At 51.3% G+C, this 142044-nt stretch overlaps 2 protein-coding genes and 1 long non-coding RNA gene across 24 annotated transcripts; all 3 read right to left on the reverse strand.

Moving 5' to 3' along the window:
* Positions 1–1145: 1145 nt before the first annotated feature.
* Positions 1146–63847, reverse strand: Adgrb2 (adhesion G protein-coupled receptor B2). 15 transcript variants are annotated; one of them, XM_052718603.1, is made up of 30 exons: positions 63726–63847; positions 31222–32041; positions 18699–18782; positions 18248–18412; positions 16892–17056; positions 16086–16250; positions 15825–15992; positions 15645–15746; positions 15386–15492; positions 14333–14527; positions 14186–14254; positions 13998–14106; positions 13295–13628; positions 12450–12555; positions 12221–12264; positions 11860–11986; positions 11417–11520; positions 11220–11322; positions 10171–10330; positions 9929–9998; positions 9444–9510; positions 9200–9285; positions 8804–8902; positions 6580–6751; positions 6191–6286; positions 5863–5902; positions 4604–5223; positions 2589–2624; positions 2146–2244; positions 1146–1625 (listed from the first exon to the last, which is right to left on the reverse strand). In XM_052718603.1, the coding sequence occupies exons 2-30, from the start codon at positions 32024–32026 to the stop codon at positions 1440–1442; spliced, it is 4683 nt and encodes a 1560-aa protein (XP_052574563.1). In that variant the 5' UTR covers positions 32027–32041; positions 63726–63847; the 3' UTR covers positions 1146–1439. The 15 variants fall into 15 exon arrangements, with proteins under 15 accessions (XP_052574563.1, XP_052574565.1, XP_052574564.1 ...); XM_052718605.1 differs by lacking the exon at positions 63726–63847 and adding an exon at positions 38600–38728 and having other exon boundaries at positions 10180–10330; XM_052718604.1 differs by lacking the exon at positions 63726–63847 and adding an exon at positions 38600–38728 and having other exon boundaries at positions 2146–2241.
* A 2934-nt stretch (positions 63848–66781) lies between these two features.
* Positions 66782–97295, reverse strand: Spocd1 (SPOC domain containing 1). Of its 8 annotated transcripts, none has more exons than XM_052718051.1 (14): positions 95861–97295; positions 77080–77121; positions 76061–76207; positions 75551–75602; positions 75262–75340; positions 74334–74493; positions 74106–74222; positions 72341–72466; positions 70274–70385; positions 69901–70051; positions 69433–69568; positions 68868–68957; positions 68254–68440; positions 66782–67551 (listed from the first exon to the last, which is right to left on the reverse strand). In XM_052718051.1, exons 1-14 carry the CDS (start codon positions 96680–96682, stop codon positions 66953–66955), a joined length of 2820 nt encoding a protein of 939 aa, XP_052574011.1. In that variant the 5' UTR covers positions 96683–97295; the 3' UTR covers positions 66782–66952. The 8 variants fall into 8 exon arrangements, with proteins under 8 accessions (XP_052574011.1, XP_052574012.1, XP_052574014.1 ...); XM_052718052.1 differs by having other exon boundaries at positions 66782–67200; positions 95861–97279; XM_052718054.1 differs by having other exon boundaries at positions 66782–66980; positions 95861–97273.
* A 23242-nt stretch (positions 97296–120537) lies between these two features.
* On the reverse strand, positions 120538–123493 carry LOC128096771 (uncharacterized). The gene is made up of 2 exons (XR_008213741.1): positions 122105–123493; positions 120538–122009 (listed from the first exon to the last, which is right to left on the reverse strand). It is a non-coding gene; the product is annotated as an uncharacterized LOC128096771 (long non-coding RNA).
* Between the last annotated feature and the right edge of the window lie 18551 nt (positions 123494–142044).

Consider the following 142044-nt stretch of genomic DNA (forward strand, 5'->3'; position numbering starts at 1 on the left):
TCTGAGCTTCGATTTCCTCATCTGTAAAACAAGGACCTTAAAACACTTGTCTGGGACTCAATCAGAGCCCCCAGTGAACACTTTGTATAACTGAACCCTAGGGAGAGGACAAGGTACTAGGGCAAGGAGCACAGTCCTGGGAGGACTCTATTCCCACGCCTCCTCTGTCCGGGACCTAGTTCAGGCAGGATTCCAATGGGACTGAGAAGCCTGTGCTGAAGCCTGCCGAATGGAAAAAGTAGTCCACATTCTTCCTCCGGCCAGTTTGAAGCCATCAGCTGTGATAACCCACCCCAGTGGTCAGTCCTTTCTTCCTAGATTCGCATTCCCTCAGCTCCCCCAAGGGCCTAGATTTGTGTCTCAAGAGCCCCTAAGGGTCCAGAGGCGGGCGTGTTACTAAACGACCAGGCTAGCAAGCAATGTCCATAGCCACTGCTGCATCTTTAGCTCCTGCAAGAATCCTAGCACGCACCACGAGACCTTCCACATGCTGATCCCATGCCCCCTTGTACTGGTGCCCAGGAACTCAGACGCATGAAGAATACAATCCAGCAACGAGCCTCAGAGCCCCGCCCTCCAGCGCCAAAGTAGCCTTGCTTTCCCAGCCCCAGCCCCATACCACACCAGAGGCTCCACCACAATCCGCTCCTCACAGCTCCACTGCAGCTGTGAAGGTAACTCCCAAAAAGCTGAGCTGAAATGCTACCTCCACCAAGCCTGGGTGTGAGCACAGGCTCTGCCTTTGACCGTGGCCCTGAGCACAGGACTTCCAATCTCTTAACTTCATTTTGTATCCACAAAATGTGCAAACTTTCCAGCGTGGATGCTTCGAAGAATTGGGGACATGTGTGTGGTGTTCCTAACACTCCTGTCCCCTGACGATAACCCAGTGCAAGCAGCCTGGGCCCTGCCCCAGTGAAAGGCAGCCATGACTGGGACGATCCCTCAGTCACCATCCCACACTGCCCAGCTCAAGGAAGGGGTTGTACAAAGAGAGTAAGGGCCAAAGTCAGGCTCGGCATGCAGCTAGCCCCTCTCCGTCAGGCTTGGCCTGGCCCCATTACACAACTACAGAGCTAGAGGGACAAAGTCGGGGTCTCAGGCCTGGGCTCGGCTTAGGAGCGGCAAACAACAGAGCAGCCAAATCCACAGAGTGAAGTTTATTCCCAACAAAGTTTCCCTCCCCCCTCCCCAGCCCAGGACAGGGACAGACAGGCTGGGGCAAAGAAGAGGCTCCAGTGGGTGGCTGAGGGACCTCTGAGAACAAAGAGGGGCCCTGGCCCCCAGGTCCTGCCAGTCTGGCTGCCCCCAGCCAGGCTGAGTCCTCTGCACCTCCTGCCCAGCCTCGGGAGGGGGAGGGGCGCTGGCTCCTGGTAGTTCCAAAGTGGAGTGTGAAAATAGATATATATTTCTGTGCAGTGGGCAGTCCGGCATGGCACTCACACCTCTGTCTGGAAGTCGCCGTCTGGCGGTTCTGTGGGCTCCCAGGCTGCTGCCCGGTGCAAGGCCAGCCGTTCTCGGGGCTTGGGGGGCAGTGAGCCCAGTGTCATAGATTTGAAGGTGCTCCAGCTTTGATGTCTCCTATGCTGGGACAGGCCAGGGCGTTCCCCAGGGCTGGGTTTCTCCTGTGGAAGGAGCAGGGTTAGCCTGTGGTACCCTCTCATCCAGCGTACAGAGCAAACCAAGGATGTCCCAGGAGGGTTGAGACTGCCCAGTGTCACCCAGTGTCACTCAGTGGCCAGGCATCAGGCTAGCTTCTGAGCCTTACTGACTGCTACTGCAGTGGCGTTCCTGTCTTCACGCCCTCCTTTTCCAATTGTGGGGGGCCCTGTTAGTGTTTGCTTTCTGTGGTACCTTCCCACCCCCATGCAACCCTAAAACCGCTGCTTGTGGCAGGCAGGCCCTTGGTAAGGCAAGCTATGATTACCCAGGCAAGTGAGGAGAGCAGGACAGGAGCCCCTCAGAGCCCGCTCACCTGCCCCCGCCCCTCCGCCCAGGAGCACTTGAGCAGTCCATGTACCACTCTGCCCAAAGACACACTCTTATCCCATCTGCTTCTACCAACAGGGACTGTGTGTCAGGGCCCCACCTCAGGGAGCATGCACTTGGTGCTATGGGCAGGGGCAGCAACAGAGGAGCCCTCACCTTGGCTGAGGACTGGCTACGGTAGCGGTCAAAAGTGTGGAACTTCTGGTTGAGTTCATGGTAGAGTTCCGAGTGCCGTTTCCGGGTGTGCATCACCTTCTAGGGGCCACTTGGGAGTCAGGGGAGTGCTTCTCTGGGCAGCACTGTAGACACCCCTCAGTCCCCTCTGCTCTGGGCCTGCTAGGCCCTCTGGGGCAAGGCTAGAGTCTGTTCTTGTCTGTCTGTCTGTCTGTCTGACTCACTCTCTCTCCCTCCCTCGTTCCCTCACTCACTACCCACCCCCATTTCTGCCTCAGAGCAATGGGTGTGAGCAGAATAGTAGGGGAGTTGCCAGGGAATCCAGAGGCTTGGTGACCCAGGATTGGGCTCTGAAATGGGACTTGGGTACTTTTAGGAATCGACCTTCTGGGGACACACACCCCCCTCCCAGCACCAGCACTCACCTCAAAGTCCAAGTCTGAATACCGAAGCTTCTTCCGCTACGGAGCAACAAGCACGCCATGAGAGCAGAGCTTTGCACACGGACCCTTGGGCCCTAGGACTCTACGGCACCTTCCCCCACCCAGACCCGAGAGTCAAGAATCGTTATCTTATGGGCTAGCCCTTGGGGTCACAGCACAGCAGCGGAGGTCTGCAATGCACACATGTGGGGGGATGTGCTGCTGGGGGCACACACGTGGATGTAAACACAGGTCAGCTGTGAAGAGGCAGGATACCACCATATAGGACCATGCAGCCCACACTTGTTTTCTGTGCCCTGGATTCTAGCCTTCTCTCCTGCCCCATATGCCCTCCCCTCTCCTTGGAACCCCGCCCTTGCCCTGCAAACAGAATGTTGGGCTTTCCATGCCCAGCCTATCTGCCCCCACCTGGCCTCTTCTGACTCCTTGCTTCCTCATGCTCTTATGGCCTCACCTGGCCAAGGCCACCTTCAAGGCCCCAACCAGCTCAGTGACATCCAACGCCACTCAAGGAGACCTCAGAGTCTTAGAATGCTGGGATTGAGAAGACTCGTGAGACCCAGGCCAACTGTCCCAATGAGATGGGGAAACTGAGACCCAGGAAGGGAAGGGAAGGGACTGGCTGCTTGGTCCCAGACCCTCAGAGGTGATGCTAAGACTGTGATGTGGATTTCCTCAACCTGACTCCACTCTCTTGATTTTCCTCCTACCTTCCCACTGTCTCTGCCTCCGCCATGCACCCTGCCTCTCCATCACTATGCCTTGCCCATCCCTAGCTACATCTCTTTCTACAGGTAACGGCTCCCCTGTCCCTCCCCACAGGGCTCCAGAGGCATAACAGACCCACGCCTGTACCTCCAATGGGCCCATACTATTCTGGACACCACCTTTGACCCCTCGGCGCTTCTGCCACATTTATTACTACCTCCCACACAAGAAGGCCGCCCACCTGGCCGGCACTGGGCCCTCCCCAGTGGTCCAGCCATGGGCAGGTGCCCACAGAACAAAGCCTACCCCAGCGCTAAGCACACTGCCTTCCCATCACTGATGTCATCTTTTCTGTCGTCTTTGTTAACGCCTTCCTGTTCGTTGCCATCTGTGGCAGGAGCAGGCACCAAATGTTCAAGGAACATTTTAGGCACAAAGCTAAACTTGTGACCCCTCTAGCTGCTAACTTAATTGTCTCTGTGCAGAGGACAGAGAGCAACTTTTCCAGGCTAGACACAAGCAGCTAATTGTGTATAAGCTGCAACTCCAACCTCTTTCCTTATCCACATCCCCCTCATTCCTCCAATTAGAGTTCTAGAATGTCCTGGAGTTCTACTTTGGGTTTCTACTAATCTGTGTGTTCCCAGGGATGGTCTGCAGGGGGCAGGCCAGAGGAAACAGGGGGGTTTCCATTTTCTCATTAGAGGTCCATGACAGCACCCAGGGCCAATTTCTGTGCTAATTTCTCCCAGTTTCCCTGCACTTTCTTCTTATTCCACACAGGAATAAAAGGCTTGTATCACCCCATTCTCCAAACAATAATACAGAGGAGGTCTCTGTACTACCCCCTCTATACACAAGGAGGCCGAGGCTCAGAGAGACCACGCAATGTGCTCAGCATCACGATGCTGGTCAGGGAGTCCAGACCAGACTCAGATCCACATGCTGCAGAGACCCAGGCTCAGCATCTTCCTTACCCATTGGGTACCTAAGCCACAGTTGCCTTCAGAGAGGGCTCATCCTGACCAGTCACCCCAGAGGGGGTACCAGAGCACTAGTAAGTGAATTCATGAAGCTTCGCCCATTTGAGGCATTCAGACACTCCAGAGTTTCCTTGGAGCTGAGTTCTGTGAGCCCCAGTAGAAGGAGGGATGCACATAGTATGCGCTCTCAGTACTTCTATGGGGGTGGGTGACAGCTGTCCCTTCCTGGCTGCAGCCTATGACTTAGACATGGTCTCAGGCATACAGTAGGAAGACTCTCCCTCCCCACTCTCCACAGCCCCTCACCTCAAGGGAGCCCAGCTTCATGGTGGAGCCAGGCACAGTACGGGGCATGGTCCGGCTGCGTTCCCCTGGCTCAGGTACTTGGCGGGTGCTGGGTGTCGGTGGTGGTGGTTGGAAGGTCATCCCATATGGGTTCTGGAGAGACCCATAGGCAGGGCCCAGCCCTAGACCTGAGTGCTCCACAGACAGGAAGCTGGGGTAGCCTTCAGTGTGGGCCAGTGTCTTGGCAGCCCGCCGGGGGGTCCCCTCAGGCCGGGCCCTTGGGGCCTCCTCACCCCCTGTGCCCCCACCACCAGGCTGCAGGCTCAAAGTCCGCCGGGGCAGCACCATGTAGTCCCCCTCAGAGCCTGGCTCGCTTGGCCGTAGCCATGTAAGGTCCAACTGCCGTAGACCACCCTCCCCACACATGTATACAGGGTTGGTCTCTTGGGGTGGTGGTGGCTCCCCTAGACCTGGTGAGGCCGCCATGGGCACTAGGATGTTCCCAGGCAGTGGTGAGAAGCTGAGGCCACCCTCAGGACCCACGAGACAAGACTTGGGCTCCTCATCCTCATCCAGGGACAGGCGGGACAGAGTGCCAGTGATGGTGGACGGATTGCAAGTGTTGACCTCCTTGAAGAGCACTGGGGATGGAAGTGGAAGGGATAGGTAAGCCCTAAGGGACAGAGACCCTGTGATGCTTTTGCCCAGGTTTGGGTGGGTACTAAGCTTCCAAGCTTGGGCAGTGAGGGAAACTGATTTCTGGGGAGGTGGTTGGTGTCCTCTAATAGACAAGAGGGACCCAGGAAGACAAATGGCTCATAGGCCCAAGGGATGTAGGTAGGAAAGCCAAGGCTGAGTTCCCACGAGGGCCCTGGTACATGACCTAACCTACTCCACAGCCCCAAGGCTGTCAAAGGGCCTTGCTCTTCCCTATTCCCCAGGAAGCATATACCTTAGAGAAAGAACTGGAAAGAGATGCCTGTGAAAGCCAGTGAAGTGATGGAAGAATGTAGCGGCCAACGTACGCCAAGGCCCCTACCGTAAACTCGGCGTCCCGTAATTCACATAAGCCCTAGGCCTTCCACGTGCCCCGAGACAATGCTATTTTCTCCTTACTAAGTATGTAACTGAGGCTTAGAGAGGGGAGGTTTTTGCCCAGAGGCAAGTGGTAATTGGCCTTCCCAGATGTCAATCTGTCAAAGCAGGACACTACATGGTGGAGTGTGGGGCTCCTGTCTTAGCCATGCCTAGGGCTTCTTAGCTCAACCCAACAGACTCACCTGTCTGACAAGCCAGGTCCACATCCTTTTCAAAGTCTGACTGTAAGTCGAGAGGGAGAGAGCAGGTTGGCAGAGGGAGGAGAGACATGTCAGGGTTGGGGAGGCTCAGGCCCCTCCCCCACCCAGCTCCCCATTCATTCCTCTCTGGGCGCCACCCAACAAGAGCCTCAAACTGTAGAGATTCGGAAGCTGAAGGAGGAGGATTTGCCCAGTGCCACCCCGAATCAACAGCTGAGCCTGAATTAAAACCCAGGCCGTTCCTTTCCCGTCTCGGGAGATGGGATGCAGAAGGTAAGGAGCTTATGGCAGGAGAGGTCTGCTCACTCACCAAGATCTGCAGCTGCCCGTTCTTGCACGAGTCAGGGGAGTCTTCACTCTCATCAGCCCGGCACACACCCATCTGGCACTTGACCACATCCTGGACCTGGGAACAGGAAGTACTTGCTGGGCCTGAGGCCTCCATATTAATGCCACCACAGTGGGCTGGGTCTCCCACCCCGGGGTACCCAGAAGGAGACACAAGCATCGAGCCTGAAGGTGATGCCACCTGGACTGAGAAGTCACAGAGGAGGAGCTAAAGAAGGCCCAGGCCTTCACGGCCACCCACGTTAGAAGTGCCCACACCAAGGGCCTGAAGCACCCTGGTCACCCTGGACCACACAGTGGGGAGAAGCCACAGCTCGGCATGGGGTGGGCACCCGAGACAGGCCTGGGCACCTCTCGGCGCAGGAAGCAGTGCACAGCAGTGATGACGAAGCCTTGCGCAGAGTTGAACACAGCAAAGAGTGCCTGGAAGAGGACCGAGCGACGGTCTGTCATGGCCAGGACAGCAGACATCCAGGTAAGCGCCAGGAGAGGCAGGACCACGCAGGAACTCCAGAGTGAGGCCCTGAGAAGGACAGCAGCAGAAAGTTTGTCAGAGTGACACTCTACAGGACAGGGTGGCAGGAGCCTGGGCCTCTACTCAGCATGGGGACCGGCAGGGACCCAAACTCCAGGATCTTGGGAGTGTTTCCAAGCAGAGAGGAGGCAAGGGACTGAAGGAAAAACAGGACAAAGACAGAACTACAGGGCAGGGGCCATGAGGGGTAGGAGGGATGGACGGACACACAGACACAGTGGGACTGAGCAGGCGCAGAGGCGATATTGGGAAGCAAGGGTGAAGATGGCAGAGACAGGAGGGAAGAGGGGCAGACAGAGGCAAACATGGGCAGCTTCGGGCCCAGCTTGCACAGAAGCACCTTGGAAGCTTTGGAAAAAGACACAGGTCAGAACGACATCCCCAGAGACCCCAAGACAGTAGGCTGGAGAGGAGGAAGAAAGAAAGATGGTCGCCACAGTAAAAGGAGTATGAGACAAGCCCCAGACAGGAAGACTGAGCAGGCAGAGCATGTGGATGATACCACAGCGCAAATCCATGCAGAGAAGACGGGGTGAAGCCCAGCCAGCCTGAGGCTTGGAGGAACCTCTGGCTCCTGGTGGTTGCTCAGAACCCAGGGCGAAAGGATCCTAGGTGGGGTCAGAACCAAGCCTATGCATCCCTGGCCCCCTTGCAGAGACAGAAGGCAGACAGGATGAGGTCAACAGACTGGTCTCCAGCCCCAACAACTGCTATAGCCCATGAGGAAGAAGAGATGGCAGCCCACTCTGCCCCCCCCCAGGACCCCCAGTGGAGAGTCAGGCACAGTTCCAGACAGGGCAGGGTGGCACCGTTCTGCAGAGACAGCCAGAGGCTGAGGCAGAAAGATGGGCAGGCAGGGGGCCAAGACCTGTCCTGTGAAGAGAGGTTCAGGGCTGTTGAGCCAGGCGAGGTTGGGGTGGAGGCAAGTTGCTGTGGTACTCTGCTCTGGAGGCGGAGCCAAGAGCCAGAGAGGCTCTAATCACAGTAATAAGAGCTGTCATTGATTAACAGGCAATTCTCTGCCAGGCCCTCCACTGAACACTTTACATAGATTATTTCAAATTGTGATCAAAACAACTCCAACAAACAGGCCCGGGGACTAGTCTCCCAATTGACAGATGAGGAGACTGGAGTGTGCCCAGCTGGACAGGGAGAGGGGAGCCGGGACACAAACCCAGCTTGGCGAGCAGACTCTGAGGCCTACACTTGGATCTGCTGGTTTAGCAGACTGGGCACAGGGAGGTGGTAGCCCAAAGCAGAGGAAGCTCACTGCTCCTTGAGTATCACGGAGCTCTGCAATGATGGCATCAGCCGCCTCCACAGGCCCCCTGAGGAGTGTGACGAAGCTGTGCCCTTTCTGGTTGGGAGGACTCAGGTGGACATCCAGCCCTGAGAGGAGGGTTGGGCCTGAGGTCTTTCTACTCTTGCAGAACTGGGGTTTTAAGATTCCTAGCTGCTTCGTTGGGGTGTCTCAAGATAATTGTCTTCCTCCATGATTCTCTCTCTGATGGTGAGATTCAAGGCCTCTGAAACCCAAGTAGATTCTCTGATGGATAAGAGCGTGTTTCAGGCGTCCTAACACTCCCAGGTTTCTGACTGTTTATTCGAAGGTTCCACTATTCTAATTTGAAGGTTGAATAGCTCAAAAATTCTAAGGGCCTAAGATTCTTAGGGCCTTCGGGCTGGTGGGGAGAGGAGGAGGAGGAGGAGGAGGAGGAGGAGGAGGAGGAGGAGGAGGAGGAGGAGTCTGCAGCTGTGCCTGTGTAGAAAATTAAGCCAGAACAAGGACAGGGACCAGAGGGAAGGGTGAGCAGAGTACCACAGCAACTTGTGGAAGACGTCACTCCCATCACCCTCAACCACCTCAGACCTGAACTCCAGAGAGCATGTAGCAGTTGGGGGTGGGGGGGCGGGCGAGGGCAGGGCAAGCTCTCCAGGACACTGGGCTGATATACCTCCCAATCCCCACCATGGGCACTGCCCTCCCATTCCTTAGCCCCTGCCCGCCCCCACCGCCCCCCCTCAGGGGGCACGACTAACATGGCATTCCTGGCCGAGGCTGAGCTGAGCAGGGGGCTGGGGACCGCTCCACACGCTGAGCAGGGGAGGAGCAGGCTGGCCCAGGGGCACCGCTCCGACCTCGGGGGGGCGGCACAGACATGGGAGAAGGGGGAGACACATGGGAAGCCGGGAGGTGGGCAGAATGAGCCCCGAGAAGGGTGGGAGGGGAGGGCAGACGAGAGAGAGAGAGCTGGGTTAGGGTGGGCGAGGGGCTGCCGCTGAGCACTCCGGGTGCCCACCTTGCCTGCACCCTTGATGCCCCAAGGTTGGGGAGCCTGGGTTGGCATCAGCAAGCCCTGAGTCTCCGAGGTGCACTCGGCTCCCCCTCCCTGCACATTTCCCAGAAAGGCCGAGCTGCAGAGACCCTCCCCTTACCCGGCCCTCTGCTTCTTAGATTTGTCTGACACGCCATCTCGAGCCATGAGCTTGTTGAAGACAATGATCCCGATGAGCATGTTCACCTGGGGGCCGGTGGAGCCGAGTGGGGAAGACAGGATCACCAGGTGCCCTCGGGGCAAGGACACCCCCAGGAGGGAGCTGGAGGTCAGGGAGAAGGCAGAAGGAACCGATGACCCCCTGGGGCCACATCCCTCCCTGGACGCTGAAGGGAGCCACGTACCAGGACAATGACTGCAGCTGGACCCACAAAGGCGTAGAGCAGGCCACCCTCCAGGGAAAGCCAACAGCTGGGGCAGGGGAGAAAAGAGGCAATCAGATGCCCAGCAAGCCTTTCCTCCCTTCATCCACCACCTCAGGCCCTAGGCAGTCATGCCCACATCACCAGTCAATACTAAGTCTCCATCCCGTCCAGGAGAAACATGTCATGACGAGTCTCTTTCCTCTCCCACAAAGATTCACACCAGGCCCCCATAGAAATAAAAGTAAGCTGACCCCTGAGTGCAATGGTGTTTAGAAATGACCCAATCCCAATATGTCCTTTCACAGCCAGGGAAACTGAGGCTCAGAGATAAGGAAGTTTACCCAAAGATCTGCAGTAAGCACAGGTCAAGACCTCAGCCTGGGAAGACCTAATGCCCAGTCCACTTCCCCCAACAGACCCACAGAGCCCTCCACCCCCACCCTCACCACAGGAGACACACGTACTAGCTGGATGTACCGTATCCTTTGGTGCGTGTAAAGCCAACAGACACAGCCACCACCAGGGCCGGCAGACCTGGGGAGTTCGGGGGTCACACGTAAGAAGGTTGCAGGTGCTCGGAGGGGACCCTCCCTATCATCCTCCAGTCCAGCTGACCCCCATCCCCAGAGAGCTGGGCCAGTGTCCAGGTAGCACCTCCCCGGCTTCCCCTGTCACTCCAGGCCCAACAGCAGAGTCCAGCACTGGCCTTGCTCACCCCAGCCCAGGCAGAGGAAGCGCTTGCGAACCAGGCGGGTGCGCATCCGCCCGATGACAGCCAGATAGGACTGCCAGGCCTCTGTAAGCACCCAGCAAAAGGAGGACAGAAAGAAGAAGTGCAGGAAGGCAGCCGTCATGGTGCATACGCCCTGCAGGGAGAGGTAACAGGAGGGAGTGGCCCTGAGCAGTGGCCAGGGTGGGAGCTGCCAACTTCCCACACTGACTGCTGGGCCTAGGCGCTGCATGGCCAGCCGCCTACCTGAGCCCTCCCCAAGAGCCCTGCCAGGCACCCCCGCCTTCCTGCACCCACACACAGCACGACACAGGCCTGGTGACATGCACACAGCACTAGGCATCCGGGGAGGCGGGCAGGCAGGCCACCCACGCACAGACAGGAGCACTTGCCACGTCATGGCCGAGCAAAACCCCACACCTGGCTCTCTCAGTGCTGGCTGGCACTGGGCAGAGGAGGCCAAGGAGGGTAGGAGGGAGAGTCAGCATGGAGCATCTGCAGGCAGATGGCGACAGAGGACTCACAGACAAGAGGGGGGTCTGATGCCTCCCGCCCAACACACATGCACCCAGGCACTCATGCACACATTCACCGATGTATACAAACACTCATTACTGAGTACACACACACCAACGCCTTCAAGTATGCCTGCACACGACACACAGACACCCTCACCAACATGGGTCTGATTACATCCATATCCATCCCTCAGGCCATCCACACAAACATCTACCCTCAGAGTCAGAGATGACTCAGCGGTTAAGAGCACTGGCTGCTCTTCCACAGGACCTGGGTTCAATTCCCAGCACCCACATGGCAGCTCACAGCTGTCTATAACTCCGGTTCCAGGGGATCTGACACCCTCGTACAGACAGACAGACATGGAGGCAAAAATACCAAAGCACATAAAATAAAAATAAATAACCCATTAAAAACAAACCCACCCTCAATTGCAGGCACTCGCCACCTTCACCCGCTCCTTGGATGCCCCTCCCCACGCCCCCCCCCCGGGAGCCTGCACCTGCCTTGCTCAGCACCCGGGACTGGCCCACGAGGATCAAGATGTTGGAAGCCAGGATGGACAGGCAGAAGTTCAGCAAGATGATGGAGCGTTCTGACTTTATAAACCTGACAGGGCACAGTGGGCAGAGGCAGAGGCATTGGCTGCCTGCCTAACCCTGGGGAGCTGGCCACCTCCCATCCTGCTCAACCTCCGACTTACCTCCAGAAGGCTGCATAGATGGCAAGCAGTGTGAGCAGGGCCATGCAGGACACTGCACAGCCGATCACCAGGGGGACCGAGGGAGCACCTGCCAGCTCCAGGGTCTGTGGGAGATGGGTTGCCGGGAGGGGGCAGAGGTAGGGCACCCAGTCTCCCCATCTGATGCAAGCAGGCATGCTCCTCACGTGCAGAAGGGCACATGTGCACAGATGTATTTACACTCAGTCACCCACACTCTTCCAGACACAAGCTGATGCACGCACTTACCCACATAGGCACACAGGCTCTCACTCACCCACCGCCATACACTTCTGCACAGGCATTAGGACTATGAACGACATCAGACCCCCTTCCTTGTGCGATCCCACAAGCACACCTGTACAGAGCCACCTTTTGGGTCACCCAGAGGCCTGGACGAGCCCCGGCACCTCTCTCCCACTCACCAGGTCTTTGGGTGGCTGAGCCAGAACGGCAAAGGTGGACAAATGCTGACACTGGCAGCGGGTGTGGGCTGCCTGGGTCTCCAAGGTCTGGCAGTTCTCAGTGTTCCAGTCCCCTGAGCTGGCATCTCTTGGATGAGGGAGAAGTGGCGTGAACCCAGGGCCCACGACTGTGGCCCCGAACCCAGTGCCGACTACTGCCCAGACAGGTGAAATCCAGAGCAAGGCTACAGCCATGAGATGACAGTAGGGAGCCCAAGATGTGCTCTTGACCCCTCAGACCAAGGATGGCACCAAGGAACCCTTGGGCCTTCTAGGTGGGAGACCATTTCTGATGAGAGGGTCTAAGGTTGCCCCAACTCACGCTCTCGAATAGTCCCAGCTGGCACAGTGGGGATCGGTGGTGCCCTGGGGAGCAGAAGATGTGTACAGTCTAGGATGAGTAGCGCACTGGCCCTTGCTGCCGTCTCTCCTGCCTGTCAGCAGCTCTCACACAGATCAGGCCCACCATCCAGCACGGACCACCGCCCTGAGATAGGCCTCAGGCCCGAAGTGGGCATATATCTGGGGTCCCCACCTGGTCCCTCACTCACATTGATGATATAGGAGAGCTCCACTGTGATGAGGGGCTCAGCGGGAGGCTGGGTGGGGGGACGCACAGTCACTGTCATCACGCGGGAGGTAACAGCAAGCGGAGGCCTAGGGGACAAGTACTGAGGTCAGCTCCTGCCAGCAGGTGTTCAGACTTGGAAACTTGAATCCGTCATGGCTGGGGACTGCCAGGGGCCAAGGTCCAAGGGAGGGCCCAGAACTTGGTCTGCAAAGTCCTGGACACCAGCACAGCCTCTGGAAACGGCCTGAGTGTTATATTTTTTGTGGATCTGTGTATGCGCATGTGCGTGTATGCAGGTAGGTGTACCTGTGTGTTCACGAATTCAACCTCAGGTGTTGTTCCTTTGGCACTGTGCACCTGTCCTCTTTAAGACAGGCTTTCACTGGCCTACAACTTTCGAAGCAGGCTAGGTTGGCTGGTCTGCAAGCCCCAAGGATCTACCTCTTCCTACCTTCCCAGCACGGAAAATATAAGTGCACTGCCAATATGCCAGGCTGTTTTTACATATGCCAGTGGTTCTCAGCCCATGGGTCTCGACCCCCAAAGACCATCGGAAAACACAGATCTTTACATTCAGAACAGTAGCAAAATTATGGTTATGAAGTAGCAATGAAAATAATGTTCTGGTTGGGGGTCACCACAGCATTCATTAAACTTCATTTAAAGGGTTGCAGAGTTAGGAAGGTTGAGAACCGCTGCCAGAAGTCCTGGGGTCCTCATGCTTACAAGGCAAACGCTTTTCCAGCCCTGGCTATTTCTGAGAAGTGACCATGTCCACAGGCAGGCCAGGGGCCCCTCCAGGTGCACGGCTGCAGGTGGACTCACCTGGGGGGTGGGAGGATGAGGCCGAGGGTGCGGTAGAGCACAGCACCGATCACAAAGTAGGAGGACTCATCTGGGTCAGCTGGGAGAAGGCGCTGGTGGGCGTGGCCTGGGCCAGGGGGCACCGTTCCTGGGCCCCTCCCCCTGCCTGGGCTGCCTGCTGTAGCTGCCCCAGGTGTGGCTGGCTTCCCTGGGGGGGACAGGCTGAGCACCTCCTTGGGTAGGAAGAGGCGGTCCTCTGAGTGCCGCACCCAGTCCTTCATGCCCCTGCGGCCCCGCATGGGAAATGTGATGTCACTGGACACTGCTGAGATGGGCTCTCTCTGAATGCTGATCACTGTAGTGGAGGGAAGGCAGGCAGGCAGGGCACATCAAAGACAGACAGGGAGTGGGGGTGGGGGCAGGGAGGCATCCAGGGGAAGAGACAGATGTGAGGGAGACACACACCAGGGAAGACACAGCAGGAACCCACACAGAAGTGAGGTACGTGGCGTGGAGTGGCGTGGCGCAGAGGTGGATGCAGAGACAGTGGAGCAGAGGAGGGGAGGAAGAGGGGGAAAGACAGACGCATGGGAAACAAGACTTGTAAACAAAAGAGCAAAGCAGAGCGCCCCTCACCAACACCCCTCACCCAGGGAAGTATGGTCCTGTGGTATCCAGCTCCCCTCCTCCTCCTCCTCCCCCTCCCCCGCCTGCATCCTTGTACCTAGATTGTCCGTGACAATCAGAGAACTCTGGAAGGCCTTGAGAGCATCACCCACGAGGTGAATGAAGTCTTCCACAACACGCAGCAAGTGCACAGAGCCGGGAGACACCTGGGAACAGAGAGTGTGTGAGGGTCTGAGGCAGGGGTGGGTCATGAGAGGAGAGAGAACTGGAGGCTGAGCCCCTCACCTGCTGAGCATCATCCCACTTGTCCTTATTCTCAGAATCCACCATGAAGCTCACCACCTGGAAGAAACGCTGGGGGAAGAGGGGTGCGGGTCAGGAGGTACCCGCCACCTGGCTGCCCCAGCAGACCCTGCCACTGTGGGGTAGTACCTGCACATCGTCAGCAGAGGGGACATAGGTGGCCCTCTTGAAGGTGTCAGTGACATTCCTTAGAATGTCCACAGAGAAGAGCAGGTCCCCGCTGTAGTAAGTGCGCCGCGCCAGAAGCTCCTGCAGGCTTCTTACCACCTGTGACATGCCCTCACCTGCCAGCATGCGCTGGCCCTTAGCCAGGTGCTCTCGAAGCTGCAGGTGACATGTGTACGCCCCTGTCACTGGAGCATTAGAGACCGGGGCCGACCTTTGGCCTGTCCCTCCTCCCATCTACCCACCAGGTGCATCCTGGAAGAGAGAGGGCACAGGAAACCAAAGAGAGGTTCCCAGAGACACAGTCCAAGAAGGAGTCAGAGGTGACTTAGGAGACAGAAGGAACTCTGGTGTCCAAATGCAGAACGATAAGCTTTTTCGAGGGACTGGGCACCTCCCTGTCCCTAAGGGGCCTTGAATATTCTGAAACACCACACACAGGCTCTCTCAAATACAAGTTCTCAATGCAAACACACCATCATTACCCAACTTGGTCAGAAATGTTTGCTGATACCATCCTGACCCCATGCAAACCCTCGGCTGGGAACTGGGGACAGGATGGTAACTTCAACTTTGTCCCTGCCTTCAAAGAGCTCCCAGTGTAGCAGAGCACACTTAAATGCATTCTTTGTTTGTGTTTTGGTTTCTTGAGATAGCTCTCTCTATGTAACCCTGACAGTCCTGAAGCTTGCTGTGTAGACCAGGCTGGTCTCAACTCAAGAGATCCACCTGCCTCTGCCTCTCCAGCACTGGGCTAAAGGCATGTGACACCATGCCCAGCTACAATGCACTCTTAGCTCTCCTTGTCTGAGCTCAGGATGGGGGACTGTGGGTGGGAACACACAGGTATGTACCAGGGATAAAGACACCTGAGAGGCCCTGGTATATGAGTAGGAGTTTGCCAGACAAAGAGAAACACAGCATACACCAAGGTGTAGATGAGCCTTAAGCTCCTGCCACCCGCTACCAGGGCTTGGGACGCATCACATGGCTCCCCAAGCCAACGAGCACACTCACTGACAGGTACAGGTAGCGGTACTCATGAGAGATGCAGCGAGCAAAGCTGGGCAGTCCCCAATATGCCACGCCCTGTGCACTGAGGAGACAGCGGCGGCTGGCAGACCCTGCGGAGAGAGAAGACAGGGACGGGCATTAAGGCTGCGTGCGCTCTCGCTGCTCCCTGCACATCTCGGGATGCAGACCCAGGGCCTGGGCCCAGAGGTGGGCAGCAGGGATGGTGGGGCACGGGTCTGCAGAGACGGCTGCCCGCCCTTACCCGAGGCATTGGGGGGACATTTGTTGTAAATGATCTCGCCAGCCGCTGCCTTCTTCCACGTCATCAGCATCACGTACTCATCCCTGCACATCTCGTGGAAGGCTGTGGGGATAGGGCAGGGGGTGGGGCTCAGCTGGGCTCACGCACGTGACCCCAGCCCCAGGGCTGAATAAGCAGTACCTGGACACCTCTTCTCACTGCAGGGCTTCACCTCCTCTCCTGTGCCCTCACAAGGGTAGCCCTGTGTGCCCGAAGCCTGGCACATGCGGAAGCGGCGCTGCCAACCGGTGTCGCAGGTCTTGGAGCACAGGCTCCATGCGTTCCATGGCCCCCACTTGCCGTCAGTGGCTATGAGAAAAAGGGAAGTTTGAGAAGCCTGAGAAGCCGTAGGTGCCTCCAAGGCCAGGGCGACCACCGGCTACCCTCACACCAAGCACTCACCCGGGCATTCGAGATTGCTGCATTCGCGAGTGTCCGTAAGGGCACCTGTGCATGTGGCCCAGGCTGGACCAGCCACACTGCACTTCCGGCTGCGCTGCTGGGTCCCGTTGGCACAAGATGAAGAGCATGGGCCCCAGGGACCCCATTCTAGCCACTGGCCTTCCACTGCATGGGGAGACACAAGCAGGGGTGGCCGTTGAGCAGAACGTGGGTGAGCTAGTAGGGATAGGGTTCCACGGGGAGATGGCAGAGCCTGAGGGCCACTCAGACCTATGCCAGGCCAGACCATCTGAGCTGGGCATATGAAAGGGTCTGGGGTGAATGGGTGGTGACTCGGGGGCCTCTTTCTGCCTGCCTGCCACCAGCTCCAGGAATACATGACACCTCTCCACGCAGCACCAAGGGCAAGCCTCAGAGGTGAGTTTCGTGTGTGTGTGAGGATGTGGGCTGTAACGGCACCTTTTGATCTTTGCCTACACATAAGCCCAGCTTTGTGTCCATGGTGCCATGGACACCAAAGTGCTATTTACAGCAAGGGCAGCTGACGGCATGGAGAAATGGGCACTGGAAAGCAGGCCCCTCAGGATGGGGTCACAATGTACCAACCCCAAGTCAGGGCTGGGTTTCACCACCCACTGGTTGCTAACAGGTATGCTTCTCCAGTCTCCCCATGCGTGGTCAAAATGATGGGAACCCCACCCTCCGCCCAGGGACGGGGCACTGGACCTGACTGCCTCCCCTAGGTCGCCCAATCCCCCCCACCCGGCTGGGCAGCGCCTGCCTAGAAGCCCCTTGGCGCTACTGACCCGGGCAGGCGGCCATACTGCAGAGTTTAGTCTGCAGCTCGGGACCCTCGCAGGCCTTGCCGCCGTGCTGGGGGGGCACGCAGGTCCGCATCCGACTCCGGGACCCCCGCCCGCAGCTGCGGGAGCACAGGCTCCAGGACCCCCACTCCTCCCACACGCCGTGCACTGCAAGGAAGCACGTGGCCGGTGGCTGGGCGGCACCTTGGCTCCGCCCACAGCCAGCGCCCATCCGCCCACCAATCAGGAGTTCCGCAATTCTACGACCACTTCTTATTGGCTCCGCCCTGGGTTCTGTTGCCAGGGCGAGATGGCTTAGGGTCCCCAGGATAACCACCCTTTGTGGGGATGTGGTCCCAAATCATACAGAACAGATTCTGTGGACACCCGGATAGGGTGGGCAGGACCAGCCTGAGGAGCCAATGGTCTTCCTCTCCTGGGGGCACAGGAAGACCCAGGAAAGGATCCAAGATCCATCCTTCTCTTCTCTTCCCACCCCCAGACCCAGAGCCTGAATCCAACAGGGCAGGCCTGGGGCAACAGAAGTGCCCCTCCCAGCCCCAAATGCGTAGACACACAGACAGACACGAACCTCTACATAGACACTGACGGACACCACGAGCTCACAAGCGGGAACACAGCTTTGTCCCGGTGCTCCACAAGCCCCGGCTACACCCCCAAGCCCTGAGAGCCTTCCCCGGTAAACCCTACTCTAACTCCACTTCACCCCAGGGAAGCCAAGAGCAGAACTGGCTGGCACTGCCCTGTCTCTCAGTCACCGACAGACCCAGGCAGAGACATCATGCATTTCCTCAGTACCTGCCTACAGTACCTGCGTGTTCAACTGATTTAAGCCTAACGGTCTAATAGAGGCACCCAAGGGAGCGGAAGGGGAACCATCAGGGAGGGCTTCATTTTAAAAATAGAGTGGCATACATCTTAGCTCTAAGGGCGGGCTGAACGCTTTAGCCATGACGGGAGAGGGGCAGGGAAAGAATAAGCAAATGCAGAGAGCTGGGATGCTGCCAGAGGTGCTGGTGAGGTCGGGACTAAGGGAGAGTGGAAGAGGCAGTGTGCAGAGAACAGCCTTGGCTACCAAGATGGCAGCGTCAGGGGGGTGACGTGCTGAAAGCAGACCCCAGATGTGTGTTCTGATACTTCCGTAACCCCAAGTGCTTCATGCCAGGTTGGCATAGTGCCTGGGTAAGGCATGGTGTGTGTGGGGGGGGGTGGGGGCAGGCAAGTCTGTTGAAGGCAAGGAAGGGGTAACCAAACATTTGGGGAAGCTGTAAGTTTTATGTCCTGTCACAGACGGGACCTGACTCTGCTGGCAGATGGAGCAGGGAGAAGGACGCCTACCTGGGCAGGTGGCTGAATTGTTGCAAGGCCGGGTCTCCCGAAGGGGCCCGCTGCACAGAGTCCCATAGGGGGAGGACACGCAGGAGCGGGTCCGCACCTGCAGACCCTGACCACACGTCAGGGAACACACGCTCCACGGGGACCACTCCTCAGCTGCCGGGTCGCCTACGAGAGAGGGACAGCGTCGGCGGCAAGGGACACCTCCCAGAGAGTTGTTGCATGGTAGCATGGAAGGACCAGAAAGATGTGGGTAGGTATCACAGGGACCCTCCTACCCTGAACCCCAATTGGCAGGCTCTTTGGAAGACAACCCATCCCTACCCACAGGCTTCACATGGCAACATAAGTGAGCTCCAGGACATAGACACAGACAGGCACACGCCAGCACACATGCCACCAGACGCCACAGTCGGGCCCCCGCCACAGAGGAAGGGAGGCGGGCCCGAGTTACCTGTCTGCGCCATGTATAGCCCAGGCTCATCTGCAGACCTTGGCCACTGGGTTTTCACCTTCGGTTCCTCTTCCGGCTCCTCACCTGGAACACGGAGGTGGGTGGCGAGGGGCTTAGCAAAAGCCAGCTCAGTGCTGCCACAGTGGTACAGAGAGGGCAGCCTTGTTGGTCCTCGGCCGAGGGCCTGGCACCAACTGTAGGTGATGCAGAGAGAGCATCCCCTTGTGCCCCCTGCCCCACCACCACCATTTTACAGATAAGGAAACTGAGGCTCAGAAGGCCACACGGGACTCATAACCACCTTGTCCACCTCTTGCCTCAGGCAAATGGGATTGGAGGGCAATGGTCAACATACTGAGTTCTGAGGAGGGGTCTGCGCTATCCCAAGCCATGCCCACACCTATTTCCCTTAACTCTCTCCCTGTGAATATGTGACTGGCATCTCTGTTGGGAGGTGGGGAGCTAAGGTTCGAGAAATGACTTGTCCAGAAGTACACAACCCACTGAGCCTGCTGCTTGGCCGTTTCTCCTCCCAGAACTGGTGGAGTGAACCATGGTCTTGGCATTCAACATAGAGCAGTAGTGGACCGTGATGTAAAGGCCCTAGCTCACCTGAGATGGGGGGGGGGGTGCTCAGGCAGAAGCCTATACCACCCCGCGACCCTCCCCCCACTAGAGGACTGGTCCAGGCCCTGGCAACCCCACTGGGCCTGGAAGTTTGAGCCTGCCCTGCTGTAGACAGCCTACAGCCTTCCCCCTGCCACAGTGTCCTCCAAAGGCCTGTGTATTTAAGGTTGAGTCCTCAGTTCGGCACTACTGGGAGGTGGCATTATTGGATAGAGCTTAGAAAGTCTCGTGATTACTGGGGACAGGAAGGAATGGGTAGATCTCTGTCCCTTCTTTGTCTCCTTTTCATTCCTGGCCCTGAGATGGTGGCCTGACACACATTCCCATACTGATGCACTGTCCTGCCACAGGCCCCCAAACAACAGGAAAACAGACCGACACCTCGAAGCTCTGAGCCAAAATGACCTTTCCCACAAAGTCAGTAGATAACCTTTTTTCTTTATAAGCCGATCTCTCAGGCCTCTGTTACAGTAAAGGCAAAGCTAACAGCCTCAAACTGGGTGATCAGGTGGGGAACCGTAGGAATCCACAAGGGAAGACCACACCCATAGTGGGGCCACTGGACAGAGGACGGAAGAGCATGTGGGCGTAGGGCCCAGCCCACAGTGTGCCCCCCCCCCCCGAACAGAAACAATTGCTCCCCTTCTTTCTGAGAGCTCTTCTGTTTCAGAAAGCTGGGTAGGTACCACGCAGGCAGGCACTGGGGCCTCAGAGAGGGCTGTGCTCCTTCCCGCCCCCTGCTGCTCAGTCACGTCACTGCACCTGAGGGAAAGCTGACCGGGCCAGTAACGTGGCCACCTCCAGACAACCTCCAGGCCAAGTGTGAACTGCCCCCAGCACTGCATCCAGGGCTTGTCGTCTTCACCAGCCTCGTGGCCTGAGCTACTTCCCATAACTTCTGCACCATCGGAAGCCTGGACACCATAAGGGCATCACTGGATCTCACCTAGAACGTGAGCCCTGGGAGGCGATGCCAGCCAGCTCCGCAGCTCTGGGCAGTCCCGTCCTATCTCTGATCCCGACTTCTCTGGCAAACGGTGCTTGTAGCATCCCACCTTTGGCACCCCTAACCTTGAGGGTGCCCCAGAGGAAGCACAACAGGGACAACATCCACCGTGGCATCGTCTTCTTCCCTGCTACCCCCGTCGCCTCCACGCCTCCTTGAGCCCTCGGACGGCCTCAATCTCTGCTGGTCATTTTTTTGTCAGCTCGGCACAAACCTCCCAGATACACAAGAGGGAATCTTAATTGAGAAAATGCCTCCATCAGATGGGCCTGTAGGCAATCCGAAGTGCATTTTCTTGATGAATAATCGAAGTGGGAGGGCCCGGCCCACTATGGGGGGCAGTCACCCCTGAGCCAGTGACCCAGGGTTGTATAAGAAAGCAAGCTGAGCTGGGTGCGGTGGCGCACACCTTTAATCCAGAGGCAGGAGGATCTCTATGAGTGCCAGGACAGCCAGGGATATGCAGAGAGACCCTGTCTCAATAAATAAATAAATGTGTATGTGTGTGTGTGTGTGTGTGTGTGTGTGTGTGTGTGTAAGCAGAATGAACAAGCCATGAGTAACAACACACACCAGTAAGCAGTGTTCCTCCGTGGCCTCTGCATCAGTTCCTGCCTTGAGTACCTACCCTGACTTCCCTAGATAATGGACGCGTGATTAGACGAAATAAAGCCTTTATTCCTCACGTTGACTTTGGCCGTGATCTCTTACCACAGCAATAGAAACGCTAACTAAGACACCGTCCGTCTCTAGCAGTCCTCAGAGATGTTGGAGCCAGGCCAGCAGCTGTTCGGTCCCCTTTACCAGTTCTTCTGTCACGCCTGCTCAGCCATCCCAGCCTGGAGCCTTGTGACAAGCCACTTTCTCCACGCCCACTCCCAGGCTGCTGAAGGCCCTAGAGCGAAGCCAGCTGGCCCCGTGACAGGCTTGGGGCTCTGCGTCTGCTAGGCACCCAGGCTTCCCAGAGGCCCTTGTGGGCTTCATTCCTTCCTCCTTTCCCTCTGTGGCCCCACGTGCCCTTATCCACTCTCCTCAAGCCCACCTCACCCACTCCTTTAGCCACGATCTCCTTCACAGAGAAGGGCAGAGCTAGGCGACACAGCCCTGACTTGCGGCCACCCCTTGCCCACCTTCCCAGAAGGCCCCATCCATTCCCTGTCCCCTTCCTGTGAGCATCCTTGTAGCAAGTAGCTGACCCAGGCCTCCTCTGTTCTAGGGGGCTCTCCTTGCCGCCCCCACTAGCTGCTCTTCCTCTAGCTGCTGCCCGTGGCTTCCATCCAATCCCGCTGAGTGGTCCCCAGCTGACACTCCACTTTCTCACCTGCCGCTCACTTCCTGGCTGGGATGGCACCTCCCCCGTGGATCCACTGCAGTCTGGCCGCTGCCCACATCTTTCTACTGAATCCGGTCTTGACAAAGTCCTCAATGTCCTCACTGCTGCTAAGTCCTGGGGTCACTTCTGCAGGTCTCATCTCTCTTGACCCTCAACATCGTTGGCCCCACTGATCTTTCCTGGCCTCTGCCTCCTCCCTACCTGCCTACAGGGGGGTTCCTCTGCCGCCTCCCCCAACAGTCTACCGACCTGTCACTTCTCACAGCAGGCGTTCACGCCTTGTTCCCTCACAATCATCCTCAGAGCTTAATGAATCCAGAAGCAGCACTGTCCTCATCCTGCACAGACCCTGCCTGCCTCACGCCCCACAGCTAGGTGACCTCCTGAACCATTTCACATCAGATCCTGTTCAAGGCATCACCTCACACCTCTCCCCTCAGGTCCTCACCTTCCTTACTTAGAAAACTCCTACTCAACCTTCAAACCCCATCTCCAATAGCCTCTCATCTCAGAAGCCTTCCTTATTGGCCACTCCTAGGCAGCAGCTACCCACTTTCCCATGTCCCTTTCATCAGAGATGGTTCCATTCCCACCTTTTCAATTATTTATTTTTATGTGTAGGGGTGTTTTGCCTGCATAGAGATCTGTGCACCTGGAGGCCAGAAGAGGTTGTTGGGTCCCCTGGTACTGGAGTTACAGACAACTGTGAGCGGCCATGTGGGTGCTGGGAAGCAATCCCAGGTCCTCTGGAAGAGCAGCCCGTGCTCTTAAGCACTGAGCCAAGTGTCTCCAGTCCCCGGTTCTGTCTTCCGTCTGCAGTGTCCACCTCTCCCTTTGAGCCCTTTGAAGCTGTGTGCAGGCTCCCCCAACCCAAGCCTTGTGAACACCAGCCCCAACTGGGACTATCCTTAAGGCCTGCATCAATCACAGTCCACATTCAGGAGATACTGTGCAACTGGTCCTAAGTGCTGTAGAACACCCTGGGTCCTGCTCTGACTACACCTTGTGCCCATCTCTAGGTCTCAGTCTGGCATGCAGTGAATCACAACGCAGGTCATGTCAGAGACCATGTGACCTGCGTGTTCTGGGCTTGCCTTGCTCTCTGTGGACCCCACATCCCCCAGCCGACTCACCAGCCATACGCTGGCCAGCCCCATAGCATAACCAGAGGGGAGCTAGTGGCTCCCAGAGTCCATCCCATTTGAAATCAGATTTCCCAGACTGAGATCTGGGGTCCCCCTCTCAATCTCCTGAGCTGGGCCAGATTGGTGAAGGAACGAGCCTGCGGCTGCACAGCTGAGGCCTATTCCCACAGCCTTCCCATCCAAGCACCACCCCACCTCCCTCAGGAGTAACCAGCAATTCATCTCCCCGCTTGGGAAAGCCAGTTGTCCCTGAAGGGGACGAAGACAGATAAGACCAGCTGGCATTTACTGCCAGGGACATTTATTCAGCATGCATGTGCAGACCCAGAACACTGCAGGCGGACATGAGGCCGAGGCAGGCAGATTCCAAGAGGACAAAGAGGACCCAAGAAGGCCGTGAGTGCCCCCATAATCCCCAATATCCTACCTGTGTGGTGTGTGTGTGTGTGTGCCTGCGCGCGCGTGCGTGTGTGTGTGTGTGTGTGTGTGTGTGTGTGTGTTGGCATGTGTGAGTGCAGGCTTGTTCATGCCACAGCACACATATGGAGGTCAGAAGACAACCACAAGCCTAAGTCCTCACCTTCCACCTTGTTTGAGACAGGACCTCACTCAGTCCCCCCGGGGTCAGTTCACCCACTGAGGAATGAGACTCCCATGGGGGAGAGCCTGAGCGGGGACTCACAGCCAGGCCTGCCTGACTTGGATTTCCTCTACAGAACTGCCCTGCTCTGACAGGATGAAGCTTAGCCAGAACCTTCTTGGGTGTTCCTGCCTAATGCCCATGGAGCCTCACCACGAACAGGTTCTCACCTGTTACTCTGTACATGCTAACCGTTCCACTTCCCTCTGCTTCCCCTCCCAACAACACTACCTCCTGCCACCATAAGGGCCTAGCTCTCCTCTGTGGCTTTCAGTGACACTTTGGGATGCCACCCCAGCCTTGTGACTCCCCTCCTGAGGGGGCCTCCAGTAGCTCCCCCACTATTATGGATACACTATAAACCTCTGGCTCCCATTGGCCTGTCCAGTCCTGTTTTCACCTTCCCACCAGACAGTCCAGCACACGGCAAGACCACCTGGACCAATGGGAAGGACACCGATTCTGGAGCTGAACAGATGTGAGTGTGACGTGCAGCTCTGACACCATCTTGCTGTGTGCTCTCAGCCGAGTAACCTGACCTCTCTGAGCTTCAGATTCTTCAACTGAAAGTTATTTTTTTGTTTTGTTTTGTTTTGGTTTTTTGGGTTTGTTTTGTTTGGGTTTTTTTTTGTTTTTTGTTTTTTGTTTTGTTTTGTTTTTCAAGACAGGGTTTCTCTGTGTAGCTTTGCGCCTTTCCTGGAACTCACTTGGTAGCCCAGGCTGGCCTCGAACTCACAGAGATCCGCCTGCCTCTGCCTCCCGAGTGCTGGGATTAAAGGCGTGCGCCACCACCGCCGGCTGTTTTTTGTTTTTTGAGACAGGGTTTCTCTGTGTAGCTTTGGTGCCTTTCCTGGAACTCACTCTGTAGCCCAGGCTGGCCTGGAACTCACAGAGATCCACCTGCCTCTGCCTCCCAAGTACTGGGATTAAAGGTGTGCGCCACCACCGCCTGGCTACTTAAACTGAAAGTTAAGGATAATGTCTACCACACGTCTCCATAGAGAGAATTAGAGATGTGGACTGTCTAGGCACTGTACCCCTTTTCATCGTTCAATCACACAAATACTTTATTCTCTCGATGCTTCTGTTCCCTCCTTGCAAAAGGCCCTTCCCTCCATCTCAGCCTGCCAAGCACATAGTAAGTGTGGCCTCTTCCAAGAAGCCCTTCCAGACTGGCCACACAGGAATTTGGGTGTGCTGACCCCCTTTCTGTGGCCTAGTTCTTAGATCATCTTACACTAGCTGTCAGTCTCCTGTACCCACAACTCCCATGACACCAAAGTCTCAGTCCTCAGTGCCCTCTGGCACAGGCAACCAGGCAGCCAGGCACAGGAAATCATCCAGGATCAGAAAACACAGGTCAGATCATCCTGGAGATCCCTCCACCCTAGCCACCAGGGGCTATCCTCAGCTCACCTTGCCTCTATGGGCAGGATCCACAGGCTCTCTGCTACTGGGCTACAACTGCCCATGCCTGCTGTGTGTGCTGAGCTCCAGACTCCACGCAGCGCGGCACCCAAGACCTCTATGCTATGAATGTGTTAAAGTAATCAGCACTTCCTTGGAGAGACGGCTGTGACTTCCAAAGCAAGACCTCCCCAGGGCTCCCAGCACCCTTCCTTACACTGGCCCCAGAGCCTGGGTGGCACCAGCCAGCCCCGTGCTGTGTCCTTCCATGCCTTCCTGGCACCAGGGGTGCAGAGAGGGAAGCGGCTGTTGAAAACTCCAGGCTCTCCCCTGCAGCCCGACGTAACCGGGTCTCCCTGTGTAGCGAGGTACCGGCCAGGATGCCAGGCCCCCCTGGGGACCCTTCTTCCGATGAACCTATGAAGCCAGTCTTCCACCTGAGCTGGATCCCTGCTACTTCCCCATGTGGTCACATCCTCCTGGAGAGCCAGGATCACAGCTGACTCAGCCCGCCTGCCTCCTCCACAGTGACGTTTCTTGTTCTCTCCAAGCCACTAACCAACAGGATGAGGTTCCCAAGCAAGGCGCCTCTGGCTCGGGATGGCTCGGGACGGCTCGGGAAGGCAGTCAGAGCCCTGGTCCCAGCTCCCTGCATAGCCAGCAGCTGTACTGCTTATAGCTCTTTCCTCACGTGATATTTCACACTCCCGCCCTTGCGCAGGCTGTTCCCTCGGCTAACAAGGCCCTTCCAGGGGCTTTCACAAAGTGCCAGCAGGATGACTGTGGCGGCTGGGGCCTTGTGGACAGGAGAAGCTGCCCTTTTACCTCTAGGTCTCTTCTAGGACAGTTCGCTGACGGGTCGGGACAATCCTGTTGGTGCCTGTTGTCTTCCTGAACGTCAAACGCCCTTGCAACTGCCCGAAGGATAAAGTCTCAGGAGCCCAGACTTCCACACGTAGCCACCCAGTGCTAATTTCTCTTTCTAACAAATGAAGGAGCAGGAGAGCAGAAGGCTGGAATTTAATACCGCCGCTTTGTTTTCTCCGCTTTGTTTTGCTTTTGTTATCGTCTCTTTCAGATAAGTGATAACTCTTTCCATTTATGATATGAAATCTCTCTTTAATATATTAAATTTAAAAGGCAATTCAATTTAAGGAGAAATTTCACAGGCTAGTGGATTCCTATTCACTCCTCAAAACCCACCTCACAGTCACCTCCGTTAACTGACTTCCCACTCCTTCAGAGCTTGATCCTCCACTCTCCCTCCCCACCCTCCGTAACATCCAGAACACTAAATCATGCTAACACAGCAACTGTTTATTGGCCAGCCTGTGGTTTAGTGTGTGTCCCAAGGGCTCGTGTGTAGAAACTCAGTCCCCACTGTGGGGTATGAAGAGAGTGGAAATTTAGAGCCAGGCACGGTGACACAGGCCTGTAATCCCAGCGGTAAAGAGACAGAGGCAGGAGGACCGGAAGTTCAAGGTCATCCCCAGCTACAATTGTTAGTTTGAGGCCTACCTGGACTACATGAGACCCTGTCTCAAAAACAGAAAAGGAGTTTAGAGACGTAACTCAGTTGGTAGAGTGCTTTTCCTGGCATGCACAAGGCCCTGGCTTCAATCCCCAGCACTCAATAAAACCAGACATGGTATTCCCAAAGCTTAGGAGATAGAGGCAGGAGGATTGGAAGTTCAAGGTCCTGCTCAGATACATAGCAAGTTTGAGGCCAGCCTAGGACACATGGGACCCTGTCTTATATAGCATTAAGAGGAAGGTTTGAGGAGGTCACTGCAGTTAGTCCTGGTGGCTTCCTAAGAAATGAGAGATGTCAGGTACAGTGGCGCACGCCTTTAATCTCAGCTCTCTGGAGGCAGAGGCAGGCAGATCTCTGTGAGTTTGAGGCCAGCCTGGTCTACATAACAAGTTGAGGCCTGCCAGAGCTACATAGAGAGACCCTGTCTTTAAAAAGAAGAAGACAAAAGCCGGGCGGTGGTGGCGCACGCCTTTAATCCCAGCACTCGGGAGGCAGAGCCAGGCGGATCTCTGTGAGTTCGAGGCCAGCCTGGACTACCAAGTGAGTTCCAGGAAAAGGCGCAAAGTTACACAGAGAAACCCTGTCTCGAAAAACCAAAAAAAAAAAAAAGAAGACAAAGAATGAAAAGAGAGGGGACACAGGCACACATTGTCCTCTCTTGCCATGTGATAGACACTATATGCCACCTAGGGACTTTGCCAGCAAGAAGGTCATCAACAGACACAGGCCCTTGACTTGGAACAGAATCCTGAGCCCAAATAGACCTCTTTTCTTTAAGACATGCCTCGTCTGTGGCATTGTGACATTAGTAAGCTTCATGGAGTCAGGTGCCACACGAGCTCTCACAGCGCTGCAGAGCATGGCTCTCCTATCCTCACTTTACAGATGACAAAACAGCAGTGAAGTCACTTGTCCATGTGACAGGGCAACTTCAGCCTGTGGCCTTGACGATCACTGTCTACCAAGAGCCACTGTGACACAAGAGCACACAAAGTGTGCCTCCCTCCCCTCTGATCTCACTCAGAGCTAGCCCCAGATTTAGCAGGAACTCCACAGATAAAGACAGGCATGAGGGCCGGGTGGTGGTGGCGAATATCTTTAATTCCAGCACTCAGGAGGCAGAGGCAGGCAGATCTCTGTGAGTTCTGTTCCAGGATGGTCAGGGCTGTTACACAGAGAAACCCAGTCTTCAAAAAAAAAAAAAAAAAAAAAAAGACACAGTGATGTGTGTGAGGGATAGGCAGGCTGTGCTGAAAGGCCTGAAAATTCTGGGATGCACTGACAGAACCCCCAGGAAATGCTATGGACTAGGTCTTTTCCCACTCTGTAGAGAGAAGACCTGCCTCCTTACCAGGGGAGCCTCAAGGAAGCAGGGGAGGCCCCATTTCCTGCCACCAGAACAGGCTGGCCAACACGGAAGAGCTGAGCTTGAGCGCTAAGGGAGAAAGCTTCCTCGCTCTCAGGATTGGGTGGAGCAGGCTGGTGTCCTCCCTAGCAGCTACAGGGGTAACACGTGGGTATGAGGCTTGGCAAGATTGGAGAGATCTGGTCACCCAGGGTGAAAGGTATCCAGGGAGGGGAACAGCCCCAGCAGAGGTAGGGGAGGTAGAAAGCAGGGGCTCCGAGGACAATGAGGGGGTCGGTGAATGGGCAGGAGGGAGATGGAGGGAGGGCTGAAAGAGTGGACAGCTGTGCCCAAGGAGGTCTCAAACACCAGGAAGGGGTGCCTGAGTAGAGCTGGAGGCTCAGGCTCTAGATTGGGAAAGTGACACATAGACACCTAGGAGGGACAGCAACTTATTCAAGTGACACAGTGGCAGAGGCAGGGTAGGGATCTGAAGTCACTCTTGCCTCCCAGGAGGAGTCCACAGTCTCCCAGAATGGCTATGCCTCAGAAATGGAGTGTGGATGATGGGGAGGGTGGGCTGGGAACATCTGGCCCAGGGGGAAAGTGCCCTGAGGGAAGAGAGTTGTGCAGCAGAGGAGGGAGGAGGCAGATGCACGGGGGGGGGGGGGGGGGGGGGGGGGGGGCTCTCCCAGGTATCACTGAGCTCAGCCATCCCTGTGCACAAGGGGCCCCCAGGCCCGGAGGATTAGTGGGCGGGACCCATGTCAGCAGCTGGGCCCTGCAGTGGGCAGCACTTGTGTGACTCGCCTCCCAGCTCCGGCCTCAGCCAGCCTCCATGCCAGCCTTCCAAGAGCTCCTTCCTGCCCTGCCTTCTCTTTCTTCCTCTCCCCACACTTAACAGATTGCGGCAGCAAGATGGCACAAATTTATGGCTCAACTCACCAAAAATAACAAGAGATCTATCAAAGGCAGTTTGCGTGAAATTAGCAGGCGCCTGTACCCTCTTGTCAAATGCACTCAGCTCCGAGGCGGGCCAAGGCACCCCACTGCCCCTAACCTCCTCAGTGTCTGGTGCCACCCTGGGTCCATCCTCCTTTGTCTTCGGCTGACTCCTCTCAAGGATGTCCCAAAGAGGGTGAACCCAACTTCCTTCCCTGCCCCAGTTCCTGGCAGAGGGTCTCTTCCTGTTCACCGTCCCACAAACCTTGCTCTCTGTCTGGCAGCTCCTTGTGCCAGTCTATTCTGCATTCTAGGGTGTGGCATGGAGAGTGGTGTGGAGGAGGCCCAAGGTCTTGGTGAGCAGAGCGGTGTGTCCCGGGCTGTGGCAATGCCTCTCACCAGTCGACACGCCCTGACACGTGAAATGAACTGAGTCATGTCCCCACCGTCTCTCACAGCAGAAAGGTTGGACAGGAGGGAGGAGGTGGCAGAGCGGAAGAGCCTCCTGCCTGCTTTGGGGAGAGGAAGGGGCTGTGCCAGCCGGCTCTGGGTACCAGTATGCTGGGTAAGTTCGGTTCATTTATGCCAGCTGATGCTACATCCCCCATGCCAGCTCCCCACAGGAGCCCTCCCCACAGAGCAACCACCACCTGAACAGGTGCCAAATGGGGCAAGGGGCAGAGCAGAGGCAAGGCCTGAAAGCAGCCAGGGCCTCCCGCTCAGGGGTCTCTGCTCCAAGAGCCTTGAGGACAACCAGCCATCCAACCTCCATCCGTCTCAAACTCGAGGGTCCTTTCAGGGGCTCTGATGATGGTGCACTGCCAGTCACCACCCCTCTCTGACTCCTGAAGATGCCCTCGCTACCAACCAGATCCTGCTTCCGGCTTCAACCCAGCCCAGCTGGCTGCTCCTGGCTCTGTGCTCCACATGGCAGCCTGCCCAGCCAGTGCCCATCCAGGAGGGCAAAGCCTTGCTCCGTCCACTCCAAACCACTGGGCCGATGGGCCACAGGGAATGCCAGACAAAAGAACTTGTCCTCAGCTGAGCAGAATGGGGGAGGCCCTACGGAATGACAGCAGTGGTGACCACGCAGGAGGAGCCATAAACCTCCTGATATACGCCTGGCGCTCTCCGCTGATGTTCAACCAAAGAAGCAAAATTCAATTTCTTCCTGCAGGCACTAAATCCCAGGCCAGCCTCTAGGGCCCGTAACCTGCCCACGGCCTGGTTGTCACATGGATGGCTTCATCGACCGCTGTGAGAGGCCAAGCTGGCCTGGGAGAGAGGCCACGGCAAGGCCACTGGGTGCTCACTGTGCCCCCGTGGGCACGATGCCAGATGTTTCAGGGGGGAGGCCAAGAAGGTCCCCCTGCACAGCACCGGGAGAGGCCATTGTCATAACTCCCCTTCTAACTAATTCAGAGACACCTCCCAGTTTTACAAAGAATCCAATACCTTTGTTAATGAAGCTAACGATCAAAGATAGTGTCCGACTCCTGGGCTCTATTCTCCAAAGCAGGGATACGGGAAGGTATTCCTCCAGTGACCTCACATGAGCCTCCTTCCTCCCATGTAAATACTCAGTGAGACCTAGATGCATCCTCCATCCTCTCCAAGGTAGGCTAACACTTGGGGAAACTGAGGTCCAGAGAGGCAAAGGGCCTTCCAGTATACGGCCCAGCTTCCAGACCTACCCCTCTCCCACCTACCCAGCCTTGGTGCCTGTTCCCTGCTGACCCCCAAGCCAGCGCTTGGCTCAGCGCTGGTCACCAGGCGTAGAAGGTCCAGCTGGCAGAGGGGAGCTGGGACTAGAAGCTGCAAGAAGCAGGGCAGTGGAAGGTGGCCATGGCTGTGAAGCTGGGGTGGGTGTGGGAGCAGGCAGGCAAAAGGACTTGAAGAGCTTTTGCCCAGTCAGCAGGAAGCGCCAGCAGCTGGCGGCCTCGGTCCCAGAAGACATGGGCCCAGTGGGGGAGATGGGACACAGGGAGTTGAGCCAGCCCAGCCCTCCAAGGCATCTCAGAGCCCGGGCCTCTTCACCCAGGCACACTCTTCCTCACCTCCTTCTGCCCTGACCCTGGGGTACTGCCAAAAATCATTGACCCGTGTGGGCAGGAACACATTTCTGCTCCCTGCCTACTCCAGCCTCCAGGCAAATTTGTCAACTCACAGTGCCAGGGTCTGCCACAGCCACTCCAGCTTTGGGGTTCAGTGCGCTCTGCTCCATCTGCCTGGGATGCTCTCACCACTCCTGCGGCCTGTCACCTCCCCACCTGTTCTACAGGCCTGTGGCCCTGAACCCTTCTCTTCCAGAAGCTCCCTTGGCCAGCTATCTGCCAGGTACCTACACCACTCCGCACCCTCTCATCTGCATCCCACTCAGGTAACAATCGGACTTGGATGACCTTTACAGCTGGACAAGGCTGAGCACAGAGGTGACATCCATGAATGACTCGGCCAACGGCTGGGACCGGCCGGAATGGACACCCGCAGACACTGCCGGTCCCCTCGAGGCCCCCGCCCCACTCAGACCCTGCTCACACTCACCATATCTCATCTCGGTGGTGAACAGGTCATTGCTGCTCCCCGAGTGCAAGTCAGCCTCAGCAGGTGGGGCCGGGCCCCCAGGCACCAGGGCATTGGATAAGGTGTGGGCAGCCGGAGGCCCCGGAGGTGTAGTGGTGGCAGGGCTGGCCCCAGCCTCCCCAGGGCAGCTGCACCCTGGCTGAGCAAAGCCACAAGCCCTGCCTGCAGCCCGGCCACACTCTTCACTCCAGCGGCAGAGCACGCCACAGGTGAACTGGCTGGAGTTGTTGTTGTTGATAAGCAAAACCTCCACAAAGCGGAAGGCCAGGGCAGCAGGCGCCAGCAGCCGTGGGGCCTCGGAGGGCTCCGCCGACAGGCACAGCTGCACGAAGTTCTTGTCGAAGTGCAGGAAGGTAAAGGGGCCTGAGCCACCACACAGCTCCAACCCCGTCGCTGCCGCCTCCTCCTCCTCCTTCTCCGGCCGCCCCACCTCTGATTCTGCCTGGGCTGCCGCTTCCTCCGGACCAGGCCGCAGGCAGGTGAAGTTGACCAGGTAGTGGTCCAGGGGCAGCAGGCGGGGGGCAAAGTGGGTGCACACCTGCTCCTGTCGGTTGAAGCGCAGGTAGAGGGAGTACTTGGTGGGGTCAGGGTTCTCCAGGGTCCAGGAGCAGCCCGAGGCGATGGTAGGAAAGAGGTCCTGCAGCGAGAAGGCCCCGTAGAGCACGCCCGAGGCCAGGGCGGAGCAGGCACTGGGGGCGGGGTCGAAGGCCGTGGCCAGGCGCAGGGACAGAATCACAGACAGTAAGAGGGGACAGGCTGGGGTCATCCTATGTCCCTTGCCCTGTGGAAAAAAACAGAGGTCAACGGAGCTCCGGGTCAGCCGGCAAGTGCTCTGAAGCTCCAGTGTCCAGGTGCAAGTAGTGGGCCGGTGGTTCTAACCATGTTCTTTTAAATCCCTTGGGTTTGTCTGTGTGACCTTAGACCAGGTGAATGACCTCTCTGTGCCTTGGTTTTCTTGCCTGTAAAACGGCTGTCCTTATCTCATGGTGTCCTCCAAAATACCTATCTCATCTATCCTACAAGGGCAATATGAGCTAACTCAGGAAAGAGTTCCAGGAGGAGGCTTGGACTCTTGTGGTTTAGTTTCTAAGCGCCTTAGTTATCACTACCTCCTATGCGGCCCGCCAACTAGAGGTGTCTGGGCCTGGCATCCACATACAGTGCCAGCCCTGCCACCCCTTTATCCTCCAGAGCGGCTGCTCTCGGTGTGTCGTGATCAGCTGTGAGGAGCGCCGTGTGTAATCCAGCAGTCAGAGTGGTGATGTTTGACAACCCTTTGCTTTTTTATAAATCAGCGCGATTCAAGGTTATTCCCAGAACAATGTTCTCACTCACTCCCTTCACTGAGCAAGAGAGGAAGGGGCGGAGTTACTGCCAGGTGCCAGGAACTGTGTCTAACTCAGCCATGCTCGTGGAAAGGGTATTACCAGTGTGGATGTCATGGGTACCACTGTTGTAGGAATGAGGAGAGGAGGTACCAGGCATCAGTCCAGCTCAGCCAGCCACTTGCTAGCTGGGTGAATCTCATGAACCTCAGTTTCCTAATCTACAAAATGGGCACAGTAATTTCCATCATAGCCCCCTCTTCACATCTTCCCCACAGGATTGGCTTCCAAGGCCTGGCAAAGGGCTTGCCAGCCTCAGTGTGCTCTCCCTGTGGCTCATCTCAAGGCCCTAAGAGGGAAGACCAGTCTGCTGGCTTCCTTCCCTCAACGTGCTATGCTCAGTTGCTCTCCCAGCAAGTGTGAATGCACTCCAGGCAGGCAGAGGACACAGAGGACCCAAGACCCACCCTGCCGGCACTCAGGCGAGAAGACTGCAACTACCTTCCCACCCATCAGACCAGGGCAGAACCACTGGCCACTCCCACCCAGCTTCTACCCCAATTCCCAAAAAAAGCAGGCTGGTACAAGTCTAGATTAGCCTCACTTCCAGTCCAATTCCAACGCAGCCACACAGCCTCCCTCCTCCTCTCTCCACCACACAGCCCACAGGCCAGCATGGACCCATCTAATTGAGAGCTTCCACGTTAAAGAAGACACAAGACTCAAGATCACACGAAGGTGGCCTAGTCAGGACTGGAATTCAGGACCTCGACTCAGGCCCACAATTCCCCGCCCCCACCCAGAGCTTCCTGTGCCTTCCCTTAGCTTATTCCTTGGGATTCAGGACAAGGGGCCAAGTGATTCCTTCTGGGACCTCAGATCACAACCACAGGACAGCTCACAGGTGTGGTTAGGTTTTCTAAGATACAGCTGCTCCCTGGGGACAAATTTCCCCAGAACTGTTCTAAATAGTTTCAGGAGCAGAGGACAGGAATTAGAACCCCAGTACTCCAGTCCCGGTGCAGCATGCGCAGAGCTTGGAATGCTACTTTCCCACACGGGGCGCCTCTGAGCCAAGCCCAAGCCCCAGTCACAGACATGCACCTGTCCTTCCCCAACCATCCAGAAAGGATGGAGGCCAGAGGCATCACTAGGCTCACTCACCCAAGAGGAGCTGCCTCATCCTCCTCCAAAGACCAACAGGAGCCAGAAGAGGCCCCTGTCTCTGCCCTACCCTCCTCTGCAGAGCTGAAAACGGCACCAGAGCCCTGGCCTTCCCTCCTGCAATCATGCCTGTCCCAAACTGTTCAGCCCGCCCAGGCTGCTGCGACAACCAGAGAAGCCAGCGGCTGATGATGAGTGACATCCAATCCCCCCCGCTGCCCCCAATTATTTTTAAGCAGGCTGCAAAATTCAGGCCATGGCTGCAGCTCAGCAGAGGGGAGGTGGGGGCTCATTATAACTGGCCTCCCCTCCCCCCACCCCATCTAGAGCAAGGAAGGGAACTATATACCTGAACAGACCTGGGCTTCAACAGACTTGGGCCCAGAGACACATACATACACAAAAGCATGCATATACAGATGTGTGTGCAGACAAGTCTTCCCAGTGGTCTCCATACAAAAACACACATGCATGCAGGTCTGTGACAAGCTCAGCATTATGAATGACCTCATATGTGCACAAGGGTGCACACACCACACACACAGTGAAGTCAGACCACTGCATACATACAGAGATGCATCTATTCCCACGTGTGTCCACACAGGTGCTTGGCCCCGAGGCTCTCTAAGTATTGGGCAGGACTGTCCATAGCCCCTTCCCCGTGTTTTTAAAGCTGGGGCATCACAGAGCCCTGGTCCCATCTCCTGGACCTCTGCTGCTCCCAGATCATCAAGAAACACGAAGTCTAAACTGCTCCCTGCCAGGGTCTGGCTTCTCCAGAAGGGAGCCACCTGTACACACTGGCCAATCCCCATGCCTACTCAGTCTCCTCCAGATAGCTCAGACCCATTTCAGGATTTTACCCTGCCCTCAGGGTATGGCATTCACTGCTCCATAGCTCCTGCTTCAAAGTGAGATGGAGGATGAAGGTAAGTATTTTACCTTTCCACCCTTCACATTAAGGGAAAGACTCAACTGAAGCTGGGTCACAGCCATGGCCTTATTCAAGATCTTCTTGAAGTGTGCGGCTGTGGCCTGTCCTCCTATGGGCATTGATCCAGAGCTGCTCCCAGGGAGAAGTCTTGAAAAGATCCTAGTCTCCCAGGCAGCCACGTGATTATTAGCCATGCATAACTATCTGGGCCTCAGTTTCCCTCTCTGGGGACTAGCGTGTCATCACTGTCCTCGGAATGGCACATGCCTTCTCTTCCGTTAGCCTCCCCAACACATAACCTGACCCAGCCTGATGAGCTCTGTTCCTGGTCCCAGAACCATGCTGACACTCCTCTCACCAAGGGGCCAGGGAATGGCCAAGAGTGGCATTGTCACCTCAAAGCCCAGGAAGACCACAGACCCTTCCAAGGTACAAGTGCTAGAAAGTAGAGGCCAAGGTCAGCTCTAAGGCAGAACTTCCTGAGTCAGAAAAGGCTGGTGGAGAGCGTCAAAAGGTTTCAGGACCTTTCTGGGCTGAGATGGAAGAGGAGCTGCCTGGAGCAGTTTCAATCTCAGGGACCCAGTCCTCAGCTAAGCCCCCCAGAATTCCCAAGAGTTCCTCTCTGCCTAGGTTCAGGAGAGAATGGGGATCCTCGGAGACCCCACAGGCCGGCCCAGCCTCGGGCTTCCATTCTGTACCAAAGAAGGACCCCAAAGCTTTCTCAGCAGCTCAAGTAGAGGGTGAAGATCGGCGGGGGTGGGGCACCTCCGGGCCGGCTGTCAGGGGTCCCGGGATCAGATCGACTCTTGTCTACCAGGTGTGAACACTGGGTGAGGAGTCGCAAGCCCGGGCCCTGGGCGGGGGAGGGGCGATTAGCGGGGGGAGGGGGCGCGGCGACGAGCACATCCGTCGCGTTTATCCACCTGGCAGCTCCAATTCGCGAGCCCGTCACTCATCCTCAGCCTCACCGGTGCCTGCCATGGGGCCTCCGGGTCTCCCGCCCGTGCTCCGAGCTGGGGGCAGGGTGCTCGGGGACCCCTCTCCAAGAGCTCTGGCACCCAGCGAGGCGCTCAGCCTCCATCCAGCCTCTCGAGCTAGGGGGCGGGACCGAGGGAGCGGGCGACCCGGGTGCGGCCTTCCCAGACTGATGGCAGAGAGGGTCGCTCCGGAGGCCTGTCGCACACACCGAGGGAAAGGCTAGCGGTGCAGACGGGGACAAGGGGCGGCCCCCGGGGGCGGGGGCGCGCGGGTGGCAGGGGAGGGGGCGGTGACTCAGCCGCCCTCCGCCCGCCTCCCCGGAACTTTGCAGCAGCTGGAGCGGTTGCTACAGGAACCGAAAGCTTTTGTTCCCCAGTGTCAGGGCTGCCCCGGCGAGAGGATAGCTCGGAGGTTGCCACTCCTCGATGGAACCCAAGTGCCGCCACACCGCCAGAAGATGAATAGCCGACCAGAACGCCACGGGTTCGTGTCTCTGTCGTCTTCCTACTAGCCCTTCACTGAAGCACTCACGTCAACGCTAGGTATCTCCAAACTCCATGGCTCTCAGGCCAGGTTGCCCCTAACTCTGACCTGCAGCGCTAACTAACCTGGAAAGTTCCTGATGATGTCTGATCTCCAAGGGTTGGGAAGAGGGAAAGGCTCTGTATCTCAGAGTGGTTGGTTTTCCATGTGGGCCACATCTAACGGACTGCCTGGCTTTGAGAGCCGTGTCTCCTCTGTACTGATTCCACTTCCCTCGCCTCTATACTTGAATCTAGACCTCAGAGCCCTTGGCTTGGCCTTCATTGCTGCCCCTATGACCAGGGAGCATCCAGATGTCGCAGAGCCAGAAATGAAGAGGAGGAAACTAACAGTCACAAGCTTCCTGGACCCTTTGGGGGTTAGAGGGGTGAAGGTATTTTCTGTCTTTATTATTCTGAAGGTTAGAAGTGAAGGAAGCTCCTTTTTGGGATCAGTAGTAGTAGCGAGGGACCTGACCTTGGCTTTGAAGGGAAACAGCACAAGACATCATTATGTAGTATTGATAGGCGTTCCATAGTACAATCTGATTTCATTCCCCAGCAACTATATGGAGCAGTGGTCACTGACCCATTTCATAGAGGATCAACTGAGGCTCCGAAAGGTGAAGTAGCTTGGCCAGGTAACACAGGTTTGGAACCCAGATCACCTGATCAAAACTTGAGTCTCAGCTACTTACCTTCAATAGCTGTGGGCTGGGAGGGAAGGAGAGAGTAACTAGGACCTCCCTTTGTGTTACAGAAATGCCCACCCCTGACACACACCCTAAATGAGACCTGTCCCTTTCTGAAGAGGGACGGGGAGAGGACAGAACGGGGGAGTGAGGAGGCAGAAGGGAAGAGAGGAAGATTACCTCCGTCAGTCAGCCTTGGTCCCTCGTCTCCCTACCAACATCGCCAGGGCATACCCTGTGCAGTGTCCATGCTGACCCCCACTCTCCAGGTGCCTGCTCTGTCCCTGGGTCAGGTGGATTTGCTCACAGCCTCCTGCACGCCCAAGCCGGATAGAGCCCACCTTTGCCCCTATCTTGTAAGGAATGTGATGGGGGTGGACAGACAGAAGCTCCCTAAGGACACCTACTCAAGCCCAAGAAGCAACCAGATCATTCTGAAAACCAGGGCTAGTCCAGCTGTGCCTGGTGCTCAAAGGGCTCCTGACTTGTCGCTGGTATGAGCCCTCCATCCAACACCATCCCTCTCCATCCCCAAAGCACGTAGCCTTACAACCAGTGTTTGGGCACCTGGCCTCGCCCACCAACCTCACCTCCCCAGGGACTTCCCAGCGTCAGTCCCGCAGACACCTAACGCTTGGGTTGCGGAAACCCGGGGTTGTCCGCGAGAGAAGGGGCGGTGGGTCCCGGGCTGCGGGCAGGGGGCGCCAGAGGACGCCCAGGGGCCGGGCAGGCAGCTGGCAAGGCGGGCAGGCGGGCGGCATCTCTCGGCCCGGGCGCCCCTCCCCCGCGCGGGCAACAGACTGGTCGCCCGTTCTGCACTAGCCGTGGCGCGGAGGATTTCCCGCGGCTGTGCCCTCGGACCAAACCGATTGCAGGAGTGGCCGCCAACTTCACAGCCTACAGCCCCCCCAAATCATGCCAGCCCCCAGGGTTGCAGAAGAGTGCGTCTGGTGCCTGGCTCTAAGACCGATGGTGGGAGGATAGGGATGGGGAGGCGGGGGTTCCGGCCAAAGATGAACGCGGGAGTCGGCCGAGGGTCAGATGGAGACCTCGGCCTGAGGAACGGGGCTTGTAGGAGCAAGGGGGACACGGCCCCAATTCCAGGCTGAGGGGGAGGGGACTTGCAGCAGAGATTGGAAAGGGAAGGCGGGACTCTGGGCAGATATGGGGGAAGGGGTACTCGGGGCAGAAATAGAGGGGAAGCATGGTCGCCGTGTAGGCGCGGGGGGAGGGCAGTAACAGACGTGGTTGGGGACCGGAACGACTACGGGCCGAGTGGAGGAGAGGTCCAGAGTCCGGTGGCCAGACTAGGAGGGGAGATGGGGGAGGGGGACAGCCGAGCTGCAGGTTGGAGAGGGGCTCGAATCAAGACCAGGGGCGCACTGCCGGGATCTTGGCCGAGACAGGGCAAGACTCGCGACAGCGGTGTGGCAGTCTGGGTCAGGATTCTAAAGGTGGGGGACTTTGACATCAGCAAGGGGTCGGTCCAAGCTGGGGGAGGGGGCAGCAAAGGGGCTCGCAGGAGACCAAGGGGGCTTCCGCCCAGGGTTTGGGAGTCCCTTCTAAGACGGGGGTTGAGCGAGCGCTGGACAGACTCAGTTCGGGCCGGAGAATTGAGCAGAGATGGGCAAGCGGGGCACCCCGAGTGCGGGCTGGTGCGGAAACTCGGGACCGCGCGCGAGGGCTCGGTGCGGGGCCGGCCGGGGTCTGGGGCCGAGCACTCACCTGGGCGCCGTCAGCAGCAGGAGCGGGGGCCGGCACTGGTGGAGGCGGCCGCGGGGCGCAAGTTTGCCATCCCTAAGGCGGGGGCCGGGCCGGGCGCAGGGCAGCTCGCCGCAGCCGCGCCGAGGCCCGAGGCTCCGGCTCCGCCGAGCGGCGGGTGCAGAGCAGGCGCCGCGGAGCTGCACGGGGCGGGCGGGCGGGCGCCGGGCCGGGCGCGGGCTCCTGCCGCCGCCGCCGCCGCCGCCGCCTCCTCGCCGCGCCGCCCCCCGCTCCCCGCCCCGAGCACCGCCCGCGCCGCGCGCCGCCTCCTATTCGCGGGCGGCGGCCGCAGCCCCAGGCTCTGATCGCCGGTGCCGCATCCTCCTCTCTGTCTCCCAGCGCCGCTGCTGCCACCGAACCGGATTCCTCCGGCCGCTCCGGCCGCTGCCCGCAGCGCGCGCCGGGCCGAGTGACGGCCGAGGCGGGACGCGGCGCCTGCGCGGGCCGGGCCCGGGAGGGGGCGCGCGCCGGGCCGGGCGCGAGGAGCCGCGGGAGAAGGGGCGGGGGGCGGGGGCGACGCGCGCCGCCTCCTGTTAAAGGGGGAGCAGCGCCAGTCGAGCCAAGCGCGCCCTCCCCCTCCTCACCCTGGGCCCCAGGCGCCGGCGCGGGAGAAGCCCGGGGTAAGCCCCCGCCCTGCCGGTGACCGCCTGGACCGCAGAGTGAGCCTAACCGCGATACCCCTCCAGCGATATCCCAGGCCAGTGGCGTCTAGCGCAGCCAGGGTCTCCCGAGCTGTGGAGGCTAAAGCATTTTCTCCCCCTCCCCAATATGCAGTGCATATTGCGTGTCCCTGTGCATGCAGGTGCCACTCGTGCTCTGAACTTTGCATATGCATACAGGTGCCCTGCGTGTGCACTGCAATATTGCCTGGCTGGGTGCATGCAAATGCTGCACGTATGCATAGTGCATTGACGTGCGCTCAGGTCCTGAATGCATGCTGCTTTTTCCCTGTGCCTTAAGAATACTGTATGTGTAGAAGCTCACAGGTGCCACATGTGTGCAGAACGCTGTGGGTAACTGGTATGTAGAAACAACACAGGTACCCCGCAGCGTGGCATGTTTACTGCATACTCTGGTGTTAATCGCTGTGATGTTGCATGTCCCTAGGCACGGGGATGTTACACGTGTGCAGTATGTTACATGTTTTCCCAAGTCTCTTCTCCCACAAGTGCCTTTCTCTGTGCCAGGGGCGCCCCCATGTTGCATCTGTTTATGTAGAAGCCACAGAGATGCACAGACCCACCCCATCCTGGCCCTGTTCCCAGGAACAGTTGGGTGGGGCCTAAGCCCACATGGCTCAGGCGGTACCCAGAGGGATGTCCGTGGCTCAGGGCTCTGGTCAGGAGGTTTGTGGCCCGGGCGTGATGCCACCAGGAAGGTGGGCCGACTGGGGACACACCACAGCAGCCAAAACAAGTAGGTTAATCCGATGGCTCTGGGCAGAGAAGCCAGCAGGGGGCAGCTTTGCATGAGGGTGGAGTGATTTCGGGACATACTTTGGAAGGCTCACACACGTGGAGGGGCCAGTCCGGTAAAGACGAGGTGGTCCTCGGCCCATCCATTGCCAACTTCCCCTTTCCCCCATAACTCGAGTTTGGTCACCTACAGACTGTGGCAAGATGAGAAAGGCCCACCTTTTCCCAGAGGAGTTATCAGAAAGAGGCAGAGAACTTCCCCTGTACCTTCCCTCTGTCCCTCCCCCTGAAGCAGTCCCGGTGACATTTGTTGTGAGTGATTGGGAGACATTATCGACTTTAATGGAAGGAGGTAATAAGGGGTGATGAAGGGATCTCACCAGTCACCTTAAGGGAATTTATGAGGCTGTGTGAAGCAGGGAGGGGGTCTGGGCTTACACTTTCCCTTTCTCTGCGGGAGCCCTGAGAAGGCCAATGCCTTAGGCCTAGCACTGGCAGGCAGAGCTCCCAGATTCTTGCCAGGCACCCTCGAACATACCCTGGCATAGTCAGGAGGCTCAGCTCACTGTGAAAGCTGAACCAGGCAGTCCTCCTCGCCATCTGCAAAGCATTGACAGCCACTGGATACAGTGGGAAATCCTGGGCTCTTTCCTTACTCGGCTCCTGTGAGAAGCAACAAAGTTGCTGGGAGCCTTGGAGGAGGTGGACAAAAGTGGGGAAAGTGATCAAGACATGGACTGCCCACCAAGATACAAGGACCAATCCTTAGAAGTCTCAACGAGCCTGTCCTCCAGAGCTCCAGCCCCTTCCTCTCCATACTGAGCCCGCCTCCCTCTTTATGAATATTCATGATTATTTGCATGCTAGAGACCTAGCACCAAGAGAAACACAGACAGGTCTCTCACAGATGTGATGCAGCTGGATCTCTAAAGCCACACTCTTTCCCTGCTCTGAGAGATCCAGCTGGGTAAGGGGTGATGGGAGGGGCCCACTCCGGAGAGACAGGGATGTTATTTATCTGTTTCTCTGTTCCCTGATAGTCTTCTGACTTCTTGACCTCATGCCCTAGGAAAAACGTGGTAGGTGTGATGAAAGACTGTTAAATCATTGATATTCTATTGCCCAGGGACTCACAGGGCAGACTCACAGGAAGAAGCTAGGTAAATCGAGTAAAGACAGCAGGACTTGTCAGGGGGTGTACAGAAGCTGTCTGGATTAGGACAGATGTTGGGAAGGCTCTCCCTGTATCAGGGCTTCTGCCACCTGCTTTCCCAGGAGCCCCTGCCCTTCCAGACTCACTCTGGTGATAATGCCACCCGCCTGCCTGCCTGCCTGCCCGCCCAGGAGGACTTGGAGTAATTACAAATTGTTTCCATATTCAAATCCAGCTGGTTGAAGAGAAATTACTTCTCTGAACAGCCCAGGCGGGGGTGAGAAGAACGCATCTTAGCCCCAGGAGAGACCCCCTCCCCCAGGGAGCCTGAGGCTGAGACAACCTGGGAAGAGACACCATCCAGAGCTCAGTCACAGAAGGCTTGGGCAGAGTGGAGGGCCATCCTTACACTCTGAGCAGAAGACAATGACCCCCCAGCTCTTGTGTCCCATGAGGATCTGTTCTGGAACCTCTAATGAGATCAGGGGGACCAAACACACGTGGACTGTAGGGGGCCAGGCTTCCCACCCTGATCTACTGCTGCGCTGGGTGACCTTGAGAAAAATCCCTTCAGCTTTCTGGGCCTCTGTTTTCTCATCTGTGGAATGGTATAAAACATGATCTGTCTCAGCCTGGGATCCAGGAAGGTCCGGGTATGGATTACAAGTGCTAGGCCCGAGGAGAGGCCTTTTACAATAATGATCTTATTTGCAATTAATTAATATTTTTGTTAAGAATAACCACCACCAATACCCCAGCTGGGAGGCAGCACACGGTCAAAGCCAAGGCCATCAGGGCAGCTCATGAGAGGATGAGGGTCAAGCAAGGGAGCTTCCTGGCCTCACCCGCCTGGCCTCAGCCTCGCCTCCCGCTGGGCCAGAGCAGCTATGCTTCGTTGCCCTTTAAACAGATGAGAAAATGTTCTTCTTCCCTTCCCAATGATTTATTTGGCCCGGAGCCTAGGCAGGTTTCCTTCCAGGCGATGAGACCCAGAGTGCCCCTCACTCAGCCCCTGCTCACCCTTTGCCACTCAGTCAGGCATTCCGGGGCCACCCATGTCCAGGGTACCAAAATCTTCCAATCCCACAACCACCTGAGACACCTTTAAGGAGCTCACATGTTCCCCAAAATACGTGAATCCATTCAACAATCTCCTCACCAAGGTCTGCCCCAGCGCTCACATGCATAACACCCCCAGGCTGGCGGGGGGGGGGGGGTTAATAAGTCCTGGAGGGCTATGCCATGAAAGGCAAACTGTCCTCTTCACCTGCAGGAAGTCCTGTGTGTCTAACTAAACAGGATTAGGGGCCTTGAGTAATCTGGGCTGGATGTTTGTCTTTTTTTTTTTTTTTTTTTTTGGTGGTGGAGACTGGGCGGAGAGAAGGGAGGAATTAGATGTTCCCTCACCAAATCCTCCCAGAGGACGCCTGGTTATGTGCATTCTCTGGCCCCAGGGGTAGAGAAGACCTTTAGGATCCTGAGTGGTCACTGTGTGTCTCAAACTAGAGGGCACATGTGAGTGATTGTAAAGCCTGGTGCCAAGAAGGCTTCTTCTTAAATTACTGATACAACAAATGCGTTTTGAGTGTTTACCCCTCTAGGCACTGGGACCCAGTCTATCAGCAAGCTCATGGCTTCCTCTACCTCCAAAACTGTCCCCAGCGTACCCACTCTTCACAGCGTCACCAGCAACAACAGAGTGCAAGTGTGCGGATTCTGAGACCACACCCCTGGGTTCCTACTCCTACCTCTCCCATACCAAGACACTCTCCTGGGCCACTGACCCATCTCTTCAATGTGAACCCAAGTGCCTCTTCTAATAGTCCCAAGCTCTGCACATCCCTGTCCCTGTCAGCCTCTCCAGACCCATCTCCTCTCAATCCACATGCCCTGAGCCCCAACTGGTCCCATGACCTTCTCCATGTTCATGGAAACCTCCAGACTATTCCCTAGCAGTTCCCATGGCTCACCCTTTTAGATCAGCTTCCATATTACCTTCCTGACTGTACCTCTAAGATCGCCCCTCTCCCCACATTGTTCTATATCATGCCTCAGGTGAACTTTCTTGGTAGCACTCATCACTCTAAAATGTGTTTTTTCTCTGTACATACATCCCCGGTCTCCATGCTGATCAACTGTAAGCTGTGAATCCCATGAAGACAGGACATTGTCATCTATTCACAGCTGGATCCCCTGGCACCCAGCAATACAACAGGCACAAGGTGGTACTCAGTAAATACTTGCTGAGTGACTGAACAATAAAAGAGCCAAGACAACTGGCTCCACCAGAGCTTTTGACCTATGACCCTTGACCCATGCTCACCGGACATACAACATCTCCCTTTCTCATGGGATGAAATAGAAGAGTCTGGGGTCACAAGAAGCTTCTTCCATCAGTCACTAACTGTGTGATCTTAGACAGGTCACCTATGCGTTTCAAGGCTCATTTTTTTCCTTCTGTAAAGTAGAAATAATGGCCAGGTGGTGGTGGCACAAGCTTTTAATCCCAGCACTCGGGAGGCAGAGGCAGGTAGATCGCTGTGAGTTCGAGGCCAACCTGGTCTACAGAGTGAGATCCAGGACAGCTATGGCTGTTGCACAGAGAAACTCTGTCTTGAAAAAAATATATATATTATATACAAATAAATAATAATGACTTGGACTTATCAGAGCCATAGAGATGACAAGGACAAGGTGCCGAGCATGGTGCTGTGCCCAGGCGGCCTCATCTGTGTGACTGTAGGTTCCTTTCAGATTTACTCAAGGCTCAGGGCTGGCCTAGATTCTGGGGACATGGAGATGACTCAGAATTTGGATCCTAACCGTGACCCCTTCCCAGTGCCCTCTACAATAGACTTATCAGCTGGACCCATAGAGAGAAGGGCCCAGTGAAGCCCAAGCGGGGGCTGCCACATGGGAGCTGCCAGCATGGTGTGTTCCGCTCTCTCTCTCTCTCTCTCTCTCTCTCTCTCTCTCTCTCTCTCTGTGTGTGTGTGTGTGTGTGTGTGTGTGTGTGTGTGTGTGTGTGTGTTCGTGTTCTAAGTCTGTATTCTCTTCCCTGCAGAACCACCGTCCATCCTCTCCCCCTCCAGGTCTGGGCTGACACATATCCATATGACCACATATGCAGGTGACCCCCGTGCACACACTGCCACAGTCAGGGATTCACGATTGTGTATTACAACTACACACGCAACTCCAGCATACAATCCCCCATCCTCATTTTTCTGGTCTAGAGGGCACCCATCTTGTTATGCCCTCACCTATCGCTCTAGGCTGGGGTCAGGGATCCCATACAGTTCCTTGAAAGAGGCAGCCCAAACATTTCTCTTGATAATTTGATCCCCTAGTCTCATCCCACAATTCCCTACTTCAGGCCTTAAAGACTGGCCCTGGTAACCATTCCAGTCATATGCTGAATAAAAAAAAATACCATGTCCATCTGCACACAGCACTAGTCCCACACAAACCCTGCTCGGTCCAACACAGATCACATTCACAGACTGAGTAGACACACAGATCCCACCATTGTACACGTGTTTTCTACGCCACATATACACACAAACAGGAAAAAGCAAAGCATGTAAATACTATCCACCCTGCAAATACAACACACACACACACACACACACACACACACACACACACACACACAGCACAGATCTCAGAGCAAGAGCCAAGCTCCTGACGTACAAGGCCTAGGCAGACACACACTAAGATTGCACCCAGGCACACCACACACACACAGACTCTCCCCCTACACATTGACGCACACAACCACCCACTCGTGTACCCGCAGCCCACTCACTCCCACTCTGATGTGCAGAACACTCGACTAGCCAGGCACTCTGAGCCCCGCCCCCTCTGACCATAACCTTCAGGAACCTGGTCTCCCCCCTTCCATAGGCCTTACCCCCCAGCCTGGAGCAGTCTATACTAGGGATGGTGGTGAGACAGAAGTCCCATTCCTTCACCCAGCAGTGACAGCTGTATTCCCCAAGGGATGGATGGCCTCCTGGGGTGTGTGGGTGGGGTGTGCGGTCTGGCTTGCCAGGGAAGTGTGCAAGCATCAGTGGTCCTGTACCTTGTTCTCGGTAACTCTCGCCAGCCCTGATCACCTGTCCTCAAATCCGGTGGCCAGCTTCTTCTTGCAGGATCCAGTGCCAGGAGTCAAGCCCTCCAAGGCTGTCACCCTGAGGGAGCAGGTCTTCTTGGGAAGATCAACTCTAATCCCGAAATAAATCGTTTTCCACAGCTGGTGCTTGGTCTATCCTCTGGGGGAGGTGATGAGGAGGACGAGGACAGGGCAGGGCTGAAGCAAGGTCTTGCACAAACCCTGGATGAGGCAGAGACATGCATCTTGTCTGCCTCTGTCAAAGTCTCTCATCTGTGAAATGGGGCAGCCATGGAGATTTTAGGGTGGGCCTGAGGGTTCTTTTTAAGGTAAATGAAAAGCTCCTGGCATAGTGTTTGCCCCGAGGGGCTCAGCAGCATGAGCTGCTGCCCTGACTCCCTAGGTGTTCCCACCCTCCCTTTCTGCCCACTGTGTCCTGCTTGGCACAAGCCCATTTGGCAGGATCCAGATGGTACAAAGCCCAGAGTAGAGGACCCAGGGCAGCCAAGATGGAAAGAAGCATCAGTCCCCCAGGCCTGCCTGGAGTCCCCATCCTTCTGGAGGGAGTCTCCTGTCCCTTCCTGGACCAGAATCTGGGAGCTTCTTCACAGGCACCTCCATCCTCTTGCATGCTCACAGCCCCTTCCCTCTGTCTCTGTCTCTGTCTCGATGTGTGTGCATGTGTATGAAGAAAGTGGTATCAGGCCTTTGTGTGTTTGTTCGTTGGTGAGTCAGGGTGTGGCATGGATCTGATGTATCTAATGGGTTCAGTATTCATCTTGGCCAGCCTCACTGTGTGCGCCTCAGGATACAAGCAAGTCTCTAGCTTCCAGTGGGGTCCACAGACGACACTATTTGATATGTGCCTGAAGGTGCCGAGGTTTGGGACATGAGTAAGTGCATGGTGTGTGTCTGCAGAATCTGTGATTCCTGCCTTCAGGGACCTGTGGAACAGTTCTCCGGGAAGCACCCTCCCCCTGGGGCCGAAACGTCAGTTATGACTTGCCAGACAGTGTAGTTAGCTCTGCACTTGCCTTCTCCAGAAGTCCTTTTTCTGTGGGAACTCTGAAACAACTGGCCACCGGCTTGAGTCAAGGTCATACAATGGGGAAGGCTGACACCGTCTCCTCTGATGTCCTGCACCTCTTCCTGCTCATAGAGGGACCCACCCCTGAGGCTGCCAGCACCCCACTGCTGCGCTGGATCTCCCCTGGAATGCATTTTAATTTCCACTCGCTCAGGGCAGGCTGGCACAGTGAGTTCCGAGCTGCTGGTTGGGCTGGCAGCAGGGGTGCTGGGGCCGACAGCAAGGCCACGGGGTGGAGGAAGGGAGCGAGGATTTGAATTTCAAAGGCCTCTTGGGCTCCAGGCGAGGCTGGGTGGGCGTGTTGGTTAGCTGTGTGCATCCACCGGTGTGTCTATCAATGTGCCTGCAAATGTGGTGTGTGTCTGGATGAAAGCATGCTTTGTGGCTGCTCCTCTGTGACCCTGTGTCAGTGTCTGCACGGGGCACTGTGTCAGGGCTCTGAGATTGTGACTGTTGCCAAACCGATGCTCCTGAAAGCCCGTCGCATGTCGGTGGTGATTCTGGGCATTTGGTCTATACGAGTGTCTCAGTGTCTTTATGTGTCCCTGTGTTGAGTCCTGAGATCCTGCTGGCCCATATCTGTAGACATGGGTGTGTATGAACGCGTCCCTGATCCAGTGTGTCTGGTCTCTGTGTCACTGAGTATATATCTTCAAGTGTTTGTGCCAGTGAGTGTGAGTGTGTGGTGGGGCCGAAGCCCACAGACGTACTGGAACAAGTGCAAGAAGCAGCCAGCGCCACACTTGCCACTGCCCTCTCTGGGCACCGAATGGATACCAGCCCTGGGCCCAGCCCTCCTCCAGGGGCTGGGCACTGACCCATGGGGACTCAATGGGCTTTTGGGAGGCAACAGCCGGAGAGGATGGGCAGTTAGCGGGAGGGGCACCTGGCACTCCTTTCTCCACCTTGCTGGCTGATGGCAGGGGAGCAGCTCATCTGTCTCAGGCAATGGGCTTCGCCGCTGTGAGATCTTTGCTGACTGTGACTGTGCTGGAGACTCTGCACAGACACAAACGCAGGAAGACAACCCCGTGCGGATGCAGCAGTGTCGCTGATCACCTGGGTACATGTGTCCAGAGAGCACATGGCATTCCCAAGGACCGCTGACATCTTGGGTATCTTCACAAGAGTCTAAAATATCCAAGAATGCAAACACACACACAGATACACACACAGACACACACACACATCAGAAGACTCAGGCCTCTCTGTATACACTTCAGTCATTTGATACCCCACCCCTCAACCTCCCACCCTCCCATCCCTGTCCCAAGGTCTGAGTCTGAGGAAGAGGAGGGCCAAGGCTCAAAGTCCCAGCAAATAGGGTAGCCTTGAGTCACTCAACGGCCCCCTACTCAGCCCTGCTCCATGCTGGGGCTTGAGGACTCAAGCAAGGGAAGGAAGCAAGGGCAGACCCAAATCCAGCCTTTCCTACAGCGTCAGTCCACAGCTAGACAAAGGCTAAGGACGGGGGGCTGCCTCTGGGTAGGAAGCTCCAGAGACCTGGCTGGACCAGGGAAGGGACACCAGTATGACCAGGGACAAGAAGGGAGGCCCTAGAGATGGAATGATAGCTTCAAGGCTCCTTCCCTGACAGATGGGCAGCATTTTGAGACAAGGGAGAGGTCACTGCTCCCAGGAGGGCTCAGCACAGGGCTGGCCCCGAGGAGGCTCTCTGCTCTAAAAACACTGACTGCCAAAAGAGGTTCTCAACCTGTGGGCTGTGACCCTTTAGCAACCCTCTATCTCCAGAAAAAATATTTATGATTAATAATAGTAACAAAATTACAGTTATAATATGTCAACCAGAATAATTTTATGATGGGGGGGTCCCCACAACATGAAGAACTGTATTAAAGGGTCACAGCACTAGGAAGGTTGAGAGCCACTGGCCTAAATGAAGGCATGAAAATGCAGGGCCACAGAAGTGAGGGAGCACTAAACAAAAGACAGAAATACTACACCAGGCTCTGAATGCTGAGTGTGTGTGTGTGTGTGTGTGTGTGTGTGTGTGTGTGTGTGTGTGTGTGTGTTTGCATGGGCGCATGCATTTGGAGGAGTCTGTACGAAGGAAGGTTCCACAGGAAATACATCATGGAAGGCCTTATAAGCAAAACCCAAGGTAGTTTTTGCTCTGAGAGCAAAGGCGAACTATGAATGGTTTTGGACGAGACAGACTCACAATCACATTTGTTTACAAGCTGGCTCAGTAGACAAAGCCCTTGCAAACGTAAGGACTAGAACCCAGGCCCCCAGCATCCAGGTGAACGCTGGGTGGGCATGGGAGCCGGCCTGCAATTGCAGTACCTGGGAAGACAGAGCCAGGCTCCCCGGAGTAAGCAGGCTAACTAGCCTAGCCCTCAGTGAGCTCTGGGATTACTTGAGAGACCTTGCGTCAATGAATAAAGTGGAGAGAGATTGAGGAAGACTCCCACTGTCAGCCTTGGGCCACTCTATGCATCAGAATACACATGCATCCACAAGCACATGTGTTCCCACACATACACCAACATGCATCACACACATAGACATATGGGAAAAAAAAGTAAAACCAAAATTCGTTAAGAAACAAGTAGGGGCCGGGCGGTGGTGGTACACACCTTTAAGCCCAGCACTCGGGAGGCAGAGCCAGGCGGATCTCTTGGCAGTCCATGCCAGCCTGGTCTACACAGCAGGTTCTAGGCCACACAGAACAACAACATAGTGAGACTGTCTCAAAACCAAACCAAAACGGGGGCTGGAGAGTTGACTCAGTAAAGAGTTGGCTCACGAAGGGATCACACAAAAGTGTGATTAGGGACAAAGGAAAAGAATGACCCAGGTTGGGAGGCAGGTGCGAGGGAGCGGGGGGGGGGGGGGGGGGGGGGTCTTAAGCTTGGGGAAGGTTCTTAAGGAAGTTGTTTCTGAGAAGGTGACATCTAAGCAGACACCTGAGGGAGGAAGAGGGAAGAGCTGTTCAAATAGGAGGAACTGCAGGCGCAAAGGCCCTCGGGAGGAGTGTGCCATTTACTCAGATGGGGAAAGGCTGTGGGAAGTCGATCTTCCTATTTTGGACTTGCCGCATGGAGGCATCTTCAGGACATCGAAGGGACAGTGACCAGGAAACAGCAGAGAGAGGAAAGATTGGACTTAAAGAGAAAGGACTCCTGGGCACTGATGCAGAGGAGAACTTTGGGGACATAAGTGACTGGAGACAGAAGAGTCCATTGTGAGGAGATGGGTTGCTCGGGGGTGGGGGGGGGGACACAACGTAATTAAATGACAGGACCAGCTCAGCCTCTTCCAGTGCCACTCTGTCTGCTGAGAGAGAGGGAGAGAGGGAGAGAGGGAGAGAGAGAGAGAGAGAGAGAGAGAGAGAGAGAGAGAGAGAGAGAGCGCAGACCAGGTTGTTGACAGCAGGCCCTTTCTAGATGGCCTCCTAGGGGCCTGCTGCTCTCATCCCAGCCATCAAAGCCAGTCTGCCCACCAGCTGAGAGCAGGATCCTCTACAGTCCTGCTCCAGGTGATATCTAACCTTGGAGTAGGGGAGTCCGATTGAGAGTTAAGAGGTCCAACCAGATTCCCCAAGTGGTCTCTGAGCCTGCTTCCCCCGCTGTTGGGATTTGGGGTGACAGCCCAATCTTCCAGCCAGAGTGTGATCAGGACCTGTGTTCAGATGGGTCCTGCAGGACGTGGTCCCTGTCCGGGGACGGCACAGACAGCTGCGGAGCTCTGCCCTGAGGCATTTGCTAGTTCTCCTGGGGTCGATGCTCCCAGGATAGACAATTTAAGCTGCCAGTGGGAAGCCAACGGCCTGCACAGCTCCAGGGAAGCTGGAAAGCAGCTCTGCCAGGCCCAGAGGGGTCAGCTCCAGCTCCTTCTCCAAGACCCTTTCCAGAGAGCAGGGAGAGGCAGGGAGCCTGGGGTTTAGGCAGGGAGTCCACCAGTTGTCAGGGGAGGGAGGAAAGGCAGGCTTCCGGCCCCAACTTCTCAATACCTGCCTCTCACCCACACCCCAGGGAGAGACTCTCTGAGCCTCATGAGCCCAACTGTTCCTCCAGCTCTACTTAGCATCTTTGCCAAGATCTGTACCCAGCACATCAATGAGAATGGGGTCTCTGCCCTGGCCCACTTCCCCTGCCTTTGGAAACAGAGGCCAGAAAGCCATGGTTCTTACCACCCTGATCCCCAGCTATGGTTACTATAGATAGACCAAAAACCTGGATGTCAAAAACCCAGCTATGGTTACTATAGACCAAAAACCTGGATGTCAAAAACCTGGATGCCAAAAACCTGGATGTCAGACCCAGCTCTGCCACTCGCTCCCGAGAGGTTCCCTCACCCTCAGTTTCCCCATCTGTGAGATGGGCAGCAAGTGCTGGCCTCTCCAAAGCCCTCCAAATCTCACCTATGAGATTCTACCATTCCCATCCCTCTTTGCATTAGCCCCGATGGCAGCTCAGGGCCTCCTCTCTCAAACATGTCCCCAGCCTCTTAGACCCTCCATGCTGAAGCGGCCCCCCACTGCCTCTGGCTCCCCAGGCTCCCCGATAAGGGGCCCAACTAATTACATTAGGATTTCATGCCAATTAGCAAACAATTACACGGGCAAATTGGTGCCTAATTTGGAGCAATAACAACAGTTCCATTGGCTGGGGAGAAAGGATAGCTAAAGATGAAGCTGTTCACCCCACCCTGGCCCTGTAGGACCCCGGGAGGATGGAGCTTCCCATCCCACCCTGAACAAGGACCCAGCTCTTCTTTTCTTAGGATCCTTAAGCAACTATTGGCAATGGCTACATTGTCCAGCCAGGCCTGTGCTAAGAGAGGGAAGTACGGAACAGACAGGGCAGGCTTCTTGGAGGAGGTGGGGAGGCAGGAGGAAGATGGCCTGGGTGGGGTGGGGGTGGGGATGATAATTAATGTGAGTGCAAGTCTGGATGCTGAACTGAGTCAAATGTTCTCAACATTAACGGGGCCACAGCTGGCCAGAGTACAGGATGGAGGAGGGGGCAAGGCTTCAGAGGTATAGAGGAACAGATAGCCGGAGACCATTGTCACAGGACATTTTCTTGGAGGCCTATGGGAGCCACTGAGGGTTCAAAGAAAGAGGAAGCAGCTGCCAAGACTCATCTTGGATCACCAGCAATTACGTAGCCCATCTTCAGATTCATGGAGCACGGTCTAGTCTCCCATCTTACCATCCCCACAGCTTACCACTCCTATTCCAACCTCTAGAGACCATAGCTGTGCTTCCCCTACTACACACTGGAGTGTGTGTGTGTGTGTGTGTGTGTGTGTGTCTGTATGTGTGTGAGTGTGTGTGAGTGTGTGTATGTGTGTGTGTGAGTGTGTGTGTGTCTGTATGTGTGTGTGTCTGTGTGTGTGAGTGTGTGTGAGTGTGTGTCTGTATGTGTGTGTGTCTGTGTGTGTGTATGTGTGTGAGTGTGTGTGTGTGTGTCTGTATGTGTGTGTGAGTGTATGTGTGTGTGTGTGTCTGTATGTGTGTGTGTATGTGTGTGTGTGAGTGTGTGTGTCTGTATGTGTGTGTGTGTGAGTGTGTGTGTGTGTGTGTGTGTGTGTGTGTGTGTGTGTGTGTCTTGCCACAGCGTGCATGTGGCATGTGGAGGTCAGAGAACAGCTTTCAGAAACTGGTTCTCACCTTCCACCTCATCGAGGCATCTCTCTTGTGTCTCTGTCGTGCCGTGTACTCCAGGCTAGCCGGCCAGTGAGCTTCCAGGAGAGTCTTCTGTCTCCAGCTCTCATTTACCCATTAGAATGCTGGGATTACCAATGTGGACTCTGGGCTGGAGAGATGGCTCAGTGGTTAAAAGCACTGGCTGCTCTTCCAGAGGACCCCGGTTCAATTCCCAGCACCCACATGGTGCTCACAACTGTCTGTTACCTCAGTTCCAGGGGATCCAACACCCTCACACAGATATGCATGCAGGCAAAACACCAATGCACGTAAAGCAAAAATAAATAAAAATTGTTTAAAATTGTGACCTACGGCATCAGGCTGTTCATACGGGTTCTAGGAATCCTAACTCAGGTTGTCAGGCCTGCGTGGCAAGCACTTTTAACCACTAAGCCATTTTCCTGCCCCATCCCCCGCCACCACCGATTCTTACCCATGTCTCTCCCAAACCCAACTATATTCTTCTTTGGTTTAAATCCCCCATGGCTCCCTGGTGCTGTCAGAATAAAGTTCAAGTTTTCACCCTCTGCATGGCTGATTTCCACCATCGGCTCCCTGGGGACTTCCAGCACTCTCTCTCATCCCACCTCCCATCCTTCCTTGTGCTCCAGGAAGGATGCCATGTACAAACCGGGGCCAGGCTCCCTGCACCCCTCCAAGCCCTTGCTGCTCCCCGTGCCCAGGCTGTTTGCCAATAGCCCTTTCTCAACAGCAAGTGCAGCTTCCCGACTCCTGCTCCAGCTACCCACCCCCAACCTCCTCAAGGTCCACTGGACCCTGATCACTGTGCAGCTGAGCTGTGGGCACTGGGCTCCCCCACCCCAACCCCGACCCCGAGTCCCTGGAGTTGCGCTGTTCAGGGGCGAAGTGTGGAGCTGATATTATTACCTCTGATTCACCCAGCATCGAGGACAGCAAGTGACTACAGAAGACAATGAGTGGGTCTCAGAGTGTTCTCCCGAGAACAATGGGGGACACTGAGGCAGAACTCCAGAGAAAATGTCACGGTCAAGCTCCTCTTAGAAAAGCCAGGTCAGCTCTCAGCCCTCTGCCCACGCCTGTCCCCAGCCCCTCCAGGCTGATTCCTGAACGTGTTCACAGGCCTGCAGGATCCACTCTCACTCACTCCCACCCAGGGACTTCCACCTCGGCCACCAGTAAGTACAGAAGGAAAAGAAAATCCCTCCAGGGCCTGGGGAGATGGCCCAGTGGGTAAAGTATCTGCTGTGGAAGTGTGAGGACCCGAGTTCAGATCCCCAACACACATAGGAAAATTGAGTGGGTGTGATAGTCCCCCCTACGGGATCCCTACAGTTGAGGATCCCCCAAAGTCACAGGCCCCCTGGGGGCAGTGGCAGAATGAACTGCAGCATGAAGGACTGTGGGAAGCCTTAAGGAAGAAACTCCTATCTTTGTGCTTAGTGATTCATGGAGGAACGGCCAGGAAGCAAGGGGGAGGGGGCTTGCTCAGTCCCCAAGGAGTCCAGGAAGAGGCCTCGGTTGGAACACAGACATTCCTTGAGGCAGGGGGATGACCCAGCTGACTTTCCTGAGAATCTTCATTCTCTCACTTGGGGGGCTACTACTCTATCTCAGGGCCCATCACTCACGTTAATTACCGAGAAAAAGCCGATTTCTCCTCATTCCCAGACTCAAAACGACAGTATCATTAGGCTGGTAATGTGCAGAGAAATTGTGCGTGTCTGTCTTGGAACATGTCCTGAGCCAGAATGGGTGAGGGCACCCCGGCCGAGGTTTGCCTCCAAGATGTTCCCTGTGGCAGAGGGCCAACTCCTCAAGAGATGCTGTGCCACCCAGGGAGAAATACTCTCCTTCTCTGTTCCATGGGCACTAAAGATAGTAATTGAATCCTTCCAGCCAAAGGCTTAGATTAAGAAGTACACAGCACACAAAGCTTGTTGATTTGAACAGAGCTGTGCCTGGATTTCCACAAAGACACAGACCTCTTTGTCTTAGCTGAACTTGAACTGAGGCCTGTCTGCTACTACGGCATTTCCAAGTCATACCTGTGCCCTTTTCTCTACGCTCTTGCCCACCTCTGAACCAAGAGGCATCCGAGAACCTTCCAGCCTCTGGAAGGGAAGAACTACCTATTTTGACACCTTGCTTCCTCACTAGGGAAGACCGTATCCACGAATACTAGTCCAAGTGGTCTCTCCCTGGAACACTAGCTGCTGTTCACACACCTATTCCTACATCACATTAAGCCACATTCAAACATGTGAGGAAACCCAGGCCCACACAGGTGAGGGGAGTCGTCCATGTTCAAGTCTCAGAGCTAAGCTAGGCCAAAGCCCAGGCTGATGGCAGAGTCTCAATCATCTCCCAGGTAATCCAGGAACGTGGTCCCCCTCCTCCTGCTCCAGTCCTCGAGCTGAGGAGGGCGTGGCAGAGGCTGGGAGTACAGATATAATTACAGTTCCTGCAGATGCTCGCCTGCTAAGGAAGAGTACAAAGGGCTCGTCTCACCAGGAGTCGGAGATGCAAATTAAAACAACAGTACAATACCTGTTTCCATCGGCTGAAATTAATACAGCTTTTTGTTTTGCTTTGTTTTGTTCTCTTAAAGACAGCTGCAGTGTTGATGAGAAGTGAAATCTGGGCTCTGTGGATAAAGCGGGGTAAGAGCAACTTTCCCGGAAGGCCACTGGACATCAAGAGCTTTAAAAACCTACAGACCTTTTTACCCCATTAGCCTCCTTTCAGGGACTCGGTCTAAGACTTAACCAGAGATGTTTAAAAAATACATAAAAGACAGCCAAGTACGAGGATATTCAGTGCTGTTATTTATAACTGTGGAAAAATTATAGCTAACGAAAATGTCTAGTGGTGGAGGGTTGGTTAAATAAATTATGATCCATCCATATAGAAGAATATTGTGCAAACATTAAAAGTCATGTTCTTGGAGACTCTCTAATCACCTGGGGCGGGGAATGCTCGCTGTGTGAGAGAAACAAAACAAGAAACAAAACTGCATGAAGGAAGGGCATCAGTTGCACATAGAAAATAGGTAATCAATGTGTGGAGAGTCTGTGAGAAATCAACTCCACTGATCTGAAAGGATTAAGGGTGATTTCTTTGTCCCAACTCCTACTTTTATCTTTCCTCCAAATCTTCCACAGGTGGTCGGGGAAATGTTATTAGAAATGCATGCAGGCTAGGGAGATGGTGGCCAAAAGCGCTCCTGGTGCAAGCACGAAGGTCTGAGTTCGAGACCCAAGAGTGCACTGTAAAAAGCTTGGTACAGTGGTGCACGCCTGTATTCTCAAAAGAAGGGAAGCAGAGGCCGGGAACTCCTGGGGCTTACTGGTCAGGCAGCCTGCCAAGTCAGGAGAGACTCTGTCTCAAAAAATAAGGTAGGAAAATAAAATAAAATTAGAAGAAAAAAATACACTGACCTACACACACACTGCACACACACACACTCAGTGCAGACACACACACACACACACACACACACACACACACACACACACACACACACACCTTTGACCAGGTCTAGAATCTCAGCTACTCAGGAGGCTGAAGTAGGATTCAAAGTGCAAGCCCTGTCTAGGTTACAGGGGGACTTCAAGACCAAGTTGGGCAATTTAGTAAAACTGTATCTCAAAATAAAAATTTAAAAAAAAAAAGGACTGGAGCTACAGCTCAGTGACAGAGTGTGCAAGGCTCTAGGTCTCCCCATGAAGAGAGAGACAGAGAGGCCCAGACGTTGTATATGGAGAGAGGGGGTCAGTCTATGAGGAACCACAAGTTACCCATTTTGGAAACAGGTGCCATCTACCCTGAGTCCCAAAGTGAGGAGCTTTGACCAGCACTGGAAGGTTCGGGGTTCCAGGCAAGAAAGTCAAGAGCAAAGGCACAGAGATGAGAGACATCCCGACCACTCCTGGGAGCTCTCAGTAGCTCAAGCTACACGAAGTTGGGAGAAGGATGTAGAGTGGGAAGCCCGAAGGCCAGGCTGAAGAGGTGCCTTTGGCTTTGAGTAGAACGTCAAGTGCGGATGGGTCTTGCAGGGAGGTTAAAGAATGCAGAAAGGACCCGGATGGAGAGACAAGGTGTGGCAACACAGGAAGCCTCTACACCTGAGGGTTATCCTGAAGAGGCTGTCACGTGGCCTGGGTGAGAGTCGGGTGGACTCGGTCTGGCCGTGGTGGCTGAGAGGAAAACGGGAGGGCCCTCTGGAACACTAATTACAGCAGATTTGTCAGGACTTGGTGATTGATGGGAGAGGGGAGGTGGGCTGGGGGAGGGGAGCTGTGCCGCTGACTGACGGTAGCACACACGCGCACACAGACACACGCAAGCATGCATGCACACATGCACTCACTCCTAGGTTTAGTCTGCACACTTGGAGTATCCCCCTCTTTGGCTCCCCTATGGGGAAGACTGGAGTTTAGACGGTATTTAATAGGAGGTCCGAGGAAAAGCTCATCCCATCACCATGTCCTGCTGACCTCTGGCATACTCTAGGTACCTCTGTACTACCGGTTCTTCTACACTACCAGCCTACAACCCCAGAAGGCGAGGGACAGGGCGGGGACATTCTCAGGAAGCCATGGCTGGGTCCCTCCCTCAGCACAGGCGCGCGCTCACTCACACACACACACACACACACACACACACACACACACACACACACTGTCACACATGGGTGCAGAGCCATAGAGATAAAACAGGCATCCCCAGGGACTCTGACAATCAAGTCACAGGCTTTGATGCACACCCAGGGAAAAGCACAACAGAGGCCGTCGTCACACAGTCACACACCCCACTGTCACACAGCCTCCACACAAGCAGATCCAGCCTAGGTCTCACACACAGGCCATTGTGCTCTGTCAGAGTTCCCAAGGTCCTCCCGCCCACGCCAACCCCCCGCCCCACACCTGCTCCCCCCACCGAGGAAGACAGGACAGAGGGCTGGCTGGCAGAGGGGCCAGCACAGGGGGACTGGCACCGAGACCTGCAGCCAAACGGGGCAGCCCAGCCAGGAGGGAGGCCTCTGAGAAGGGTTGCCACGGCAACAGGCTCCCACAGAACCAACCAGAGGCTTCAATCCTCGGCTCTTATTTTTAGAAGTTGGGCCTGGACTGGTTGGGCCTGCCAGGGGCCAGGTTCCCACAGGCACTGAGACCAGCCAGAACCTCCAAGGGCTCTGGTAGGCACTGCCCACCACATTGGGCTCCTTCCCCAGGGTCATGCCCAGGGGAGGAGTCTCTTGCTTACCTGTCCTCACCCTGACTAGTGGCCTTCTATCAGGAGTATCTTTCACCCTCTAGTCCCAGAGAAGGGACACAGCCTGATGACCCATTGCACCATAGCCTGTGGATGACTGTGGCTTAATTTATAGTGTGTCAGGAGAGGAAGGGGCAGGGACTTGGGCTGATTTATAAAGTACAGTGGGCAAGACTGTGTGTGTAATTGGGTCTGAATGAGTGTATTTGTGTGTACTTAGGGACTCTTCTACTCGGTGTGTGTGTGTGTGTGTGTGTGTGTGTGTGTGTGTGTGTGTGAGAGAGAGAGAGAGAGAGAGAGAGAGAGAGAGAGAGAGAGAGAGAAAGAGAGAGAAGGAGAGAAATTCCCTAGTCTACAAGAAACAAAATTGGGAAACACCACCACTAACTGCCACTCCTGCCATGATCTTGCCCAGACCCTTCCTACATGTCCGAGCAGACAGCTTTCAGAGTAGTGGTTCTCAACATAGGGGTCGTGACCCCCTTAGGGTCAAGTGACCCTTTCGCAGGGTTGCCTAAGACCATCTGAAAACACAGATATTTATTGACGAGTCATAACAATAGCAAAATTGCAGTTATGAAGTAGCAATGAAAATGATTTTAGGATAGGGGGTGGTCACCACAACATGAGGAATTGTATTAAAGGGTCGCAGCATTAGGGAGACTGAAAACCACTGTTTTAGAGGGTAGACGCACAGAAGGATGGTGGCCCTTGGCAGATCCAGGTGGATAAAGCCCGAGAGGGGGTAATAGGGAAGCTAGAGCAAGCTGACTTTGTGGTGACTCCTCCAGCTGCTGGGGATTTCTCTGTTAATCTGGGACTGCTCTGTTTGCATCTCATTTGCCTACATTTGCATAACAAGGGCCGTGCTGGCACCAGGGATCGAAATTCCTGGCCTGGGTAATTGTGTGAAAAAAGCCTCTGGAGACTGAGCAGGAATCCTGGGGCCCTAGAAGTAGAGGCAGGGAGTTTTGCCTGTGGACAGAGGCTCTCCAGCTGATCTACCCTGGGGACCCCACTTCCTCCCTAACCCCTGGGGCAGGAGGGGTACAGATGAAGTGGGAGAGCTGATAAGATTAGGAATTAAGTCATCCTTGAGAGATCCACTGTGGCTTCCAGCATGGATCTGGACCCAAAGTATTTTCCTGGGTGCAAGGAGCCTGAACTTGGCAAGGTCTGGGCTGAGATGGGAGAGGGGATGCTTAGCCACACGTCTGCCCTCTCCATCCACTCCTGCAGAATGATTGATTCTCTGGTTACATTCTGGACCAGTCACTTAGGATCCACCTCCAGGACTCTGAGACCCAGGCAAAAGACATCTCTTCCCTGGGTCTCCTACTTTAGATGACCCCACTTTAGCCCTTTTCTGCCAGAGTTAAAGAATTCATAGGTCCACAGGACCAAAGGGCTGTGTGACCCGGGACTCCAGCCCTCTTATAGCCTGCACCTCAACCTAGGACCCCAGAATTCCCCACCCAAACAGCCAGAAGCCAGTCACTAGAGCTCTTGAGGCCACCTCCCCTCCTTAAAGAGTGACTGTTTACCAGGAATGGGTACCAGGAAACAAGCTGGAGTCCTGAGGTGTCCATGGGCATGCTCAGGTCTCTGGAGCTGCAGGGCAGGGGAGGGGCTGGAGGGCTAGCTGCCGTCTTTGGAATGCCTTTAACACTCGGGGTGGCTTTGACAAGCTGTTTGACCTTGGCCAAGTTACTTAACCTCGGTGTGACCACAAACGGGGTTAGTAACAGTGGCTGCCTCTGCAGGTCGTTGTGGGGATGTACTGAGTTAATTCATGTAAAGCACTTAGAACGGAGCCCGGCACCATGGACTAGACATGTCAGCTATTATCCGTCATCCTGGAGTCGGTGCTTTTCCCTTCAGCCGAGGAAGCAGCGGCTTCTCCTTCATTTCAAGACACTAAGGAAGAAACAGGGTCTGGGACAACCCTACACTCCAGACCGCCTCTGCCCCTCACCCACTCTGTATGCCCAGCATCCAGAAAAGCAGGGGCGCTAAATGTCGTGGTCTCTTTAGTGTCTTTATTGGCTGAATAAATGAGAAGACAAACAAATGAATGGATGAACAAATGAACGAAAACCAGAGACGGAGTGGAGTCAAAGAAAGAGCAGGCTGGCAGGACTGGGTGGGAGGGTCTGACAGGGAGACCTTTCGCAGTGGATCTGTGGGTCCTCAGATATATTTCACCCAGTCATCACTTTCTGTAGACTTTCATTGGATGGTGGTCAGCAGGGGAGCAGCAGGCTACTGTGGTCTCTGCAAGTCAGTCCTGGCTTTGGGAGGTGGCTCTTCCCTGTGGGAGTGTCCACCTAAGCCCTGGGTCCCTTTGTAACCTATAGATCCTGCCAAGGCCTAAGTGTAGGGGGTGGCTCTGAGCTGACTCACTGTCCACCTTGGTGTGGGGCAGGGAGGCTGGGGGACATGCTGGTGGGCCTAGTTACCTCCTTATTTACACTCCACCCCTTCATCACAGCCAGGCCTCAGTGCACCTGCCTGTCAGCAGGGAGACTAGCAGTGATGGAGAGCCCCCTTGGGATCCGCCAGCTTCCACCATCTGGCCAGTCTGAGGTTGAAGGAGGTGGGGGAACCTGTCAGAGGACACCCTCCACACTCCTAGGCCTAGCCCTAGGCTCGCTTCAGACAACAATGGTGTGTGGGCCTATGGGAGTGATAGTGTGTGTGTGTGTGTGAGCCTAGGCATGGTGGTAAGGTCCTGGTGCACCTGTGAGGAGCATTTCACATGTCTATATTCATGACTTTCTATGTTTACATGTTGGCCTGTGTCCTTTTACAGTAGGATTTTTGTGTATGATGGCATGTGTCCCAGACTGGAGACTTGGTGCAGAGATTTTCCTTTGAGGAGAGGGCTATTAGTTCGTGTGTGTGTGTGTGTGTGTGTGTGTGTGTGTGTGTGTGTTGGGTGTGTACACGCATATGAATGTCAGAGGGCAAGCTTGGGTATTGATTCTCAGAAACTGCTAACTTTGTTGTTTATTTATTTATTTGTTTTTGAAACCAGGCAGGGTCTCTCATTGGAACATGGGACTTGCAGAATATGCAAGGTTAGATGGTCACTGAGGCCAAGGATCCTCCTGTTCCTGACTCTCCCACACTGGAATTACAAGCATATGTCATAACTAGCTTTTCACGTGGGTGCTGAAGGTTGAACTCAGGTCCTCATTGCTGGCACAGCACGTATTTGACTAATTGAACTATCTTCCCAGCCTTGGATATTAGTTTTGTTTGTATAATTTTGGCCTAGAACTACTCTGTAACCTAGGCTGGCCTCGAACTTGCCATCTGTGATGGCTAGTTTTATGTCAACTTGACACAAGCTAGAGTTTTCTGGAAGGAGGGAACCTCAATTGAGAAAATTCCTCCATAGCATCCTGCTGTAGGTCATTTCCTTAATTAGTGATTGAGGGGGGAGGGCCCAGTCCATTGTGGGTGGGGCCAGCCCTGGGCTGGTGGTCCTGGGTTCTATAAGAAATCAGGCTGAGCAGGCCATGGGGAGCAAGCCAGTAAGCAGCACCCCTCCATGGCCTCTGCATTGGCTCCTGCCTCCAGGTTCCTGGCCCATTTGAGTTCCTGTCCTGGCTTCCTTCAGTGATGGACTATGATGTGGAAGCGTAAGCCAAATAAACCTTTTTCTCCCCAACTTGCTTTTGGTCATGAGGTTTCATCACAGCAATAGAAACCCTAACTAAGACACCATCCTTCTGCCCTCAGATTACCAGTCTGGGGTTTTCCATGGGGACCGCTCTCAGATCAGGAGAACCTTCAGATCTGTTTCTTTTAAATGGCTGAAAGATCCTATGAGGCGATCCGGGTCAGCCAAGGAGCCCTAAGGCATTCCTAACTCCCCTGAGCCCCACTTCCTGGAGGTGGGCTCTAGCCTCATGGATCCAGAGATCACCAGAGTTCCTGGGTTCCTTAAGGCTCCCCTCATACCCACCCACAGAGAGGCAGGTCACACGTAAATCCCCTCTTATGTACAGTGGTATATTATGCAGAATTGTGTATGAGTCAAACACATACACACAGAATCCCAAACCCATCAGACCCAAACATATGATGAACACACAATCATGTTTATATCATGACACACCAATATAGCTTAATATAAATGTAAACATATAGGTGAATGCATGTTTACATGTTGGAACTTATCTACAAACTGATAACGAACATATATGCACACACAGATATGAATGCTTAGAACCATCAGTGTGCATCATTCTTGCACATATATTCATGTACATTCTGCCCCTTCATGTCCCTTCCTACCCTCCCTCCACTTCTCACATGCTTTAGCTCTCACCAAGATGATCCCCATGCAAGGTGGGCATCAGAAGACGGCAAACATGGTGTGCCAATAGGATCCCATGTGTAGGAAGCTGTGTTTATAATGTCTACATTTAGATCATTATATATTCCATCATCTGGGTAATTCTAGCTCTGTATGACATGTGAGTGTCTCGGTGACACTGCGTATTTTCCGGCATGTCTGTGTTTATTTCTGGAAGGACTTCTTTGTGTTGTGTCTATCCATCTGTGTGAATGTGAGCTTTATGATTGGGGCGTGTCTGTGTAACTATGTCCTATGGACCATCCCTCTGTGTGCCTGGACGTATATGCCCATGTGTACACATCTGGGCATGCCCCGTGTGTCAACGGCTCTGTGGTCCAGACTCTATAGGCTAGCTCAAGTGTCTCCACTGCCAGCAGAGGCTATGGCCAGGGTGGAGCCAGGTGAGACTGGACTGAATTCCCCAGCGGTTGACAGTCGTATTTACAGAGCTCCGAGTAGGACATAATTGCTTCTATTAATCTTTCTCCGGTTGTTAATTGCTCACTTATCGGGTTGTGTATTATGCCGACTGTTGCTCTTAATTCGCCTCCATAGCTGCAGGTGTTTGCTGCCTTATTAACTGTTAATCGGCGCGGCTAGGGATAGAGACTTAATTGGCCCCTGGAGTGGGACACAGGCGGGCCAGCCGGGCACTGCCAGGCTCTCAGCCTGTCCCTGGAACTCTCACCTGTGGAACACAGGTGGCTACTGGGAAAGGGCTGGCCTACTGGCAGCCAAGAGTAGTCTGGTATACAGCAGTCGGAACGGACAACTACAAAGTCCCCATATAGTCCTGCCTCCTCCCAGAAGCCAACTGACCAATCAGAGCCAAGCTCCTATGCCTTTCTTCATCACCAACAACCATATTCTACCCAAGACAGGAAGCAATCCCATTTATGTTAATTAAGCCTAATGAGAGCTATCCCCAGCACAGAACGGAACTGGGTTTACCCTTTAATGCCTCTTCTGCCTCCTTGTGGCTCCAGCAGTCAAGGCTGGTTAAGGTTAGGAGGACATTGGGAGAAAGAAAGGCAAGAAAGAGCCTCTAGGGTAGAAGTCAGACCCAGGAAGGACTCCCCACCTTTCAAGAAGGCAGCTTCCAGGAAGTTCTGTTCCATTCCAACCACACTTCTGCTTGCATAGTCCCAAGAATGGGGAACTCACTCCCTGTACTGTTGCTGCGGGGGGGGGGATGGCTTTTTATTCTCCCCCATTTTCCCGGGCCCCCCCCCCCGCCACGCCCCATGAGACTCTCAAGTGTCCTCAGTAGGGAAACTGAGGTCCAAGAAGGACAAGGTAGTTGCCCCAGAGTTCTTTGATCCTCCCTGGTGAAAGCTCAGACAGGCAACTCTCTGAGCAAAGTTCCTGCTCTCCTTTCCTACACCATCACAGGCACCTTAGTCCAGCCTCCCAGTCAGCTGCTGTCCAGCAGCCACCTTAAGGTCCAGTGCCTGGATAGGAATACAAGGGTTCCTGACCTAGTGAACTCCTTGAGAGCAACGGTGGAGCGGGAGGGCAGGCTCCTTGGTACACCAACCTGGCTTGGCCAATATTTCTCATCCCATGCCTGGAATCCAGCCTGCCCTGACATATGGAAGTTCTTCCTGTCATATCTGGAGCCGCAAAGGAAGTTCATTTGCTTTAGCTGGGTTCTGAGTGGATGGAAATGGGCTCTAAGGAGGGAGTCAAGGAACAACCATACACTGCCTACCGTCCACCAGAACATCAACGACCATGTGCCGAAGTGGCATCCCACCAACCCGCACATAACCTAGTGAGTTAGAGATTAGTATGCCTATTTACAGAGACGGAAACTGAGTCACAGAAAAGGGCACCAACCTAAGATGACACAGCCAGGAAAGGCAGGACTGGGGTCCAACAAGTCTCAGTGTTGCTTAGGGAACTGAGCCTTCGGTTGGGATGTTTCTGTAAGGGCATGAGTGGACCAGAACGGATAGTCACTGTCAGAGGTCTCCCACCCACCTCAAATCCGAGAACACGGAGACGCAAAACACTCACGCATGCGCAGTCCAGGTGGCCATCGGACGGGATGAAAGCAAAGCGAGGGGAACTGTCCAGGGATAGTTGCCCAAACAAGTTCCGGCTCCGCCTCTATGTTAATGACATGCAGATATATGTAAATTTGCACACGCAACTGCTTAAACCTTTGGGAGCAATAGGGTGACACGGGAGCAGTTGCTATGGAAATTCAAAAGAGACATTCTCCCCCCCACCCCCCGCATCAGCAGGCGCACAGACACGTGTACAAAGACCCAGGGTTCCTCGCTCTGGAGCCCAGAGGATCACGGAGTAACAGAGGGTGTGAACCGGAAGGAACCCCGGAGACTGCGCCCAGCCTGGGGGTGCCGACGCCGGTCCTGGTTGGGGGCGGGAGGCGTCCGCTAAAACCCTTTGGGCAGCGGGCGACTCCTCCTCGGCCTAGCAACCAGGGCCCCGCCCGGCGTTGCATAGCAACATTCCTAGAACCTAGCAACCGCCGATCACACCCCCTAGCAACGTCATGCCAAGCTGCGTTCCTGGTCCCTATCAAGAGATAAGCAAAGGTCTTGTGAACTAGGAACAGAAGGTTGCGAGGGGTCATGTGCCCAGCCCCCAGCCCGAGGCAGTATACAGGATTTCGGGGGATATATATATCCCGCTTCCTGGGGAGAGTTGTCAGAAGGCCGCGTTTGCACCCCCACCTAGGGAAGAGCAAACTGAAGCTCTAAAGGCAGGCCCCGGCGGAGGGCAGAAGCTAGCTCTTCCCCGATGCCTCTCCTGTCTCCCCAGGAGAAAGCTGCGGCTGGCCAGGGGGAGGCGTGCGCCGCGGTGTCCCCAACCCCGCTACGTTAGGAAAGCCACCCAAGTTGCAGGCTCCAAGAGGAGCTGCAGGTTTGCATAGTAATTCACAAAATTTGCATTTAGCGCGGAGGCTGCGGCATTCCCATGCCCTCTGAGCCAGAGGACTTCCCTCAAGAGCCCTGTTCCTTTCCCTGGTTCACCTGTCCAGAACCTTCTCCCTGCTCTCACTTACAACCCACCCTCGCCCACCACCCCCGCTTCCAACCCCTCCCACTTTCTTTCACCCGCCCCCAGCTCAGCATCCTTCGGTCCGGCCAGCCCCGACCTCCATCCCAAGGCAGAGGGCCCCCTCTGCTGTCGGCTGGGGGTAGGGCAGCCGCAGAGCTCTTGGGGTAGAAAGAGGGGCTCCTTTTATTAATCATCTCCTCTCCCTTTCCAGTCCAGCAGACTCCAGAATGAGGCTTGCTTCGGATGCTGCAGCGAAGGGCGGGGTCCTGGGCGAATCAGCCTGGGGCTGCCGGTTCCCAAGTCAGTCCCCAGACTCACAGCTGCTATGAGAAGCTCATTCTAGATCTGCAAGGCAGCAGTGGTCGAACCACATTCCACCTCACCAGGCTTAAATGTCTTCTCAGGCTCAGACCCTGGCTGTCTCTGGGAGTTGTCAGGATCTGCAGAAAGCAGTCCCCTTCAACAGAGACCCCATGCACAAACCTTCAGTCACAGGCATGGACTGACAGGCCCTCACAGATGCACATGGACACAAACACTTAGAGAATACTGTGGTATCTTGTGTCATCCCTCGACTTACCCAAAAGAAAAATTGACTTCAGAAATTTAAAATCACTCCTGGAGCTGGAGAGAAGGCCCCAATGGCTAAGAGCCTATCAACCCCGGCATTAGAGGGAGGGGGGTAGCAACTAGCTAATTTACAAAGCTCCCTGGCTAGCCAGCCAACCTAACCAAAAGGGTGAGCTTCCAGTTCAGTGAGAAATCCTGTCTCAAAGCGGTCAAGAGGATGGTGATGGAGGAAGACGCCAAAGCTCTGCTCTGACCCCCGTGACTCACAGAGACGCTGGCACACCACAACGAAATGAAGAAAAATAAAGCCCCTCCCTTACCCTCCTAACACCTCTACCTCCTCCTGTCCTTCGTCAGTTTCTCTCCTCCAACCCCCGGCAGTCTTCTCTCCCGCCACTGATTCTTTCCCTTAATCCAGATTTTGGGTTTTGTTTGTTTGTTTGGTTTTTGTTTTGGTTTGCTGTTTGTTTGTTTTGGGAGACAGAATTTATAGAATGAATATATATATATATATAGAATGAAAATATATATATATAATATTTATTAGAGCAGTTTACAAGCCATGGTCTGGCTAGTCCAACAATGACTGTCCACCAATGGAGAGTCCAAGAATCCAGTAGTTGCTCCGTCTACAAGGGGGGATGTCTCAGCTGGTCTTCAGTATATGCCAGAATCCTGAAGAAGTCGGCTCTAAAGCCAGTGAAGGAATGAACTTTCTAGCAAAAGTAAACAGGCAAAGAGAGCAAGCTCCCTTCTTCCATGTCCTTTCTGTAGGCTGCCAGCAGAGAAGGTGTGGCCCAGATTAAAGGTGGATCTTCCCACCTCAAAGATCCAGATTAGAAATGGGTCTTCCCACTTCAAATGATTTAGTTAAGAAAAAAAAAAAAAAAAACTCCTCACAAGGTATGCCCAGCCATTTGGATTTTAGTTCATTCCAGATGCAGTCGAGTCAAGAATAGCCATCACGGGTTGGACAGTGGTGGTACACGCCTTTAATTCCAGCACTCCGGAGGCAGTCAGGCCTCTGAGTTCAAGGCCAGACCAGTCTACAGAGCAAGTTCCCAGGCAGCCAGGGTTACACAAAGAAACCTTGTCTCCAAAACACAAATAAGTAAGTAAGTAAGTAAAAATAAAATAATACAGCTATCACAGACAGGATTTCACTGTGTAACACTGGCTAGCCTGAAACTCGCTATGTAGAACAATCTGGCCTCAAATTCCAGAGATTTACCTGCTTCTGCCTCCGGAGTGCTGGGATTAAATGTGTGCATGCCCACACTCAACTCAGAGTATTTTTTAAAATGCCTCCAGAAGCCACAAAGCAAAACCTTTGTCCTGGGGCAAACTGATGGTTCAGAACCCCCAATCAGCAAGGGAGGTCATGCATTTGTGGGAAAAAAAATTTCAAAGACACCTCAAGCCACATCTGGATGGGACTAGAGACGCTTCTGCACAGTTATCAGATGCAATTCTTATTTTGCCAAGTTTTTATTGAACCAAAATTCACCATCAAACAGGCTGCAGAACGGGTACAAACTGGGCAGGTGGGGGAGAGCTGACTGGCCTTTCCTCTCATTCAGCATTGAGAGTAAGGGAATGAACACTTCTGTTCTGGTGGGTCCGAAGGGTCGGTCAGGCCTCACCGGTCAAAGACACTCAGAGCCACCTCCATCCCTAGGGCCCAGAGAAGGGTCTGAGATTGGCCCAGGGGGATCCGGAACTGAAGATACTGCAGAGGATGGGAGGAGAGGCTGCTGACCCGGGGGCCACAGAGAGGCCTGGAACTGGTGACTCATGGTCACCAAGACCTTGAGGTGCTGGAGTAGGTCTTGGTGGAAACAGGAGGCCCTATGGAGGTGCTGTCCATGGCCAATGCCAGGGAAAACTGGTCCACCTGAATTGGGATGTTGGGGGTGGCACCAACTTGCTTCTGGGGACTGCTGTCCCCAGCCAGGTCCCTGCCTCCCCCTGCCTCTGTGGAGGCTCTGCCAAGCACAACCACTCCTTGGAGCCAGGCTGCCCTTGGTCAAGCTCTGTTTTGGGGCCTCCCCTTGGGAAAGTGATCCTCTCAGGGTGGTCTCTGATGCCCTGCCCTCTGGCTGGTAGCATCTCCTCTCCACTCTTTTGCTGAAGGAGGCAGTCTTGGGAACCTTGTTCCCCACGGGGATGGACAGAGCTGTGTCTGGAAGCCCATCCTTAGGGAACAGTACAGCGAGTAACAGGCTCGTGTGAGCAGCTTCAAGACCTGGGAAGTGGAGAAGGGAGGGTCCCAAGACCTGAAGGAAGTCAACATGGATTCCCGAAAAGCTGCCGTAGGTCTGGAAGTCTGATCATGAGAACTTCCTGACAGTGAGATGGAGAAAAGCGAGCAGGCAAGTGAGCCTGTCTCAGAATGCTTGGTCTAGGTGATCAAGGGTCACCTGGCAGAGGGTAGCGCATGGATGGCTTGACCTCAAGGCTTAATGAAGACAGTCTATACCATCCCGGGGGTTGGTGTATCATCTGTCCTTGTGCCTATCACAAAGTGAGGCAATGACTTATGAATGAATGAAGGGTGAATGGCTGTGGGCTGGGCAGTATCATTGAGAAAGACCTCGTGAACATAGAAGGTGGACCTGGACTAGCTAGCTGCTATGTCCCAAGACAAGCTGGGCTTTTGCCCAGAACCACCTGATGGAGGATGCGTCAATCTGCTTCCAATACTGGGAGCTGCAGCCCAGAAAGGTCTTAAGGCTGCTCTTGAGTCCCTAAGGTCCTCTTCCATAGGTGCCTTCCTAGGGCTATGCCTAGACTGACCCTTGCCTGACGCCAGGCCTGGCTAAGGCAGCTGCAGAGTCAAGCCCATCCTTCCTAACTTTTTCAGTCAGTTGTCTGCATCTGCCTCTGTCCTGCTACCCTGGGGTCAAATGTGGCTGCAATCCTATTCAGGTATACACTCGGTTCTCACCTGGGCCTCCCAGAGGGCGCAGCCTGGCTGGCAGAGGCTGGAAGGCGGGCAGGGGAAGCAAGACCACCTTCACGTGCTGCACAATCACCAGGCAGTGCCGCTGCTTGTTGTTGAGGTAGGAGTAGAGCATGCGGTAGTTCTGGATGTCCCGAGACCCATGGGGACACAGTCTGACCACGCAGATGTCCTGGGATACAACAGGAAGTGGCAAAGGAGCCGTCATCCTCTTGGCCTGCAGGCACACTCAGACTCAACAGGACAGTGGTTCTCAACCTTCCTAACACTATGCCCCTTTAATACAGTTCCTCATATTGTGGTGACCACCAACCATAAAATTATTTTTGTTGCAACTTCATAACCGTGATTTTTGCAACTTAAGTTATGAATCATAGTGTAAATATCTGATATGCAGGATATCTGATATGGGACCCCTGTGAAAGGGTCGTTTGACCTCCCTGGGGTCTCGACCCACTGGTTGAGAACCACTGTTCTAGGAAGAAGACCGAGGCGGGATCCTGCCCAGGGTCACTGATGAGCCTAGGATCTAGGTGGGGAGGGAAGGAGATGGGAAGGAGAGGCAAAATGAGAGGGTGCCCTATAAGCAGGCTGTTTACCTTTGCTCTGGCTGGGCACATGAGGTCTAGAAGATCCCAGAGGTCCTTTGGACGGAGGCAGCCTGCTGAGCGAATGACCTCCGGCAGAGCCTGGGGGCAGGTGATTGGTCAGCACCCAGCTTCCCACCCTTTTAGAGAGTTTCATTTCCCATTACCTCAGGCCAAAGGCTGAGGAGAAGGGCAGGCAAAGTATCCAGACTCTCAGGGACTCCCCAGAGAGCTCTACCTGCCCCTGAAGGCCTCCAGGTTGTTCTGGCCAAAGTCTCACAGGCTCACGCTCACTCCCCACCTAACAGTTTAGCTCATCAGTCAGTCAGTCAACAATCACTCCTAAACTTTCCGGTGAGCTGAGAGGCCCCAGGATGCTCTCCCAGAACCTCTCTTGCCTTACGCTTTGAGGTAGAGAGCGCTATCACGCTCAGTGTGTCTCAGGATCAGGCTAGTGTGTCATCTGGCCTCAAGCATAGTTGGCACAAGGTTCGCTGGTGATGTGTAGAACCAATGGATGATTAGCAACTGGGCTGGGTTGTGTGGAAGGGAGTCCTCGTAGGCAGAAGTGGAGTACCTGGACAAGCTGACAGCTGTGTCCCGAGACCAACTGGGCCTTGACCCGGAAACGCTTGATGGAGAACATGTCTAGTGAGCCCTCCCAGGGCGGAGGGCTGGGTGGGACATTTTTGGGCCCAGCAGGCATCTGGAGCCTAGAAGAAGGGACAGGGCAGGGCCAGATAGAGTCATTCATTAGGATGTCCCCAGCACCCCCTTCCTTTGCACAGCCAGTCCTGCGTTCTTCACTGCAGAGACCTGAGCACTGATCCAAGTATGGCCTCCTGCAGGAGGGAACCAGGAGGCTGTGTGAGTTCTATTTCACAGATAGAAAAACAGAGGCCCAGGGACATGGGAAGACTTAAGATCGTAACAGAAGGGAGCTCCTGCAGCGTGTGTATGTTACAGCGCCAGCTGGCGGCCTCTTCCACCCATGCTCACCTCCCCTGTCACTAGCATGGAACCCTGAAGGTTCCCAGTCTCACACCTGTCCTGTGGTTCCTTAGAAGGTGTCTCCCCAGCTGTGAGCATCTCTGGAGAGGACACAGGAGCTGGACTTGGGGCTTTCCAGATGACATCTTCCTCCTTGTTCATGATGGCTCTGGAGAGGCCTGGCAGTTCAGCTGAGGATTTCCAGTCTGCAAAGAGCAGAAACAAGAACTGAAAAATGAGCAGGCAGAGACAGAAGACAGCCACAGCCTGACGACCAAGACTTCAGCCAACTTCATCCCAAGGTGGCCCGCAGCACAGGCTCTCCCATTCTGCCTCCTTCCAACCGGGCCACCCACCCAGGTTGTGGCTGATGCCCACGTGTGGCTCCAGCCAGCTACTACTGACGCCCTTCCTGTCTTCCTACCCACCCTTGCAGATGTGGCAGTTGGAGTCCCAGATGTGGTGCTGATGCTGATCTGTGGTGTCCTCCAGGGGGGTCGTCAGGGCCTGTGGGCTGTACTCTTGGGGCACCATGGGTTCCTGGAAAGCACGGGGGCAGAGAGGGTCAGATGGCAATGTGGCCGGGGAGGTCAAGAGTCCTCTGTGGGTAGAGAGTCTCAGGAATGTGGTTTATTTTTCTAAATATGCTTCTTTTCTAATTTTATAATTACAATTTTTATAATTTTACTGGAAATTTGTAAAGAAAACTTGGGAAATTAAAAAAATCAAAAAATTGCCGAGTGGTGGTGACGCATGCCTTTAATCCCAGCACCCAGGAGGCAGAGCCAGGCAGATTTCTGTGAGTTTGAGGCCAGCCTGGGCTACAGAACAAGTTCCAGGAAAGGCTCCAATGTTACACAGAGAAACCCTGTCTCCAAAAAAAAAAAAAAAAAAAAAATCGAAAAATTGTAACTTTAAAAACAACAACTGTTGAGTCGCTGGGTGCCTTTTGTCATAGTTTTTCTATGCAGAGAGTCTGGGGGTCCTTTCCAGAATAGCTAGGGTCAAATATCCTTTGTACCCTCATTTTGCCCGTTAATTGTGATAAAGACATTTGCCCCCTTCTCTAGACCCTGTGGACAGACTATGGGGCAGACTGTCACCTTCGTTGCCAGACACTTTCTGATCACCTCCAGCTGTCACGGAGCCCTGAAGGCATCCTCATGCACAGAGTATTTTCCTAAATTTTGCAACCTTTCCTTAAGTCAAGTTCTGAGAAGCAGATGACAGAATCCGGAAGAACAAACCTTTAACTGTCTTTCCCCTCACATTAGAAATCCCTTCCAAGTACAGAGGCAGGGCTGCGTTCGGAGGGTTCGGAGGGATCCTCGAAACGCTACCAGGTTCACATCTCCACGCCACTCCTGCCCACTACACTAAGCTGGGTCAACGGCTCAGGCTTCTGGAAGGCTGGAGTGCGTACCGTGTCAGTAACGGCCATGTTCAAATGAGGTGCTGTTTGTAAGAGGGGCACACAGCAGATGCTCAATATGGGGCAGACTGCTCTTCTCTGTCACCTTCTCCTCCGCCATCTCCTCTCTTCCCTTCTCCTGACACTCTTCTCTGTGTCTCCAGTCCCTCTCGAGTGCTGACATTCAGCCTCTTGAGGGAACGTGGCTCGGGGTGGGCTAGGGAGCAGCTGCACCCCCCGAGGGCTTTTCTCTGCACAGGCACTGATTCTTCTTGACTTGGATGCCCGGGGGGGGGGGGGGGGGGGGCGGGGGGGAGTTTGTCTTACCACACCTTCTGTCATCCCCTCCAGGGCCTAACACCCAGGAGGGGTTCACCAATCTGTACTGAGGGACTTGCCTGCCCTCCACCCATCTCCTGACCAGAAACACACACAACCAGGTGACAACTGACCGAAGGAGACCCCCAACCAAGCCAGAGTGGCCTTCTGAGAGTGATGGATGTGGGGCAAGGGGAAGGTCCTGCTGGCCACAGGACACTAAGATGCGGGTTAGCCAAGCAGGGGCAGAGGAGCCACTATAACGATCAGGCTCTGGGCAAGATGGGGGCGCTCCGCTGCAGGATGGTACAGGATGTGCCAGGGAATGGAGCCGACCCATCAATGACAGACTTAGATGTTGGGCCTTCTCCCGGTACAAGGGCGAGCTCAGGAGGTTCTCCGCCTGGACGGCCCAGGGTGTGGGGCCATTCCTTGCCTGTGGCGTCTCCAAGCAAATAAACCCACTAATAAAACAGGTCTCTGTCTTTCACATCTAGAAAAGCCAGTGCCTGAAGTCAGAATAGCTGGGGCTGGGGTGACCACAATGACAAGCCTTAGTGCCACTCACGGTACGTGTTCTGAACATGAAAAAAGGAAGCCCAGCCCCCAGGCACACTGCCACCACCTGTTCTCAGGCCTCGACCATGAACAGCCAGGATCACAGAGCCTGCTAAACCTTGAACATGGAGCCCATGGAGTAGGCAGTGACCTTGCTCAGGGCCCCACAGGAGTGGGGTACCTGTGCCTAAGTCAGGTTGTCCCTTACCATCAGGTCCTCCAGGGTCAGCATCTGGTCTGAGTCCCGTGGGATCTCTACCTCGCCCTTGTGAGTCAGTTTGGAGGTGGGAAGTCTAGACAGCTCCTTCTGTTGTTGCTCAAGGATGTCCAGGCCCTACAGAGGCCAAGGCAGACTCAGCCAGGGCCTCCAAGCACCCAGTCAACTCCCTTCTCTCCCCTAAAGTTCCTCCCTTGTCCCCACCCCACCCCACCCCCTTGTTTTCCAGCCTCTCTCTGCTCACTTAGAAAGCGAGCCCCTTCAGCCCTACCCCTCCAGGTTCCACTCACTGAACCCTGCCTCCTCTAGGAAGTGTTCCTGGACTTGGCCTTCACCCAAGTCAATTATGCCCCTGGCTGCCCCACCCGACTCCACCCCGGGGGAGGCTGTGGTGTCTGGAACAGGCTGAGTCCCAGATGGGCCATTAATAAAGATTTAAGGATTAGTTTGACTTTGGGCCACCACTTAGTGGCCTTAAGCCTCAGTTTATCTATTCTCTGGGGATTAAGAACACAGTATTAAACAGCACCGTATTAAACAGCACATGGAGAAGGCCCAGCCTAGTCCGAGGTTCATAGCAAGCCCAAGCGAGCTGTCATTCTCCTTGCTGATCAATGTCACCTAAACTGGAGGCCTGCCTCTCCTTTTCTAATGGTGCAGGAAGATAGGGGTCCTGCACCCCCACATCCAGGCAGGGGGGCTCCATGATGAGGACATGAACGCTGGGCCTTGTACTCCAAAAGGCCCTCACTCGGTTCAGGCTCTGCATTCATTACCTTGAAATTCTTCACATGCGGGCACCCATGTCAGTGGCTGGCTGGATGCATGTGCACGTGTGTACAGGTGCTCGTGGAAGCTGGAGATTGATCTTTGATGTGCTCCCTCAGGAGCCATCCACCTTACTTTGTGAGACAAGGTATCTCACCAGGTGAGGCTTGCTAGCAAGCCCCAGGGATCCTGCCCATCTCCACCGCCCCAGCCAGCACTGGGATTACAAACGCATGCCACCATGCCAGACTTTTTACATGGATGCTGGAGCTCAAACTCGGGGCTTCATGCGAAAGTGGCAAGCACTCTACGTGCGTATGTGACCAGCTCCCCCCGCACCCTGGAATTCTGAATGGCTGTTGCACAGAGGCTGCACTGACCTCTGAACTACACAGCTGTTCCCATCCTATGACACCGCCAGTGCCTGGACAGAAGCTTAGCAGAGAAACTGGAGTCACTGGCTGGACTTGGGCTATTAGCTCTCCCAGAAGAGCGCTTCAGGACCCTCTCCTCCTCAGCACTTCAGCCCTGAACCAGTTCGGTCCACCTCTGACCACCAAACGTTAGGCCAGCCTTCCCAAAAGCCCGCTCAATGTCACGCCTTCCCTGCTCCCAAGAGTTCCACGCAGGGCGAGGTTCACGGGCATGGGCAGGGTACAGGATGATTTGCCTGAGGAGGGTGGAGTTGTGGGACCCTTGCCTTCAAACCTGAGGTTGGGATGGGAAGAAGAGCACTAGGAACTTCCTCACGGAAGTCCTCCCACCCCCACACAGCCTAACTCCACAGAAAAACACGAGTGTGGCCTCTTTTCTTACCTTTGTCCTGGAAGACTCTCTCCCTCCAGCCCGCTGTCTTCTCCAGCTCCTCCTCAGTCCTGACTGTCCATCTGTCCTGCTTCCTCTGTTACCATCTTCCATTTCAGGGCCACCCCCCCCCACACACACACACAGGCCCATCCACCCCGTGTGTTTTGTCTCCACCACTCACCCTTCTTTTCTCCTGGTCCCGCCAGCAGGACAGCTCCTTGGGGGCCAGCTGGATTGAGCTCATCTGTACCAGGTCGTGAGGGCTGACATCACAGTGAGCCACTTTGAGAAACAGGTCCTGGGGGGGAAAGAATGCACTGTTTCGCCCTGGGAGCACCCACTTCAACTTGCTGTCTGCTCTGGGTGTCCCCAAGGGAGGGCTGGGCCGGCTGCACCTCCCCCAGCTCACAGAGTTCCGGGGATCTCTCAGGTTGAAGAGCAGGCTGCGGTACTTGGTCTTGTAGCGGAGGTTGGTGTCCTGGGTCAGGCGGAAGAGGGCAGCCTCAATGCCCTCTGCAATGCCCGCTACCTCTTCTTCCCTCAGCAACAGGTCCGGAAACTCCTGGACACTGTGAGGACAAGCCAGCCCTGAGCAGGGAAGCTGTCCGCTCACTTAGCCTCAGAAGGAAATGCAGGGGTAGGGGACAGAGGCTAGGCTACCTCCATCCTGTCATGGGTGTTTCCCCATGGACCTGGTGACTCCCACCCCAGCTCTGTGAAGAAGAAATGGTGTTATCTTCCATTTACATAGGGAGAGCTCAGAGTTCAGGGCTCACCCTAAGGCTACACAATGGACTAGGGGCAATACAAGGGTCAAAGCCAGGCTCCTGGGTCCTGCCAGAGGAGCTGGGTCTGTGTGGAAAGGAGCAGGCCTGAAGTTGGGGGATAAGGAATCAACTAGAGCAGAGAGCCAAGCTGGGGTGCGGAAGTGAAACCTCAACCCCCGATCTACTCCTGACTTGCTGTGTGGCCTTTGCCAACTCCTGCCTTCTCTGAGCTTGGTCTCACCATCTGTAAGCGAGGACCTTCGGCTCAGATCTTTGAGACCCTCCCAGCCCACACTCTCACTACAACTGAAGCCATGTATTACAGACACCCAGGTTTACATTTTAGCTCACCACTGGCTGTGGGAGTCAGTGACCTCCCTGTACTAAATCTGTTTGGATACTCTCTTTTGCTCTCTCTCTCTCCTTCTCTCTCTCCTTCTCTCTCTCTCTCTCTCTCTCTCTCTCTCTCTCTCTCTCTCTCTCTCTCTCTCTCTCTCTCAAATGTGGCCTGGCCCAGAGCTACACAGGACAGCTGTCAGCACATCTGGGAGGTAGGGAGTAAAGCCTTACCGAGTCCACAGCACCTCCTGCATGGCATGGACCACGGTGGATCGTACTCCAACATCCAGAAGCATAGACTCCTGCTCACCTGGGGTAGGGGGAATGTGTCATGTGATCCCAGGGGACTTCAAGGAACATGAGCAGAGGCAGATTTGAGGGGGCTTGGATCCCTCCTTAAGGACCTAGGACCCCAGTTCCTTTGGAGGAGAACTTTGGGCTGATGGTGAGTAAAGAAAAGGATCCTAGCCCAAGCCAGGAACGGGATGAGAATCCTCCCCCAGGCTCTGTGGACCATCACCTGGGTCCTCAGTCCTCTCCTGAAGAGGCTTCTCAGTTTCCATGAGATCACACTGTGGAGAGAGATGAGCAAGGTAAAGAGGACTATCCAGCCAGCGCTACCTTGTGCCAGGAGGGGCTCCATTTACCCATGGCCACTCAGCCTCTATGGAGAGATCCCTAAGGAGCTCTGGGGTGAAGGAGGCATCTAAGAGCACTCTGTGGTCCCATATCCAATAGATGGCTGGGAACCCTGGTGCAGCCGGACATGTAGGTCAGCCAAGATCACAAGAGAACCTTTCCAAACACAATGGAGGCCCAGTTCCCCTGTGCCCCCAAACTCCCACACCCAGTAAGAAGAGCATCCACAGAGCCCAGGCCAGCAGCCAAGTGGGGCTAACCTACCTCTAAACACTGGTCTGTGTGACTTTAACCGAGTCAGCCCATCCTGGGCCTCAGTGACATCATGTTGAAGGTACCCATGGAAGCAAGATGAATCACTAGCACCTAGACCAGGAAGCTAGCTTTGTACCTGACAATTGGCGGGGTGAGAAGTCATGGGCCTTCTCTGCCTCTTGGCTGAGCTGACCTTCACCAAGTCCTCCAGAGTTTCAAGCTGTCTCCCTGGCTGGCTGTTGCTGAAGGCTCCCAGGAGCTGGATCCCTGGCCCAGAGCAGATCTGCAGGGACAGAGCATGCTCTGTCCGAAACAGTCCCTGCCTCGGCTTCTATTACTTACTGTCGCTGGCCTCCACCAGCCAGACTTCCATAAAGACAGGGTCAGTACTACACCCCCAGTGTCCACAGAGACCCGGCACATAGTAGGGCTCACTAAGTGTCTGCTGCCTGGCCACTCGGGCCCAGAAACAAAGCCACCTGTCTCCGTGCCCACTCTCTCCACTTCCCCTCTAACCTCCCAGCCCCTGCATAAACAGGCTCTACCCTGGGACCCTTGTCACCCTCCTCCTGACCCTCCATCAGGAAGGACACACCTGTCCTGACTCCACCTCAAAGATCTCTCATGCCTCTCTCAGGAACTCTGAAGCTAAAGCAACCGCCACCCATGTGTTGTCCCTGGGAGAAACTTCCTCAAGGCTATTTAGAAGTGACGAGTAGTTTCAACATGTCTGACACATTGCTCCCTTTTTACCACGACTGCCGGGAAACTCGGTGCTTCTTTGGAGCCCAGAAGTTGTGCCTTTTCAGGATTGGTGGATAGAGGGTGAGGGGTTGTTGTACAAGATACCCAGTGCTTTCTCCTCTCCTTGCTCCCTTTGCACTTTTCTCTCCTTTTAAAAGGTGCATTTTAAGTCTTTTCAGTATGTTACAAATCACAGGAATTGTGTTGGAAGCAAGTGTGTGTGTCTGTGTGTGTCTGTGTGTAGTGGGGAGTTGGGCTGGCTGAAAGGTTGGAGAGAAACGGAAGTCTAAGCTTCAGCATCCCTGAGGTAAGGGGGTAGGGGGAGAGGGCTCAGGGCCTCTGCTGAGGAGGACCAGACCCCTCACATCCCAGAGCAAACAAAGATGAGGGGTGGTGATGAAGAACACCTACGTAGTACACGAGCTTCACTCCACAGGGCACTCTCATCTTCTCCTTGGAGAAAAAATAAAGGGGTACAGAGATTAGAATCCAGAGGACCCAGTAACCCACTGCACCCCCAGAGAATTTACAGGAATGGTGTGCTGGCATTTGTAACAAAGACACTGGGCATAACCCATAGCCCAGTGTCTTCTAGTGGGGGCACTGTTAATACATTAGGACACATCCGGACTATAAAATCTATGTGATCATTGAACAGAGGAGGGAGTCTTTTAAAAATGACATTCTCCTGGGGGCCTCGAAGGCACACACGCCTTGCATGGGCTCATTGCTGTTCCAGACCATGAGGAGGTGTACACTATGTTACCACCTCACAGATGAGGAGACTGAGGCTTCAATCGGCTATAAAGAGTCCTGCGCTACTGACCGGCGCAAGTTAATGTTGGAACTTAATTCTTTCCCATTCCACACCCTAGCCCTACACTGTGGGGCTTCGTGGAGCTGTGGAAAGATTCATGGAACGATATTATGATATGTTGTTGGGAGAAAAGGGGGAAAAATAGGCTAGAAAACTGTCTGTTGCATAAGCCCATTTATGTAAATATATATTTATAGATGCAAAATAGATGTTATCTCTAGGGAATGAATTCCAGGGAGACTTTCACTCTCTACATGTGTACACTTGGGAATTGATGTTATTCAAAATGAGCACGTATTTCTTTCATAACCAGAAACATATTTTTTATTAAAAAGCAAGTGCAGAACAATATATGTAGCATGCTACCATTTGCGTTACAGAGAGAATGAATTTTTAAATGTGTATTTGCTTGACTACACATAAAATATATCTGGAAGTCTCTGCAGATCCTAATAGTCCTGGCTGCCGGCGGGAAAGGCATTGGGTGCTGGGAGAGAGAATCTACCCTTGGTTTCCTCTTCAAACCATGGGATGAATCAGCCTTTCGAAAAAAGTAATCGAGAGTGAGGGAAAAAAAGGAAAACGGGACCTGGGGGTGGGGGGAGCAGGAGGAAAGACCAGGCTTTCCTTCACAGTCGAAAGCCTTCTGGCTGGCTCTGGCCTCAGGGGTCCTTCCACCAGCCCCCAGAGGCTCAGTCTGTCGACGTAGCGGACAGAACACAGAACAGGATGAATGTATAATACAGTTAGAGGGAGAAAAGAGTGAAGGGAAAGTTGAAAACAATCAGATTCAGCTGGGAACCAAACACAATTTCTGGAAATAAAAACATAATTAAAATAAAAAACTCGGTGTATAGGTTTAATAGCATATTAGACACAGCTGAAGCCAATTAATGAGCTGGGAGATGGATTTCAAGAAATTATCCAGACTAGTCAGAGCACAGAGACTGTGGAGCAAAGTCAAGAAGATGCAAATGATAGGAGTGAGCAGGACTAATTAATCTAACTAATTAGGAGAGAGCAAAGAAAATTTGGTGGAAGCAACACTTGAAGGTACACAGCTAAGGATTTTTCCAGAACTGATGATAAAAGATAACAATTCACAGTTTTGAAAAGTTTGTGGAGTTCAAACAGGAAAATTAAAGGAATCTCACACCTACAGACATCAATCCCCAGTAATAAGGGAATTCAAAAAGCATCAAGGGGGGGTCTGGGGCGGTGGTTCAGCAGCTCTTTCAGAGGACCTGAGTTCTGCTCCCAGCATCCACATCTAACGGCGCCCAACCGCCTGTGACTCCAGCTACAAGGAGAGTTGATGCCCTCTTCTGACTTCCAAACGTTCTCAAGCATGTGCACATGCACGCACACAATTTAAAAGTGGGGGGGGGGAGGATGCTGGTGAGATTAAGAGTACTTAATGCTTTTGCAGAGGACTGGGGTTCAGTTCCCGGTACCCACATTAAGCGACTCACAACCCCCTGTGACTCCAGCTCCAGGGGACCTGACACCCTTTCTGGCCCCACAGGCACCAGCATTCATGGGGTAGTTAAGGCACATATAGTGCACATACAGACACACACATCTTTAAAAAAATAAACATATAACTGTAAAAACCAAAAACAAAAAATAATGGCCAGCAAGAACATTAAAATGGTCCGCTACTGTGGACAACAGTGTCGGCGCTCTGAACGCCCTCCTCCATCTTCAGGTCAGCATCGATACTGTCATTAACACATCTGACACAAGAGGAAACTGAGGCACAGAGATTAATTACTTAGTAACCCAGAGAGCTAACATTTAAACCCAGCCAGCCTGATTCTAGAAGGCCCCACGTTCACCCATTCACTAAATACCACCGTGCCTATGAAGGGGATACACGCTTAGCCAAGGCTGGCTCCCCAGTATCACTAAGGAAAAGCAGAAGACAGCAGGAAATTATTTTCAAAGTGCTCAAATGAAGCAATCATCCACAGTCCACTGTAGACCATGGCAAAATCTTTCTTGAGCATAAAATGAGAAAAGGCACCGTAGAGAAAAACAGAAGTTGCTTTTCTGGATAATTGTATGTTACTCAGTAAACAAAATGTACTTAAGGCAAAATGAACCAAAAAGACCAAAAATTTAAAAACGCTAAAGGATGAACCTGAGTTGGAAGGACAGACAAATTACCCCACATAGGAAAGACGAGCTGCAATGAGGAACTTTGAGCCAAGAAAAAGAAAAATATTGTGTTGAACCTAAGCATTGTCTAGAATTACAATGATGGTGTGTAATTTAGGGGATTAAAGGCGTAAGAAAGGACCAATTTACCGGGTAAGAATAGTACACAAACTGGGAAGGCGCGTGCTTGGAATTAAAGCATCTCAAGGCCTTTCTACCACTCAGGGGAAGATGTGTCCTTTGGTAAGTGAATTCTTAGTGTTAAAATCCCCGAGAGGGCCACTGAGAGGGTACAAGTAGGGCACAGTGAGATGGACAGAACAGCTGCAGAGAAACCAGCAGCTGCAAGAACGCACTCGGGTATAGTAGCAGACGCCTGCAATCTCAGATGCCGAGGCAAGAGGTCAGCTTGGGCTATATCAAATCATGTCTCAAATGAAAAAAAGTAATACCAAAATGAACTAATATTTCAGACAACCACAAAAATTATCAGGTTTTTATTTTAGGGTTTGTTTGTTTGTTTTGGGTTTTTTTTTTTTTTTTTTTTGGGTTTTTCGAGACAGGGTTTCTCTGTGTAGCTTTGCGCCTTTCCTGGAACTCACTTGGTAGTCCAGGCTGGCCTCGAACTCACAGAAATCCGCCTGGCTCTGCCTCCTGAGTGCTGGGATTAAAGGCGTGCGCCACCACCGCCCGGCCTGTTTTGGGTTTTTTTAAGACAGGGTTTCTCTGTGTAGTTTTGGCTTATTTTAGTTATTTATTTTAGTTATTTATTTTAGTTATTTATTCACTTATTAGAAAAGATGTTTATTTGCTCCACTGCAAGGAGGAGGCAGGGCAGAAAAAGAAAGAAAATCCAGGCAGGCGGTGGTGGCGCACGCCTTTTATCCCACATTCAGGAGGCAGAGGCAGGCGGATCTCTGTGAGTTTGAGGCCAGCCTGTCTACAGAGTTCCAGGACAGCCTAGGCTACATCCAGAGAAATCCTGTCTGAAAAAAAAAAAAAAAGAAAAAAGAAAAAAAGAAAAAGGAAAGAAAGAGAGAAAGATAAAGGAAGGAAGGAAGCAAGCAAGCAAAGGGGAGGAGAAAGGAGGGGAGGGGAGGGGAGGGGGAAATCCAATTATGAAGTGTAAGTGCTATTTCTAAAATACAATGATGAAAAAAGCCAAGAGACAAAATGGACTTAAGTGAGAATGTGAGAGCGGGCATGTGCCAAGCACGACAAAGTACTGGAGCGATATTAACAGCCAATAAGAGACTGCAGAGCCAGGATAATATAAACCAAAGACTTCACAACTCAGCGATAAGCAGGTCTACCACAGAGCTACAGCTTGGAACTTACAAGCATCAAATAGCACAATCTCAGAAGCCAGGAAGCGAACGTTGACAGAACTGTGGGGGAAAGACAATTTCACCATCACAACAAGCGTGTATCTCTGCATCCAGCAGACAAAACAACCGGTAAGAATGGAAAAAGACTTTACAAAACAAACAACCAACCACTTTACCCTATGTAGATAATATCGCCCCTAACAACCACAGGACACACATTCTTTTCAAATGCACATGTAACATACGTGAACAGAATACTTCACAGCTGGGCCAAAAACCAAAGATTAGCAAATTTCAAAAGGTTAGTATTGTTTATTTAATGAGTGTTTGCCTACATGTAAGGGAACCATGTGTGCACCTACTGCATAAGATGGCCAGAAGATAGCACTGGACCTTCTGGAACTGGAGTTAACAGGTAGCTGTAAACCCCCAGGTGGGTGCTGGAAACTGAACTTGGATCCTCTGCGAGAGCAGCAAACACTTTTAACACTAAACCATCTGTGGTGGTTTGAATGAGAATGACCCCATAGGGTCATATGTTTGAATACTTGGTCGCCAATTGGTGGAACTGTGTGGGAAGGATTAGAAGGTGTGGCCTTGCTGGAAGTGTGCCACTAGGGGCCAGGTTTGAGGTTTCAAAAGACTGTGGGATTCTGTGTGTCTCTGCCTCCTGGTTTCGAATCAGGTTGTGAACTCTCAACTGTTCCTTTGCTCCACCATCAATCCACTGTCCTGGATCTCAGTCTGTAGACCAGGCCAGCCTCGAACTCAGAGATCCTCCTGCCTCTGCCTCCCAGGTGCTGGGATTAAAGGTATGCACCACCACCAGGTCCCATCATCAAATCTGAAGTCTTTACAACCATAAACCAAATGCAACACTTTATTTTATAAGTTGCCTTAACCATGTTGCTTCCTCACAGCAATAGAAAAGTAATTAAAGGCTGGAGAAGGCTCAGCAGTTAAGAGCCCTTTCAGCTCTTACAGAGGTCCCAGCATCCACATGACAGCTCACAACTGTCTGAACACGCATTCTAATGTTTACTGCCCTCTTCTGGGCTCTGAAGGCACTGCACACACATGGTGTACCTACAATGAAGGCAAAACATTCATACACACAAAATAAAAATAAATTTTTAAAAAGACGAGGGAAGCCGGGCAGCGGTGGCGTGTACCTTTAATCCCAGCACTAAGGAGGCAGAGCCAGGCGGATCTTTGTGAGTTCAAGGCCAGCCTGGTCTACAGAGAGAGTTCCAGAACAAGAGGATAAGGGAAAACTGGGACTCTGACTTCAACTGACACAAAGACAATTTGTAATAAAGCTATAAAATATTGAGGCTGATGAAAAGGCTAAAGTCTGCGGGTGCCGCAAAAGTGATATTTTAAAGGTTCACTTATAGCTTTAAATGACTTTATTGGGAAAAAAAGGGGAATTATGAACTAAGTGCCATTTTATGGTGTTATGAAATAACGTGCTGAAGACATTAGAAACAGAAAACAGAACAACAAAAGGAAACATGGACTCTCTGAAGAAAGCAGTTCCCTGCCCAGGATGATTACAGAAGAGGAGAATATAGCTGGACAGAGTTGGAATGAGTAATTATGAACACACAGCAGTTAAAAGCAAGACGCCATTGTGAAATAAATACTCATGCCAATTTGCCAATGAATCTGTAAACGCAGATAACATGGACACATATCTAGAAAAATATAACTTAACAAAAGTGACTCCGTGCCGGGCGGTGGTGGCGCACGCCTTTAATCCCAGCACTCGGGAGGCAGAGCCAGGCGGATCTCTGTGAGTTCGAGGCCAGCCTGGTCTCCAAAGCGAGTTCCAGGAAAGGCGCAAAGCTACACAGAGAAACCCTGTCTCGAAAAAAAAAAAAAGTGACTCCTCCGAGTTGGGGGCTGGAGAGACAGAGGTTAAGAGCACTGACTGCTCTTCTAGAGGACTGGGGTTCAATTCCCAGCAACCACATGGCAGCTAACAACTGTCTGTAACTCCAAGATCTGATACCCTCATACATACATGCAGGCGAAACACCAATGCACATAAAATAAAAATAAATTTATTTATTAATTAATAGCATAATTAATATAATTGAGACACACAAGAGCCTAACTCACTCTCCCCGAAGCACTGGGCAGTGGGAAGCAATGGTAAAGTGCTACTAAAAATCTGTCCAAGCCACCATTAGTGTCAGTGATAAGTTGGGGGTGTTTTAATTTTATCACATCTATTCATGTAGTGGGGCATGCTGCGGAGGTGATGGCAACTTGTGTGTGACCTCCTTCCACCATTTGGACGTCAGGGATCAAACGCAGGAAAGCACCTTGACTGGCTTCCTAAGGCACCTCATTGGCCCCCATAAGTTTGTGCCTTAAGTACCTCTTCTGAAGTTCATTTTCCTGTGATCAAGATGCTGGTGATGATGCCCTAGTTAGCAGGCCCTGGACTCTCGCTTGCTGCCTTGAGCAAACAGACTATTAGTCCAACAGGCAGCCTGCCTGACTGCCTCTTGTCAGTACCAGAATGCTCCACGAGCATCTTTTGAAAAAAGCTACAGCGTGGTCTGGAGGGAGATCAGGAGGCAACAGCACCAAATGCTCTTCCAGGGGACACAGGGTTTGATTTCAAGAGCCCACACGGTGGCTCACGACCACCTGGAACTTCAGTTCCAGGGGATCTGATGTTCTCTTCCGGCCCCTGTGGGCATCACGCATGCGCATGGTGCACAGACATATATGCAAGCAAAACGCCATACACATAAAAAATAAAAATGAATAAATCTTTAAAACAAACCAACTACAGGCTATGGCAGCTCACCGCCGAGGGCCTGAAGGCAAAGCCTCCATCAGACTCCAGCACACATCCCAGTGAACTCTAAAGACCACCCTTCAACTATTTCCACGTAGGCCAGAAGGGAGCAGTTTTCCCAGTGTGCTATCAGAAGGAGGGGTGTGACTGGTGCTAAGAAAGGCTGGGATTGGCCCACACAAATGTTTGTGGTGGGTCCAAAACAGATAGCTGTGATTGGTCCTCCCAAAAGTTGTAATGATTGTGATTGGCATTAAGAGGCTCACCTGTGAACATCCCAAAAAAGAAATGTTTATGATTGGTCCAAAACAAACAGCTGGGATTGGTCCAAACACCCTTTCTCAGGCTTTAGATGCTACAGAAGCAAGCCGCTCAGCCCAGGGAAATGACTGGGAGACACTAGCCTGTGCTGCCTCTCTGATGCTGGGACATTAGACCCAATAAAGCCTCTCTCCAGTGCTCTTTTTGTGTCTAGCACAGCCAAGCTGGTAACACAAGGGACGGTGTAGCAGAAACAGCAGCCGGCACCAACGGCCACAGCCAGCACGCCAGGATGCCTTAACTTCAGCAGCAGCCCGAACAATTCAAGAGCGACTAGTCCAGAAAGGCAGGGCAGTGGAGGCGAGAGACATGAGAGGGCCAAGAGCCGAGGCTGGGGGATTAACAGACTGAAAAGACCCAGAAAAGAGTGACTAGAGACCCCAGTTGCCAGCAGAATCCCATGAGGCTGTCAAGTTAAGCCTTAGAACCAAGGGCCTCAGACCCAAGGCTGAGAGATCTAACACTGGATGCTGATGGTGTTAATGGCCAAGGAATCCTGCCTTCCTGGACCTATAGAAGGGCTGGAACTCTGGTTGCTGCCAAAGGCTGAGGAATCTCAATACGTAGGCCTATCTGGAAGTTCCAAAGTCATTTGCTAGCAAGGGCCGATAAATCCCAACTTCTCAGGCCCATCCACAACATACCTTCTAGGACAAAGAGTTTCAATACCTGAGGCCGAGAGGAGAACCGCAGGGCGGGAGGTACCACTGGTGTGATCCCCACCTGCCGACTGCCTCCCTTAATGCGACCAGAGACCAGCATCTGACCCACCGTTTCCTTTTCCTTTTCCTTCTTTTCTTTTCTTTTTTTTGTTGTTGTTGCTGTTGTTGTTTGGTTTTTCAAGAGACCCACCATTCCTATCGGGATAGAAACAAAGCACAGCCAGCTAGCTGACTCTGTAACACAACTACAACCATGGGACACATCCAATCCACAGGGAGGAAGCATTTCTCCTGAAGAAAAATACCATTCGAAGGGTTGGTTTTTGTTTGTCTTAAACCAATGCTCTATTCCCACAATGTTCCAAAACCGAATAATTCCAACCTCATGGAAATGACTCCTGAAGACAACACAGCCCACAGATCAGTCATTTCAGGACAGTTAACTCATCAACTGAAGTGCAAAAATTACAAGCAAATTATTAATAAGAACTCAGAAAATAGGAAATGCGCACACACGAGTACCCACCAGGACACCATCAAGTTGTACTTGTTTCAGTAAGGCAAGATAGACTTAACATTTAAAAACTCATTAACTCTCCATATTAATAAATTAGGGGGTAAAAGTCATATGATTATCTCCCCAAACGCACTGTGCATCCAGAATAATTAGCAATCTAGGAACAGAGGAAAGCTTCCCCAGCCTGCTAAGGGCATCAGTAGGAAAACACTTCAGACATGAAACCATGAACAATTTCATTTAAGACCCAGAACAAACCAAAGCTCCCGAGAGCAGCTTTCCCCGGGCTTCTATAATGCAGCAGGTGAGGAAGGGGAAGGGATGGCACGAAGGACTGGAAAGGAAATGCCATAACTGCCATTTGTCCTCGTGGAACTGTTTTTGTAGAACACAGAAACAGCCAAACAGATAAATTATACGAATTAGTTAGAGTTCAGCAAGATTCCTACATACAAAATCAATAAGCAAAAATCAATCATGTTTTTTTTTAATGCTAGCAACAGTCAGACATTGCAGTTTTTAAAGTTACCACATTAGAAAAGCATCAAAAGTATAAAGTCGTACAAGCAGATATTGTGGGCCCCTCTGATGGAAACACCACACCCCCACCTAGGGAGTGGCACAAGCCCCAGACAGCATCTAATTCTAACCCAACATTCAAACAGCATTCTTCGGGAACTACAGAGAATGGAAGAGGGGGAATTAGTCGACTGCAGCCTGGCTGTACTGAGAGACAGTATGCAAAGACACTTCTGAGAGGCCTGGAGGGGTCTCCCGGAGAAGATGAACTAACTACTCTGGGAGAACCACCCTAACGTGAGCAGCACCATCCCACTGGCTGAGGGCCTAGATGAAACCAAAGAGGAAGAGGAAGTCTGTAGCAATGGTGATCCCTCCACTTCCTGGTCACCGTGTGCCCACTCTGCTCCACCCTTGACCTCCCTGACGTGATGGAGGGAAAACCTCTGAAACCACATGCCAAGATAAATCCTCTCTGGGGAGGTTCTTCTCCAGAATTTTTCACAGCAACGGAAAAACACACACAAGGACCATGTTTAACTATGAAACAGGAATGTAATAAATTATAGAACAAACAACCACATTTCTTCAGCTTACTGGGAAAAAAAATCAAGAGACAGGGAGAGCCTGTGGATTAAAGGAGACATGAAAGACTTATCAACCACTTAAAATGTGCAGACTTTGTTTGGATCCAACATTAAAAGGCAAACTATAAAAATAAATCAGGAGCTGAGCATGGTGGCACACACCTTTATCCCAGCACTCAGGAGGCAGAGGCAGGTAGAGTATGAGTTTGAGGCCAGCCTGGTCTACACAGGGAGACCCTCTCTCTAAAATAACATATATATAATTAGAGCTGGGGATGTCAATCAGTAGGTTGAATACTTACCTAGCATGCACAAAGCCCCAGGTTCCATCGCCAGCACCACATAAACTGGGTACAGTGATGCACATACATAATCATAACAGGAGGAGGGAGGAAGAGGATCTGAGTTCAAGGTCAGACCGGGGATGTGGCTCAATTGTAAGGTGCTTGCCCAGCATTCCCGAAGCCCCAGGTTCAATCCCCAGCACCACATATACCAGGCACAGTGGTGCACTCCTGGAATCCCAGCACTTAGGAGCTTCAGGAGTTCAATGTCATCCTCACCTACATGTTGAGTTTCAGGACAGTCTGGGCTATTGGAGACCCTGTCTCAAAATGTTCTGTCTCATTATTGGCTCTATAATAGGCTCAAGGCCAATCTGAGATACATAAAATCTTCCCTAAAAATAATAATTATTATTAACTAAACAGAATAAATGAGTACCTGCTGGAGTCTGGTACTGAACGAGTACTGAATTGTTAATACCACTAAGAAATTGTTACCAGCTTGAAAGTACGGTGACACGTGGTGGCTACAGGAGAGCACAAAGGACTCAGAAATCATTTTCTGTCAAGGGCTACAGAGAAAACAGTGACAAAGATTATGTCTCCTTGACCAAAGTCTACGCAAGTCCCTTCGAGGGCTCTTCTAAACTGGGTCTCAAACTTATGTCTATAAGGACTTAGAAGCTCAAGACTACATCCCTAAGATGGCCCTAGACTTAAATCACCTGCCTGAGGAGACCCACGGGAGACCCTCAAGTTCACTGCTTGTTCCCGCCAACATCTGAAGGACCCAGCTCCTAGACTTGATATCTATCATCTAGAAAAAAATTATTCTGCTGACATTTATACCAACCAACGCTTTGGGATTTTCACTTCCTAGACCAAGTCCCTGTCTGCCCCATCTGTATTCCTCATTCTTTAAAATGCATAGTTGCTTTTTGTACAGAGAGGAGCTAAGCTCAATGTACACTGTATACTTCCCTATACTGAACTAGACAAAAATCTGTCCTGATCACCTAACCAGCACTAAACTGTTTAAAAATATCTTTCATATTGGCTACATGATTGTCAAAACTGCTCAACTCTGACACTCCACCATGAACTCAGCCACAAGCAAGTTGCAAACATACAGCCATGTTTGCTTACATGCCAGTGACATAATCAATTCATGAACCAAAACACACTAGCCAGCACTTACAACCTATGTTTAGATGTGCTGAGAATTTTCCATAATAAAAAGTTAGCTATAAATATTTTGTTTAGGAATAAATCTGGAAAAAAGATGCATAAGATTAAAAAAACAACAACTACTAAAAAACATTCCAGAAAATTTGAACAAGCACAGAGGTATACCATGTTCAAAGATCGAAGACTTGGTATTATGGAGATGTTATTCCTCCTCAAGCTGGCTGACAGTTCAATACAGTACCAACTGAAGTCCCAACAGGTTCAGAGGAGGCTGTACATGGACAAACGAGTTCTAATATGTATAAGAAAGAGACAACATAAACATAGCATAGGCAGGGGCAGCATGGGAAAACTAGAACTCCTATCCAACCCACACACAGCAGCTCGTTCTGTGATGGTGCTCACACAGTATGTAAGCAAGGGAAGACAGGATCGGTCCAGAAGTGGTGTTAGAGCAGCTACATTTCCATACAAAGGCTGTACCTGGGTCCCTAGTCCATATCAGTCAAAAATCAATTACAGATATATTGCCATGCTAAACAAAACGCAGTACATACACACAGCAGCATGTTGTTCCTGTATGTTCTGCAAAGTGAAGCAGCTTCAGTCTCCAAACAATGAGGTGTCTACTGTAATCAAATTCAGGGAGACCGAAACTAAAATGTGCCAGGCAATAGTAGGACATGCCTTTAATCCCAGTGCTCAGGAGGCAGAGGCAAGCAGATCTCTGAGTTTGAGGCCAGCCTGGTCTACAGAGCATGTTCCAGGACAGCCTGGAATACAGAGAAACCTTGTCTCAGAGAAAAGAAGAAGAAGAGGAGGAGGAGGAGGAGGAGGAGGAGGAGGAGGAGGAGGAGGAGGAGGAGGAGGAGGAGGAAGAAGAAGAAGAAGAAGAAGAAGAAGAAGAAGAAGAAGAAGAAGAAGAAGAAGAAGAAGAAGAAAAGAAGTAAAATACGGTTACCAGCGTCTGGAAGTAAACAGGAATGGAGAATTACTGTCTGATAGGTAGAGAGATTTAGTTGTGGGGAGAGAGAGAGAGAGAGAGAGAGAGAGAGAGTGAATAAAGGTCCTGACAGCTATATAAATGTACTGAATGCCACTGACCTGTATGCTTAAAAAATTATTAAGACCAACATTTTATATTGTGTGTACTTTTGTTGTTTTGTTTTTCAAGACTGGGTTTCTCTGTGTAGCCCTGGCTGTCCTGGAACTCACTCTATAATCCAGGCTGGCTTCGAACTAAAAAAGATCCATCCACCTGCCTCTGCATCCTGAGTGCTTGGCAGTTGTTCATATTTTACACACACACAAAATTAAGAATTTCTTTCACCAGCCAGGTGGTGGTGGTACACACCTTTAATCCCAACTCTCAGGAAGCAGAGGCAGGCGTATCTCTGAGTTCGAGGCCAGCCTGGTCTACAAAGTGAGTTCCAGGAAAGGCACAAAGCTATACAGAGAAACCCTGTCTCCAAAAACAACAACAAAAATTTCTTTCACCAACAGATACTGTAAGAAAAACAAAATTGTGGACTGGAGAGACCTTGGCTCAGTGGGTAAGAGCGCTTGCTATTCTCGCAAAGGACCTGAGTTCAGTTCCCAGCACCCACACGAGTCACATCCTACTGTAACTGTAACTTTCCTGGGGTTTATGATACCCTCGTCTGGCCTCCAAGGACACCCATTCTCATGTGCACAAACCCACACACAGATACACACACATCCACAAAGTAACAAACCTTTCTCTTTAACCTCTTTAAGGTTTCACTCTAGGAAAACATATTTGTAAAAGATTAACTGAAAAGGAATAGTATCCAGAATATATGAAGAATTCCTACAAGTTCATAAGAAGTTAACTAACACCAAAAAAAAAAAAAAAAAGGCAAAAAAAAAACCATACATTTTTTTAGACAAAGTTTTAACAGGGATGGCTAAAGTAGATGAAAAGTTTCTTGTATTAGGAAATTACCATGAAGACAAAATCAAGACCACAGAGACAGGCTAGCTATCTCTACTTTGGTAAAAAATCAAAGGCTGATCCCATTAAGTGCCAGTAAAGATGTGAAATGAAGCCAGGCGGTGGTGGCACACGCCTTTAATCCCAGCACTCAGGAGGCAGAGGCAGGCAGATCTTTGTGAGTTCGAGGCCAGCCTGGTCTACAGAGATCCAGGACAGCCAGGACTGTTTCACAAAGAAATTCTGTCTTGAAAAACCAAAAAGATGTGAGATGACTGGGACATGTCCACACTGCTGCAAGGATGCACATTGCTTCAGTCACTCCACTGTTACAGCACCTGAGCACACCTGACCTCAGTCACTTCGGCGAGTACCTGGCACTGAAGATGTGTATGCCCTATAGTCTAAAACTCAGACTCTGAAGATATTCTTGATCTACTATGCCAAAAGAACATACGCTAAACTGCACAGCATCTCCATGTGTAATAGCAAAAGAGGAGAGGGGAGGAGAAGGGAGAGGAGGGCAGGGGAGGGGAGGAGAGGAGAGGAAAGGAAAGGAGAGGAAAGGAAAGGAAGAAACCACTACAAAATCCCAAAGGCTGTAAATAGAACTGTGGCATGTGTGTGCAGTGAGTAGCTGCTGCCAGCATTTAGGATCTGTGCAATCCTGAGAAAGCTACTCAGTCATGACCTCAAGACACATCAAGCTCTCTCTATCAACACTGATGCTGTAGGTTCCTTGGCTCCTGCCTCAGAAGGACTCCCTCCTGACAGAGACCTCTACACTTCCTCCAGACAACGCTGCCTGTGTGGGTCTTTCTCACTCCTTCCCGACCCCACCTACCAGTCTACCCTGTACCACTCCCAGATGCCCGCCTCAGTCTTCTGCACATGCTCTGCCCTCTTCCCAGCATGTTCCTCCTACCTTCTCTGTGTGCTGAGCATCTATTTCCCTTGTCCAGACCCAGCTCGGACAGACTGGTCCTCTGCCCTCCTCTACCCTCTGGGCATCCATGGTCTTCTGAACTTCAGCTTTCTGATTACCCTGCTCATGCCATCCACTAGACTTCAAGATCCAGGTAGGAACATGCCCACCCCACTCCACACCCCCACACCCCTGCTCCGTTCTAATCATTCTACAAATTACAATAAAACTCCTTATTCATCTGAACCCTTTATCCAGGCCTTTGGCAGCCTCTCAACTTGCACAGGTTCCACCCCTTGTGGCCCTGTAAGCTTGAGTGAGTCAATAATTTCCAAACGCCAGTTTTCTCTCTCGGCTGAACGGGGATGTTAACGTTGGCTTTTTGTGCTCTTGTGAGGGTTAAATGAGATGATGAGTATGAAGATCCTGATGGAGCAAATAAATTCACAGTAAAAAGAGCTGTAGCTGGGGTGTGGCTTGGCCAGTAGAGTATTTGCCCAGCTTCCATGAAGCCTTAGGTTCAGCCCCCAGCACCTCACAAACCAGACTTGGTACACATGCCTGCAATCCTAGCATGTAGGAAGTAGAAGCAAGAGGATTAGTAGTTCAAAGTCATCCTTGGCTCCACAGTGTGTTTGAGGCCAGCCTGGGCTACGTGAGACTCCGTATCACAAACACACACAAAAAGCTGAGCTGAGAAGGGAGAAAGAAATTGTTTGTTTGGTTGGTTGTTTACAGAGCTGGGAATTGAACCCAGGGCCTTGTGCATGCTAGATAAGTACTCTACCTCTGAGCTACATTGCCAGATAAACAGGCTATTCTTAGGTCGCCCACTGAGAACGCTCTCTCCTCCCTCCCTGCCTCCTGACACTCGGCAGCTTCGGACTGCACCTTGAGCCAGGGTGTCTGGGTCAGGCCAGAGGAACGATGGTGAACATCTCAAGGGAAAAGGGCAAACCGACCGCCAGAGCCGCCCTCCCCGCACCTCCTACCCCATGCCCAGAGCAGCTCCTGACCTCTCTGGATACTGCAGAGCTCCAGAGAAGAGAATGGCGGCCTGACGCCCTCCTCCCTGTCCCACCCCCTCCAAGAGTCTCAGTTTCAAGGAATACAACATGGCCAAGCTCTGCTATCAGAGCTCAGTGATCTTCGGGCTGAGCGGATGCTCTATCTCACAGAGAAGGCAATTACAACTCAGGAAAACCTCTACCTGGAGTCTTTGTGTACTAAGAGCCTGACCTTGAACTCTTCCATCTGCCCCTGCTTCCACCTAGGCAACCTCCAGGAAAAAGTTCTGGGTGCCCGAGGGGCTCTGGTAGATAACAAGCTGGGCTCAACACCCATGCTTGTCCACACCCCACTCAGCCTTGTCCTTAACCACCCACTGCCTGTCCCTGTCACAACCCAGCCCCAATTCTTCTCCTGCAGCTGGCACCAGTTTCCATGGCAACGGGTTGTTTGGGCAGCTGTGGGATGATAGGCTATGCTGCAGTTATCAAGGATGGTGCTTGGAGTAGCATGCAGTTGTGGGCTGCATCCAGTCAGGCAGGAAAGCTGGTCACACCGCTCCACTCCAACAAGCCCCCCGAAAACGCTGCAGCCCTAGCAATCCCAATCCTGGCATCCCATCCAAGTAAGTTATCTTAAGTGGGGAGAAATCAAACGTACCAGGAACCTCACCCCAGCATCCCTTACAACACAACCAAACTGCGTATTTCAGGAACACCCCGGAGCAGCTTCCCTGTCACAAGCACCGAGTTAAATGCCAAATGTGTCATCGCACTGACTCCTCACCATCACCCCACAAGGTATTATTAATACCCACGTCTTCCATAGAAAAGAATGACATCCAGGAAGGCGAAGGCACTTGCTTGGGTCATCAGGCAAATTGAGGCTGAGTGGCAGCTCTCAGTACGCTGCAGGGACTGGGAATGAGAAAAGGAAGGCCCTGCCCAGCCTCTCATCTCAGTGCCCGTGGCTGCGGCACACACAGCTACAGTCGGCTCTGACGCAGAGTCAGGAAAGGCAGAACTTCTGCAGAACAGTGTGCACCAACCTGGAAAGGCTCTGGTTCAAATAGTGCAGAGCCTAAAAACAACCACACCGTGTAGTGTGGGCTCCTAGTCCCACACAAAAAGGCTAAGGCCATATCTGTATGTACAGACACTCACAAAAAGGAGCCTGAAGGACACCAGCCTCAAAAGGTGGTCATTTCCCAACGACGGTGGTTAGTCTCAGAGGCATTCAAAGAAACTGCTTACTCTACTAAAACATTAGGTATGAATTTTTTGTGTGTGGTGTATGCACACGTGTGTGTGTGCACGGGGATGAGCATCTGTACACGTGCAGAGGCCAGAGGAGGGTGCAGAACGTACCCTTCTATCAATGCTCCCACACTATTCCTGAGACAAGGTCTCCCACTGAACCTGGAGGTAAGCTGACAGTCTCCAGCAAGCTCCAGTGAGCCTCCTGCCCATCCCCCACAGCAAGCCCTACTCAGCTTCCCTGATCCCCCTTCCCCCTCCCAAGTACTGGAATTATAGGTGTACCCCACTGCACCCTGTTTATCCAGTGCTCCCCAACGGTGAGCCCAGGGCTTTGTGCATGGTAGACAAGCACTCTGCCAACTGATCTAAATCTCATCCTAATTGTGAAATATCTTAAGTATCAAAAAGAAAAATAAAATGTGGCACAATTATCACAGTTTGGAGTAAGATAAGACATAAGCATAGGAAAAAGATGCATGAAAAGTCTGCTCCAGATGTCCACAGGAGGCTGCGCTGGACTCTGTAGCATGCAGGGTTTTCATCTCCTTTTTTTTTCTTTCTTTCTTTCTTTCTTCCTTTCTTTGTTTTGTTTTGTTTTTTTGTTTTTTTTTTTTTTGAGACAGGGTTTCTCTGTGTAGTACTGGCTGTCCTGGAACTAGCTCTGTAGACCAGGCTGGCCTCAAACTTAGAGATCTGCCTGCCTCTGCCTCCTGAGTGCCACCACCACCCGGCTCCTCTTTATTTCCTAAGATGTATTCATATTTCTTTTGAAATTAAAGATGAATGGTTTGGGGCCTGGAGAGATAGCTCAGAGGTTAAGCCTGTTCTTCCAGAGGACCTGAGTTCAGTTCCCAGCACCCATTTCAAGGTTCACAACCACCTGTAACTCCAGCTCCAGAATCCAATGGCCTCTTCTGGCCTCCTTTGGCTCCTGCACTCATGTACACACACCCTACACAGACACATATGCAAAGTAAATAATAAGATAAGTCTAAACAACGACAAAACAGATCAGTGGTTTTGAGCCAGGTGTAGTGATACGTGCCTACAATCCCACCACTTAGGAGGCGAAGGTTAGAGGGTCAAGAATTCAGGTCAGCCTTGGCTACATAGGGAGTTTGAAGCTAGCCTGGGCTACCTAAGACCTTGACCTACCACCTAAAATGCAAAATACAGATGCTTGCAAGAACAATGTCATAGTGTTGGGATGCGACTATCCTACAAACAGGGATAAACACACAGGCAGCTCATTACCTCCCGTCTCAGTCTTAGTAATGAGCTGTTTGACCCTGATCAGTCATTTTATCTCTTAAAGCCTCTGTGGCCACATCAGTGCAATATCATCAGTGTCTACCTTGTTACAAAGATTGCAGATCAGGTACTCAGCACCCAGCACCCAGGGTGCTAACACCGAAAATGGAGGGGCAGGCAGCACCTCAAGTTCACACGAGAACTACCTGGGTTTGTGACTCAGTTGTCATTTTCTTCCCTCCCTATGCTTCATATAATTATATCAAAAACACCGAGCACATAATTCACACTCCATCATTGTAAAAACAGCCAACTATGTGGGAAAAAATAAGTGCCATCTTTCACCCCTGGTTGATAGACATTAGACATGATTATTGACAAAATTAGTATCATAATTAAATGGACAATGAATGCAAAGAGAAACTGTGAATAGAGGAAATATTTTAACTACTGTCCATTACTGTGTGAGCCAGGAAAGGTAACTTCCCTGAGCCTCAGTTTCCCCATCTGGTAAAGTGGAGCTCATTCCACTTTATGGAATGCCCCCCCTCGTCTTGAATGGCCCTCAAAGGGAGTGACATTATTAGGAGGTGTGGCCTTGTTGGAGGAAGTGTGTCACTGTGTCCCCCCCAGCTTTGAGGTCTCTTTTGCTCAAGCTTCCCTCAGTCAACTTCCTGTTGCCTGCAAGATGTAGCTAGCACTCTCAGCTCCAGCACCATGTCTGCCTGCACACCGCCATGCGCCCCATCATGATGATAATGGACTGAATTCTGAAACTGTAAGCCACCCCCAATTAAATGTTTTCTTTATAAGAGTTGCTGTGGTCATGGTGTCTCTTCACAGCAATAGAAACCCTAATTAAGACAGTCACCTCACCCAGGTTATGATATCCCCCCCCTTTTTTTCCAAGACAGGGTTTCTCTGTTTAGCTTTGGAGTCTATCCTGCAACTCGCTCTGTAGACCAGGCTGGCCTCAAACTCACAGAGATCCACCTGGCTCTGCCTTCCAGTGCTGGGATTAAAGGTGTGCACCACCTCCACCTGGCAATATTTCCTATTTTTAAATAAGAGAAAGTTTATTAAAATAGAAGGTGATCCCTCCAGAAGTAGGCTGAAGCAAGATTTGAACCCAGGACTTGCTGCCTCCAAAAGATAATGACCCTCCCAGGAACTCAATAATATAGTTTATTTTTCATTTTATTTTTCATCTCCTGACTCCAGAATTTCAGTGTACATCATCTGGGAAGCTGGGTGCAGCAGCACACACCTGTAATCCCAGAACTTGAGAAACTGAAGCTTTAGCATTAGAAGTTCAAAGCTAGCGAAGGCTACAATGAGTTCAAAGCCAGCCTAGGCAACTTAGTGAGACCCTCTATTAAACTAAAATGTAAAAGGGGTTTGGGGAAATAGCTTAGTCGTTCACAGAGTGTCTGCCTAGTGTGCATGAGGCCCTGGGTCCAATCTCCAGTGATCCAAACAGTACAAGCATGAGAGAAAATGTTCACTAAGAAACAATGGAGGTTACCTCTGTTAAGTGTCACGGCCTGGAGGAGGGAAATAGGAGCTACCCCATCCTAAACTATCAGGCTCAACTTACCACTCTGGGGCAACCTCTTTGAATGACTTCCTCGGGTTGATCTTGGCTGGAGTTGACTGTATGCTGCTTTTGAGCACAGGACACTGGGCCAGTCTGTTGCCACTTATTCACGTGCCTGGGTCTTCTCTGCCCCAGGGATGCACCACTGGGACCACCCAAGGGCTCAGCTGGAGCAGCAAATCCCTGTCCCAGCTCCAGCCTGGACACTGGCTGGGCGTTGACCTGTGGCCCCTCTGGGTCAGGTGGAGAGCCAGAGCTGCCAACCACAAACACCGGCTGTGCTTCCTGCTGCTCTGTAGAACCCTCAGACAGCACCCCTGGGTACAGCGCTGGGCTCTGGGGAGGGTCCTGTGTGATCAGACTAAGGGACTCATCTCCAAAGAGCTCTGGGAATCCAAAAAGGTGATCGAGGCTGCCTGCCTGAGCCATATTCTTAGAAAAGAGCATGCATTCAAACGCGGCCTCTGGGGCAGGTTCTACCCAACTTCCACCTGGATCTTCAGGACCAGTGTCCTTAGAAGAAATAAGTCTTTGGGGACCTGCAGATGACTCCAGAGACGCACTCTGCACAGGACGGCAGTGCCCATCAAGGCTCTGACCAAGCCCCAAGGAAAAGCCTGCCTCCTCCTCATCCTGCGGACAGATTCCACACTTCCTGGATTTTCTCCGGACCCTCTGAGGGTACGGGGTTGGAGAAGGGGACAGGCCCCTTGCACTGGCCCCCTCCTTGATGAGTGCAGAGACTCTTCCATCGCCCTCTGGGGAATCCATTCCTTCAATCATGGTAGCTTGTCCAGGCCTGAGGCTGCTGGCCCCTTCCATCCCTGCTGGCCCCTCTGTGCAGACCAGCACTCTATCTGGGAAGGCCAGTGATTGCAAAGATTTCTGAAGCTTCCGGTGGCCAAAAAGTCATGCAGAGAGTCCTGGTGCGTGCTAGTAACCCTTAGAGAGTCCAGCTAGGAACCTCACCTCTTAGAAGTGCCCCACCTCACGCCCAGGGGAGAAGGTGGCCCTCAGGGCCAGTTCCTCTGAACTTTCCAGTATCCTCTTACATAGGATAGGGTAAAAAAATCACTACTTATCGCGCCGGGCGGTGGTGGCACACGCCTTTGATCCCAGCACTCAGGAGGCAGAGCCAGGCAGATCTCTGTGAGTTCGAGGCCAGCCTGGGCTACAGAGCGAGATCCAGGACAGGCACCAAAACTACACAAAAAAACCCTGTCTCGAAAGAAAAAAAAAAATCACTACTTATCAATGGCACTGTTTAGTATCTCACTTCAGCCTAGCTAATTCAGAGACTGCCCAAGAGCACACGGAGAGCAGAAAAGAGGAGATTCTCTCTGAAATGCAAAGCCTAGCTCTAAACTCTACATGGAGCAGAAAGCCATCACCCTAACACCGCACTCCTATAGAGCCCATTCTGAAACAAGAATCCCAAGCCTAAAACTCCAAGCCTGAGGGCCGGGGGAGGGGGGGGTGCATTGGGGAGGTAGGAGCACGTGATGCGGGGGAGAGGGTCCTTGATCCCGGGCTGGGGTGGGGCGGGGGGCGGGACCTAGTGGTGCTCCACAGCGACTCGCTAGGGGTGTTGGCGTTCATTTCCAGCAGGCGGCGCTCGCTCCTTGCCGAGGGCTTCTGGGAGGAGGTGCCAATCACTCTGGCTCCCAGCAACGCAGCAGGGTGCGTGGGCAAAGGAGTCCCAGGCCCCCTGGATCCTGAAAGCTGCCTGAGAACGTAAACAGAGTGGGGGAGGTGTCGAGACCCTAGGGGGTTGTTAGACTCAAATCTGATGTTTTTCCTAATTAGTTATTTTAAGATTGTCTGGAATACAATATATCTAGATGCATGTGTGCCTTCCAGCCCAATAGAACGCCTAGAAATAGAAAGACTTCCTCTCATTTCTCACCCTCCACTCTGGGGAACTTTGGGGGTTTTCTTTGAGGTCGACTTAGTTTGCCTAATTTCATAACTATGGGTAACATTCTCATAACCATATCACTTGGTTTTTAAATTTTAATAGTATTTATTCCCACATGCGATGATTTCATTTACCATTCTTTCCCCCCTCCTCCCACTATTTTAAATTTTTTTTTTAATTTTTAAAAATTGCGTTTGTTGGGCATAGTGGCACACACTTTTAATCCCAGCACTCAGGAGGCAGAGGCAGGCAGATCTCTGAGTTCGAGGTCAGCCTGGCTGCATGGTAGGTACCAGGACAGCTAAGGCTGCGTGGTGAGATCTGTCTCAAAAAGTTTTTTAAAAAAGAAAGAAAAAGTGAAGGTAGCTTAAGAACTCTTCAAGTTCAGAGGCCAGCCTGGATGTCTGAGGTCCTGTCCCAAATTAAATAGATAGGAATAAATAAAATACCCGTTGTGGCCGGGCGGTGGTGGCGCACGCCTTTAATCCCAGCACTCGGGAGGCAGAGCCAGGCGGATCTCTGTGAGTTCGAGGCCAGCCTGGGCTACCAAGTGAGTCCCAGGAAAGGCGCAAAACTACACAGAGAAACCCTGTCTCGAAAAACCAAAAAAAAAAAAATACCCGTTGTAAGGGACTCAGGGAGGCCACTTCCTCCTCCCATCCTCTCTAGAGAGGGGGAAGGCACACTGGAATAGGAGAATGGAAGCGGTCTGTGAAAATATTTTTCATCTAATTAATCTTATCACTTTCTCTCTCTCGTGGCATTTTTTGGTTTGTTTTGTTTTGGGTTTTTTGAGACAGGGCCTCATGAATCCCAGGCTAGCCTAGAAATCAGTGATTAGCCAGGGGTAACTTTCAGCTTCTAATCTCCAGGGTTCTGGGATCACAGGCCTGGACCACCACACCTGGGTTTATGCTAGGCACGGAGCCGGGATTCGGATGTGCTAGGCAAGCACTCTCTCTAGGCCCTCAGTGGGGTATTTTTAAATATCAGTCATGGGTTAAAAATACTCCATGTTAATGGGGGTTATTTTTAAATCTCACATTACAATTGTGGATTTATGTTTGTAAATTCCTGCTTTAGATACTTCATAACCGTTTTTTAGGAACGTACAAAAAAACCATACTTTTTTTTTTTTAATGTGGAACCTAAGGATAATGTTTGTCCTAAAAGCTTATTTATTTCAGCATAATTTCCAGCTTGGAAAAAAAAAGGTGCAAATGTATATATTTCTGGGAGCTCTGTGTACGCCTCGCCTGTTGCCCTGTTTATTTGCACTGTGTGATATCAAGAACACTGGCCACAGCTAAGCAGCCAGCTCCAGGGTAGGGGCTGTCCACTAAACTCTGAATCCCCTCTGTCCTTTAGGTCCAGGCTCCAGCGCAAGGTAGCAGAGAGCACTTAACTCTCATCTTCTCCCTCCTGTTCTGAAGGGTCCCAGTCATTCCTTGTTTCCCATGGTGTTGACATTTTTGACTGGGGACCCCTGTCCTGTGCTTATCAGCTGGGATTCCTCTAATGGCTTCCTCCTGAATAAGTTGATATTAGACATTTTCAAAGTGCCACTGAGGGAAAGTGTCTTCTGTCACGTTCTCCTGGGGCATGTGACAGCTACCAGTGCCATTAACCTTCACCACGGTTAGAGTGTTTCCCACACTTGGTCACAGCCAAGTTACTATTTTAAGAGTATTAAGATGGAGAGGGGTAGGATTCTCAAAGGCTGTTTCAAAGTGGCATTCTGTGATGTCAGACACAGGAAAAGAGCGGAAGGCCGTGTCTGGATGGATGGCTCTGTGCTGTCCGGCTCTTCCTAAGATTCTGCTTTTGCTTTCTATTGTCCCACAATTAATATATATGAGGTGAAATTTTTAAAATTTATTTTGATTGACTGAATGTATTTATTTATTTAGAGGCAGAGTCTCTCTATGTAGCCCTGACTGTCCTAGAACTTACTATATAAACCAGGCTGTTCTTGAACTCAAAAAGCTCCCCGAACCTCTGCTTCTCGAGTGCTGGAATTAAAGGCACATGCCACCTCACTCATCAGATTTCTTTCTTTCTTTTTTTTTTTTCTTTTTTGTTGTTGTTAAGATTTACTTTATTTTTGTAGCTGGAGAGATAGCTCACCAGTTAAGAACACCGGCTGTTCTTCCAGAGGTCCTGAGTTCAATTTCCAGCAACCACATGGTGGCTCACAACCATCTGTAATGAGATCTGGTGCCCTCTTCTGGCCGGCAGGCATATATGCAGGCAGAACACTGTATGTATAATACATAAATAAATCTTTTAAAAGATTTACTTTATTTTCAAATATATGTATGTATTTGTGTCTCTGTGTCTGCATATGCCGTGTGTGTGTGCGTGTGCGTGTGTGTGTGTGTGTGTGTGTGTGTGTGTGTGTGTGTGTGTGTGTGTGTGTGTGCCTGCAGAAGCCATAAGAGTGTCTGATCCCCTAGAGCTGGAGTTATGGGGGAGGGGGGGGACCTGCCAGACGTGGGTGCTGGGAATGGAAGTCAGGTCCTCTGAAAGCACAGCTCATGCTCTTAACTGCTTAAACTAGAGGGGAGCTGAGGGAGGACACTACTGACACCAGACGTGATCGGCAGTTGGCAGTGATAAATAATCGACTTTACTAAAACCCAACTCTGCTCTCAAATGGCTGTGCCAGTTTGCACTCTATCAGCAGTGACTTCATGCCCTCTGCACCCTGGCATCCTGAGGCTTACACAGCACATGGTAAATGTGGTATGTTCCTTCTCTCTCCTTCCACTAAAACCCCTTTCTCTTTCTCCCTCCTTCTCTCCTGCCATGAAGACATCTCACTGGCTTTTTTTTTCTTTCTGTATTTCTTTAAAAATTATAAGTAGAAAAAAATTGTTTTGAGACAGGGTTTTACTATGTAGATCTAACTATTCTGGAACTCACTCTACAGACCAAGCTGGCCTCTAACTCACAGAGATCCACCTGCCTCTGCCTTCCGAGTCTGGGATTAAAGGAGACCGCTACCACACTTAGCTTACAGAAGTAGAAATAAAGTTTCTGTTTCCAAGTAGTTTCTGTTAAATAACTGTGGTGGCATTAGGGCCTGGAAATAAAGACTGAAAAGGACCTCATCCTGAGGTCCTGGGTTATTGGCGAGTGTAGCAGAAGTAACTGGGTGGGTCAGAAAGGATGGAACATCAGAACATTGAGGGGGAATGTGTGAAAACGGGGTGCAGCAGATGGAAGCAAGCTGAAGGCTCGGTAGAGAAAGGAATGAGATGGCACAAAGAGGTGACTTTCCGAGGCCAGGACAGGATGCTCACCCAAAGGGGACATGTCTTAGTCACCGTTCTGTTGCTGTGGCAAGACCTCATGGCCAAGGCAACCCTTATAAAAGAAAGCATTTAAATGGGGGCTGGCTTACAGTTTCAGAGGTTAGTCCATGATCATCATGACAGGAAGCAGGGCAGCACAGATGGTGCTGCAGCAGTAGCTGAGAGCTGTGTCCTGACCCACAGACAGACAGACAGACACTAACTGAGCCGGGGCCTGGGCCTAGGTGTGGGCTTTTGAAACCTCAAAACCCACCCACAATGACATACTTCCTTCAGAAAGGCCACACCTATATGAGCCTATAGGGGCCATTCTTATTCAAACCACCACATTCCACTCCCTGGTCCCCAAAGGCTCGTAGCCACCATATCATAATGCAAAATCCATTCAGCCCTGCTTTAAAGTCCCCATAGTATTTAGTCTCAAGACTGCTTCAAGGTTCGAAGTCTCTTCTGAGACTCAAGAAAATCCCTTAACTGTAACCCCCTGTAGATCAAAATAAAAAAGCAGATCACACACTTCCAATATACACTGGCACAGAATATATATTACCATTCCAAAAGGGAGGAAAGGGAGCATCGTGAGGAAATACTGGACCAAAGCCAGTCTGAAACCTAGCAGGGCAAACACCAAACTCTGCATCTCCATGTCTGCTGTCAAAATGACTCTTCAGATCTCCAACTCCTTTCAGCTTTATTGACTGCAACACACTTCTCTCTCTTGGGCTGGTTCCACACCCAGTCTGCAGCTCTCCTTGGCAGGTGTCCCATGACTCTGGCAACTCTAACATCTTGGGATCTCTAACACAGTCAAGGCTTCACATTCACAGCTTCATGCAGTGGCCTCTCTGGGCCTCCATGAAGAGACACACACCCCCGACATATGCTTGTCCTTAGCCATGGAGGAAGATTCCACAACCCCTTTCTTGGACTCTTGACTCTAAAGCAATGGTTGAAGCAGCCAAGTTCTGCTGCTTGATGGGGCTGGAACTCGGCCCCTCCTTTAACTACATCTGCATCAGCTTTCTAATGTTGACGGTTTCCTTCCCTGCTTAAGCTTTCCTTTTCACAGGCTGGGTGGGGTCTTGCCCTGAGGCCACCTCCTTTCAGTCCATTGAGCTTCAGGTTTTTCTTCAAACTTCCTACCTCCATGACCACAGAACTCGGCTCCAATATTACATTTCCTGGAGTTCTTTTTGTCCAGCTTGCTCCTTTTCATCATAGATCTGCATAAGTGTGATACTAATAACCACATGACAGAGTCAGTACTAAACTGTCTTGAAATCTCCTCTGCCAATGCCATTAATCAAAAACTCTTCAATTTAGCCTCTGGCGGATTTTTTTGGACAAGGGCAGAAAGCAGCCACATTCTTAGCCAAAATATCAGAAGAAAGATCTCTAGACCACTTACTAGTATTCTTCCCCTCTGAAACTTCTTAAGCTGGGCTGCCATCATCTACATTGCTCTCAGCACCACTGTCTTCAAAGCTTCTACTAGAATGACTAATATGGCCCATTACATCCTGCTTAAAATGTTCAGCTGCTTTCCCAAGCCAAAGTCTGTGTTTTGTCAACAAGCAGCATGGTCAGATCTGTCACAGAATACCCACTCCCAGCACCAACTTCTGTCATTTTTTTTTAAGATTTATTTATTCATTATGTATACAGTGGTCTGCCTGCATGCGTCCCTGCAGGTCAGAAGGCATCAGATCTCGTTATAGATGGTTGTGAGCCACCATGTGGGTGCTGGGAATTGAACTCAGGACAGCCAGTGCTCTTAACCTCTGAGCCATTCCTCCAGCCCCCAACTTCTGTCTTAGTCACTGTTCTATTGTTGTAAAAAGACACCATGACCAAGGCAACTCTTTTTTTTTTAATTTTAAAAAATTTTAAAGTCTTTTTTCCATTTTATTTATTTATTTTTCTATTATCAGCTTGATACAGTATAAATTCTTATCCTAATAGTGAAATATTTCATTGAGGCTTGCCCAGTAATTGAGTAAAAACAAAACTTATTATAAGCCACAGTCATCCTAGGGTCCCCCCTGCTATATAGCCTCCCTGGTTCTGTGGGTTGCAGTCTGATTGTCCTTTGCTTTATATCTAGTATCCACTTATGAGTGAGTATATACCATGTTTGTCCTTCTGGGTTTGGGTTACTTCACTCAGGATGATATTTTCTAGTTCCAACCATTTGCCTGCAAATTTCATGCTACCTTTGTTTTTCTCTACTGAGAAATTCTTCACAGACTTGGAAAGAAAAATACTCAACTTCATATGGAAAAACAAAAGACCCAGGATAGCTAAAAGAATCCTGCATAATAAAGCAACCTCTGGAGGCATCACCATCCCTGACCTCAAGCTCTACTATAGAGCTACAGTAATAAAAACAGCTTGGTACTGGCATAAAAACCAACACACAGACCAATGGAATCAAATTGAAGACCCTGACATTAATCCACACACATCTGAACACCTGATTTTTGACAAAGAAGCCAAAACTATACAATGGAAAAAAGAAGTATCTTCAATAAATGGTGTTGGCATAACTGGATGTCAATATGTAAAAGATTACAAATAGATCCATATCTGTCACCATGCACAAAACTCAAGTCCAAGTGGATCAAAGACCTCAACATAAATCCAGTTACACTAAACTTAATAGAAGAGAAAGTAGGAAGTACTCTTGAACTCATTGGCACCGGAGATCACTTCCTAAATATAACACCAACAGCACAGACCCTGAGCACAACAATTAATAAATGGGACCTCTTGAAACTGAGAAGCTTTTGTAGGGCAAAAGACACGGTCAATAAGACAAAAAAACAGCCTACAGAATGGGAAAAGACCTTCATCAACCCCACTTCTGACAGAGGACTGATCTCCAAAGTATATAAAGAACTCAAGAAACTAGACATCAAAATACTGAACAATCCAATTAAAAAATGGGCTAAAGAGCTAAACAAAGAATTCTCAAAAGAAGAATCACAAATGGCTGAAAGACATTTAAAGAAATGCTCAACATCCTTAATCATCAGAGAAATGCAAATCAAAATGACTCTGAGATACCACCTTACACCTGTCAGAATGGCTATGATCAAAAACACTAATGACAGTCTATGTTGGAGAGGATGTGGAGCAAAGGGAACACTCCTCCACTGTTGGTGGGAATACAAACTTGTACAACCACTGTGGAAATCAGTATGGCGGTTTCTCAGAAAATTGGGAATCAAACTACCTCAAGACTCAGCCATACCACTCTTGGGCATATACCCAAGGAATGCTCAATTGCTGCGGGCCGCAGGAATATATCATAAGAACTCAGCTGGTTATGGCAAAGTCACTACCTGGAGGAATCAGGGAATTCCTCCAGAGGAAGCCAAATCCAAGGAGTTTTTGGTGTTACTTGGCTTGTTATATATCAGCTGTATTCTGTTATGAAAATCATGTGTGCCTTCATAGTTTTCCCAATTGACTTTTCCCTAAGAAGGGCTAACAGTGTGGACTGATCATTCTCTGGACATACACATTCCAGGTATTTGGAGAACTGCCTCAGGAAAGGCTTTCTCTGGAATCAGATACCTCCCTTGGCCACTTTCAAGGACTAGCAGTAATAACAGTCCACATGCAAGTGATGTGGGATGGTCTATATGTCAAATGTGTTGCTGATTGGTCAATGAATAAATCACTGATTGACAGTGGCCAGGCAGGAAGTATAGGCAGGACTAACAGAGAGGAGAATGGAGAGAACAGGAAGCTGGGTGGGGGAGACACTGCCAGCCGCCATCAGGATAAGGAAGATGTAAAGTACCGGTAAGCCACAAGCCATATGGCAAGGTATAGATTAATAGAAATGGATTAATTTAAGCTGTAAGAACAGTTAGCAAGAAGCCTGCCACAGCCATACAGTTTGTAACCAATGTAAGTCTCTGTGTTTACTTGATCGGGTTTGAGCGGCTTGGGACTGGCGGGTGAGAGAGATTTGTCCTGACTGTGGGCCAGGCAGGAAAACTCTAGCAACATGCAAGTCTCCTGATTTAAGACAAATTCCACAAGGAGACACCGCCTAGGTCAGGTGGATGTTCAGTAATAGCTTTACACAATTTAGCTCAGACCCTCCTTTCTTACAGCCTTACTAACTTTATAGATCTCTAACTCCTTATCTAACCACTTCTAGGAATATTTGGATAACCTTCTGCGCTGACAGCTATGCTCAGCCAGAACCCCAGTTCAAGCCTCCCTGTAATTATCATCATTGGCAGCATCCGGCCAGGTCCATCCCCAGATGGAGGAGAGTACTTTATCAGAGATACCTCTGTATTCTCTAAGAACAGGCTTAACCATCCAGGCTACCTGTTTGAGAAGGCCTGGCGGATATGCCAATTAAGCCTTACTTCCTCCTTTCCCAAACCTTACCTCCAGTTCCAGATCTCCTTTTAACTATCACCAGAGGCATCTAGCTGTACACAGGTTGCCTAGTGACTGAGCACACTTTCCCCCACCCTGCAGAAAAACAGCAGATAGCTTGGACAGATAGGAGCCACAGGAAAAAAGAAGACAGTTTTATTTTCTCCCATTGACCTAGCAACTTATAGATTCTTAACATTTTCTACCAATCACGTTTAAGATTATAGTTGAGCACATAAGAGCCCTCTTCTTAGATATTACCTGAATTCAGCCTTTAGTTAATTCATTTTCCCATTGGTCACTTCCCTTTGGGGTTGCAAATGATAATTAACGGTTATTGCCTCTCAATGTGATTCTTATCACCCTTCCATTTGACCCTGGAAGCCTGGCTTTATATACCAGGACTTCCAGGGCACGGAGGGTCAGAGAAGAGAAAAGAGTATGGGAGAACTAGACGGGTAAGAACTTGAGAGGAACAAACTGAGATGGGAAGAACTAGATTGAAGGGCTAGAGGAGAGCACCAGAGGAACGAGATGGAAGATGAGGAAGAGCCAGATGAGGAGAGAGAAGGAGATGGGCGAGGAGATGATATGGGAAGGAACTAGATGGATGAGAACCTAGAAGGGGCAGAACTAGATGAAGGAATTAAGATAGAACCTAGAGGGGACTGCAGACAAGTGTAGAGAGAAATCAGGCTAAAAATGAGCTAAATATGAGAGCAGAATATAAGCTTGTAACTGACACAGAATAATAAAGTATATGGACTAAGGAGTTTCGTGTACATAGATTCATTTCTTCTCATCAAAGATTAATTATCAGCTGGCTGTAGATTCTTCCCAGACCCTGGGAGGGGACTATCGAGGGGCTGGACCCCCATAGTCCCCGATACTTAATCATACCACAAAGATACATGCTCAACTATGTTCATAGCAGCACTATTCGTAATAGCCAGAACCTGGAAACAACCTAGATGCCCGTCAACCGAAGAATGGATTAAGAAAATGTGGTACATATACACAATGGAGTACTACTCACCAAGGCAACTCTTATAAAGGAAAGCTTTTAATTGAAGGCTTGCTTACAGTTTCAGAGGCTTAGTCCATTATCATTGTGGCAGGTGGGGCGGGGGGGGGGGTGGTGTATGGCGGCACACATGGCACTGAGAGCCACATCCTGAGCCACAGGCAGAGAGAGAAAGAGACAGAGACTGAGTTTGGGTCTGGGCCAAGGCCTGGGCCTAGTGTGGCCTTTTGAAGCCTCAAAGCCCACTCCCAGAAACATACTTCCTCCAACAAGATCACACATCTGTGAGCCTATGGGGGGTGCAGAGCATTCTTATTCAAACCATCATAGGAAGCAACCCCAGAGGACAGTGGGATGGCCATGCTCCCAGGCTCCCTCACTTGCTGAAGGATGTGTTCACAGTGGTCAAACTCATGAACAAGAAAACCAAAAAGAGACCCTGGAAGCCCCTATCCAGAGGTTCTGTATCCTGAGGCTCAACCCCCATCTACAATCAGACATAGCTGCACCCAGGAACTTCTGAGGTTAACAAGTGACATTCTCCCTCTGGTCCCTAGAGGACTCTTCTAGACACCGTTGCTCCTTTGCACTCAAGGTCACACCTGCTGCAACTGGACACTGCCAACCGCATAACTACAAATCCCTGGGCAATGCTGTCCTCTCAACAGGGCCCTTTGGAGCCATCACACACAAGGCCGTGCCTCTGAGTCCTGAGCAGCAGTCAAGGGACTGGACTCTTTGTGCCTCTGGGTTTACAGCAGCCAAGGACACAGCCAGGGACTCGGGGTCCTCATCCTGCAAGGACATTGGCAGCCACAGCCAGCAGAAGGTGCTGCAGGTGGCTGTGTGTGTGCACATGACAGGTGGCCCTTTTCCGAGATGGCCAAGTGCTGCTGGCACCCTAACCAAGGCTGACAGAGGAGATGCACATCACTGTTGCCCTGGATCACCTGGATGAAGTGGGATCACCTCATCAGCCTTCTCCACGGGACAGGTGGCTCTTCTGCTACCCCTTCCCACGGTGAACGATGATGGGGAAGCCATCATGCAAGGGCCCGGTCTTCCACAATGGGGATCTGGGTCTTACCTCCCCACAGGTGCAGAGGCTACATATATCATTTGGAATTTCTATCATAGGTAAGTTCTATCCCGATTCCTTGATGACATCAGTCAGTGATTTCTCTGAGTGGATTCGGGGGTTGTTTTATTTATGGGTCTTAGTACTTTATTTTGGGGGCCGGAGGGATAGCTCAGTTAGCAGAGCATAGTATTTACCTAGCATGCATGAGGCTTTGGGTTTGGTCTCCAGCACTTCATAAATTGGTTATGGTGGTCCATGCTTGCAAACCCAATACTCAGGAGGTGGAGGCCAGAGACTCAGACATTCAAAGTCATCTTCAGCCACATAACGAGTTTGAGGCCGGCTTGAGCTACATAAATTCTGTTTCAAAACAAAAGCAAACAAAAAAATCCTGTTTAGTTGACTCTAATCTCTTTGACATTTGTTCACAGCCTGGTGTATGTGTGTGTGTGTGTGTGTGTGTGTGTGTGTGTGTGTGTGTGTGTGTGTGTGTGAGAGAGAGAGAGAGAGAGAGAGAGAGAGATTTCCTACCGTCACAGAGACCTTTGATGTCCCCCTCATGTTGACCACAATTGAGAAAAAGACCTGGTTCTCTCCACTCGCTCACATGCTTGCTGTTGGGTCTGATTCCTGACCCCTGGCTGCCCCTCTGTGGTGGGACTTCAGAGCTGGGACCCTGACCTTTACCCTCCTCCTCACCCCTGCAGAAACATCACCTTTCCCCTGCTGGGTCTTTCCTCCATGGGTAACTGCCACCCTCTGAGGGAATAAACAAACTTACTTAAAGCACAAAACAAGAGCTGGGGGTGTGTCTGGGTGGGGAGAGTGCTCGCAGCCAAGCATTCAGGGGGCCCTGAGTCTGATCCCCAGCCCTGCATAAATTGTGTGTGGTAGCACAGAGTGTGGCATGAGAAGGGTCAAGAGTTCAAGGTCACCGTCGGCTTGAGGCAAACCTAGGCTATGTGAAATCCTGCCTTTAAAAAAAAATGCGAGAAGAGAGAGGAAGGCAGGTAGAAATGGCCTCAGTCACCTCTTAAGCCTGCTTTATCGTCCCCATTTCTGGATGTCAAGTAAACATCCTCTGTCACACACTCTCCCATTTAACAGAGCAGCATATCCGGAATCATCCAGACTAGAATTTCACTGTGGTGATCAGAGTACCAGTTACTCTCTCAAGGCCTCAGTTTCCTCGTCCGTCAATGAGGGGTAACAGTGGCCTCCAAATGGCTCATGTTGGCTGAGCACCTGCTTTGGGAACCAGGTGGTAACTTCTGGAAAGCGTCTAACATGAGGGCCATGGCACACAGTAGGTCATTGGTAAATTGCTGCTGTTGTTGTTCCCGGAAGTCTCAACTTCTCCCCAGTCTTTCCCTCAAATCCCTCCTCTACAGACACTCCACATAAAGCGCAGACATGACAGCTGCCTTGTGTTCAAGATCTGTGTGTGTATGTGTGTGTGTGTGTGTGTGTGTGTGTGTGTGTGTGTGTGTGCGTGTATGAGTGTGTACATGTGCACGTGTGTGCCTGTTCCTGTAGAGGTGTCTTCCTCAATGACTCTCCATCATCTTCTTTGAGACAGGGTCTCTCACTGACCCAGGAACTCCGCGATTCAGCTCCCTCACCAGTGAGCTCCCGGTATCTTCCCATCTCTGCCTCCCAACCCTGGGGCTGCAAGTGCACACTGCCTCCCTCAGCTTTTACACAGCTGCTAGGGATCTGAACTCGGGTCCTCAGGCTTGCACTTTCCCAGCAGCTGTCTCCCCAGGCCTGTCCTTAAGATCTCTCTCAGTCTTGTCCTGGCCTGCTCCCTCTTTCCCCGATCTCACTGGACTGTTCCCTGCTCCCGACACGTGTTGGCACGTCTCACCTCATCTTTGTCTTCGCTCTGTTCTCCTGCCTCATTCCACCAGGCTCCCTCCATCTGGGGACTCCAAGGTCCAGGTCAGTTGGAAACCCTCCCTAACCAGCTAGTGCCTCCTCCTGTGTGTAAGAATTGTGACTACTCACAGACCAGGCTGCCACTAGCCAGGGCCTACTTCATCAGAGTGGCAATGCAGACCATGGGACATGGACTCACTCGGAGCCCACAGCCCTGAGTATGATCTGTATTTGGATCGTGGCTTGGTGTATAAGGCACACATTCCCCAGCAACTTCCCCAATTCTTTGAGTTGCATTTTCTTTCTGTGCACAGAACGATGGGGATTATCATGGTGACCACGGCAATGTTGTGCAGACGGAAGCTGATAGTCCACGAGACACCACATGATGTCCCACACGGGTAGTGCCTAATAAATGATCCCCTCCCTCTTCTTGGTATCAGGCGGCCAGGAGCGGCTGGCTCCACCAGGCTCCATTTATTGATGGATTTGACTAAATATAGAGCTGCTGCCCTGGGGATCAGGTCCTTCTGAAGCCTGGAATCGACACCCTCCACACTCATGGTTCTGCGGCCAGAAGGAGCCTCCTCCTTCCTCCAGAGACTTCTAGGGTACCTCCAGCTTCTCCCCCACTGATTCCCCAGGCTGAGTACAGAGGCCAGATGGCCCAGGAGACAAGCTTTCCGGACAAGGGTACTGCAACCCACATGCTGGCTTCTGCCGGGCTCTGCTATGCACTGGCTGTGTGACCTTGACAGAGAGCGTCCCTTCCTAGGTGATGGGTATAGCTTCCAGCTGTAGACACTGACAATGTTCAGAACAACTGACACTCACAGAGGCCTTGAGGCCAGCAGATCAGGTGCAGGTCCCTCCTCTCCTAGCCTCAGTCTCCACGTCTGTGAAATAGGCACTGGAGCCCTGACCTACCAAGTGCTGGGGTGATCCAGCGTGCTGACCCATGGGCAGCCATAGCTCCCGATCAGAGCCTGAGTTTTCTAGCAGTCCATCCCTCCATCTGAGGGCATAGGGAGCAGAGACAGAAATTTATTTCGGCTGTTTGTAGCTATTGATCCACCAGCCTTGGGAAATGCAGAGAAATATATCCGACAGAAAAAGCCTTGCATCTCGGGCTGCTAACAGGCTGTGGACCAGTGGATAAACCCGTCTGTACGATTGACTCCCCTAACATTCTCTTAGTCGTTTTATCCCCCAGGACATGAACCTGATTTCATTAAAACAGATCCAGAATGGGGGGTGGTGGGGAGCAGCTGTTTATCTCTCCACAGCCAATCAGCACAGTGATGTCAAGGGCACAAGTCTGGCCCCCAGGGGCACTGAGCCAGCCTGTGGCAAGACACCCCGGAGCTGACAGCCTCAACTCAGGGCCCCAGCCTTGAATTGACTCTACTTGTCCTTTCTTTCTGGGACAGGTCCATCAGGCTGCAAACCCTAGCCCCTCGTTCATTTATGATCCTTGACCTGGATACAGGATCACATGACAACCCACACTCAACAGCAGTTCCTGCAAAAGATCCAGAGCCTGGGGCCTGGGCACCACAAACAGAGGCTCTTCCCAGCCAGCGGCAGCCTGTGTGACTCACAAGGGAGAGGGAAGCCTTGTTCTGAGCATCCATGATGAGCATCAAAGAAGGGAGACCCAGTGATCAACTTAGAGTGGGAGGGCTGGACTGAGCACACCAGGATGTCCACCCGGCAGCACCGGGGTGGGAACACCTGTTCTCCCATTCTAGAGGGTTTGGGTTCTGTGGGTGGAACCAGACTCTTAGCTCTCTACCCCTCCATCCCTCTGAGTATCTAAACAGATGCTTTCTCCCTTTGCATATGTGTTACTCCTGGATGTGGGCAGCAGCAGGTTTAAGCAGGATGTCTTGGGGGCGTAACAGGCTCTATGTGCCGCTTTGGAGAAACTCTCCAAGTCGAAACACTGCAGGGACTCAACGAGAGCCGCTGCTGATTCCACAGCTGAGACGCCAGCATGCCATCCACACCCAAAACACCTCAGACGGGTGGTACAATTGGGGGAGTCTAGGTCACACAGCTGCACACAGCTGCAAGGGAGGCTAGCCTGGGCTTTGGGAAGGAGGAATTCAGGTTCCCAGGAATAATACACAATGCAAAAAGAAATCTTTTTTTAATATTGAATTTTTTTTAATTTAATGTGTAATGGGTGTTCTGCCCGCATGTATGTCTGTGATCCATGTGCATATGCAGAGTCTGCAGATCTGGCCTGGGAGTGGAGTTACAGACTGTTGGGAGCCGCTGTGTTGGCACTGGGAATCAAACTCACTCAGGTCCTCTGGAAGAGTATCCAGTGCTCTTAACTTCTGAGCCATGTCTCTAGCCCCAGGAAGGAATCTTAGAATTTGTTGAGTGTTGATAAATTGAAAAGTATTCTAAACAGCTTCCTTCTTGCCTCTTCCAGAATTGGACTATGAACTCCATGCAGGCAGGGACCTTAGTTGTCTTGCTCACCTCCATATCTGTAGTATCTCATACAGAACCTGTGGTGAATACGCAGGTAAGCAAAAGGTGGGCAACGAGAGAACTGACGGCACTCCTAGGCCTCTGGCCACTCAGTGTCCAAAGGAAGGCTCTCCATGCCTTTGGGATGCCACTCCTGCTTTGTGTCACATCATTCCTCCATGGTCCCTTGCCATGTAACCATTCTCCTCGTCTTCAAAAATGGGGTAAATAAAAATAGCTGTTCAGTCACAGGACTTTTGTGAGGTTTGGGGGAGCTAACGCATGCAAGTTCTTAGAGTGAGGCTGGCAGAACCCCACAACCTGCTGCTGCTCTTACAGATCTGCTTCTCAGGCCACACTGCAATGGTTTCCACAGCTGTATCCCCAGCCTTCTGCAAATCAGAGCCCACCCTGTCTGCCACCCCACCCCTCTTCACGAGTCTGCCACACAGGTCAGAAGTCTGTACAGTGTCCTTTGGAAAAACTCAATGAAAGAAAGTATAAAGTAGGCCTGGGGGTGTAGCTCAGTTAGGAGAGTGTTCATCTTTCCAGCACAAAGCCCTGGGCTCCGTCCCCAGTCCTGCATGAACCAGGTGTGGTGGTGCATCCCCGTCTTCTGAGCACTCAGGAGGTAGAAGTGAGAGGGTCAGGAGTTCAAGGTCATCTTCTGCCACACAAGCCAGTGTGGGATCAACAAGATCCAAAAAGAAAGAGAGGAGAGGGCTGGGGAAGGGAGGAGGAGGGAGAGAAAGGGAGGAAGGATTGGTGGCAGATGTCTCTAACCCAGTGTTCAGGAGGCAGAGGCAGGCAGAGCTCTGTGAGGCCAGCCTGATCTACAAATTGTCTGAGATTGACTAACATTATAAAACAGATATGGCCAGGCAGTGGTGTTGCACTCCTTTAATCCCAGTGCTTGAGATGCAGAGTCAGGTGGATCTCTGAGTTTAAGGCCAGCCTGGTCTACAGAGTGAGTTCCAGGACAGGCAGGGTTACACAGAGAAACCTTGTCTCAAAGAACAAAAACAAAAACAAAACAAAACAAGCCCTAAAATGAAAATTCACCCAAGCATTTGCATTACACAAAGATTCTATACACCAAAAAAAAAAAAAAAAAAAAAAAAAAGATCTGAGTTGCTAAGAGATATTCATCCCAAGGCCATGAATGAACAGACAATTCCAGAAAGGGGACAGAAGCAGCAACTAAGAACCGCAGAATAATCCAGCTTCAACAGAAGAGGCACAAACCATACAAACGAAAGCATCGCCAACACAGAGTACGGAACTCAACACAGAATAATTTATAACGCCAGACAAAGTCCAAGAGCAGAGGGATGGCTGCATAAATAAGGGCGGATCAATCCAGCAGCAGCATGGTGTTCCACCACGAAATAATTATGAAAGTGTCGAAGCTACTGCCTTGGTGTAAGCAAGGATAGCCGCAAAGTTAAATTTAAAGCATGGCCACAGTGTGCGAAATATTCACCTGGACCTGATGAAAACTTGTCAGAAAATACGGAAAAATGAAAACAGTTGCCTTAATAAAAAAGAAACAGTACCGAGTGCCTCCCCTCGGCTGAACTCTCTGCCCCCGCTCCCAGGGCTCAGTTAATTCCCTCAGCTCCCTTATATCCCTGTGAGGTCAGGCAGGAGAAACAGTAAGGCACAGAAATGGGCCGTAGTGCCTGCCAGAGGTGACCATGCAGGCAGGAACCGGCAGAGGGTGACAGTCTTAGTACTGGACTCCAGGGTTCTTCTCGACACATCAGATGTAGAAGATCGGTGGGGCCACAGGCTTTTCCTGCTTCTTAAACACAGCCTTTTGCTTCTGGAATGCCATTTGCACAATGAAAACACATGCTGTCTTCCCGTTCCCTCAGAGATCTCCCAGGGCCACAGCCACAGCCTGCCATTTCCAACACCCACGGTTAGGCCAGAACTATGCTACAAGGCAGCCCTGTGTTATCCTCGGTCCCTCTTCATTGATTTACAGCCCCCAGGAAACAGGGAGGCTGAGGCAGAGAGACCGTGAGTTCAAGGCCAGCCTGGGCTATATTATAAGACCATGTTGCTAAAAAAAGAAAGAAAATAAACAAAGATGGAAACTAAAGCCTGTGGGAGACCTGGCAGGGCTTCCTTTTGCCCACTCATCTACTCAGTAACACTCTCCTTTCGTGCCAGGAGCTAGCTGCCTGTGGGAATCCCAAGGCTACTGTTGGTGGATATTGGCCTTGCACTCTGAACACCACTGTGAAGAGGCCAGTCACTCCCTAGGTGACTTAGAGACCTGTGTGTCTTAACTCTGTGTGGTCCTGGGACATTGGCTGAGTCTTGCTGGGAGTCTCTGTCTTCTGCACACCTTCCCCCATCTTCTCAGCTGAGGCCTGGAGGATGAGTGAATCAGTCAGACAAAGCAGGGAAGAGGCACTGGGGTAAAGCTGAGGCAGGAAGGGAAGGGAAGGATGTCCGTCAGTGTAGACAGAGTGCAGCCCAATGAGGCCGGAGAGGTCAACAGAGTGCAGAGTTATGTAGGCCCAGAGAAGACAATGGGAAGGTCACTGAAGGAAACTGAGGGGGGTGGGGAATTCCCCTCTCAGAGCAGGATGGGAGAGGGCCTGGCTGCACAAAGTGGAGGCCCACCTGGTGTGTGGGGGCTTCCCAGGACCTGACCATTTTTCATCGAACAGAGGAACAATAGCTGAATTAGGAACCATTCACCTTCTGGGTCTGATAGCACACACCTGTAATCTCAGCACTCAGAAGTCTGAGGCAGGAGGATTGTTGTAAATTCAAGGACAACTGGAACTACATAGAGAATTCCAGGTCAGAGTAAAATGCTGTCTCAAAAAGCAAAACGGGACCAGTAAAATGGTTCAGTGGTGCACAGGGTAGTGCCAGGCAGTGGTGGTGCACGCCTTTCATCCAGCACTTGGGAGGCAGAGGCAGGCGGATCTGTGTGAGTTGGGGGCCAGCTTGGTCTACAGAGTGAGTTCCAGGATAGCCAGGACTCACAGAGAAACCTTGTCTCGAAAAAGAAGGAGAAGGAGGAGGAGGAGAGGAAGAGGAAGAAGAAGAAGAAGAAGAAGAAGAAGAAGAAGAAGAAGAAGAAGAAGAAGAAGAAGAAGAAGAAGAAGAAGAAGAAGATCTCAATGGGTAAAGGCACTTGGCAAACCCAACAACCCAGTGTTGATGCCTGGAATCCTTGGATACGTGGAGGGGGAAAACTGACTCCACCAAGTTGTCCTTTGGCATCCGCAGGCACCCTGCCTGTGTGTGTATGGTTGGGTTTGGGAGGACAGCCTGTCAGTAAAGCACAAGGCATTGTGACACTTGCTTATAACTGCCGTAGTTGGGGGGTGGAGACAGGAGAATTCTCCAGGCTCACCGGCCAGTCGGTCTAGCCTCATTGGTGAGCTCCAGACCAGTAAGAGACTCCATCTCAAAAAATAAGATGCACAGCATTCCTGGAAGATGCCCAAGGTTGTCCTTCATGCATACCTGCACGCCTGCACATACATACACACACACACACACACACACACACACACACACACACGTATGCATACACACACATTCTCACATGCATTTAAAGAAGCTTGTCCAGGGACTAGAGAGATGGTTCAAGGGTGAAGAACTTACATCAATCTCACAAGGGGACCAAGTTTGGTTTCCAGAAACCATGTTGAGTGCCTCAAAAATCACCTTTAACTCCAGAGGATCCAATGCCTTCTTCCAGCTTCCATGGGCCCTGCACTAACATGCAAAAACCCACGCCAGACACAGACATGCACTTGAACACACCAGACACAGACATGCACTCGAACACACGTACACACACACAGTTCAAATTCGTTTAATCTTAAAAAAATAAAAATATAGCCGGGTGGTGGTGGCGCATGCCTTTAATCCCAGCACTCGGGAGGCAGAGCCAGGTGGATCTCTGTGAGTTCGAGGCCAGCCTGGGCTACCAAGTGAGTTCCAGGAAAGGCGCAAAGCTACACAGAGAAACCCTGTCTCGAAAAACCAAAAAAAAAATAAAAATAAAAATAAAAATAAAAAATAAAAATAAAAATCACACCCAGGCAACTGAGGTGTAGGGAGGAGCAGGGTTCTCAACTGCAAGTAGTCATTTACCTGTGGGGAAGCAAAGGCTCAGAGAATTCACACGGAAAAGGAAAATTCCCCTATCCCAAAATAGCCCTGGTTCCTCCCCACCACGACCTCTTGCCAAAGCTTGCCTAGAGAAAGTTCACATCCCACAAATATTAGCAATCAACAGCGAACCACCTCCAGATCTGAACACCGATACAAGAGCCAAGGAGGGCAAAGTCAAGCAAGGAGATGGAGAGAGGAACCAACCAACCAAATAAACACAGGGCGCTGGTGCAGAAACAAAACCAAAGCCTAGACTGAAGCGCTTGCTCGATGGGAGAGCTCACCGAGATAATAACAAGATAACAAAGGGTCTCAGGAAAGTGCGGAAGGAAGAGGACAGACACTGCAGAAGGGAAGTCGGAGTAAAAGTAGCACAAAATAAAACTGCCAAAACACAAGCCCAAAGGAGCCGGGAAAAACAGGAAAGCCAGGAGGAAGCGGGCTGGAAGTAGAGTGCAGGGGTAGAGGGCTTGCATAGCTTGAGTGAGGCTCTGAGTTCAATCCCGGCCCCCAGGGGACCGGAAAGGAAGTCGAACAGCTAGAGGTTTAATTGACAAGAGAGAAAAAGATGGCCGTGGTTGGGGGAAGCTTTGAGTGGCCGCACACCTGCTGGAGGTAACAGTGTGGGGTGCTGTGGGGCTTGTGGATGGCGATTGGGTTCTGGAGGACAGGTCTCAGAGGATAACTGTCTGTAAATGATTGACGCTTGTGAGCAAAGACTAGCAGCTGCAGCTTCCTCCTCCTGCTGACTGGATCCGGGTGGCTTCACAAGGAGAGGGGGAGGGGTGACACAGAGGCAGAGTCGGTGTTTCTCTCATGATGTGACATATTCCAGGGGGACCCTCACCAGAGTCTGTGTCATGCTCTCCAGAACTGTGAAGTAAATAAACCTCTTTTCTCTATAAAGTAGCCTGCCTTGGGCGTTTCGTTACAGTGACAAAGACCTAACGTGGCTCATGCATGCATAAGAAGTCTTTGAAGAGCCGGGCAGTGGTGGCGCACGCCTTTAATCCCAGCACTCGGGAGGCAGAGCCAGGCGGATCTCTGTGAGTTCGAGGCCAGCCTGGGCTACCAAGTGAGTTCCAGGAAAAGGCGCAAAGCTACACAGAGAAACCCTGTCTCGAAAAACCAAAAAAAAAAAAAAAAAAAAAAAAAAAAGAAGTCTTTGAAGGAGTCAACTAAGACAACATAAAATAAATACCCTAAGACACAAAGAACACGTTCTAGAGAAAAGGGAGGTGTACGGACAAGTTAATGAGACTCAGGAAAGTTGGTTGTAATAAAAAGTTATGAGGTTATAAAGCTAAGAAATAATCCTTTGGCCCCTTAAACGAAAAGGACAAGTGACAAAAGGCAAGTGGGAAACCACAGGCTGGCCTCAGATTCCTTCATGGCAGCATCCGGTGTTAGAAAATAACAGAGGCTGGGCAGTGATGGCGCTCACCTTTAATCCCAGCACTCAGGAGGCAGAGGCAGGGGATGTCTGTGAGTTCGAGGCTAGCCTGGACTACAGAGCAAGTTCCCGGACAGCCAGGGCTACACAGAGAAACCCTGTCTCGAAAAAAAAGAAAAAGAAAGAAAGAAAGAAAGAAAGAAAGAAAGAAAGAAAGAAAGAAAGAAAGAAAGAAAGAAAGAAAGAAAGAAAGAAAGAAAAGATAACAATAGAGTAAAACCTATGAAGTTTTGTGCGCGCACACACACACACGTGTGTGTGTGTGTGTGTGTGTGTGTGTGTGTGTGTGTGTGTGTGTGTGAGTGAGCTTAATTTTCAGCCAAACTGTTGAGTATAGATGCAAAAGGCAAAATGTTTAAAGGTGTGCAGGAGTTTTAGTCCAAGGTTCATCCCTGGATCTCTGCGATGGATGCCTGAAGATGTGAGGATGTGCTGGGCCCCGCATCCAAGCTGCAGACAAGTTCTTCTCTAAATGTTACCAAGGTGAGAGGTGAGCTGGCTTGTGATGGAGGAGAAGGTGGGAGGAAGGAAGGGTAGCCAGTCCGAGAAGAGATCATCTGGCAGAGGGAGGGAAGGAGGCATCAAGTGGGTGCTTCCTTTGTCTATAGGAAATGTATTTATCTCTGTGTGTGTGTGTGTGTGTGTGTGTGTGTGTGTGTGTGTGTGTGTGTGTGTGTGTGTAAATGCTTGCATACATGGAGGCCGGAGGTCAATCTCTGGTGTTGGTCTTCAGACGCCACCCAGCTTGTTTTTTGGTTTGGGTTTTTTTTGTTTTTGTTTGTTTGTTTTTTCCGAGACAGGGTTTCTCTGTGTAGCTTTGCGCCTTTCCTGGAACTTGCTTTGGAGACCAGGCTGGCTTTGAACTCACAGAGTTCCGCCTGCCTCTGCCTCCCGAGTGCTGGGATTAAAGGCGTGTGCCACTACCCGCCCGGCAGCTTGTTTTTTGAGGCAGGATCTCTCACTGGAACTAGAGCTCACTGATCAGGCTTGGCTACTGGTCTGGCAGTCCTAAGGCTCATCCTGTTCCTGCCTGCCCAGTGCTGGGATTACGTGTGCGCACCAGCCCAGCTTTTTTTTTTTTTTTTAATTTATTTAACTTTATTTTATGTGTGTTGGTATGAAGGTGTTAGATCCCCTGAAACTGGAGTTAGAGACAGTTGTGAGCAGCCATGTGGGTGCTGGGAATTTAACCCAGGTCCTCTGGGAGAGCAGTCAGTGCTCTTCACCGCTGAACCACCTCTCCAGCCCCCAGGCCCAGCTTTTTATGTGGGGGCTGAGGACAGAACTTGGTCTTCAGGCAACCGACTGGGCAAGCTCTTCAGCCCTTGTCCTCGCACTTACTAATGGCAGAATCTTCTGGTAACTCATCGGCATTGCCATTCTTACTTCCTGTTACAGATGGAGAAGGAGACCGTTGTTGACAGGGTCCTCAGGCAGCACAGGGTGGATCTGGGATTGCCACCTGACCTGTGGGATGAATCTGTCAGCCACCTACTGTTGTTTATTTTTTTTCTCTTTTTGGGGACCCGCCACCCAGCTCCTACATAAGTCACACACGGAGGCTTATTCTTACTTATGAATGCCTGGCCTTAGCTTGGCTTATTTCTTGCCAGCTTTCCTTAACTTATCCCATCTACTTTTGCCTCTGGGCTGCTGAGGAGTTGGGTGGCTGGCCCCTGGAGTCCTCCTCCTTCTCTAGCTACTTCTCTTTTCTTCCTCCCAGATTTCTCCTTCCATTTATCCTCTCTGCCTGCCAGCTCCACCTACCCTTTCTCCTGCCTCACCACTGATCATTCAGCTCTTTATTAGACCATCAGGTGTTTTACACAGGCAAAGTAACACAGCTTCACAGAGTTAAACAAATGCCACATAAACAAAAGTAACACACCTTAAAATAATATTCCCCAACAACAACCTACACAGAGGTAATGTACACACTGGGGAAGGGAAAACAAGGACATAGTGGGTGTATATCAGTTCTTCAAACTCACCATGCTCATAGATGGTAAGACTATTGCGGGAATCCCAGACATCTATTTGCTGATAGTTCTATGGAAGGCCAGTCTCTCCGGCTAATTTCAGCTCTCCAAAGGCACCAAGAAGCCACCATCCAGCCTCAGGTCTTTTGCGTGTTTGTCCCTACCCTAGAATGCTCTTCTCTGCTCTTCAGGGCCCGGTGCCTCCTTGTCCTTCAGCTGTGACTTTCTATTTCTCTTTTATTTATTATTTATTTATTTGAGACAGTGTCTCTCTAAATAGCCCTGGCTGCCCTGGAACTCTCTCTGTAGACCAGGCTGGCCTCACACTCACAGAGATCCACCTGCCTCTGCCTCCCCAGGGCTGGGATTAAAGGTGTGTGCCACCACACCTGTCCTTCTACTTCTCATACAGCCTCCCTCCCTGGGTGCTCTTTATGACGGTGTCCCTGGACTGTTCAAAGCTTTGTTAACCAAGCTGGACTCCCACCTCACCTAAGAAGTGCACTCCGTAGATGTTTCCATGTCTAATGTAAGTAGGAACACCGATCCTGCCAGATCGACCTCCCCATTCCTGCAGAGGTCTCTTGCCATCCCTGGCCTCTGCAGAAATACATGGAATAGGGGGCTTGGAGAGATGGCTCAGCACTTGAGAGCACTGTCTGCTTTTCCAAGGGACCCAGGTTCAATTCCCAGCACCCACATGGCAGCTCACAGCTGTCTGTAACTCCAGTTCCAGGCCTTCTGACATCCTCACACAGACATGCAGGCAAAACCCCAATGCACATAGAATAAAAATAAATTTTAAAAAATACATGAAATGGGGTTGGGCTATAGCTCATTCTGTAGACTGCGGGTCTAACATGCATGGGGTCCCAGGCTTGATCCCAACACCACATAAACTGGAAGCTTCAGAAGCTCAAGCCCTCCTTGGCTATGTAGTGAGTGAATGAAAAGAAGAAATAAAGGAAAGAACACAGTGCTCCTGGGTAAGGTGGAGGGAAAAGTTTATTGTAGATAAAGGAGAGAGCATAGCCAGAGGCAGAGATTTCTGGGAGAGTCCAGAGTGGACATGACCAGACTGAGCTGGGGAGAGAGGGAGGGGAATGGAGAGGGGTAACCAACATGGCTGGATTATATAGAGCAGGGCAGCTGGGGGAAGGGCGGCCCAACCCCTGGGCTGCAGAAGTTTAGGGTAGGGGCCGGGGTCTGCAGACCAGGAGGACCCTGTAACAGGTAGGGATTGAGGCACTCAAGGAGAACCTGGCCAGACACTGTCTGCTTTGATATGTTAAACAGGCACTTCAGACATTTGTCCCAGGTTTGAGACCTAACAATGAGTTAGAGACCAGCCTGGGCTACAGGAGACCCCTTATAAAAAGAAAAAAGATTGACAATAGACAAATGAAAGTGAAGATTCCATGGTGTTCTACAAAAGGAAGCAAGGGTTTCCTTTGGAGCATAAGTTAGGACACTTCAGGGGAAAAAAAAAAAAAAAAGACTTCGTTTGTGTCTCCAAAGCCCCACATCTTAGCCATCTTTCTTGCGCTGCCCACACACCACCCTGTGCTCGGCATGGGGTGCACACACTGGGTACTGGGTAGGGACCTGGCCCAAGAGTGAGTAGGGGCACAGGACCAGCCCTGTCGTTTGCCAAGCTGTGGACTCAGAGTCTTCTCTGTCCCCTGGGGACCAGCAGGAACACTGCACAGGAATGAACCCAACTCACACAGTCCCTGTCACGTGTAGTGACAGCCCGGAGGAGACAGTGAAACCCATCCTTAGAATTCACCCTTCTGAGAAACCAAGGAACTTAGTGTATGACAGGATCTCCTGGCTCCGAGGCCACGATGGCTCCACGGCTTGAGAGGCATCTTGTCCACGTCCTCATTGGGGCAAGCAACAGCTCCCATCTCTGGCACCTCAGTCCCGTCCTCGTCATGACCCCTTTGATGACACATTCAGGCTCCTCTGACCTAGAAGGGCCTTCCAGAAGGGCCCCTCCTCTGGACCTTGCCAGCTCCTTCAGCTGAGCCCAACCCTCCTGTCCCTTCAGTCATGAAGCCTTACACAGACCCACTTGCTGCCTTCCTGCAGGCCCCGGGTGGGTGAAACGACTCCGGCAGTGCGTGCTTCCTGTCTCAGGTGCTGGCACAGTCAGCCGTCCATCCCCAGGCCGGGATGGAGTCACTGCAGCAAGAGCCCTGTGCTGGACCCAATATTCCAATCACAGAGGCAACTAAAACTGTCACATAGCTAAGAACATGCTGAAGAAAATTACACAACTTTACTGAAGGACATAAAGAGAGATCCCAGTCAATGGGAGACGCTCCACCTAGGGGAAGGTTCAGGGCCATAAAAATGTCAGCTCTCCCCAGAGCAATCTATAAACTTGATGTAATTGCAGTAAAAATATCAAAGGGACTTTTAATAGAATGGGACAAGCTGACTCTCAAGTTAATCTGGAAGGGAAAAAGGATACAAATCCGATTACACAAGAAAACACAGCAGAAAAATATACAGTACTCTGTTATAGGAAAACACACATAACATTCACCATTTTAACCTTTTTAATTGTGTGAATCGGTGGCATTCGGCATATCCCAAATGCCTTGCACTCATCAGCACCGTCGTCTCCAGAACCAAATGAAAACTCTGGGCCTGTTAAACATTGACTCTCATTCCACACTCCTCCTGCAGGAAAGAAAAAAAAAAAGATTACTTTTTGTGCCTTTTATTTATTTGTGTGTGTCTAATGTATGTCTGTGTGTTTGTGTGCAGTCTTGGGTGTGAGTGTGGGTACACATGGAGGTTAGAGGGTGACCTCACTTTCCACCTTGCTCGCCTGTTGTGCACACTGGCTAGCTGCCCTTGAACGCCAAGGATTCTCCTCCCATCTCCATCTTGTTGTACAAGATGGAGCGCTGGTTCGTTTAATCAACTTGACACAAACCAGGGTCACCTGGGGAGAGGGAACAGAAATTGAAGAAGTTCTTCCTTCAGCTTGTCCTGCAGGCATGTCTGTGGAGCATTTCCTTGATTCCTGATTGATGTGGGAGGGCCCAGCCCACTGTGGGCACACCACCCCTGGGCAGGTAGACCTGAGTTCTGTAAGAAGGCAGGCTGAGCAAGCCAGTAAGCAGCCCTCCTCCGTGACCTCTGCATCAGTTCCTGCCTCCAGGTTCCTGCCTCGAGTTCCTGTCTCTGCTTCCCTCAGTGATGGACTGTGAAGGGGACACACAAGTCAAAGAAACTCTTTCCTCCAAAGTTGCTTTTGGTCACGGTGTTTATCGCAGCAACAGGAAATAACTAGGTGGCATGGGTCCTGAGGATTTGAACTCAGGTTCTCACATAAGTGCTCTTACCCAGCCCTATTTTTGTGTTTTGACACAGGGTTTTGCTACGTCGTCCAGACAGGCCTCAGACTCACTATGTAGCTCAGTATATACGCCTGACTCAAATTCTTCCACACTCCTCTTCCTCCAGCTTCCAGAGTGGGAGGATTACAGGCACGTTCCACCGTGCCCAACAAAGGAAAAAAATTGAGTGAAGCACTCAGGAGGCAGAAACAGGAGGATCTCTGTGAGTTCCAAGGCAGCTTGGTCCACCTAGTGAGTTCCAGGTAACCCAGGGCTATGTAAAGAAACCCTGTCTCAAACAAAACAAACTTTTTTTTTTAATTAAAATGAGTTGGGGATGGAGAGATGGATCAGTAGTGGGTAAGAGTGCTTGCTGTAAAAGCATGAAGACATGAGTCTGGATCTCAAACACACACACAAAGAAGTGGGAGTGGCCATGTGTGCCTGCTGGGAGTGTCAGAGACAGGAGGATAGCTGGGAGTAGCTGGAAATAAAAAAGGTGAGCTTTAGCCTCAGGGAGAGACAGACTGTCAAGGAAATAAGAAATAAGGCCAAGAGCTATAGAGGACATTGACCTCCTCTGGCCTACACACACACACACACACACACACATACACATACACACACACATACACATACACACACACACACATACACACACACACACACACACACACACATACACATACACACACACATACACATACACACACACACACATACACATACACACACACATACACATACACACACACACATACACACACACACATACACACACACATACACACACACATACACAAACACACACACACATACACACACACATACACACACACACATACACACACACATACACAAACACATACACACACACACATACACACACACACATACACACACATACACACACACATACACACACATACACACACACATACACACACACACATACACACACACACATACACACACATACACACACACACACATACACACACACATACACACACACACATACACACATACACACACACACACACACACACACACACACACACACACACACACACACGGAAACATGAGGGACTGGTCGAGCCAAAAATAAAAATATTTTATAAAACACGACGAATTCCATCTATCCATCTATGCACTCTAAGTGAAAGATTTCAATCTCTTGGTGAAGATATTACTTAATAAACATCAGAACAAATGGCCCTACAATCCGAAAAGAACAAAATTTGAACGCCATCTCACGCTCGACACCCATACAAGTCCCTTTGATAGAAAGAACCAAACGTAAAAAACAAAACCCCAGAAAAAGCATTAGAAGAAAAATAAGAAACACATCTGGACTTGACTACACGAAAACAGTTAACTTGCAAATGACAGAGGCGTGCGTGTATAAAGTAAAAAGACGACAACCTCGGGGATCACAAACCCACCACAGACATTCGGGAACGCTGCGAGAACACAACTTGAAATAATAATAATTTGGCTTTCATTTTCCTCCCGCTTCCTCACGTCAATCAGAGGCTCCAGTTTATCTCAAGGAGAATTAGAGCTTTTACAGCAAGAAGATAAAGAGAGAGAAACAGCCAGCGTTCCCATGTCATTGTTCTGTAACTTCCCAGCCAGTGCAACTGAAGCCCACATCAGAAACGGCGCTTTAGAAAGGCGAAGCCTTTGATTCGGAAGGACTGCTTTGGCAGAGAGAAGAAAATGTTCTTGAAAATCAAAAGGGAAGGTCCCGGGGAAAGTTGGAGATAAATGTACGCCTTAACTAGAGGTCCGACAAGACTTGAGAAGACCCGAGCTGTGTGCCCCTGGGGAAGTGCGCGGGGCACTGGGCAGGGAGACAGAAGGGAAGCCAGAGAGAGCAGCCACCTTGGCAGAGGTCAAGGGATGTGGGAGGAAAGAATCCACGCTGCGGGACTTCAAGGTGGGGCGATCAGTGCTCAGAGGTCGCTAAACCCCCTCCATGAGCAGCTGGAACTTCTGGGATCCAGGCCACCCCCTCCCACTTCCGGCTTACCTCCTGCGGCTTCTCTAGTGTCTGCCACAGGCCACCTTGGCTGGGGAGCCACGCTAACCACTGGGCCCTCCACTATCTGCCAAGTGATACCCACCGGTTCAGGCTTTTCTGAGGAGCCCATCTGCATAGGAACACTCATCAGCCTCCCCAGCCAGAGAGCTCAACTGTTGATATCCACAGAGGAAGCCACAGTATGGAAGTGAAAATCTCCCTGCAATCTGTACCTAGGTACAGCAGAGTAGATCGTGCTAAATCTACCCTGGCTGAATAGCTCTACAAATTAAGAAAAAGCCCCCACTAGCCAGGTGGTGGTGGCACATGCCTTTAATCCCAGCAGAGACAGGTGGAGCTCCGTGAGTTTGGGGCCAACCTGGTCTCTGAGTGAATTCCAGGTCAATCAGGGTTACATACAGAAACACTATCTCTAAAAATCAAAAAAATAAAATTAAAAAAAAATTTTAAAGAAATGCTTGTGCTTAGTGAGGGCCGGAGACACCTGCCTGAGGTGTCCAGAGGGCAGGTACTGCACCTGGCCACAGTAACTGAGTTTCCAGCTCATGTGAGAGAGACCGTCAAGACACTGCACACTCGGTCGGGAAACCACCGCTTGCCCCATGCCCGAGCTCCGCTTGGACCACGCCCTGCAGCTCTCCTCAGCTTTTCTGTACCCGGCCTTAACTGGGAAGTCACTCAACCCTGAGCAGGCCCAGCTTGGAAATCCAGGGAATAGAGGCCAGGACTGGAGTCCTGGAGGGATGCCTCAGCTTCCTGTCTTGTGAAGGCTTTCTCTTACTCAGAGAGATCCCACTGGGCTCAAGTCCAGTTGCCCACAGTGGGAACCAGCTCAGAGAAGACCCTGTTGGAGGATCTTGTGTCCTGTAGAATGTCCTCCGTCAGAATGCGTCTACTGCGTTCTTCATGGTGCCCTTCCTTTATTCCTCCTTCCCTGTATTTCCAGTAACTAGAGGTCAGTCTGAGGTTCAGCTCTCCGACAAGGTCCCATAATGGTGCTGGCACTGCCTGGCCATATGTCTATGGCCAGTCCTGGAGGTCATTAGTAGACTCTCCTGTGTGTTCTGAACCTGCCACTCGAGGGAATTCTCTGGTCCTAAGAAGTACTGGGAGGTTAGCGTCCCTGGAGGACACTTAGATAAGGACAGAGTGGGAACCAAAGGCTAAATCCCCAGCCTCCTTGCTCTCTAGGGGAGGTTTCTGGAATGTTCTGTAGTCTGAGCTCCAGCTGCCTGATTGTAACCCACTCAATAGTTCATTTAAAACAAAACAAAACAAAAAAAAAAAAAACCCAGGGTTGGGGATTTAGCTCAGCGGTAGAGCGCTTGCCTAGCAAGCTCAAGGTCCCTGGTTCGGTCCTCAGGTGGGGGGGGGGGGGGATACCACACACGACCTTCGTGTGTGTGTGTGTGTGTGTGTGTGTGTGTGTGTGTGTGTGTGTGTGTGTGTACACCTAGAGCTCGCCAATATAGCTAGGCTGACTCCCGGTGAGGTCCTGGGGTCCCCTGTCTTCGTCTCCACTGTGGTGTGATTACAGGCACATCCCATTGCACCGGGCTTTACATGCGCACTGGCGATCTGAGCACAGAGCCTCATGCTCGTGTGGCAAGCCCTTTAGGACTGAGCCACCCCGGCCCTGGCAATTCTTTTTGTCGGCTCCCTTCCTCCCCAGCATCACCACCCCTCTCCTTTAGCCCTAAGACCGTCTCTCAAATAAACTACTTGAACCCAGATCCTTTCTCTAGGGTCTCCTGTTTGGGAAACACCTCACAGGCAGGGGTTTGTGTGTCACAGAACCTCCAGGGACACACAAAGTTCTCAGGTGTCGGTGCGATCAGAGGTAATGGTCCGCTTCCCATTAGGACATTGCTTATCAACCTCTCCGATTAATCGGTCCATCCATCAGCGATTATTGCCTGAATCAATTATTTTATTAAGGGATATAAAAAAGTGGTTTTTCTAATCCTATCAATCCTTCTGCTTTTATTAGCTGGGAGATATATATATATATATATATATATATATATATATATATATATATAAAACTTTCCCTCATAAACCAGGACTTTCAAGTTGAGATGAAATAGTAGAGGAATGACAGACTACAGGCCTGATTCTTTCCTTCCTCATTGCTAATTCTCAGGATGAGGAACTATGCCCTAGTTCCTTCCAATGGTATTTATAATGATATCTGATGGGCTTGGGGCTCCCTCCCCCCTGTGTTTCTATCAGTGTTGTTCTGATTTGAATCTGATATGTCCCCCAAGGCTCCTGTTTGGAGTGCTTGCTTCCTGGCTGCTGGCTTAACTTTGGGAGGCAGTGGAGTCTTTAGAAGGGAAGGCCTACCTGATAGAAATAGGTCACTGGAGGTCTAGGAAGACGGCTCAGTCCATAAAACGCTTGTCTGGCCAGCATGAGGGCCCAAGTTCAGTGCCCATGTACAGAAGTCTGGGACTGTGACACACACTTGTAATCCCAGTGCTGGGGAGGCAGAGACAGGTGGACTCCACTGGCCAACCAGCCTAGAATAACTCGCAAGGTCCAGGTTAGTGAAAGAATCTGTCTCAAAAAACAAGCTGGATGGCTCCCGAGCAATGCCATTTGGCTTCACATGCACATGCCCACACATCATGTGTACCCCACCTGCCGTGGACCTTCTCACGTGTGAACTCACAACGAGAGGAGGAGGAGCTGGAAGGATGGCCCACATTATAGAGCACTTGCCAGGAAGACCCGACCACCCGAGTCCGATCCCTGCAACCCAGTGTCCGACCGAGCTTTCTGTTGCTGTGATAACATCATGAAGCAACCTGGAGAGGAAAGGGTTAGTGTGGCTCCCGTGTTCCAACCACAGTTGCTCAATGATGGAAGTCAGCGTAGGAACCCTGGAGGAATGATGATTACCTGAGAAGGTCCATGGGGTGGGGTACGCATGATGTGTGGGGGTGGGCGTGCAAAGCCAAATGCTCTCCGTAGCTTGCTCAGCCTTTCTTACACAACCCAAGACCACCTGCCCAGGGGTGGCACCACCCACAGTGGGCTGGCCCTCCCACATCGATCACCAATCAAGAACTTGTCTACGGGCCCTTCTGATGGAGAGAATTCAGCTGAGGCTCCTTCTTCTCATGTGACCTTAGTTTGTGGGAAGCTGACATGACTAACCAATACTCCAAGTGAAGGTGGAGGAGGAAAACCGACCCCACAGAATTGCCCTCTGACCTCCCTACACATATGCACAGACACATCACACCCGCAACGGTAACAATAATAATAACAATAAATATTTAGAAAGAGGAGGAGGTCACTAGGACCAGGCCTTTGAAGGTTAAGTCCAACCTTGGCTCTGATCTCCTCTGCTTCCTGGCCAGCAGCGATGTGAACAGGCACTACACAGGTTCCTGCCACCATGGGCTCAGCCATCCCTCCATGACTTTTTATTATGATGGACTGTAACCTTCTAAAACAAGGGGTCAAAATAGATCTTTCTTCTCACAAATTGTTTCTGCCAAGAATTTTGTCACATCAACCCAGAAGGAACTAATACACATGTGAACAGATGATTATTTACATGATCAATGAACTTGAATCACTCTTACCTTTCCCCAGTGGGCATCCCGACCCTCAGGTCCTTTGTCCCTCCCCAGTGGGCATCCCTGCCCTCAGGTCCTTTGTCCCTCCCCAGTGGGCATCCCTGCCCTCAGGTCCTTTGTCCCTCCCCAGTGGGCATCCCTGCCCTCAGGTCCTTTGTCCCTCCCCAGTGGGCATCCCTGCCCTCAGGTCCTTTGTCCCTCCCCAGTGGGCATCCCTGCCCTTAGGTCCTTTGTCCCTCCCCAGTGGGCATCCCTGCCCTCAGGTCCTTTGTCCCTCCCCAGTGGGCATCCCGACCCTCAGGTCCTTTGTCCCTCCCCAGTGGGCATCCTGCCCCTCAGGTCCTTTGTCTCTCACATGTGTTTGTCAGCCTTGACCAGTGTCCTCACTTTCTGGCCCACTGAGACTCCTCAGGCTTCCATACCCTATTTCCTGGTCCAGCCCTGGACTCAGCCATTCCTCCAAGGAGCCCTGGCTCCTGGTGTTTGGAGAACACTCTGACCCAGGCTGTACTCAGTGACTGGATTTTCACTGTTTCTGAAGGTTGTGGGTAGATGGAGACAGCAAATCCATACTTCCAACAGAAAAACCCAAAGAATGGTGCGTGCCTGCTGATCTCTCCAAGTCAAATATAACATTTCAAGGTTTTATTTAGTCTCTTTGATCTTTTCCCCAGACCTCCTTTCTCACTGACGATCTTAGATTTCAGCATTAGCATAATTACTTATTTATATTACCCTGTGATTTTTTTTATAAAAGTTTCAAAAATAGCGACAATATTTTTTTTTTCTCTTACAGTAAGACTTTCAAATGAAGTTTTAAGACTCCTTTGGAGCTCTTCTTCTCTTCAGAAGCATTTCTTTAAGGACGTACGGCCTACAGGCTGTGAGGTAAAGCCCTTAAGCCAGATATTTGCACTGAGTGATTACATCACCCGCTCACTGTACATTTACGGTCTTCCATTTCAGAGTGTCTTCAGATGATAGAGGTTGTTTTTTCCCCCCTCCTTCCCTTTTGATTTAATGTTATTTTGAATCTATTAAATATTTATATGATTCCAAAGTCAAAACCACATAAAAGTATCTAGAGAGTTCCATTTCCATCACACTCTCGCTACCCTGTTCCTTCCCTTGTAAGTAATCATTTTTTATTGCTTTCTGCTTAGCTGTTTCTCCTGACAGGGCTTTTTTCTTGCAAATATAAACCATTTGTGTACACATCTATACCCTTCTGCTATGGGTTGGATCTCAAACGTTCCTCAAAGGCTGGTGTTTTAAAGACTTGGTCCCCAGCAGATGGTACAGGGTGTGTGGGACCATTTGGCAGTGGAGCCTACTGGAAGGAAGTTAGGTTATTGGGGGCCTTAGAATCCTGGTCCTTTCTTCTCTCAGTTTACAGACTCCCACAAGGCAAACAACTGTAGGCCCCACATACATTCTCTACTGTAATGTTCTGCCTTGTCACAGGCTCTCACGACAGGGCCAAGCAGCCATGGACGGAAATCTGAGTTATGACCCCAAATGAACCTTTCCTTCCTTGAAGTATTTTTGTCTCGGGTGTTTTGTCACAGTGGTGGAAAGCTGGCGTTCTGCTTCCCCGCTGTTCTGCAAGGACAGTGTGCTATGTATCCAGTCCTGCACTGGTGCTTTTCTACTTCCCAACACATCCTGGAAGCCACTGCATCACACGAGCCTTCCAGGTCCCTTTTCAATGTACTCGGTTGCGTGAATATACTACAGCCATTCGGGTAATCTCCTAATGGTGAGCATTTCGATTATTTACAATTTTTTGCTGTTTTAAATAATGCAGGACAAGCAACCTCACATGAAAGTTGTTTTGGTATTGTTTTCCCAGTGACCCTTTAGTTGAGAACACTGGATGTAGGGTTACCGGGTCAAAGGGAAAATGCATTCACAATACTGTCTCTCTCTTTTAGAAAGTTTGAAGCTTCCCTCGAAATGAGTTGTACTATTTTACATTTGCACCAGCAACCACTTTTAGCCATTCATTCAATAAACACATATCATATACCTACTAAGTGCCAGGCACTTGTTTATTTCCCAAAGGTACATTAGTGAAAAAGACAGACATGATCCTTTCACTAAAGATCTCAGTGTGGGGAGGAAGGTCAAATCAACAGATAACCACACAAATAGTCACATATTCATTAAGAAGAAGCATCAACTCTTTTTACAGTTTACAGTGAGAAGCTGGGTGTAGTGGTACATGCCTGTAGTCTCAGCACTTGGGATGTGAAGACAGGTAGACCAGATGTTCGAGGCTGACCTCAGTGTCCTGGTTAGTTCTAGCTGTCAACTTGACAGAGCCTAAAGTCATCTGAGAAGGGGGTCTCAACCCAGGGCTTACTCAGATCAGACTGGCCAGTGGGCACGTCTGAGGGAGATTATCTTGATTTTTGATTAAGGTGAGGGCCCAGCCCACTGTGGCAGCAAAGGAGATACCACTATAAAGAAGGTGTTTTTCCCAGACTGAGGCTCCTCCATCACATTCAGGGTTTCCAGACCCCTTGAATTTCTTCAAATTTGGGAAATTCAAAAGTATAATTTGTGGCAGTGGAGAACTGTCTTAGCTTTCCCCTTTAAAAAATTTTTTTAAAGAAAAACAAATCAGAAATTTAAATAATCACATTAATTAAAATGGAAATGCTTTATCATATGAAACCTATAGAATCTATAGGAGTGATCAGTATTCAGAAGTTAATTTACATCTTCACATTATTTCACTGTAAAAAATGCTGAAAATAAATGAGCTAAATTTGTAACTTAAGAACTTAGAAAAAAAAGATTGGGTGTGGTAGTGCATGCCTTTAATCCCAGCAGAGGCAGGCAGATCTGTCTGAATTTGAGGTCAACGTGGTCTACACAGTGAGTTCCGGGTCAGCTAGAGCTACATAGTGAGAATCTGTCTCCCTCCAAAATAAAACAAGAACAAAAAGAACCTAGAAAAAGTGGCTGGAGAGATGGCTCAGTGGTGAAGAGTTCTTGCTGCTCTTCCAGAGGACCCAAGTTCAGTTCCCAGCACCCAGTCAGACAGTCCACAGCTTCTTGTAACTCCAGCTCCTATGGTTCTGTCTTCTGGTCTCCACGGTCACTCATACAAATCCAAACATAGACACATACATGGACACATAACTAAAAATAATCAAAATACATCATTAGAAAAAGACTAAGATAACAATGAATAAGGATGAATAAGAAACCAGTGAAAGAGCAGGTCATGGTGGCACACACCTCTAATCCCAGCACTCAGAAGGCAGAGGCGGGCAGATCTCTGAGTTCGAGGCCAACCTGGTCTACAGAGTGAGTTCCAGGATAGGCAGGGCTACACAGAGAAACTCTGTCTTGGAAAAAGAAAGAAAGAAAGGAAGGAAGGAAGGAGAGAATCCAGCAGAAGAAATACATTAGGAGGAAACTGAAACTCTAGTTCTTTGAGCATACTTTCCAATGTACACAATTACAAACAAGTTTAAATAAACGAAAAAGAGCCGGGCGGTGGTGGCGCACGCCTTTAATCCCAGCACTCGGGAGGCAGAGCCAGGTGGATCTCTGTGAGTTCGAGGCCAGCCTGGGCTACCAAGTGAGTTCCAGGAAAGGCGCAAAGCTACACAGAGAAACCCTGTCTCGAAAAACCAAAAAAATAAAAAAAATAATAATAAAATAAAATAAACAAAAAAGAGGGAAAGACATAGAAGGGATGAGCACAGGAGATACAGCTGTATTGCAGAAGTCACTAAAGGATGAAAAGATAGCCACATGGCAGCAAGTGCAAGCCCACGGGAGCCTGATTATCATCCAAAATATAAATGATCAAAACTGACTTGAGAAGAAACAGAGACCCTAAGGGGAGACTAACCAAGGAGAAGGCTTGAGAGCATGGGAGACCATCAAAGCATGGATGCCCCCCACATCTTCTCCACTTTCATTTCCTAGCCTTCCTCTCTCTGTCCCTCAGTGTTTATTTGCACATTGGCTCCACTCTCTCAGGTTACACACAGCTCCTGCTGTGGTTGGCATGGATATGCTCCCCCAGATTGTGTGTGGTTGGAATCAAAGTCCCAAGTAACAGGAAGCAAGGTCCTTTGAGATAGTTAAGTCGCTCTGGCTCTAGGATGTATGAAAACGTTGGGAGATGGCCACTGGGACCCTCTTGTCTCCTGTCCCTTCTGCCATGTGAGGGCCCATCATCCGGTCCCAAATAAATAAATCTTCAGTTTGTTTGTTTTGAGACAGGCTCTCTCTGCAGAGCCCTGACTGTCCTGGAACTCACTCTGTAGACCAAGCTGGACTTGAACTCACAGAGGACCCAGGTTCAATTCCCAGCACCTACGGGGAAGTTTCCAACCATCCCTAACTCCAGTTCCAAATGATCTGAAGCCCTCTTTGGAACTTTATGAGCACTGGGCACACACATGCAGGCAAAACATTCATGCACATAAAATAAGATAAAACCTAAAAAAAAAAAAAAAATCCTTTTAAGAAGGCTGTTCATGGGGCTGGAGAGATGGCTCAGCAGTTAAGAGCACTGGCTGCTCTTCCAGAGGACCCAGGTTCAATTCCCAGCACCCACACAGCAGCTAACAACTGTCTGTAACTCCAGTTCCCTGGGATCTGACATCTTCATGCCAATGCACATAAAATAAAGTTAAATAAATTATTATTTTTTTTTAAAAGAAGGCTGTTCATAAGATAAGTCGTGGATTCAGTTTTGAGCAGTCACTGTGAGGAGGTGTCAGTTAGACTGTGAAGTAGAGGAGTTGAGTCGCGGTTGGATGCTTGAGTATGGAACTAGGAAGGGAGCCCAGGGCTGGCTGGAATTTGGGAAGCAGAAACTGTGATGAGAGCACTGAAGACAGGGAACTGAGAGCTGTGTAGGAATGAGACCACTCGGGGTGAAGGAGGAAGGCTTTGAGGATGACGATGGATCACACAAAATCACGAGAGAAGCACAGAGACGGCGCAGCTGGAACAAGTAAGGGCAGGAGGAAGTGATATCCTGAGGCCAGCCTCTGAGATGTGCTCCTGCAGCTGCCGCTGCGCTGCTGCGGGACAGGAAGACAAGGAAGGCCACTGAGACTGGGAGGTGTCTGCAAGAATCTGTGCCAGATGCAGGAGAGGGGGCTCTGTAAGGAAACTGCCGAAATGGCCGCTCTGGAGGGGAGGGGTCGGTGATAAGAAAGAGAAAACATCCCTAGGCATCAGGATGAGAGAGAGAAAAGGTAGATGGACATGCCCAGGGCTATCGGTGAGAGAGCGCAATTATAAGAAGGATGAGTAGCTGAGGGAGCAAAGCCGGTGAGCTGGAGCAGGCCTGGGGGTTTTAGGCTAAGGGGGGAGGTAAAAGGGGCCAGGATGCTGGCTAGGGGCTTTGAAAAGTCTAATGAGTACTTGTGACTAGGGACTGAGGGAGCCTGGGGGCCAGTATGGGCTTTGATAGGCAACCACAGGTACAGGTCAGTAGAGAACCACAGGTCCCTTGTGCCAGAGGCAAAGGAAATGACTCCCTTTGAGGGATAGGAACCTGTTTTGCAAGTTCCTGAGGAATGCTGGCTTATCTGACCACAAGAAATCCTTCTGTAGCCCAGCTTGAGCTCATTTCTGGATATATGGACTGCCTGAGACCTAACAGGAGGGGGCAACAGGCTGAGGAGCAACATCAGCTGTTCTGAATTTTGCTGCCAAGGTAGTTTTTTGTTTGTTGGTTGGTTGGTTGGTTTTTGGTTTTTAGTTTTTGAGACAGGATCTCCTCACTTAGCCCTGGCTGGCCTGGAACTCACTACGTAGACCAGGTTGGCCTCAAACTCACAGGCCTACCTGTGCTATCAGTCACTATACCCTACCCCAAGGTGGATTTTTTAAACAGGAATTTGGATAGACAGTGGTAGTGCACGCTTTTAATCCCAGATCTAGGGTATCTGGTCCTTGTAAGGAAGAAACAAGGCTTAATTAAGACAGACTATTTTGCTCTGGAGGGTCAAGTCTCAGCAAGGGCACCATGTGGAGAAGGAAGGGAATGGGGTTAGGAGGGCTGGAAGACCAGAGAAGATAGATGGTCACCCCACTCAGATGGGAGCTCAGAGTAAAGAAGGTTGAGTCTTCAAGGCAGCCAAGCAGAAACTTAGAAAAGAGAGGGATGATCAGGAATGAGCATTGTTCATTGAATTCTGTAATCATCAGGTCTCCCTCGGGAAGCAGAAGATAAGAGATGGATGGATGGATGGATGGATGGATGGATGGATGGATGGATAGACATACATATATACATACATACATTATATAAATACACATATATACATACAGAGGCTAGAGAGATGACTTAGCAATTAAGGGCACTAGCTGCTCTTCCAGAAAACCCAAGTTTAAGTCCTAGAACCCACATGGTGGTTCAAAACTGTCTGTAACTCCAGCCCCAGGGAATCCAGTACCTTCCTCTGGCCCTCTCTAGGCATCAAGCATGCACATGGTGCACAGACACATATGTAGACAAGACTTACACACATATAAACAAAAAAAAATTTTTTTTTGAGACAGGGTTTTTTGTGTAGCTTTGGCGCCTTTCCTGGAACTCACTCTGTAGCCCAGGCTGGCCTTGAACTCACAGAGATCCACCTGCCTCTGCCTCCTGAGTATTGGGTTTATTTATTTATTTTTTTTAAAAGATTTATTTATTGTGTATACAGTGTTCTGCCTGCATGGCAGAAGAGGGCATCAGATCTCATTAAAGATGGTTGTGAGCCACCATGTGGTTGCTGGGAATTGAACTCACGACCTCTGGAAAAACAGCCAGTGCTCTCAACCCCTGAGCCATCTCTTCAGCCCCCGAGTATTGGGTTTAAAGGCACGCGCCACCACCACCTGGCTTACAAAATTAATTTTTAAAAAGTAAAAATGAATATACACTTAGAAGCTATTTAATATATTTTCTTAATTATGGATATAGGTATGTGCACATGTGAGTACAGGTGCCTGTGGACTCCAGAAGGGGGGGTAGGATCCCCTGGAGCTGTTTACAGTTATAAGCAGTTGTGAGCTATCCAGCGTTGGTGCTGGGATCTAAGCTCTGGTCCTCTTGAAGAGCAGTAAGCACTCTTAACCCGGGCCATCTTGCTAGCCCCAGAAGATACTTATTTATTAAAGGAATTGGCTTACATGATCACGGAAGCTGACAAACTCCACAACAGGCCATCCACAAGATGGAAGGAAGCTACTGGGAAACCAGGGGAGTTACGGGCATAGCTCCAAATTCAAAGGCCAGAGAATCCAGAGAGCTGATTGTCTAATTTGAAGTCACCCTGGGGGCTGCTGCTACCAGAGGATGCAGAGCCTGGAGATTCTGGTGTCCAAGGACAGGAGAAGATGCTGTCCTGGTTCCAGGAGAGAGCGAATTTGCCTTGTCTGTATCTATCTCCCTCTCTTTCTACCCTGCCTCTTACCGATTGGATGGGCCCCACCTAAACCAAGAGAGGCCAGATCTTCCTTATTAGTCCAGAGACTCCAGTTTCTTCCAGTAGGTACTGCTTTAATCCACTCACTTGAAATCCACCACCACTTTTACATTGTTACAGACAAACCAGTGAAAATATGAATTGCTCCGATTCCTTGCTGAGCAAATCTCCCAATACAACCCCAGGCCAGGGGATGTTTGTAGGACCCTGGTTTAGGCAAGTCCGAGTTGGCAAACAAAAGTTGGCTACTGAGGCCCCTATATCTCTAGCCTGACAAGGGATGCTGGCCCTGGAAGGCATATGAGCGTGCTGCCACAGCAGAGAAGAGTTCTGAGGGTTTCCTCCGCCTGGAAAGAGAACCGTTGAGGCTATGATGTCTGGTTGACTAACCTGCCTCTTGGTTTGGTCCTGTACCCTTGTGGTTCTCAAAGCCTGCTTCTCTAGCATCCACTATGTGCCAGACATTTCTGTTCTTTCTTTCCACACCACCTTCTTAGATGCCCCTGAGAACTCTAAGAGGCTCCCTGAGGATTCCATACCCCGTACCATCTACCCTCAAGCTTAGCCTGTCCCTGCAGCCCTAATTAACCACTGCCGTGGTTTGGATACATGTGTGCCCCTCCAAAATTCATGCGAGTGAACTGAAACCTCCAAGCAATGGTTTGAAGAGGTGAGGCTGAAGGTGACTGAGTCATGAGCCCGCTGCACTCTTGAATAGGCTCAGCGTCTCATCGACTAGCTACCCCTCTGGCCCGTCTCCCTTCTGTCATGTGTGAATGTAGATTAGAAAAGGAGCAGGCTGTCAACCCCACACCCGAGGCTGCTGTGGTGCCTTGGTCTCAGACACCCCAGCCTCCAGAAAATATGTTTCTTCTGCTTGTAAGTTACCTAGTCTGGGGTTTGGGTCTTGATTTGAAACAGGATCTCATAGAGGCCAGGCTGACCTTGAACTCAAAAACGGTAGCTGAGGATGACCTTGAACTCCAGGTCCTCCTTCTCAGCCTCCCAAGTGCTGGGATTGCAGGTGTGTGATATCACAGCTGGCAGGTGTATTTTCATAACGACACAGACAGCTAAGACAACGACCCAGCTGCCTTGCCCCTCAGTAACCAGGTTCACCTCCCAGTCTCCGAGGTGACAGGTGAGGGTCTCATCCATTGAGACACCAGAAGGGGAATAGCGCATCCTACATTTTGGATAGTTTCATCAGTTAGCATGGACAACTACACCAGAGCACAGAAAAGAAAAAAGAAAAAGAAAGCATTCCTAATGTTGCTTAGAAAGGCTTTGTCTCGCTAGGAGGTGGTGGTGCATGCCTTTACTCCCAGCCAGAGCTGTGACACAGTGAAATCCTGTCTCGAAAAAACAAAAACAGAAAAAACAAAAACAAAACAACAACAATAAAAAAAAAAGAGACAGGTGGATCTCTGTGAGTTTGAGGCCAAGCCTGATCTACAGACTTGAGTTCCAGGACAGCCAGTTCTAGACAGACAGACAGGTTTCTACACAAAGAAATCCTGTCTTGAAAAAACAAAAACAAAAAATCTGAGGCTGGAAAGATGGCTGTGGCACTAAGAGCGACGCCTGCTCTTCCAGAGGACCATGGCAGCTCACAACTGGCTGTAACGCCGAGATCTGACACAACATACATTCAGGCAAAACACCAATACACATAAAATATTTTGTTTAGTTTTGGTTTGGGTTTGGGTTTGCTGTTTTGAGACAGGTTTTCTCTGTGTAGCCCTGGCTGTCCTGGAACACGCTCTGTAGACCAGGCTGGCCTCAAACTCACAGAGATCCTCCTGCCTCTGCCTCCCAAGTGCTAGGACTAAAGGCATGCACCCCACACCATGCCCGGCTTCCAACCTTCCATTTTTATATTGGTGCAAAATTCCTAATAAAAGCATATCAGAATGTGATGTTTCTTGTACAAATGATTTTATAGACCACATTCACACCCTTTACAAAATATTACCAGGAAAGCCCCAGTGCATTAGAAGAGAAATACACCAGATCAAGAGGTGTTGCTTATAGGAATGTTAGGATGATTCAATATTAATAAATCGATTAATATAATTTATTCTAGAAAGTAGACTACAGTAATGGTTTAAGAGACAAATATACCAAGGCCAAGTGGCACTCATTACAAGAATAAAAACATAGATCAATATTAGAAAAATCTATTGATATAATTTATTTGATTTATAATTTGAAAAAGAAAACCATTATATAAAGATAATGAAAATGTATTTGATAAATATAATATCCCTTAGCTCCTAAAATCTCACCAAAATAAAAATGATACTTTTATATTATAAAGTTTTGGACATGCATTGATTTGTACGTGTGCGGAAGCACTTGCCCTTCGGAGATCAAAGCATAACTCACAGGAATCAATTCTCTCCTCCACCTGTGGGTCCCAGGGGGTCACACTCAGGTCATCAGGCTTAGCATCAAGCGCCCTTACCCAGTGAACCATCCTGCCAGACCTATTTCAATTCTTACACTTATGTATTTGTGTGTGTGTGTGTGTGTGTGTGCGTGCGTGCGTGCGTGTGTGTGTGTGTGTGCGCGTGCGTGTGTGTGTGTGTGCGTGTGTGCGTGCGTGCGTGTGTGTGTGCGTGTGTGTGTGTGTGCGTGTGTGTGCGCGTGTGTGTGTGTGTGTGTGTGTGCGTGCGTGTGTGTGTGTGTGTGTGCGTGTGTGTGTGTGTGCACGCACGTGTGGAAGTCAGAGGACAACTTGTGGGGGTCAGTTCTCTCCTTCGATCACATGGTCCTCGGCAATCTAAGTCTTCAGGCTTGACGGCTGGCGTCTTTTCCACCGAGGTGTCCTACCTGCCCTCACTGACCCTGTTTCATTTGTGAATCAGGGTCTCTAGTGCAGGCTGGCCTAGAACTCACTATGTGGAGGATGGCCTTGAACTTCTGGTCTTCTTGTGTCCACATCCCAGATTGCTTGGTTTGCAGGCATGCAGCACAATGCACCGCAGATTCTAATGTCCCAAGGCAGCTGTAAGCATCTGTATCAAATGATTATATATATATATATATATATATATATATATATATATATATATATATATACACACACACACACACACACACACACACACAAATGGTTCTTCTAGATGAAGAACAATCAAGAATGCCTACAGTAGCTTTTTTAAAAACAGAATCTCATTTCATAGTCCAGACTGACCTCAAAACATGATGCTCCCACTATCTCCATACCACAGCTCTTAATTAACATTGTTCTGAAAGTCCTAGTTAATTTAATTAAAGAATACATGAAAAGAGAGATAAATATTAGAAAAGAGGGGGCAAAGTAATCATTATTTAAAATTCATATGATTAAATGTCTAGAAATCCCTCCCAGAAATCCATTAAATATATTAACTGGGTCCAGGAACTTGGCCAATTACAAAATAAATATACAAAAATCAATAGCATTCCAATCAAACAATAAAAATTACTTAGAAAATATGACACAGAAAGAGTCCATTCACAGTATCTTAGAGGCATAAAGGAAGTGGAAATAAAGTAGACTGGAAAGATGTCTCAACTGTTAGGAGCACTGGCCGCTCTTCCAGGGCACCCAGGTTCAATTCCCAGCACCTACATGGCAGCATATGACTTCTGTAACTCTGGTGCCGGGGGATCTGGCCCCATCTTCTGCCTCCCAAGGCATACATGTGGTGCACAGATATGCATTCAGTTCAAATACCTATACACACAAAAATAAACAAAAAATGTTTTTATGAAAGAAATAAACTTACTACAATGTGCAAAGCATTTCTAGGGAAAAATTCTGTGGAGGGACCTGAAGACTTGGAGATAGTCAACTTGAACAAGAAATACTTGGTGTTTGAAACTAATCAAGTACTCAGTTAGTAGAGTGTTTGCTGAACAGGCACAAAAACCTGGGTTCAATCCCCAGCAACACATAAAGCCAGGGCATAGCACAGACCTGGAATCTTAGCATTTAGGAGGCAGAGACAGCAGGATTAGAAATTCAAGGTTGCCAGGCAGTGGTGGCACAGGCCTTTAATCCCAGCACTTGGGAAGCAGAGTCGGGCAAATCTCTCCATTCAAGGTCAACTTGGTCTACAAAGTGAGTTCTAGGAGAGCAGAGCTACACAGAGAAACCCTGTCTCAAACCGCCACACCCCAAAACAAACAAACAAAAAAGAGTTCAAAGTCATCCTTGGTCACATGATGAGTTTGAGGCGCGTCTGAGCTTCATGAGATTCTGTGTCAAAAACAAAACACAATTTTGGCATGGTGGTGCACACCTTTTATCCCAGCACTCAAGAGACATAGGCAGGCAGATCTCTGTGAGTTCAAGGATGGCTTGGCCTACATAGTCAGTTCCAGGACAACCAAGCAAGACCTTGTCTTGAACAAAATAGAATCATAATCTACCTCCTTCAAACGAGTATGAAAGTCATATTTAGAATTCCCAAAGGCCGGCCGGGCGGTGGTGTCGCATGCCTTTAATCCCAGCACTCGAGAGGCAGAGCCAGGCAGATCTCTGTGAGTTTGATGCCAGCCTGGTCTACAGAGTGAGATCCAGGACAGGCACCAAAGCTATACAGAGAAACCCTGTCTTGAAAAACAAAACAAAAACAAAATACAACAACAACAACAACAACAACAAAAAGAACTCCCAAAAGCCATAACGTAGACCCTGGCAAAAGAGAATTTGAACAATAAACCTTTAGAAATAAAAGTCAATGGAACCAGAGAAGGGGCTCAGCAGTTAAGACCTCTTACTGCTCTTCCAGAGGACCCGGGTTCAATTCTCAGCACCCAAGTAGAGTTCCTCACAACCATCTGTAACTCCAGCTCCAGGAGACCTGACACCCTCTTTTGGTCTTGATGGGTGCCTGCACACACACATGGCACACACACATGGTGCACGCATGTGCACACACACACATACATGCTCACACACATGCACACATCCAGAAAGTCTGGAATCTGAGTGAACAGAATTTTCCCATGTTTACTACAAAGGTTTAGAAATTCAAGCATCACAGAGTTGGCAGAGGCAGATTAGGGTGTAGAAACACGCAGGTGTGGGAAAAAGAGTTTGGTATACAGGTCACACTGGGAAATTTCAAGGTCATGCAAGTTTTTCAGGGACAAGAGGAGATTGTGGACACCAGCCTTTATTATGGTTTTCACCGGAAGGAATGGTTAAGACAGGAAAGAGGCAGTAGGCTAGGATTGGATGGTCTGAATAACTTCAGAGGTGGCTGGCTACAGGGATGGTACCTAAGTTGTCCATCCAAGGCCCTATTGTGATTTGGGGCAGGGGAGTTTCGGGTTCTGGGAATGTTATATACTCTGGCTTCCAACTGGTTGGTTTGTATGGGACCCCCACAAATCTCTGGAGCTAGGAATTAGCTAGCTTTGGGGTACAAAACTTCTTGTGGACTTGGTAGAACCCCAAAATACCAAAAAAAGGCTGGGGCATAGCTCAGGTGGTAGCATCCTTGCCTAGTGCACAAGGCCCTGTACCAAGTACCCTATAATCTTGGCTTGGCTGTGAATGCCCGTCATCTCAGGAGGTAGAGGCAGGGGCGTCATGGTTAGCCTCAGCTACGTGGGGAGTTGGAGCCAGCCTGGGATACGTGAGACTCTGTCTCAAAAACAAACAAACAAACAAACAACCCTCCACACATAAAATTTGCTAAACTTCAACTTAAAAAAAAAAACAATAAGTCACTTTATCAAATATGGGAAAAGGACTAGTAGGTGCCTGGTGGCAGAGTGTTTACCCAGCATGTTCAAGGCTCTGGTTTCCATGGAGAGAGGTAGGTGGGGCATTTAAAAATTAGCTAAACCCTCAGGTGCTGAGGAGTGGAGAGATGGGCCAGTCTAGCCAGGCCTGCCGTCTGTCCATGGCTCCTCCATGGCCTCCTCCATGGCTCCTCCATGGCCTCCTCCATGGCTCCCAGGCTGGCTGGCGCCCCTCTCAGCACCCGCTTCCCTGCCGTGTTAGCTCCTCAGCCTAGGGTGTCTGACTTCTCCCTCAC

Source organism: Peromyscus californicus, unplaced genomic scaffold (assembly GCF_007827085.1).
Source record: "Peromyscus californicus insignis strain IS unplaced genomic scaffold, ASM782708v3 Scaffold_5__1_contigs__length_169319896, whole genome shotgun sequence".
In the NCBI taxonomy this organism is placed as follows: Eukaryota; Metazoa; Chordata; class Mammalia; order Rodentia; family Cricetidae; genus Peromyscus; species Peromyscus californicus.

Bases quoted from the DNA above. Each gene is read 5' to 3' on its own strand.
- Spocd1 (XM_052718051.1), bottom strand. From the start codon at position 96,682: ATGGAAGGGGCCAGCAGCCTCAGGCCTGGACAAGCTACCATGATTGAA. The intron at 70,386-72,340 runs GTAAGGGACAAC...CGTGCTTTCCAG, and splicing joins TGACCCTGGAGGACCTGATG to GAACCCATGGTGCCCCAAGA. The intron at 68,958-69,432 runs GTACTCCACTTC...ACCTGCCCCCAG, and splicing joins ACAGCTGTCAGCTTGTCCAG to GCTCTGCCGGAGGTCATTCG.
- Adgrb2 (XM_052718603.1), bottom strand. From the start codon at position 32,026: ATGACCCCAGCCTGTCCCCTCTTACTGTCTGTGATTCTGTCCCTGCGC. The intron at 17,057-18,247 runs GTAGGCGTCCTT...GCTTCCTTGCAG, and splicing joins CAATTCAGCCACCTGCCCAG to TGCACGGCGTGTGGGAGGAG. The intron at 6,752-8,803 runs GTTAGTCGTGCC...TGTCCTTCTCAG, and splicing joins GCCTCGGCCAGGAATGCCAT to GGCCTCACTCTGGAGTTCCT.